Source organism: Pholcus phalangioides, unplaced genomic scaffold, assembly GCF_987345545.1.
Source record: "Pholcus phalangioides strain wild (caught in Gottingen) unplaced genomic scaffold, Ppha-v1.0 ptg000015l_1, whole genome shotgun sequence".
Taxonomy (NCBI): domain Eukaryota; kingdom Metazoa; phylum Arthropoda; class Arachnida; order Araneae; family Pholcidae; genus Pholcus; species Pholcus phalangioides.
In genome coordinates, this window is record NW_028301608.1 from 105,596,015 (window position 1) to 105,720,456 (window position 124,442).

General features: G+C 36.3%; 3 protein-coding genes and 1 pseudogene across 3 annotated transcripts; 3 read left to right on the plus strand and 1 right to left on the minus strand.

Annotated features, from left to right (window-relative positions):
* The first annotated feature begins 17,602 nt into the window (after positions 1–17,602).
* Positions 17,603–24,058, plus strand: LOC149077269 (NFX1-type zinc finger-containing protein 1-like). Its single transcript, XM_089242367.1, has 3 exons — positions 17,603–19,076; positions 19,191–21,518; positions 22,359–24,058. Exons 1-3 carry the CDS (start codon positions 17,603–17,605, stop codon positions 24,056–24,058), a joined length of 5,502 nt encoding a protein of 1,833 aa, XP_089098493.1.
* Positions 24,059–44,687: 20,629 nt separating this feature from the next.
* LOC149077270 (NFX1-type zinc finger-containing protein 1-like) lies at positions 44,688–51,069 on the plus strand (annotated as a pseudogene).
* Positions 51,070–63,242: 12,173 nt separating this feature from the next.
* LOC149077271 (NFX1-type zinc finger-containing protein 1-like) lies at positions 63,243–86,247 on the plus strand. Its single transcript, XM_089245042.1, has 3 exons — positions 63,243–63,387; positions 65,918–65,976; positions 78,510–86,247. Exons 2-3 carry the CDS (start codon positions 65,951–65,953, stop codon positions 85,165–85,167), a joined length of 6,684 nt encoding a protein of 2,227 aa, XP_089101168.1. The 5' UTR covers positions 63,243–63,387; positions 65,918–65,950; the 3' UTR covers positions 85,168–86,247.
* Positions 86,087–121,285, minus strand: LOC149077272 (AP-5 complex subunit beta-1-like). The gene is made up of 24 exons (XM_089245043.1): positions 121,055–121,285; positions 119,212–119,306; positions 117,164–117,290; positions 116,683–116,814; positions 114,959–115,086; positions 113,442–113,475; positions 112,341–112,511; positions 111,337–111,411; positions 110,624–110,767; positions 107,914–108,052; positions 106,672–106,825; positions 106,473–106,562; positions 104,516–104,657; positions 103,766–103,904; positions 103,343–103,449; positions 102,467–102,536; positions 97,400–97,466; positions 96,974–97,035; positions 92,421–92,500; positions 91,252–91,336; positions 89,245–89,292; positions 88,353–88,428; positions 87,054–87,215; positions 86,087–86,403 (listed from the first exon to the last, which is right to left on the minus strand). The coding sequence occupies exons 1-24, from the start codon at positions 121,175–121,177 to the stop codon at positions 86,136–86,138; spliced, it is 2,718 nt and encodes a 905-aa protein (XP_089101169.1). The 5' UTR covers positions 121,178–121,285; the 3' UTR covers positions 86,087–86,135.
* Positions 121,286–124,442: the final 3,157 nt, after the last annotated feature.

Below are 124,442 nucleotides of genomic sequence, written 5' to 3' on the forward strand. Positions count from 1 at the left end.
TAAAAATACGCGAATTTCCTTGGAAATACGGGTCATCCTAGCAATGACTGAATTTACACCGTTATAGGTCTGTTGCTTGTTGTGATGAGACTTTTGAACAAGAGATCAGTACGCACCTCGAAGTCTGGGAACCAGAAAATCCACTTCAACCACCACTGTACGGCATTTAGAAATCGAACCCGGGTACTTGCGATTTAAGTCCATCACGGTGCCTACACGACCGCGCAGCACATTGCGAATTACTACTACCACTACTTAGGGCCGTATTCACCGACATGGTTTAAACTGTAGTCACGATTTTTGGATAAGACATCAACATAGATTGGTTAAAAACCTGAATTTAACCAATCCGTGTCGATCTCTTATCAAAAAATTGTGACTACAATTTAAAACATGTCGGTGAATACGGCCCTTAACCGAACATACACCTCGTACGCATTCCTCTGCTGAATTTCTAACGAATCTATACATTACAGAACGTGTTGTGTGTGTATGCGTATTTAATGGTGGACTATAAAGATGGCAACTGTTTGCAAGAGCCTGGGTCACTAATGGCGAACGCCAATATATACGCGTTAGAAGGCCCTAAAGCATTTATGTTGTCGGAGTTGTGTTTGTTTCGTGTTCTTGCTGATGCTGCTGCCATCATTTTTCCATATTTTGAAGTGAGGATGACAATTTCCAACGTTTAGCGTCTTTTTTAGTGATGCAATTGAACCTCTCGATAACGGACCCCCTTGGGATCGACGATTTTGTCCGCTAACGAAAAGTGTCCGTTAATGGATACAGTGGAGCCTCCCATAATGGACACTACTCGTTAGTGGACACCTCGTTAACGAACACTTTTCTGAATTACGTCGATGGGCCTTGGTGTATTCCCATTAATGGACACTCTTTGCAAACAAAATCTTCGGTCCCAAGGGTATCCGTTATTAAAAGGTTGTAATGTAGAAAAACTTTGAGGCCCATCGACGTACTTCAAAAAAAGTGTCTGTTAAAGGGAGGTGTCCGCTAACTGGGATTGTCCGTTGGGGGAATTTCCACTGTATAGTAATTGGAAATGCCCTACTTTTTCTCTACATTTGTCTCTATGATAAAATATGTAGTCACTCTACTAGTTCCTCTCTGTGCAAAGTCCCGACGAAATAAACTGACCATTTACTTCGAAAAAAATATGGGGAATTGGGAATTTTTTCAGAAAATACGGGACTATCGCCAATTATTGCCAAAAATGATGCCAAAAGTAAACAAAGCTACCAAATATTGCCAAAAATCACAATGACGAGAAATGAAGCATTACTGCAAATTTCAGTGAATTAAAATGAATTCTCCATGAAATGAAAAGTTCTCTAAGACGAGACATGAGATTCATATTTTTATTTATAGTTGTAATTATCATAATATAATTTGTGTTGAAAAGTAATTCCAATCTTTGACTTCAATGAAGAATAAAACTTCAAATAACGGGAAACCCCCTTAGAAAAGAAATAGTCCGGATGTATTTCCCGGGACAACCCCGGTTTTTTTTATTTTTTATTTTTCTAGTTGTCCCGACTGTTTGGCAAAAGTGTCCCGGTTTTTCCCGTTTTTTACATGACGCCTACTTGAATTTTTATTCTTTATTGAAGTCAAAGATTGAAAATATTTTTGAACTCATAAATTATATTAGTATATATTATATTATTAATCTTGATTTGCCTTGTTGGCGTCGTTTTTGGTGATAATTGGCGATGTCCCGTATTTTCTCATATTTCTCTCGAGGAAATATGGTCAGCAACTCTCCTCGATAAAAAAAACCTGGACATATTAGCGAAAAGTTGGGATGCCATTGCCTCCCAGAACGAGAAAAACCGGTACTGTCGAAGCAAATACAGGATGTATGGTCACATTACCAATATGTCATATTTTTTATCTCTAGCGTCATCTATATTCACAATAACTATATATCTATAATATGAAATACATTGAGGAGCAAATATGGTTCATATTTGTGTTAATTTTGTTTGCTAGATGGCGGTAAATTTCTAAATAGCACACACGTGTTGAGCGCGCGTAGCAGCAGCCAAGTTGAATCTCGATTCGTCGCTGAAGACGACCTGCTACCATTCCGTTGCAGTCAAATCCTGTCGTGCTCGACATCATTCCAAACGGAGGCGTTGGTGGGTGGGTGCCATTGGCAGCACACGTAATGGGTGCCGCGATACCAGATGCCCTTCAGCCAGGCGCTTTGCGATGGTTCTGGAAGACACCGGGGCCCGTAGTGAAGCTGCTGCCTGTGTCTGGATAGCGGCCAATGAGGCAGTTGGCTCTACGCGTGCGTTTCGGATGATGTGACGGTCTTCTCGACGACTGGTTTGTCGAGGGCGTCCTGAACCTGGTCGCCGTGTAAATGACGTCTCTTCTGTCCACTGGTCCCAACACCTCCTCACAGTAAAATCAGAACGGCCTAGTTGACGAGCTACTCGCCGAGCTGACCACCCAGCTTCCATCATCCCAATGATTCTTCCCCCTATCGAACTCTGACAACTGCTCATATGGTCTTCGACGGCGGCATAACGGCATGTCTACCTCAGCATTTCCTTTGCAAACGATTAAATACACTCCAGCAAGCTCTGCTTACCTGTTTTATACTCCAAGGAGAATGAAGTTCAACGCCCTCTAGTGGCATTACGCAATGCGCAATCACGCTGCATTTCTAATTATTTGCATATCTGCCCGACATGTACCTTCAAGCCAACTTTCGTTTCGATCCCACAATTATTTCTTGGTGCGCAAATTTTTATGGCAATGAGTGTATGTATATTATACATATACATACCTCTCGGCGTGACCACAAGGGCAAAGCCGACAGGGGCCCGAACGATTCTATCACTTTTTTTATTTTTCACACTATAAATTAACCACAGAGGGCCCCCAAACCAGCCCGTGAAAAGCTGGTTTGGGGGCCCGCCATCTCTCCCATCCTAGGGGCCCTGCTGTAGGATGTGGAAGCCTGTCAGTACATATACATAACTTAGTCCTGATGGGTCAAATGGGTCCCCATATGCAAGAGTTAAATGAAAACTTGACCCAAAATCGTAACCGACTTCCGTAACACAAAAACGTAACAGATTTGTAAATGTTTTTGTTTATCAATTCCATTCCTGTTGCCACTTATTTCTTGGTGTTATATATATATGTGTGGTTTTTTTTTTCTTTCTCGTTATTATTTATGCCGACAGATATGTATCAGATATTGTTTTGTGGGCTCACAAGCTTGCTTAGCCCCTAAATGTTTTGTAACTGTGTTTAAAAATCTTAAATAAAGGAAATTGGAATTTGAATTTTCGTCACATAAAAGCGTCACCGACTTTCGTTACATAAAATCGTCACTAATTTCCGTTGCATAGAAACCGGCCATTTTCCAGTTTGTGATTTTATATTATATAGTTGATTATAAATATTTAAAATTAAATTTTTATTTTTTTTTTAATTTTTTTAAACTTTAAAAAAAAATACGGCTTTCACTCAGGCCCGGATTAAGACGTTTGAAAGCACGAAGCACTTGAATAGTTTTGGTGCCCCCCCTCCCCCCCCCCCGATACCTACAAATATGAGATACGATATTGAGTCTATAAACTAAAAAAAAAGTTAAATTTCATATTTAAGAAGTGACTAATCTGAGGATAGGATTTCACTCTAAAAGGTTTATGAAAGTTATTTTATAAAACTTGAAAAAAAGCAACCAATAAATTTATCGGTTACATTCGAGCAAATGCAACCAATCAGCTTACTGGTTGCATTTGTAAAAGAATTATAAAATGTTTATAGTGTAATTCTGGCTTAAGGCCGGGATTACACTATAAAAATGGGGGCGAAAGGGGTCATTCAAGTATTACGTCAGCATCGATGGGAGAAGGGGGTTTCCGATTTGATGGGGGGGGGGTGAATGATTCAAAAGTCATCAACCACCCTTTATGAAAGTATGAAATATTCTTAATGGCATCTTATTCGATGCGCCAAAAATGGAAAAAACCTTTGGAGAGTTATTGGTCACCTGAACACTAACATTTTCCCTATTGATAAGTCCCCTACAGAGCCACTTTAGTGATCTCTAAATGTTTCACGGATCCTTCACGTGCTCAGGAAATGTGTCCGGGCCGCTTAACGTCTCTGGAACTGTGCCACGCATCACTCAAGTGATCCGTAATTGTGCCGCGGATCACTCCAGTAATCTGGGAATGTTCCGGTGGCAACTTGAGTGATGTAGAACCGCACTGGGGGCCGCTTAAGTGCTCTAAAACTGTGCCACATGTCACTCAAGGGATCTCTAAATGTGCCACGGTTCGTTTAAGTGTTCTGGAACTGTCGCGGGTTACTTAAGTGATCTTTGAATGTGAAAGTGATCTTTGAGGCCTACTTCAGTGATCTGAAAATGTCCCACGGGCGACTTAAATGCTCTGGAATTGTGCCACGGGTCATTTAAGCGATTTGTAAATGTGCCACTTAGTTCATTTTTACAAAATTAGGTTTGGGGGGGGGGGTGGGAAGCCACATCAGATAAAATTGTGTCACATGTCACTCAAGGGATCTCTAAAAAAGCCCTGGGCTCAGGCACTGTTGGCTCACTGACTAGTTTCACTGATTTCGAAAACCAAACATATTGTTAATCAAGAAATTTATTAATTTCCAAATTGAAAATATTTGACAAGTAAGTCAAAAATAGTAAACTGGGGGGGGGGGGGGTTACAGGTGTTTCTGGGGTGCCCGGGCGTCGGACCAGATGGGGGGGGGCGTAAATTTCATCCTTTAACTTTACAGGTTGCGTTAATTAAAATGCGTGTTTGCCCAGGCTGACCAAGCATGTGGCCCTGTGATTTCGCCCGGGTCCTGTCTGGTTAACAGCTGAAAAAGATAACGATATGGAAGTTCATTTTTATCTTTCTTTTTTTTTATCGGCCAGATAGCGCTAGAATCCTGAACGTAATAAACAATAACAAGTGTGTATAGAGGAGGAGGAGCAATATGAGTTTTTAGTTTCAGTTCCGATTGTGAATCTCGGGTGTGTTGATGAATATTGAAATTCGACGGCCGTTTATAGCGGTATGGAAACTAATTCAGGTAAAAATAATTATCTCATTATTTCCCAATTTGTGGTTTGCATGGAAAATAATTTTCAAGTATAATAATTGTTTCACTTTCTACGTATATAAGATGTAAATTGAACTATTTTCGGTATCTCTTCCTGGCATTTTTTTTGCCATACATTTTACTTACCACATTATGAATAAATAAAATAAATAAATAGTTTATAATAAAAGCTTATAATACTCTTGCTGTTTTCAGTATCAAGTTTTTCAAAGGTAAGGAGTCATGCCCTCCCCCACTTTCTGAACCAGGGCCCTTAGACGGAATATTCGGAACGCCCCCATACTTTTCACGGGCTTCTCCATGATGAATTTGCAGCGTGAAATAACAAAAATTGACGAAAATCTTACCGGCTTCTTCGGTCTTTTAATGGTTTTTGAAAGCTAATACCCCAAAAACTTCTCAAGAAGATCCCCCCCCCCGAATTTTCTGTCCCCTCAAGATTGCCAACCGCGACATGTAACCTTCATAGCCTCGATCTTACTGTAACCCGAAACTTTTTGACGTCTCGGACCCTCTTTGGTGAAAATCAAGGCTCTAGGAACCTCCTGTAGCCAAATTCAATTTCGGCATGAAATCCAAAATGCATTGTTTTGTATAGTTAGCCTATCAAAAAAAATTGAAGTACAGTGCACACCGCTTAGTGTGATCACATCCGGGCTCGAGGTTTCTGGTATCAAAACGGGTGGATAACTACTGTATCCGAAAAAAATAACGGTTGTGAGCACGATTACCATATTCTCGGTTTGTTATAACGAAACGTATAGAAACGGGACAACTCCGTTTTTTCCTCCACATAACAGGTTTCAAAAGTTGTAGCTTCGTACGGTTGAATCTACTGAATTTATTTACAAGAAGGGACTAGAAATTTACCTCATGGGGGAAAAATCCTGCCTACAACAAAACATACACCGCGTGGACGACAATAACAACTTCCTCGTTCGAACAACTCTCGAACACTACTGTCATGAGAGCCAGTGCCGTCTCAATGCATGGGCCTGGGGACCTCAAGAGAAGAAGGGGCCTCAGAAAATCAAAAATGGTTGAAATTTTCGAGAATTTGACAGGTAGGGCCTCAGAAAAATCACTTGGCCCGGGGACACATGATGATCTTGAGACGGCCGTGACGAAAGCGGATCTCAGGTGCACCACCTACATTCACGGAGACGGCCGGTCTTGGCCGTCACAAAGTTAAATTGCGCTTTTTATGTTATTGCTAAAATCCTTTAACTCGTAAATTGTAAGGATTTAGAATGCAACTGCCTAGTGTGTGTGTGCGCACAAGAGGGGTTCCCAAACTTTTTCCACCCACGGCGCCCTTTCCCGAATCAACGCTAAATCGCGGCTTCCCAGAGCAATTTAACAAAGAATCTTTGTCCGAGCCCCCATTCCGTGGTGTCCCTGTTCAAGGTTGGAAGCGCACAATTTGAGAACCCCTGGTCTAATGTTATATTATTTTATTACGATACGGTACGTTCCATTGATTCCCTTGTGGAAGTAGTCCACCCGTGGAACTGTGAATGTGGTCAGTTGAAACAAACTGACCATAAACTGAAAAAAGGACTTCGTTTTTACCGTACACATGCCTGAATGAATAACTGGAGCTGTGATAAATAAATGAATCAATGGGGCTCTGCCATCGGACTAATCCCGTTGTCGAGATCTCTTCCAGCCCAGCTTCGTGGCAGAGTCTGGTGTATGTACCTAACAGTCTGAGTCGTACCTAGTGATGTGAGACTGGTTTTTTTTTAGTGCCACCATCTATATCTAATTGCGATCGGCGCGCATTCGCGCCTTGAAGTTGGGAACCACAGAACAGACCGAGCACAACCAGGCTCTGTCGCTTACGCAATTCATTGCGTGGGGATCTAGTGTTGTGTCTGATTTTTCAGTGCTGCCATCGTGAAGTGGTAACAGGGATTGAATATTTGTACCGTGTGTAGGCCTGTTGCTTTTGTTGTATATCCCGCCAAGCCGCCGATGTTTGGCAAGATTTGATCTCGCTTGAGGAGAAACAAACACTAACCGCTTGCAGTCACCGCAAAATGAACACGCAATAACAGCCGTCCTGAAAATGTTAAGTTTATAAATTTTACATAGTAATAAATATATTTTTTTTTCTTTCTATGGTGAGACTTTTTAACGGTGAGATCGGCTCGCATTCGTGCTTCGAATTTGGAAACCAAAGTCAGCCAATCACCACTGTAGCACTGGTGGAGTTTGAACCCGAGACGCGAGTCCGTCACTATGACCACTCGACCACCACAGCACATTTATAATCTACAGTAGCTTGACTATTCTATCGAAAACAGGGGAATCACAATTTTGATGTTGAATGAGAAAAGTTATGTTAAAAGCGTTATACACACGACACACATTGGTGTGTTTTGCGAAAAAAGTGGCCGAAACTCTTTGCTCGCCTTGAAATTCGGGGAAAATATTGTTGAAAACTGTTTGAACAAGAAATATTGTGTGTTTTCTTTAACCCATTTGCATCATAAGCACATATATGCGCGAAATTTTCCTGGTTATCATCACCAAAGCGCATATATGCGCGCTAGTTTTTTATGCATGAGAACAAAACACATTATAGTACTATCAGTTTATAGTACTAATAGTTTTATATAGTACTATATAAAACTATTAAATTTCATTTTTCAAAAATTATTTTCAGTGTATATCTTCATTGAACTAAGTAACATTATAAATTCTTTGTGTACGCCATTTTGTTTTTCACTTTTTATCATTTTGAAATATATCTCACTCTATACAATAAAAACATTTTGGTGATTTGGGTCAATTTTCCTCTTTTTCGAATGATGCAAATGGATTAACCGCAGGGTGCTGATTATGTAATTAAAAGGATTTTAAGGATGTGAAATGGGTAAAAAATGATATGTTTATGTTATGGCTATTGATAGAATTGCGAGAGGGGAAAAAAACACAGCATGGATTTGTTCATGATATCCCATCATCGCATTTATAGTATTTAAATTGCAGTAAGATGTTAGAATACTGATGAGAGGGCATTAAAAAACCTATTATAACATAAAAATGCTGCATACAAAAAATTAATTAAGAATTCAAAAAGAAGTAAAAGCAGGAAAGAGTCTACAGTTATTAAAAAAAATTCTAATGGATGGAAAAAATGTTTCCGGTCTAGGTCTGGGTATAAAATCTTATGGTCACAATCTTATATTAATGGGTATCATAAATAATATACTAGCTGCCAAGGTTTTCTCAATATTACTGGAAGCATTGAAGAAGTTGCAAACCATAATAAAGGACTAAATATTGTTAGGGAGTCACGGTAACCAAAGGAAACATTTCGAAAGTCATTGTTGAGGTTTGAGGCCCACGAACCCATCGTTGCTCGACGGTTTTTAGCTGATTTCGGTCATTTGCCCTGTTTTAACGAACTTTTAACCTCTTCACGTAGAAGCTGCTGGCGATAAATTTGAATGATCTGTACTATACGTATAGCCGATGAACGTGGTAGCCTTGCTCCACGTTAAAAAAAAAAGAAGGAAGAGTAAGAAAAATAAAAAAAAAAAAAGGGTGGGAAGGAGCAGTACAGAGATATTTGTATAAGAAAGTATTAGTACAGTACCTTGCTTATTCGCCCTCAACTACAAACTTTTTTTGTAGTTTTTTTCCTCACTTTAAATGTGCAGGCAGTATATAATAGAAGGATTACATTATATAAGTGTGTGTGTTGGGGGGGGGGGGGTTGAGGAACTGAAGAGAACCGCCACCATCGTTATCAGTTGATCGATATCTCGTTGAGATATCACGATGGTGGTGAGAGAACAGGGGGGAAAACTTACACAACTCTGTTTCATATGGTTATTGTAACCAAGGTTTCTACACTGCTCAAAACAATTAGGGGAGCACACGGTTTTAACAAAATTACGCAAAGATGTATACCGGTAAGTAACATTAAAATGAATCATCCATAATTTAAAGCCTAGCAGGAAACGGAAGAAGAAAACTTCATATGCAAATCAAAGTTCATGACGTCAAAAACCAGAAAAAGGAGATAAGGGCAGAAATCGGGATGTTACAGAAACGTCTGTTTTACTGCCGTAACTGTGAAATTAGATTGCGCAGTGTTTTTTTTTTTTTTTGAGACAAGGTGACTTGAGGATGTCTCAACAACGTGATTTACCGGAATCCATGGCATGGCGTGTTATAGGCAGACTGGAATCCGGGCAAACACAACGTAGTGTCGCGGACGCTGTTGGAGTCGCCAGAAGTGTTGTTGCAAGGCTGTGGAATCGATTCCAAGAAACAGGAAATGTTAGACGTCGACCAGGGAAAGGTCGGCCACGCACCACTACAGCAACTGATGACCGGTATATACGGTTAACAGCCCGTCGAAACAGAACAGAGAATGCTACGCAGCTGCAAAGACGGTTGCTCTTGGCAACAGGACGAAGGGTGTCCAGCCAAACAGTACATAATCGGCTTCATGAGGGAGGGCTCTACGCACGTAGGCCAATGGTCTGCATTCCGTTGACCCCACACCACCGTGCGGCCCGAAGAAGATGGGCTGCTGAACATCGAGTTTGGGACCAACATGATTGGAGCCAAGGGCTGTTTACAGACGAGTCCCGATTCAGTCTGGAGTGTGACACCCGACGTGTTTTGGTATGGAGGGACAGGGGCACTCGAAATAACCCCGCATTCGTTCGTGAAAGGTCACAATACAGACGAGCTGTTTGGATGGTATGGGGTGGAATCAGCATAGGTGGACGTACGGACCTGCATACGGACCGCCATTCGGAATGGCACTTTGACGGCCCGAAGGTATGCAGACGAGATACTGCGACCTTATGTCATCCCTTACGCTGGAGCCATTGGAGATTCCTTTGTTTTCCAGGATGCTAATGCCCGACCGCATAGAGCTCGTCTGGTGGAGAACATGCTTGAAGCTGAAACAATACAGCGTATGGAATGGCCAGCGTGCTCTCCTGACCTGAATCGAGCATGTTTGGGACATGCTCGGACGACGCATTGCTTGAACTTGAACTACCAGACAGATACCCACGTTAATATTCCTTACGGAACCTCTAACGTAAAGGGTATCTGTTGGAAAAGTAGCAACACCTTCCCCAGCCCATCAAATCCATCCACCCTACCCGATCAAACATGAGAACACTTTTTCAAAGTACATGGGGGGGGGGGGGACGTAAAATATATATAGTAATTTACAAAATAATGTGAAAATTAAACATTTGTGGAAGCACAATGCACGTCACAGTTCAGTATGTATGAAAAGGGTGGGGGAAAACATCAGTTATATATACTATATATCAGTTATATAACACTGGAAAACACAGAACAATGAAAAATAAACATCTGTGGTAAGCACAATGCAGGTCACAGTCCGAGAGAAAAAAAAACGGGGAACAACAGAAATGCAAATATGAAGAACACGGAAATGTAAATATGAAGAACACGAAAATGCAAATATGAAGAACACGAAAATGCAAATATGAAGAACACGAAAATGCAAATATGAAGAACACGAAAATGCAAATATGGTAAGCACAAGAAATATTCAAATCTTAAGCATCTGTGGTAAGCACAATGCACGTCACAGTCCGTTCAAGTACATATGTATATGAGGAATAGAAAATAAACATCAGTTAAATCACTATGGGAAACACAAAAAACAGTAAAAATTAAACATCTGTGGTAAGCACAATGCACGTCACAGTCCTTTCAAGTACATATGTATATGAGGAGTAGAAAATAAAAATTAGTTAAATCACTATGGGAAACAAAAAACAGTGAAAATTAAACATCTGTGGTAAGCACAATGCACGTCACAGTCCGAGAGAAGGAAAAAAATGTGAACACATTTTTACAATTTCAGCGTAGTCATTAGATTTGGGGTGTCGATGCTGATCTGGCCATCGATCTAGTCACCATGGTGAAGACAGGGATGTCTTCACCACTCTCATCAGATTCAAAGAGATCTTCTTCATTTTTGCTGTGCAGTAACGACAGATTTTCCTCTAGAAAGTTGATAAGTTTAATGATGTCAGCCCAGTTTTTAGTTTTTATTACTTGACGTTTCCAGACGTGGAAATGTTTTAGATTAATCGGGGGCTGATGGTAGGATGCAGTGCTTGGACACGACCAAATATAGTGAGGAAATGTTCCGATTTCCCCACAAGCACATAATTTATTTTTAGATATTTTAAATCTCCTTAAGTAATACGGAACAGGGCCATGCTCACTATATAGGATTGTCCTTTCTCTAATCCATGGTTGGTTGAAGATTTTGGTCTTATTTATGATTTGGAAGACCTTTCTGCCCCGTTGTTCACCATCAATCCATCTGGACTGCCAAGTTTCTTTCGCTACACAAAGTATCTTGTGTTTGGCATGAGACCAGGGAGGAAAAACATCAGAGTTCATATTTTCTGATGAAGTAGCTGTTTTAGCAAGTGCGTCTGCTAATTCATTCCCTTGATTACCCACATGGGCCCTGGTCCATGAGATGAAAGTGTTGGGCTTGTCAATTAGATTTGCTCTGATTTGTCGTACAAGTCGGGTGGGGGAAAAATTATTTCTAAGCGCGAGAATACTGGAAAGACTGTCGGATATAATCTGAATAGGTTCGTTCTCATGTAGTATATGGAGAATTGCCTGATGAATAGCATACAATTCTGCCTGGAAAACAGAGTTGAAGTCTTGGAGCCTTTGTGACCATTCGTGTATGATGACGTTGTTGCGAAAGACGACAAAAGCCGAAGCAACTCCATTAGAAGTTTTCGAGCCATCCGTATATATTTTGATGGCAGTTGGAATGTCTTTTTCTTCAGTGATGAGCTGATTATCTTGAAGATCTATGGCTGGATGATGAGGCCATGAGGTTATTTTTTCTTCGTATGCAGATGCTAGTAGACTGAAATCGTTACATATGACATTGTGTCTTAATAGAAGGAGTCGGCTTCTTTTCGATATAACTTCTATTTGAAGGTCCAAAGGTAAATTTCCAGTGGAAAGTTGTAACACATTAGTTGGCGTAGTATTATATGCACCTGTTACAAAAAGTAAGTATTGCCTTTGAGCTGTCAGCATCTTGCGTTTCATTCTGCAGGTGGGGTTTGCAAACCAAATACTCGATCCATAGGATAATTGGGGGATGATAATGGTTCGATAATAGATATTTCTGAATAGCCTGTTAATACCCCACTTGCTGCCCCCAATCCTATAGAAAGACTGGAGTGTTTTATGAGCTTTAAGTACTTGTTGGTCAATGTGGTAGATCCAGTTAAATTTTTCGTCAAAATTGATTCCCAGATATTTAAAGTTCCGTGTTCTTTTGATGTGTTGGTTATCATATTGGATTTTCAGGCGTCCTTTCTTTCTATAAGGCCAGAAATATGCAATCTTGTTCGTTTGAAGTTGCAGGTGATTAATTTCAAGCCATTCTTCTATTTCTTTTAGACATCGGGTGGCAATTTCATTGATGGATTTTGATGTGTTGCTTGATACTATAAGAATGATATCATCAGCATATGCTTGTAGGCATACATCGTCTGGCCATTGATGTTTGAGAAGGTCGTTAATAATAACATTCCAAAAAAAAGGACCACTACAGGAGCCCTGAGGGCATCCCTGTTTCTGTGTCTTTGTTGCAGGCCCTCTATCTGTCATGATAGATATACTTCTTTTTTCTAAAATACTTAAAGTGCTTTTAAGTAAATTATCAGGTATTGTTGAAATTGACGATAGCCTATTATATATGAGCTCATGGCGAAGATTATCGAATGCTGACTTGATATCGAGAAGGATCACAGCAGAGAAATTACTCTTTTCTTTTTGTCGTTTCAATTCTTGCATCATGTTGTCTATTGCTTTTTCTGTCGATTTCCCTTTTCTAAATCCAAACTGTAGCGGATGGAACCAATTCTGTTTGTTTAAGAAATAATCCATTCTATTTATGAGTATACGTTCAAATATCTTCCCAGCATTCGATAATAATGTTATGGGTCTGTAAGAGTCAAGGTCTTCGGGCTTCCTCCCTTGTTTCAGAAATAATAATAGCATGCCATTTTTGAAATGTTCCGGAAAGGTTCCAATGTCCAGGCATTTATTGAACAAGATATAGAATAGAGAAGGGAACTGACAATGAAGTTTTTTGATAGTTCTGTTACAAATTCCATCCACACCTGGTGCCTTTCTATTGTTTAACTTGTTAATGATTCTTGTTATCTCCATGTGTGTGATAGTCTTATCTCTTGTGTGCAGTGGAATGTCACGAGATTGGAGATCGGTGTTCCGGATCGGATCTGGATAAATAAGATTTAATTGACGTCCAGCTGCTTGCACAATATCTATTTTTTGGTTTTCTTGCAAATGAAGAAGGAGCTGCGGCGGGAAATATTTGTTGTTCTTCGTTGTTTTAAAGCAATTCCCGTAAGGTTCTTTCATTCGGCTGCAATATTCATACCATTGTTTTTTCTTAGTGCTTCTAATTAGTTTCTTGAAAATAGCACGCTTTTTCTTAAATTCTAGTATATATCCTGGTCTGTCATCTTCTTTTACGTAATTTATTTTTCTTTCCATTGCACGAAGTTTCCGCTTTTCTTTAGTCAAATGTTCATTCCACCATGATAATTTGGAAATAGACGACGCATTGCTGCGCGACCAAGGCCGCCTGTTACTGTCCGAGACTTGCAGATTGCACTTCTTGAATATGGAACAGTATTCCCCAAAGTCTGATCGATAACCTCATCGCATCCATGGCAAACAGGTGTGCAGCAGTCTTAGCTGTTCGAGGAGACCACACGCCCTATTAAAACTCATGCATCATGTCTAAACAGTACTTTTTTTTATCGTTTACATGTAACCAAATTGTTGCCCTAAATCATCTTTTCATGTTTTTTCCATATTTTCAAAGAATTAAAGCTTAATTCCAAATTTTTTTACGTCTTTTTTCTGTATTGCGCATTGATACGCATGTACTATCCATTGTATGCCAATACGTGGCTGTCTCGCACGGTTTTCTTCACTTTTGCTTGCTCCCCTATTTGTTTTGAGCAGTGTAGATTGTAACCCTTCGCAATCGGAAAAAATAATTTAAGAAATAGATGAATTTATTCCACTGGCGTTTAGACGCGAAATTACGTCCCTGATCGTAAAGAGGTAAAGTAGCCTATCGTTCAAGTCGGATCCTGTTTCGTATACGTTTTGTTCAGGGGCGGAGCAACGAAAAATATCTAGATAAGCCGCTTATAAGAATCAAAATGACTTTACCAAACGTGATTCTTATAAGCGGCGGCTACTGTATATACAAAATTTTGTGACGATCGGTCTAAAACTTTAGATTTGTATAAAGAACATATATACACACAGATATATACGCAGACAGACACACAGAAAATCACACAATTTTATGTACATAGATATCGTTCAAATAGTAAACACCAGTTTGGTGGTATTGAAAACGTTTTGCGGTGAACTTAAATTAATTTTCTTCGCTGTTTTCTCATGCTAGATATGAATGGTTCAGAAAAAATTATGAATTGATGCATTTCATGTGATAATGTTTGCAAAAAAACTTTTTCGAATTTATTTAAATTTTTGATGCATTTGCGCTGTTTCCTCAAAGGTACGTCCACACTCACCAACAAGTTGAGAAACAAACTTTGTATATGGGTGTGGACGTGTTCTGCAACTTTGAAAAGTTGAGCAACAAGTCGCAGAACACTTATATAAAAAGTCCCGCAGCACATGTTGCGCAACATGCGCAGGAAAAAGCTGAAATTGATTACTGAAACCACCACAAAATGTTACGGTGAAACAAACAAAAGTTAAGTGATTTTTTGGAGATCGCCAGTGACTAACTCATTTTTTTTTGTTTTCCGCATTTTTTTTCATCGTGTCTCTCCCATTTACGAACTAATTATCCAGTCCTTACGGGTTCGTAACATCGAGCGTCGACTGTAATATCTAAAAATATCAGATGAATGTTTTAGGTTGAGATATATTCTGACCATTACTTTACATCAGTGATTCCCAACGTGGGTGTTAACGCCCCCTGGAGGTGCGATGGAATGTTCCAGGGGACAGTAGAAGCTACGGTTATAAGATAGGATCCTATGGGTTAGATTGCGCTGGAGGGCGATGGGAGAAAACAGGTTGGGAAACTGAAGCATAAACATCAACAATCCTTCATAATCAACAATAGGTGGACTATCCTATCAAAAATATCGGATATTTCCGAAAATACCAAGGTTGATGCGCATCAGCCAGCTGTTAAAAACCTTCGTATAGATAGCGGAGAGTGACATCATTATTCTCGGATTTCCGAAAATATCACGATATTTACGAACCTTGGTCAGGGTCGAGCTCAGGGTCTGAGCCAGGGTCGCAACTAGATGATTGGTCAGATGGGGGCAAGCAGTCATTTTGGTGCCCCCTTGTAATGTTGAAAGAGAGGTGGAAGGATGAATTTTGTGCCCCTCTTTTCCGGCTGCCCTCTGTGGCACCAGACCCACCTGTGACCCAACTGGTAGTGTAAATTGTGCATTGAACAAATTATATGCAAGGGCAAAAACATCACGCAGAAGGGGACAAAAAAACAAGAGAGCAAATAAGACACAAAACTTTGCTCGACAAAACGCAACAATAAAGATAATCTTAATGTCTTTCTTAGGCTTATCAAAGGAAAAAAAATTTTAATTCAGACTTTTATACCTGTACTAGGCTTTAAGAAGGTGTCAATGAGATAAAAAAAAAGAACAAAAATAATAGGAGAATAACAGATTAAAATCTATGCAGAAAAACTTCCAGTTCAGCAATTAATTTATCAGGAGGCACACGTGCTACAGGTGACCAGTCATAGTTTTGGGTTTTTGACAAACCCATATTATCAAAATTGGTTTTTCTGTGTGTTGACCAGTTTTTACATACAAATATAAAGTGATAGCTTGATTCTAGGGCTATGTAACAATGGCTGTCTTGTGAGGCGCAGGAGTCGGTACCAGCTGACGTCACACGTGAAGTCATACACCTGCAGAACCGAATGCACCCCGGTTTTGCTACTTCGTTAATTGCGGTAGTTTGCACAACCGCTGCACTACCCATTTTACTGAATTATTTCCAAAATTATCTTTTCGAGTACAGTGGAACTTCGGTTAACGAGCTTAATTCGTTCCGCGAACGTGCTCGTTATACGAATCGCTCGTTATTCCAATCAAACTCCCCCATAGGAAATAATGGAAACACGGATAACTCGTTCCACAATTATTCATTCACATAAAAATGACTAATGAGAACAGCATTTAGTCAATAATACAATGCAATAATAATAATATATAACAGAATAGAATATATATGTATGTAATGTAATAACGCCATAAACAAACATGCGATACGATAATGTATACAAATTAACTTACTCTAAACAACGAGGAGAAGACAACTCTGATGTTGGACGATTTACGGGCTCACTGTTCTTTGCATTCTTATTCTTTATGTGTGATTTCAAAAAGAACGTATCCAGTGACACTTGCTTTTTGATTTCTCGGAGATGGGAAACTGCATTGTCGTTCAATAGATTTATTGCTTGCTTTACTGTGATTCTATTTCATCGGTACTTTTCTACAGAATGAATTTTGCACAGATTCCCGCATTTTACACATCTCTCTAATCACATCACATTTGAAAAGTGAGGGACTTCTCACTTCTCTCTTCCTCAGAAAAAGATACCCTCAATAAGCTCTTGCATGCAATGGAGGCCCATCAATTCGTCTATGGTCAACTCCTGATGGCACGTCTGATCATATTTAATATAATAGAGTTCTCGAATAAATATTTTACACCTATGAATATTTTGCATATTTTACTGCAATAAGTTTCACATTGGCATTTGGCTACCTTGAGAACAAAAAATGTCCTGTAATTTACATAAATAAATTTTATTCCCCCTTTAATGAAATCTTGAGAAATTTGAGGAAAGTGTTTGTGATTTTCAGAGAAAATGTTGCTACTTCTAAATGTTGCATCCCTGCTTACCTTATAAAAATATATACACATTTATTCTAATTTTCATTTAATTCTTCTTTATCTGACTTGTACTCTTCGGATTATGCATGGGACATTACGGTATGCTTGCAGGATTTTTACAGGAAATTGCTTGATTTTTGTGAGAAAATTACAGGACTACAGGACTTCTGTGTTTTCAATGTTGGCAGATCTGTATACTGTGTATATATATATTTTTTTTTTCTTTTTTCTTTTTAGGGATTTTCATACAAACCAACCAGATGAAAAATCTGAAACTAAAAATAGGGGTCAGCCTTATAATGAACAGCTATAGACTCAGTTGGCACTTCTTCCAGCAGCAATGAAAATGTGAAAGAGACAAAATTTGAAATAAACCCAGCCGATGAGAACTGAAATTTATTTGTAAAGACTGGCATGCAATTGTCCAAAGCAAAGAATAAAAAACATGCATCACCGAAAAAAAGAAAGCTTGCGTCAAGATGAATCTTTTCAATCTGTCAAACCTAAAACTTTTATGTCAAGCCATTCCAGATCTATCAATGTGAAACCGAATTTTGAATCTTCCACGAAACACCAGACTTCATATGATAATCTAGAGAGATCAGAGCGTGAAAGCAATGGTAAGTTGGACAGTAGTAGAATTGCTCAACATAATCAAGGTAAATCCAAAAAGAGACCTCTGAATTCCAAAAGACTTGAAGAATTGGTGCGCAGAAGTCATAATGAAATTCTGTTCACTCTTTGTAATCCAAATCAAGGTCTTGATAAGATTCTGCTTGCTGGAGAAATCAGCAAAGAGGTTATGGCATACGTTCTCATAGCAATAGGAAGATCATGTAAATCCCAATATAAAAGTAATGTTGCTGCCTTGATAAACATGGTTGTTGACAATAAGAACTTCATGTTACGGTCTCTGCAACAATATTTGGCTAGCTTAGTGACTTTTGATGTTCAGAGTCACCACGAAGAATCTTTGCTAGAGACAATCAGTTTTTTTCTCTGGTTTCAGCGGTATTCCCCAGCATCAGCTTCGGAAACCATTACTGTTATATTCCCACTCTTTAGAGATGTTTGCAGAAGCGTATTTAAAGAAAACAGCAGCATAGAAGAGACATTGAGTAAAATTTATGCAGAAAACAGTAGCTTTTTACAAGATCACACGTTCACACAAGTTAAGACAGAAGCGCGATATGAACGTCTACACGCCAAGTTACCACCTGAAAGTTATAGATGTGTACCTGTTCTTCCAGATGTTGAAGACATTTTTTCAGAGAAACCCTTTCTTCGCCCTAATCTTGTGCATGGAAAATATGTTGATGCCAATCATTATTTAGATGTTCAGTTTCGTCTGCTACGTGAAGATTATATTCGTCCGTTAAGAGAAGGAATAAATGAATATATACATCAGAACAAGGAAAAACGAAAATCAAGAATACAGAATATACATATTTACAAAAATGTTTACATTGGAGAATGTAAATTATTTGAAGGTATCAGTATACACACAATATTCCTGGATTTGAAAACACTACCAAAAATCCAATGGAAAACTTGCAAGCGTTTTCTTCATGGGTCTTTGGTTTGTCTTTCTTCTGATAACTATCAAACAATGCATTTTGCATCAGTTCTGCAAAGAGACATAGAAAAACTGGAAAAGGGCGAAATAATTGTGAGTTTTGAGTCATCCGATGGAATCATGACTTTTGATAATTCCATTTATTTCACAATGATTGAAACAAATGCATTCTTTGAAGCATATCGTCATAACCTCGATGCTTTGCAGCAAATACAACCTGAAGCTTTTCCTTTACAAGAGTATATATTAAAACTTGAAAAACATGTGAAACCTCCGGCTTATTTGCAGACCTTGTCGACTTATGACATGATGCCTTTACTTTCTGGACCTGGGCTACATTTGGGTGATACTTTTGATGAAATTTTTTTTTCGTCTGATGATGAGGATGACCATGATAAAAAAAAATTCTATATTCCAGGTAAAATTCATAGAAATGAAGAAATGAAACTTGATACAGTCTCAAAATGCATCAATATACTTAATTACAATGAATGGCCATCAATGGAAGAACTTGGTTTAGATGAGTCTCAATATGAAGCCTTAAGATCTGCTATGACAAAAGAGTTTGCGATTATCCAAGGACCCCCAGGAACTGGCAAAACTTACATAGGATTAAAAATTGTTCATCTTTTGCTCAGAAATTCTGCTGTATGGCGGTCTGATACAAAGTCACCAATTCTTATAGTTTGTTACACCAATCATGCTCTTGATCAATTTCTAGAAGGATTACTCAAATTTACTCAAAAAATGGTAAGAATAGGTGGAAGATGTTCCAATAGGAACCTCTGTGAGTTCCAACTTCAAAATATGAAGCTTGAATATAGATTAAGGAGGAAAAGAAGTGAAGATTCATGCATATATGAAATGAAAGACAATTTGAAAAAATCTGTTTGTCAAATCCAGGAAGTGATGTCAATGATCCATAAAAATATAGTAAACTGCGATAAGTATATAATGAATGATGCTTTGTGGGAATTTGTAGTAAATCATCACTATTACGAATGGGATGTATTCGCCAATTCTAGAAGCATAAAAAATAGTTATGTTGCTATTTGTAATTGGCTTGGCATCAAATCTGAAGATATTCGCTATTCTTCACTGATAAATGGTGTTGCAGTACCTTGTGTATCCAAAGGAATGAGCGTGGATAAAAAAAATGTTATGCATGAAACAAAAGATGGGTCGTGTGCTGACACATTCTCTTACATAGTTGAAGAAGGCGAAGAGGATCTAGACTATATGGAAGACATGCGCAATGTTGGAAATGAGGATTTGTACCAATTCTTGAAACAGACTAACAATCAGAATGGAGCTCATGCTCGTAATATTATTAAAGTTTCTGAATGGGAACTGCTCAGAGGGAACAACATGACCAAAAAAATTCTGGAGAGGCTAAAGAGAACTACTGCAATTTCGGTTAGAAAAGCTCTGGAAATCCGGTTCCTTTCAACTCTTAAGTTAGATGACAGATGGAGACTATACAAGTTCTGGAAGGAGGAACACTTGAAACACATGATTTCTGAATACCACTTGCTAGAGAAAAAACTTCAACAAAATATAAATGAACTGAAAGAAATAAAAAATGCTGAAGACTTCTCCATTCTGAAACATGCAAAAATAGTAGGAATGACCACTACAGGTGCAGCAAAATACAGAGATCTTGTGGTTGGCTTGAATCCACGAATTATTATTGTTGAAGAAGCTGCAGAAGTTCTGGAAGCTCACATCATTACAGCACTTGCAAAAGATACCCAGCATCTAATATTAATTGGAGACCATCAACAGTTAAGACCTAGCACAAATGTTTATGAGCTGGCTGTTGGATACAATTTAGATTTGTCGTTGTTTGAAAGAATGATCATTAATGGTTTGGAATATCGCCAGCTGAAAATTCAGCATAGAATGCGACCATGTATCTCGGCCCTGATTGTTCCACATATATATCCTGTTTTGGAGAACCATGACTCTGTAATGAATTATTCAGATATCCTTGGTGTAACAAAGAACATGTATTTTATTAAACACGTGTCTCCCGAGAAGCAGACAGCAGGTTCTACAAGTAAAGTTAATTTACACGAAGCTTCATTCATTGTAGAACTGTGCAGATACCTTTTGCTTCAAGGTTATTCAGGATCTCAAATAACTATTTTGACCATGTATGCTGGTCAAATGTTTGCTATACGTAACATGACCAAAGGTAAATTTCTTTTCAGCGGAGTCCGAATCACTGTTGTGGACAATTTTCAAGGTGAAGAGAATGACATAATATTATTGTCATTTGTGAGAAGTAATCGCGAAGGTAAAATAGGATTTTTAAACATTCCTAATAGAGTTTGTGTTGCACTTTCACGAGCAAAGAAAGGTTTTTTTTGCATTGGCAATTTTGATTTACTTGCTGAGAAGAGTGTGCTGTGGAAGAAAATTGTTGAGCAGCTTGAAAAACAGAATACCATAGGTCTTTCATTAAGGTTGCAATGTCAGAATCATCCTGATGTATTTACAGAGGTATCTGAAGAGAATGATTTTAATGATGTACCTGGAGGTGGGTGTTCGAATCTGTGTGATTATATGTTAAATTGTGGTCATCATTGTGGCAAGGTCTGTCATATAAATGGTCGTCATCAATTAAAATGTAATGAAAACTGTGAACGGTTATGTATAAGTGGCCATAGATGTCCTCTTAAATGTTACGAAAAATGCCAACCTTGTAAAGTGATGATAGAAAAGCAATTTCCACAGTGTAAACATAACGCTCAAATATTGTGTCATGAACAGAATGAAGTATGTCCGATACCATGTGAAAAAATACTTGGATGCAATCACGAATGTTCCAAAATATGTGGAATTCCATGTGAGCCCTGCGTAAAGATAGTTTCCATAGATCTTCCTTGTGGTCATAAAATGAATGTAAAATGTCACGAGTCCTCTGAAAAGGATAGGTTAGTTCAGAGATGTGTTGTTGAAGTTGAAAAAGAATTATCGAATTGTAAGCACAAGGTTTTTGTACCATGTAATATACCTGAGAATAAATTTCTATGTGATGAACCGTGTTCAAAAGTTATGAAATGCGGTCACAAATGTTCAAAGAAATGTTTCCATGTGAATGTAAATCAGAGAAATCCATGTGAATGCAACAAAATTATTGACGTTAAACTCCCATGTTCTCATGAAATGAAAGTAAAATGTTCTTTTTCTGATAACCTGAAACTATTTGCCTCTAAATGTACTGTTAAAGTTGAGAAATCATTGCCCAACTGTGAACACAAAGTTCATGTCCCTTGTAATATGTCAATTCTTCATTTCAAGTGCCGAGAACCTTGCAATAGAGTTCTGAAATGTGGTCATAAATGTTCTAAAATTTGTCACGAAATGTGCGAATGTGATGTCAAAGTTGAAAAATCACTACAAAAGTGCAACCACAAGGTATACATTCCATGCAGTATGCCAGAAAGCTGTTACACATGTCACGAAGCATGCAAAAAAATCTTGCAATGTGGTCATAAGTGTCCAAATAAATGTGGAGCATTGTGCAAAAAAGATTGCATGGAAAAGATAAATGTGGAGCTCCCTTGTAGCCATACAATTAAAGCACTCTGCTGGATGTCAAACTATAAAATAAAGTTAGCCCAAAAGTGTATAGAGCGATGCAAAGCTCAATTATCATGTGGCCATACATGCCCAAATAAATGTGGTGCACCATGTGGAAAAAAATGCACGGAAAGGGTAAACGTGAAACTTCCTTGTAGTCACACAATTAAAGCTCAATGCTGGATGTCAGATAATAAAGAAGAGTTGGTTCACAAATGTGTAGAACAGTGTAATGCTCGCTTATTATGTGGCCATACATGCTCAGGGACATGCCAGAAGTGTTTTCAGGGCCGTATTCACGTATACTGCAGAAAAATGTGTGAACGTATGCTGCTATGTGGTCACAAGTGTCAGTCATTATGTTTCAAAAACTGCCCTCCTTGTAAAAAGAGGTGCTCAAATTGGTGTGACCATGGAAAATGCTACAACAGGTGTGACTCTCCGTGTCAAATCTGCCTAGAAGACTGCTCTTGGAAGTGTGAGCATTTTGTCTGTACGAATCCCTGCGGAGAATTATGTAACAGACCCCCATGTAACGAGCCCTGCAAGAAACTGTTAAGATGTGGACATACATGTGTGGGCTTGTGCGGAGAGCCTTGTCCAAAGTTATGCTCCATGTGCAATTTACAAAACAAAATATTCCTCGATGCCGATGCAGAAGACAATAGATACATTGTACTAGAAGATTGTGGCCATGTGTTTGAACTAGAATATCTCAAACATTGGATTCAAAATGATTTAGATAACGATTTGCAGGAAGTAGAAGTCAAGACTTGTCCGTTGTGTAGAAGTGTAATACGAAAGAATTCCCATTTTGATAATGTGATTAAACAATTCAAAGCAAATTTTGAGAAGATAAAATATGCGATGTATAATAAAGGAACTCGGACGCTTGAAAGGCAATTGGCGTTACAGGAAGAGCTGAACAAATTCATTCAGCTTATGCACTCTATAAAGAACAAAAGCACAAAATCAATGAAATATTTTAGGATGCGAAATTCTCACAAAACACTCATAAATGCATTGAGATTTCTGTCCCAATCTTTGGATCCACGAAACATACTGCAAGCATCAGAGATAGTGAGATTTGAAAATGCGTTAACAATGCTAAAAATGTTGTTAGATGTAATGGAAAACCTCTGTGAATCTGCAATAAACACATTTAATGAAAGACTGAAGCAATTCGAAGTGAAAAGTTTTATGTTTGTTGAAAAAACATGGGAAATGATGGAATTGTTCATAATAGATCTTCCACATGCATCCAAACAACGCCTCAGTGATATCACTCAAGAAATACAAAGGCTGAAATCACTGTGCAAGTTTTTGAACTTCTTAAAGATCTTTACTCCAGAAAGACTTTATTCGCCAAAAAGCTCTACTAAAAAGTATTTCCATCTGCAAATAGTCCCTAAACAGGAGCTTCCTCCTGAACTGGAAAACTATTTATCTGCACATGCTTCATCTGCTATAGGTGAAATTACTGAATTGTTGTGCAAACGAGCAGCCTTCACTGACAATGAAGGAAGACGTGTCAACACTCTATTTAGCACTGCATGCAAAGCCATAGGGAGCACTGAGCAAAGCTTTGATTACACGGAAAACACATTCACTCTTAAGTGTATGAATTTAATTCAAGGGTACTGGTATTCATGCCCGAATGGTCATGTTTTCTGCGAGGAAGCAGGTGGAATGAAAGAACTTGTATGCAGTGAGTGTGGTTACACATCTAAATTGTGAGCCAAGACATACGTAGTAAGATCCTTGTGGGTTTTTCTATGAACAAGATTATGTTTGTAGGCCGCCTATGTTGTAGACCTTATGTCGGTTCGTACCCCACCGTCACCACAGTGGTCGTCGGCTGAAGTTGATTTTCTGAGGTTTCCAACTTCAAGGCGCGAGCTGATCTCTCCGTTAAAAAGCCTTGCCACAGAGATCAAAACGCCTGCAACGATACAATTATTCAACACTTCACTCATAGTTAGAAAAATTGATGGCAGATCGCAACAGTACACATAACAATCATTACACAGAAACAAACTTCACGGTAGGTTTACAATGCGTACATTCCAACATATATCAATTCGTTAGAAGTTCTGCAAAGGAATTTGAACGAAGTGCATGTGTGGTTTGGTAGTAGTAGACCCCTATGTCACCCCCCCCCCCATGTTTCCCGATTATTCCTATTATTCTCAAACTTTTTCCACCTGTGGCGTCCCTTTCCCTAATCAACGCTTATCCGCGGCTCCCCAGAGCTATTTAACAAAGAATCTCCTCGAAAAACTCCTTTGTTAACCCATTAAAGAAGACTTTGGTTCTTCGAAAAGAAAAAGAAAAAAACACTGAGTGGAACCACACCCACTTATTTATTGGCAAAGAAAAAAATTAGAATGTCGAATGGCAAATTTTCTTGCCAATCGGCGTCAATGGGTTAAGGCCGCTACTTCTCGGTGTTGTCCCGATTTTTCTTCTCCCGTTTCATCCCATTAGCAAAGAAAGTTCATCCCATTAGGGAAAGAAAAATTACCTAATTGACTTTAAAAGCGAGAAGCGCAAATTTTGCATTATTCGGAAATTTTATTCAATGACAGCACTTCACTCATAGAAAACGAACAGGCGATTATGCATAAACACCGGAAATATGATGAATTTGAGGTTTAAATGATGGAATTTTTTTTATTTTTTTTTTTTTTTTTTTGGTAGAAAAAATTTAGCTTTGACTCGAAGAATAATTTTGAAGCCGCTGTTACTTTTTTCCAATGAATAAGAAATTTTTCTCAATGGAAAGTTATTCGTGTGATGTAATTTTTGGGCTTAACGTTGTTTAACTGTGCATATCGAAAGATATTTGCAACTGATTTTCAGTCGTTTTTCACGAAAAGGACCATTCAAGTATTACGTAAGCAGATTTCTAGCCATTTTTGACCCCCCCCCCCCCCACTTGTCAGCAAAATTTCGTGAGCAGCTTAGAATATTTCATATCTTCAAAAAGGGTGGTTGATGACGTAAGCAACCTTCAAACCCCCCCCCCTTTCCCCCTTTGTCAACAAAAGTCAGCAAATCCTAAACCCCTCCCCCCCCCCCCGATGCGGACGTAATACTTGAATGACCCCAAAGAAAAATTAGTAAAATAAAATAAATGAATAAATAAAAGCACACGTTTCATTAAAAAAAAAACTGATTGTATTTGAATACGAACACAAACTCAACCGTAGCATAATTTTTCCATCCTACAAATATTGTTTGAATCAGTTTTTATTTAAGATAGTTGTTGTAGTTTATAGTTGTTGTTTTTTTCATTATGAAAGAATTTCAATTAGAAATAGACAAGCAATCGTCACCGTCTCGCAAAACTCTTCAATATGATTTTGGGTACCCGGTATAGAGTGTATTTCTAGGAGCTCTATCTATGATAAAGTTCTTGTTATGTCACAATCACTCGTATTTGTTTCAGCGTTCGACCACGGGGTGTTTTATTCTGACTGACAGTTGTAATCTATCGACGTAGGAGAGGGGAGGGGGTAAGTAAAGATCGGATGAAACGGGACTATTTGTACTATTGTCCCCTTCCTGGATGAAACGGGACTTCTACTGAACCACACATGCACCTCGTCCATATTCCTCTGCGGAACGAATTGGTACGTGTTGGAATGTGCGTGTATGCGTAGCGAACCGGACGTGAAGTTTGTTTCTGTGTAATGCTTGTTGTGTGTAGCGCTTCCATCTGCCATCTGTTTTTTAAACTATGAGTGAAGTGTGATGATTGAATCATTGTATTATTGTAGGCCTGTTGCTCTCTATGGCGAGACTTTTTTTAACGGGTAGATCGGCTCGCATTAACGTCTCGAAGCTGGGAACCACAGGAAACCAACTTCAGCCATGACGACGGTGGGGTTCGAATCCGGGTCCTCGCGATACGAGCCCGTCAGACTGTTTTGACTAAAGGATGAATAGGGAAAGGACGATAAATATACGGAAAGAAAATAGACTAAAGGACGAAACGGTACCTAGCCCTACTCCTCGACGCCCCGTACAAAGGTTGGCGGCTCGCAGTTTGAGAAACTCTCTTTTAAAGCATGCATGTGCTCAATCAATGACCCACCGGCCAAATGCGGCCCTCGGAGTCATCTAATGTGGCCCGCCACCACAAACTTCATTTTTAAAAATAAACTTAGCAGCACATGACCAGATGCTAAGTGCCCCGTGGTGCACTCACAGATAACTTAACTGAAGTAAAAATGCGCCGCGAGCCACTTAAGTGGTCCGAGGCAAATTTCCAGACCGCTCAAGTGACCAACGGCACATTTACAGATCACACAAGTTACCTACGGTGCTGTTGTAAATCACTTAATTAATTGGCTCGCGACACGTTTTTAAATCAGTGAAGTGGCCCACACTCTTCAAAACGTTGAGCACATTTGTTTCAGACATACTAGGTTCGTTTTTATGCTATTGATGACTGCCGTCGTCTTTGAAAAAAGAAAATTGACATTCATGAGCATGTGGGCCATTCATTAATAATAATCGTTCTACCCTTTTTGCGTAACGTAACTCCAGGAGGTGCACCCAACCTTCAATAGAGTGCGGGCCATTTCATTGATTTGGAAATGTGTCACAGGCCATTTGATTCAGTAAACTGCAATAGTGCCGCAGGTCACTTAAGATGACTTGTAAATGTGTCTGAGTCAATTGAGTGCTCTGAAACTATACAGCGGATTTTACCTAAATGAGAGAGAGAGAGAGATCTGGGAATGTGCTGCGGCACACAAAGAATGTGGAACTGTGGAGCGGGTCACTTGCGTGATCTGTAAATGTTTCGTGGGTCGATTGAATGATATGTAAATATGTCGCGGGTCACTTGAGTGGTCAATTTTCCAAGTAACAATAGAAATTTGATTATATTTTTTTCTAGTTTTGCTATTATACATTGTTTTTGATACCACATTCTGTGGAAATGAAAGATTTTTAAATTCTTTAGAACTTGAGTTTCTTGAAATACTGTATTAATAGATAATACACTCTAACTAAAATGTTTAAGGTGTGGATATGAACGACGGAATATTTTTAAATGTTACGATAATTTGTGAATTCCATTTTTTTCCTACTTTTCCAATGTTTCGCTTCTAGGCCTGATGATGTTATTTAAACACCATTTTCAAGCTAATTGTATTGTATTAATTGTTGTTTTGCATTGCAAGTTTGTACAATAAGGCAACACTAAAAGTATTTGATGTACGCGTTTTGAATTTTGATGATTTTGTGTATTAGGCCTATAAAAGTTTTGTAAAAGCTCTTCGTTGAAACTTGAAAAATGTAACCAATAAGTGTATCCAGGGGCGTAGCCAGAAATTTCGTTCGGGGGGGGACCACTTTCATTTTGGGGGGGGGGGGACCAAAGTGACAGAACAATGGATTTGCCCATCTTTTTCCCTTTTTTCGGTCATTTTCTCACATTTCGGGGGGGGGGGGGGGCCAGACCCCCAAGTCCCCCCCCCCCCTCGCTACGCCCTTGAGTGTATCGGTTACATTTGAGCGAACGTAACTGAGACGCTTATTGGTTGCATTTTTGAAATTTTATAAAATAAATTTTATCAGACTTTTATAGCGTAATCTCAGCCTTACATACAACACAAGAACTTTAGCTTTTATTCGTATGTGTCGATATTATTTTAACTTTTACATTGTCACTTATATTGATATGTAGTCAGTCTAGTTTTCATATTGAGGATTTTGATCGGTACCATTCTTCTGTATTATATATGTTTCTTTTTTCTCGATACAGTAAAACCGCTCTTTTGTGGACACCGACGGGACAAAAAAATTCGTCAGTAAAAAGAGGGAGGGACAATCAGGCGTAAATCAATCAGGGGTATAAATTGCATACTCTTATTATACAAGGGAAAATATTATTGTTTGGCCGTAAAAGAGGATTGACCGCATCTGAGGGGGGTGTTCGTTAAGAGGGGTTTTACTGCAATTTGAGGCTGATTAGCAACAGTCGTTCGTGCACTTGAACTTTTATTCATTTGTTTTCATGTTCTGATATCTTAATGAAAAAAATATATATACTAATATATATAAGGATATTTTTGAGTTGTTGTATTGCATGTAAATTGTGGTAGTGTTTTTCTTTTCCTGGTTCTCATAGCTTTTAAATGCCACTATTAAGCCGTTTAGATCCGAAATACAGAATTTTTTGGTGTCTTACAGACGTGTATTTATCACTGGATTTTATATGTCCTGCTATTTAGAAAGATTAAACAGTTATATACCCTTTATTATATACAGTCGAATTACGTTATAACGAACTCCAAGAGACTGGAGAAATCAGTTCGTAATAACGAAATTTCCTGATAAAGGAATTCCAGATTTTTACATTCTACTTACGTAAACTTATTTGGTGGATTAGAAAAGTTTTCGTTAAAACGGGATTTTTGCTATAACGGTATTCGTTAAAACGAGAATTGACTGTATATCTGTATGCCGGGGGTAAAGGAAATTTTACAGGAGAGCCGTTCAAAGACTTTTTCTAGTACGTCTTTCTATGGAGCTTAATTGTTTTATAAAAATAAATACTTTTTTTTTCAAACCGAGCACAACTCAGGTCTATCGCCACGGCAATCTACTACCTAGTGAGTTGTGCCGGAAGGGTGTGTACCTAACAGTAAGAGTGCGTATAGGGTGGTGTTTATGATTTTTCAGTGCTGCCATCTATATTTCAGAAGTGAAGTGTAATGACTGAATATTTGCACGCCTGTTGGCAAGACTTTTTAATGGATCGGCTCGCATTTGCGCCTCGAATTTGGGAACCACAATAAACCAACTTCACGCGAAAATGGGGTCGAACCCGCCTCCCCGCGATGGGAGTCCGTCATTATGAGTACTCGACAACCACAGCGGCAGTGAATACATATTTTCTTTCTTTCAAACCGAGCACAACTCAGGTCTATCATCATCTATGGGCGATTTACTACCTGGTGAGTTGTGCCGGAAGTGTAAGTGTGTAAGTATCCAAATAACGTGTAGTACTCAGATATGCCATATTCATGCTGCAAGAGGTTGTATAGCTATTAAAATGAAAAAAAAAAAAAATTATACTGTCCCCGTGTGCCCAAGAACTCAATTAGAAAGTTCTTTTCCTCTGCCTCTCTTGATGACAACTAAAAAAAATCCCAGCGTTAATGTTTTTCAGCATGAATGGCATATCTGAGTAGTGCACGTTATTTGGATACTTTTTCTAATTGGAATTATGCCTCTAGAATCAACGGTTCGCCAGTAAAATGCCGTACGCCCTATTACCTGTGCACCCTGTATATGTGTAGTGCAAAGAATGTGCTGTAGATTAATAGCCTTAGCCCAGTCGACTAAAATGGGCATAGTGTCCTTTTGCCTCCGGCATACAGACATATAATGTCAAGTTGATGGTTTATTGGGTATTAAAAAAAATAAAATTTATATCTATGTATATAAAATTGATTTTCTGTCTGTCTGTGTGTGTGTGTGTGTGTGTGTTCTCTATACAAATCTACAATTTTAGATCGATCGTCGCCAAATTTTGCATATATACCAAATGGGACCCGACTTTAGGACCCGAAAATAGGCTACTTTAAAATTTCGTCAGACCAGGGCAAATGCCCCAAATGGGCAAAAAACTGTCCGGCAACAATGGTTTTTGGGCCTCAACAATCACTTTCCGAACGTTTACTTTGGTTACCGTGGTTCCCTAGCAATGCGTTTCAGACGTGTATATGCCTTTACAACGGTTTGTCACTTCTTTAATGCTGCCAGTTATGTATAATAGTTTAGGGGGGGGGGGGGTTTCCGGCCACATCAATAATTTTAAAAATTAAATTGAATTCTCGATTTTTGAAATATTGAATTCACTTGGAGATACGAAGCCCAGAAAATTAAAAATATGAATAATTTGCCGGATCTACTTTTGAGTTGGATATCCATGTAATAACATTGATTTCAACTTTTTATTTACATCTTCTCAAGCATGAAAATTAATGTCTCCGTAGTGTCTTTTGATATTTATTTGCATAAATTCATATAGTTTAGGATGTTTTTAAAATTAGTTATGGGCCTCGTAAAGTGCATCGAAAAAATTCTACAGCTTTAATTAAGCATTTTTGGAAGCTCAAACAGGCAGAGATGGATAACTTGAAGTTCAGGGGGAGGGAATCGAAATACCTTACACCCATAAAAAAGGGGGGGGGGCTATTCATTTCTACGTTTCTTTAAATTTAGATTTGTTTCTTTCATGAGTCGCGCAGGACGTCGCCATATTGGTTAACTTAGACACGGTTTGTCTGTCCCTCAAAGAAAGAGGGAGATATCGCATGATCCAAAAAGCCTCATTGAAGAAAACCCGGGCAGCGCCGGGTATTGTAGCTAGTGTACATATAAATTTACAAAATAATTAGTACTAACAAATATAAATGTTGTCATTCTTGTACTTCAGTCATTTTCTTTTGTACTTTCAGAAAATAGTCAGTCTAAATGGTAAGATGTACTTTACATATCATCTACCATTGAGCCAATAAAAACGCTGCCATCTTAATACTTTGTCATGATGTAGGAAGCTGAAAGCAGAAATATTCGCGCGCAAATTGAATTGTGACAATCATCCCCAAAGTTGCCCCATCAATTTATTTACATCATGTTACAGCGAGTCGCATCGCAAAGCAGCAGGTACTGAAAGAGCACAAACACATATTATAGCAATCAATAGCATATTACCATTAGGGCTGGTCAAATTAATTGTGTCGGTTAATCGATCAATTGTTAATCACAGTTAAAAATTTCAGTTTATCGACTCGATCAATCCGATTAAAAGTTTGCGGAAAATGTTTATAATTCAGCATGATTTATTTGACGAAAACAATTTTTTCGATGTCTTAAATTATATGTTTCCTAAACATATAACATTTTTCCCCCACACAACACTTACACTCATACACTTTTTCCTCACATCAGACACATATTGCCCTTAGTCAAATTTCCAATTGAAGATTCCAACTCGTACGGAGCCGTACCCTTTACGAAGCGAACAAGGGCTATTAAAAATACTTGAATCACAATGTATTAATCAAATTTTTCGGCATTGAGGGAATACATGCCAATTTAATGAAAGTTGATGATAAAGAAATTTCAGTTTTGAATTTAGTTTGATGGGCGTTTCAAAAGACAAAGTCCAATTCTGTGGTGTCTGATCAGAACATATCTCCAAAAAACGGCTTTTTGATCTAGTAGTAAGTCTTGCTAATTATAACTAATTAGAAGTGAGATAAATACACAAATACGTGCTATATGGCTAAACAACATGCTGACGTATGGTGTTTTCATTTGCACTTGTGTGTTTGCTTTATTTCTGATTTTTAAATGACAATGAAAATGCTTATACCTCAAAAATGTGATTTTTTTGGAGTTATCACGTTCTGACCAAACACGCAGAATTGTCTCCACAATGAAAACAACAGTTTTCATGTATTCCGTTTATATTTTTACAGACATTTTTTTTGTTTCTTCGTTGGGCAGTTTGCCTGTTGTGGTCTTTGTGTTTGGGAAGCATCAGCGCCTCTCCCAACAAGTACTATCCGGCAAGAGTTTCTGGGAAAACAAGCAACATTATGAAGATTGGAAGTAGTTTCGAAATCAGTGATTAACCTAAAATAACTGATTTAAATGGCAAGTTTTAAGTGGAGAAACTCCAAGGTTTGACAAATAATGTTCAGCAACTTAAATTGCTTCATGCGCCCTGCCTTGAGTTCTTAATTTATCCTTATATGTGTTTAAAACTAACGAATGCGAATAGGTGTATGAAATGAATAAAAAATAGTTTTATAGCATCAGTTAATATTATATAGTTACGAAAAATATTCGATTAATCCATCAACAATTTTTGATTAACCAGTTAAGAATTTTTATCGATTCCGAGCGCTAATTACAACACATTAACATGAAATCGCGTCACAAATAGAAACTTGTCACTTGGACGGTCAAATAATCTCTACACGATATTAGCAATTATTCAAGATTTATATAAATTTGCTTTAAACACTAAGATTTAATGTGAACAGGTTAAAAGACAAGCAACAAATCAGCTGCTTTACAGGAATCATTTTGACGCCGTACATCAAAGAAACCTACGCTGTACCTCCCTAATTATAGCAGGGAAGCTGGATATGCTGGAAGCTTGTGCATGTGGGGGCCATTCAAGTATTACGTCAGCATGGATGAGGGGGAGGGGTTTCCGATTTGCTGACTTTTGATGACAATTGGGGGGGGGGATGATGCTTACGTCATCAACAACTCTTTATGAAAGTATGAAATATTCTTAATGGCATCTTACTCGGTGCCCCAAAAACAAGAAAAATCTTTCGATAGTTTGTGGGCACACCTCAAGTAACATTTTCTCCTATTGTGATAGAAGGCCTAATAGAGACACTTTAGTGATCTCTAAATGTTTCGCTGATCCAAAAGTGGTCTGGAAATGTGTCCGGGCCACTTAAGTGCTCTGGAAATGTGTCCGGGCCACGCATCACTCAAGTGATCCGTAATTATAAGCCGAGGATCGCTTAAACAATCTGAGAATGTGCCGTGGGTAACTCGAGTGATGTAGAACCGCACTGGGGGTCACTTAAGTGCTCTAAAACTACGTCACATGTCACTCAAGGGATCTCTAAATGTGTCACGGAGCGCTTAAATGCTCTGAAATTGTACCACGGGACGCTTAAGCAATCTGTAAATGTGCCGCTTAGTTCATTCTTACAAAATTAGGTGGAGGGCAGGACACATCAGATAACCCCTAGGGCCATATTTGGTCCGCGGGCCAAGGGCCTTTATGCGATTTATCATTATATGGCTTAGAGGGTGGATAGCAATGAATTTATTAAAGATAAATTTTGAATGAAGAGATGGTATTTTTTTCGGCCGGAAATATATACTGAGAAATTGAATTTTCTGAATTTTATATGTGCGGAAACTGATATTTGGAAAAAAAAAAAAGAAGTGATTTGTCTCTTCCGGGAATCGAACCAGCACCTTCTAGAGATAGAAACCCTCTGCACTGTTTGCCATAAACTTCAGTCATACCATGGAGAAATTCAATTCCGTAAGTAAAGATTTTATTACTTACTTCTTTAGTATGCAAAAGAATACATGATCTCCACACAATTTAAATAGTTTGATTAATAAATATACAGTTAAATTATATTGTAAATCATTTTAAGTATCAGTCTCCCATTTTGTAACCCGATTCAAACGCAAACGCTTAGATTTATTTTTTTAATAACGTTTAAAACATACAAATTGTATAGTTATTTAAAGTTAAGTTGTTAATTTTGATAATTTTCAAGTCCACTAATTAATTTTTGTTTCGAATTACGTTGTATATGATGGAAGGAATAACGAAGTGCGTCCGAAAGGAATAGAAATTATGTGTCGATTCTCAAATTAATAATGAAATATATAAATTTTTAGCGAAAAAAAGGATGACTTAACGTGATAGTCATATTCGTAAAATGATTATTAGGGGAGATATAAAAATTAAATGTTTGTAATGGAGCTCGTTTCAAAAAAAAAAAATCCCATGTTCGTAAGTGCAATATTAGCCGAGATATTCGATTTCAAAATTGCTGAAAAGGGGCCATTCAAGTATTGCGTAAGCAGATTTTCAGCCACTTAACTTTTATAATCTACGATTCACGGGGTGACTTGGCCCAATTTCAGAGATGGGTTATTTTACAAATATTTTACTAGAAAACATACATGCGACGAGATACAAAATTTAATTTTTGTATACGATTCTCCCCCGTCCTTCCAAAAAATTGCAATTCCCCTTTTCCCGTCTTTCTTGAACCCAACCAAAAAGAAATGTATAAAGTGCAATATTTGTGTATGTGTGTTGCTGAGATATTGCTGATAGAAAGTTTAGGGGTCACCGTTAGCTGACACTTTTTATAGCAGACAGCAAAATCAGGCAAACACTAATTTATTAATTTCTGTTCATAAATCGAGAATTTATCATATCCAACGAGGATTATGTGCATCGCCATTTATGATCCCAAGCTCGTATTGGTAAATATGATAATCCGTCAATTAATTACTTGATTAACTCAACAGAACTATGGTCCTGGATCCTGATTTCTATTGGTAATTTTGGTTTTCTTTGCACGTCATTTCGATATGTGTGAAGAAATCTAACATTATACAAGATTGATACAGTGGAACTTCGGTTAACGAGCTTAATTCGTTATGCCAACATACTCGTTATACGAATCGCTCGTTATTCGAATCAAACTTCCCTATAGCAAATAATGTGAATTCGCGTAATTCGTTCCGCAATTATTCATTCACATAAAAATGACTAAATAAAAAATTTCTTCATTTAATAATTACAACACTAATAATATAATATATAATGCATTAATAATATAATATATAATACATTAATAATATAATATATAATACAATAATAATATACAGAGTGATCAGCGAATAAGCCCTTATTTCAAAATTAAATATCTCTACAACAAAGATCAATAGAATTATGCGGTAAACGGTATGTTTATTAGCAAAACTGTAAGAATGTTGTACAGAAATTTCGAAAATTTAGTTGTTTTTTTTTAATTTTTTAAAATTTAGAAAAAAAAAACTGGAGATTTTGGGGTTCCGAAAATCCTCATTTGTGTGAAGAGAAACCACTGCATTCGCCTAAAGTTACTGCATGGGCTGCGGTATGCGATAGAGGCATTATCGGCCCCTTCTCCGTGCGAGAAACGATTACTACTGAACGTTACGTTACAATTTTGGAACAATTTGTCAGCACACATGGCGCATACCGCAGCCTATGCAGTAACTTTAGGCGAATGCAGTGCTTTCTCTTCACACAAATGAGGATTTTCGGAACCCCAAAATCTCCAGTTTTTTTTTTTTTTTTAATTTTAAAAAAAACTAAATTTTCGAAATTTCTGTACAACATTCTTACGGTTTTGCTAATAAACGTACCGTTTACCGCATAATTCTATTGATTTTTGTTGTAGAGATATTTAATTTTGAAATAAGGGCTTATTCGCTGATCACCCTGTAATATATTATACAATAATATATATATATATAGTAGAATAACGCCATAAATAAACATGCAATACGATAACGTTTACAAATTAACTTACTCCAGACGACGAGAGAGAGAGGAGGAATAGTGTTTTGAACGACTTTAGGAGACCCACGTTTTTTCGGCAAACTTATTCTCTTTGTCCGACTTTGAAAAAGAGCGTATCCAATGACATTTGTTTTTGCCTCCTTTTTAGGATTTCTCAAAAATGGGGAATTTGCATTTTTCTGGACAGATTCATTTCTCCCACACTGCTACAGCTTCATTCATAAGTGGGGTTACAGTGCGACATCTAGTTTCGTATTGTAAACAGTCAAGCTCGTACACAGGTGCTCATTTTTCGAATAAGACACGCTGAGCTGACCAGAGACTGTACGGGAGAATTGCACCCACAATTCCACAGTGCGTGTGTGGATGAAAGCGGAAAACCATCAGTTCAGTTGTGATAACGTGATAATAGATAAACAAAGCTCAAAATTTTTGCTCGTAGTACGAATCATCGCTCGTTAGGGGCCATTTACGTAAGCAGATTTTCAGCCATTTTTGACACCCCCCCCCCTTGTCAGCAAAACACTGACCCTCCCTCCCCCTGTCAGCAAAATTTCGTCAGCAGCTTAGAATATTTCATATCTTCAAAAAGGGGTGGTCGATGACGTAAACAATCTTCAACCCCCCCCCCCACCTGTCATCAAAAGTCAGCAAATCGGAAACCCCCCCCCCCGATGCTGACGTAATACTTGAATTACCCCTTAATCAAATGAAATATTTTTCAAAATTTTTGCTCGTTATGCGAATTGGCCGTTAACCAAACCGCTCGTTAACTGAAGTTCCACTCTAATGGTTTTTTATGCGCATTATTTAATTCAATTTTTATTGCAAAATACGTGTACTTATCATGTACGGATAAGAATAAATTTTAATTGGTTTAATGAAGAGAAGAATGCGGTTATGAATTTTCCCACATTTATCAAACTTTCCAACTTTATTTGGTAACTATGCGTAATCACCAGTAAAAGTGATAAATGTAGGGGAATTTGATCAAACTCTCTTTATCGAGACGATTGGTGTAAAGTGGTGTATGACTTTTACAGTAACATACATTTTAACCTTAAGATGTATTGGAACTCCAATTGCGACCGAAACCAAACGTCGTATAAATGTGAAATTCGTATAAACGAGGTTGCACCGTATATCGTACCTCCCAAATAGCGTACACTCTTCGTTAGCGGACAAAATTTTTGGTCCCATGAGTGCCCGTTATCGAGAGGTTCTACTGTAGTAGATAGTACCCAAAAAACAGATTTATAAGCGGATTTGTAATCTCTGAGATTTGTACGACCCTCTGCGACCCAAACCCTTGACATACAATGTCTAAAAAAAATATGGGTGCTTTATTTAAATATTTTTTCCTAATTGAAAGTATGTTTTTATGACCAACCATAGGCGGAGATAGACTTGAAAGTCTGGGGGGCACGATGATTGTTGGGGGGCATGATGATGCCAATTCATATATACATATATACATTAGATCAGTCAGTTTTACCTTTTTTGACGCTGGGGAGGGGGGGGGGCCTCATCCCTCGTATCTCCACCCATGTGACCAACGGAGTTTTATACCCCTACCCCTCTTTATTTTGTTTGAATTATATCAATTTCTTTTTTCTTCATAAGAATTAAGAAATAATTTTTTCAGATATTAATAACAGGCTATACAATCAAATAGAATAAAATGGTGAACTTTGAATTTGACTGTGATTTCATAATGACAATGATGATAATTTATGATAATTTTTCATAGGTGTGTGTGATTTCAGATTCTGCCAGTAACTTTTCTGGTCTCAATGCGCCTATTTATCTACAGATGATAAGATAAGCAAGTTGAATGGTCCCAATTATGTGAGAAACTTTTTTCCCTCCTCGTTATATATTTTTCAGTTTCCTTTGATAACAATTTTCATCCACATCAATTAACTCATTTGCATCCTCAAGCGAAATATCCCGAGGATTTATATTGTCCCCTCACCACCGGAAGCGGAATATTCCGCTTGCCCTAAGGCTGCCGGCACACTACGGTTCGGCTGGCGCGGTTGATCTTATCAGCAACCGTGAAATTTTGCATGAAAAACACACTGCTGTTAGCAACCGGGTTTTTTTATTTTTTTATGTCACGTGACATCTCGGGATTGGCTAAATTATTTTCGCCAAGCTGAAGTTGGCTCCAGTTAGCATGCAAATTCGTGCTCATAAGCTGCATTGCAGTAAAACCCCGTCTTAACGGATACTCCCTCTTTTGCGGACAAATAATAATTTACAGATGTATAATATAAAAACGTATGAATTTCAAACCTCTTTTTAACGGTCAAAGCTAGCATCCCTATGACAGGGTCCAGACATTGGCCTCGGGGGAGCAATAATTTATGGCGTTCAATACAAAGACCATAGAATAATCACGGAACGGGAGGTTTTCTCCCCCACCTTCTTCCTTTGAAATTTCCGAAAAAGTACGGCTTTTCTTGACGCCGACTACGGTTAAGAAACACGATGCCATCGCGAGAACGAAATGCCATCATACGATGCTGAAGGAGCATGTATCCCCCTACCCGTATATTCCTCGGAATATTCAGAGAAACGATACCACGTTATAGCGACCATTCTGTTACAACGACTGGTAGGATAAGTCCCAAATATTTTTCTAGAACGACCATCATAAACTGAAGAGCCAAAAAAACTGGTACAGGCATACGTATGCAAATAAAGAGATATGGAACCAATCAGAGTACGGCGCTGCGGTCGGCAACGCCTATATAACACAACAAGTGTCTGGCATAGTTGTTAGATCGGTTACTGCTGCTACAATGGCAGGTTATCGAGATTTAAGTGAGTTTGAACGTGGTGTTATAGGCGGCGCACGAGAGATAGGACATAGCATCTCCGCGGTAGCGATGAAATTTGGATTTTCACGTACGACCATTTCACGAGTGTACCGTGAATATCGGGAATCCGGTAAAAAAATTAAATCTACGACATCGCTGCGGCCGGAAAAAGATCATGCAAGAACGGGACCAACGACGACTGACGAGAATCATTAAACGTGACAGACGTGCAACCCTTCCGCAAATTGCTGCAGATTTCAATGCTGGGCCATCAACAAGTGTCAGCGTGCGAACCATTCAACGAAACATCATCGATATGGGCTTTCGGAGCCGAAGGCCCACTCGTGTACCCTCGATGACTGCACGACACAAAGCTTTACGCCTCGCCTGGGCCCGACAACGCCGACATTGGACTGTTGAGGACTGGAAGCACGTTGCCTGGTCTGACGAGTCTCGGTTCCAATTGCTTCGAGCTGATGGACGTGTACGGGTATGGAGACAACCTCATGAATCCATGGACCCTACATGTCAACAGGGGACTGTTCAAGCTGGTGGAGGCTCTGTGATGGTATGGGGCGTGTGCAGCTGGCGTGATATGGGACCCCTGATACGTCTAGATACGACTCTGACAGGTGACAGGTACGTAAGCCTCCTGTCTGATCACCTGCAATCATTCATTTCCATTGTGCATTCCGACGGACTTGGACAATTTCAGCAGGACAATGCGACACCCCACACGTCCAGAACTGCTACAAAGTGGCTCCAGGAACACTCTTCTGACTTTAGACACTTCCGCTGGCCACCGAAATCCCCAGACATGAACATTATTGAACATATCTGGGATGCCTTGCAACTTGCTGTTCTGAAGAGATCGATTCCCCCCCCCCTCTTACTCCTACGGATTTATGGACAGCCCTGCAGGATTCATGGTGCCAATTACCTCCAGCACTACTTCAGACATTAGTCGAGTCCATGCCACGTCGTGTTGCGGCACTTCTGCGGGCTCGCCTGGGCCCTACATTATATTAGGCAGGTGTACCAGTTTTTTTGGCTCTTCAGTGTATATGTTTTACTTATACAACGACCCTCCCAATTAGGCCCGTACCAGAAATCTCGTTCGGAGGGGGACCACTTGTATTTCGGGGGGGGGGGGGGAACCAAAGTGAGATAACAATACATTTAGCCATCTGTTCTTTTTCCATCCATTTTTTGACATTTCGGGGGGTGACCACAATCCCAAGTCTTTCTCCTCTCGCTACGGCCTTGCTCCATATATAACATCCATTTTCGACAAAACGAAGGGGTGGTTGTATCGAGCTTCCAGTACCAAAATTTATCTTTTATCCCTATATTGTCATAATCACTGTAGATACGGGTAGCATTCTTGATAAGCATGAGTAGGTAATGGTGTCTCAAGTCATGAAAATCAATCCATATAAAAGAGGATTTAGTAACATCAAATTTTTGAAGGGAAAAATTATTGTACTTATGGTGTGGATTCAACAAACATCTCCCATTACACTTTGTCGTCAAAGTGTGCGTCGTGGCTGTTGGCGTCACCAACTCATGCCCCTCCCCACCCACACCCTGCCGCAGAACCCAGAGGCCCTCTTTGCCGGGCCACCACTGCAGTGAATTTTTTAAATGAAAAAAGAATGATGGGAATCGTCTCGGGTTCTGAAACCAAAACCAGATCCCAGCCCCACCTTTGTTGGGGGGGGGGGCATGGCTCCATTAATGACCTAATGAGAATAATTACCTAACCTTAACGTGCGAATATTGTTGCTTTTTTTCTTAAACAATCTTTGCACCACGTTACCCGCTTTTTTTCCTTTTGTGCCATAACAAGGGCGTAACGAGGGGGGAGGACTTGTGGGTCTGGACCCCCTTCCCCCACGAAATGTGAGAAAATGACCGAAAAAAAGGGAAAAAGATGGCCAAATCTATTGTTCTATCACTTTGGTCCTCCCCACAAAAATGAAAGTGGTCTCCCCCCCCCCACCCCCGAATGAAATTTTTGGCCCCTGTGCCATAACCAATCCAACTACACCCACAGCACAATCTGTGGAAATCGTGTTAGAAAGTTCTGAACTTTATGGAGTACGAATAAATCCGAACTGATCAAAAGACCACGAAGAATGAAAATATCCCTACAGATCACCTAGAGCCGGTTCCAGAGACTTCGCCTGCACAGGTATAACTGAATGGTGTGGATGCACCGAACCGTTCAATTATGCCCAAAGCTGCATTAAGAGCATCTTTCAAGCGACTTTGGTTATGCCTATGCAGGTATAATTGAGCTTGTGTAGGGCCTTTATAGTTGCGCCAGAAAGCCAGCGTGACGGTGGAATCGCACGAAATCGCTGCAGAAATCTAGGCTATCTTTGGCAAGAATACAACTGACCCCACTGTGGCTATGTGGATTCTATATTCTTTTATTTTTCTTACTTCCACCAAAAGAAAGCTCAAGGTCACACTTCCTGGAGTGCATAAATTTTAGCGAAAGGATATTTGAGAAAAAATAATAATATAAATGAAAAAAATTAAGAACTAATAAAGAAAAAAAATTAGGTAAGCGCGGGGAATTAATTAAAGTAGGAATTGTAGATATGTTTTCTTGAAGGCTCTTGGGAGAAGCGATCACCTTCATACTTTTCCTGAAACGACCAGGCATTCTATACAATGCCTGGCTGTTTCAGGCAAAGTATGAAATGCCGGTTTTATTCTATACTTTGCCTAGGCATTCTATAGAATGACTAGTCATTCTATAGAATGTCTAAACACAATTCAGGCAAAGTATGAAATATCTTCTTCCACAACATCCACTGGCAAAATTTTACTTATATAAGCCGCAGGATGCCAAATGCCCCTAACAAAATAAGATTCTTGTTGAATTATAAATTTTAAATAGATTTATGATGTGAATGACACGTTTTTTTTTTCCTCCATAAAAATTTCCTTTTCGCTTTCGTGAGAAAGGATCTCTTTAGGAGCGGTACAAATATTACAATTCCATCACACAAATTAAAATTTCACAGAATTTTCGTCATTTTTTCCGGAAACGTTTCCCTTTGGCTCTCGTGAAAAGGGATCTGTTGAGGGGCGGTATAAAATATTACAATTTCGTCAAATTAAAATTTCACAGAATTTTCGTCATACAAATCAACTTATTCTAAACAACGAGAGAGAAGAGGACTATCTCGTGTTGGATGATTTACAAATACAACACCATAACAGGCAAATTGCCCAACGAGGTGGCTGACTTAAGAACATCATGGATCCCCGAGCCATTTTTTGGAGGCCCTACCTACTACTGCTACACCACACATGCACCCCGCCCATTTCATTGGTACTTTTCTACAGAATTTTGCACAGATTCCCACATTTTACACATCTCTCTAATCACATTTCAAAAGTGTGGGACTTCCCACTTTTCTCTCCCTCAGAAAAAGATACCCTCAATATAAGCTCTTGCTGTCGCATGCAATAGAGGTCCATCAGTTCGTCTATGGTCAACTCCTGGCCAAGCAGAATTTATATAAAAAACAAGAGCACATACGCGTGATTACAATGCAACGTCTAGTTTCGAACAATAGTCACAGTGAGGCAATTTTTCCAATGAGGCACGCTGACCGGACACTGTAGAGGAGGAAATTACCTACAATTCCACAGTACGTGTGTGCATGGAAACGAAAAATCATCAGCTTAGTTGTGAAAAAGTGACAATAAATAAACAAAGCGCAAAATTTTTGCTCGTAATGCGAGTCATCGCTCGGTAATCAAATCAATTTTGTTTTCAAAATTTTTGCTCGTTAGGCGAATTTCTCGCTAACCGAACCACTCGTTAACCGAAGTTCCATTGTATATGTTTTTGTAATGTAATTTTTAACGTAATTATGACTAATGCAACCTCTCAGAAAAAAAAAGTTGTAGATAACATGCAGTGGTTTATCCACACTGAAGCCGTTTCGAAGTTATAACTCGCCATGCAGCTTTGATCCACTAAGAAATTCATATACAAATACAGGGCCACAACAGGCAAAATGCCCAACGAGGTGGCTGAGAAAAAGATGGTCATAACAAGTATGGATGTCATATATTACTAAAATACAGCAACCTCATTAAAAATGAAATCACTAAAACTATAAACAATATATATAGATGATAAAATATTATACAATGCCCATAAAAAATATTTGTGGTTGTCTTATTCTAACTATGGATAGCTTCTCGATTTAGCCCAACATATTTATCGTATTTTTTTTTTAAACGTGTCAATTGTGTTAGAATTTCTACCTCCGGGGGTAAGCTATTCCGTTTATTGACAACCCAATTATGGAAAAATTCCCTGCGACACCATAACCTAGAATTGTCTCTTACCAATCGATCCGAAGTTTTGCTTTTTGTTTCAACGTAATTTTTTCTAAATGTATAATCCACGGACTATACGCAGCAGGATAGGGTAGGATAATTGGGACTTGCATAGAAATATGAAAATAAGGTAGTGTACCGTACATATCCAAAACAAACAGCGACAAATCCATTTCGAATAAGAGAAATTTCGGATATGTGTCTTCGTATATTCGAAATGAGGTTTTTGAAGCTGATGAAATATAGCATTAAATGTATGTTACGGTAAAAGCGTTGAATCGGTAAAACATATCGGTAAGTTCGATAAATTTCGCAACATTTATCACTTTTACCGGCGATTATACATAACACGAATTTTACCATAAAATTCAATTAAAATATGTATGAAGAAGATAGATCCTTTCTGATGAGTATCCTGCATAAATGTGTGACGTTTTGTTTTTTTAATGTTTTTAAATCTGTTAATTAAATAAAGCAAGTTGGGTTTTTATTCTTGTTTACAAGTTGAATAGCAGTAATCCCATTCTAGGCAGAAAGCTTTTCCGACTTCTTCGTCCTTTAATATCCAACCAGGAGGTGAGGGGTGATAGGGGCGATCACCACACCAAGAGTATGATAATATAGTAGCTGTCCCGTAAAATACGGGACAGTAATGACTAGCAAAATTCCCCTCCTCCAACACAATTCGCGAATGGGGGGCGCTGACTACTGTTTTTGCACCGGGCGCCACTTGGTGTAAGACCGGCCTGGGTCAGCCCCACCCTTGTGGATTCAATTATAACTGATGAAATGATTTTGATATATCAACATAATTAATTCTATTAAAATCAAAATTTCATATGAAAAATTATTCATTCAAGCGTTTTTAACTCCAATTCAACCAAAAAATTGTACCGACTTTAAATTTTCTCCAAATTTTTATTTGAAGGCAATATTTTTATTTAAATGCACACGATATATTGATATATCAGCATATTGTGTATCTGATATATATCTTTGTCAGGTTCACGATATAGATGTATGTTATGTTCAGGATATAGAGCTGCGTCTTCTTTGATAGATCTATATCAGGTCTATATCGAGAATCTGATATAGATCTTTGTCAGGTGCACGATATAGATCTATGTTTTTCAAAGTATATTAAAATTATTTATTGTCCCAAGTTGCTGTCCTTCAAAGTAGAGATTATTCACATGAAATCAAATACATATTCGGCTGAAAAATTAAAGACTTGATCAATTAACATCATAAATAATTTGCACCATATAAGACGAGATCGTTCTATATCATAGTTATGACATCTGATATTCCTCTGACATTTCGATATATAACAATATGGTCCAGATATTGTACTATATCGTTGTGCTACTGGGGATGATATTGATAAATGATTAACACCCCCCCCCCCCAACATACCGGAACAAAGTGTATATAGAAGAAATATTTTCATGCTCTCTCTGTCTTTTCTCGAGACTTTTCATTTTCGGTAACCCTGTAAAAGATTTTTTTTTTTTCGTTTCCTTTACCTTAGCAATGACTTTTTTTCTTTCTCCCTTGCTACGTTTTGATGAGTAAAAAAGTAGTATTGTATACATATGAAAAGGATTAAAAAAGAGTGAGAAAGAATGAAAAACTCGTTCTTTTCATTTCCTATATGTTAACAATAATACCAGTTTTTGATATATCTCCGCTAGTTCAACTGCACATTGTCTAAATTTGTTGCCAAAAGTTTGTACGTAAAAGGGTTAATGATTCTACATGGCATAAGTGTTTTCTTGCTCATAATCTACGTATGTTCTTTTTTTCTTTAGGGATTTTCAGGACAATCAACCAAATAGACAGTTTGTTTCCACAGATAAGAATAGAGAGAAGCTTCATTATGGAAAAATGAACTAAAATTTACCCAGTTGATGCTGCTAGAAATTCATCTATAAAACCTACACGGCAGTTATCCAAAGTAAAGAATGAGAAAGATCTTGCAGTGATGAGAAAAGAAAGTTTAACTATGGATAAATCCGTCAGACCTAAAACTAAGGAAGTTCCAGAAAACCATTCCACATCTACCAATGCGAAACAACATAATTCTGGATATTCAAGAAAAAATAAAAATCCATATCAAAATCAGCAAACTTCAAGAACCGAAAGCATTGGTAAATTTCACAACGGAACAGTTGAGCATAGACGAGGTAGAATCAAAAAGATTCCTCTGAATTACAAAAGACTTGAAGAATTGGTGCAAAAAAGTACTAATGAGATTTTGTTCACTCTCTGCAACCCGTATGAAGGTCTTGATAGAATTCTGTTTGCTGGAACAGTCAGCAAAGAAGTTATGGCATATGCTCTTATAGCAATAGGAAAGGCATGTGAATCACATTATAGAAATAATGTGTATGCCTTGATAAATATGGTTGCTGGTAACAAAAACTTTGTATTATGCTCTCTGCAGCAATATTTGATTAGCTTAGTGGGTGCCGATGTTAAGCCTCACCACAAAGAATCTCTGCTAGAGACAATCAAATTTCTTTCTAGCTACCAAAAATATTTTCCAGCATCAGCTTCAGAAACCATTATTATCATATTCCCACTTCTTAGAGATGTTTGCAGAAGTGTATTCGGAAAAAATGGCAGAATGGAAGAGACATTGAATATAATTTATACAGAAAATAATAGTTTTCTTGAAGATCACACTTTGGCACAAGTTAAGACAGAAGCAAGATATGAACATTTACACTACAAGTTACCACCAGAAAGTTATAAATGCATACCCATTCTTCCAGAAATTAAGGACATTTATTGTAATAAGCCTTTTCTTCGTCCTAATCTTGTAAATGGTAAATATGTTGATGCCAATCATTACTTAGATGTTCAGTTTCGTCTGCTACGTGAAGATTTTGTCCGTCCATTAAGAGAGGGAATAAATGAATATATAAATCAAAACAAGGAAAAGAGGATACCGAACATATATGTCTAGGAAAATGTTCAAATTTCAGGATGTAAATTATTTGAGGGTATCTGGATGCACACAGTACAACTGGATTTGAAAGCACTGCCGAATATCCAATGGGATACCTGCAAGCGTTTGCTTCATGGGTCTTTGGTTTGCATTTCTTCAGATAACTATCAAACAATGCATTTTGCAGCGGTTCTAAACAGAGACATAGAAAAACTGAAAAAGGGTGAAATAATTGTGAGTTTTGAGTTATCTGATGGAATTGTGACTTTTGATCCTTCCACTAGTTTCACAATGATCGAAACAAATGCATTCTTTGAAGCATATCGCCATAACCTTGATGCTTTGCAGCAAATAGATGCTGAAAACTTTCCTTTTCAAGAGTATATATTAAAACTTGAAAAACATGTGAAACCTCCTGCTTATTTACAACCGTCATCGAAGTACGACATGACGTCTTTCCTTTGTTTAGATAGACCACTTCTAGAGGATTTCTTTGCACCATCTGATGACGAAGATAATTATTTTGATGAAGATGACAATGTTGATGACGAAGATAATTATTTTGATGAAGATGACAATGTTGATGACGAAGATGACAATGTTGATGACGAAGATGACAATGTTGATGACGAAGATGACAATATTGACGATGAAGATGACTATTTTCATGATGTTTATATTGACGATGAAAATCACTCTATCCACGATGAAAATCACTCTATCCACGATGAAAATCACTCTATCCACGATAAAAATGACTATGATGAAGATGATTATGTTGACGAAAAGGATGATCGTGATGAATATGTTGACAGTGAATGGGAAAGATTCTCCTTGGATTTTCAAAGTGAGAAGGATTATCAAGTGCATTCTCCATCATCAGCCCGTGATGATCGTTCATCTAGCATAAAACATAAAAACAGCTTAAAGTGCATAAATGTACTAGATTACAGTAAATGGCCATCAATGAGAGCTCTTGGATTAGATGAGTCTCAATATGAAGCCCTGAGATCTGCTATAACAAAAGAGTTTGCGATTATTCAGGGGCCACCAGGAACTGGCAAAACTTATGTAGGGCTAAAAATTGTTCAGCTGTTCCAATGAAAACCTTTATAAGTTCCAACTTCGAAACCTAAAATATTAATATAAATTAGAAACAGAAGAGAATGAAGATTATTGTATATATGGAATGAAAAAACCTTTGAACGAATCCATTAATGAAATTCAGAATGAAATGGCAAAGATTCACAGGGATATTGAGAGCTGTTATAAATTTGTAATGGATGAAAACTTGTGTAAATTCATTCTAAATTTCCATTACAATGAACTGGAATCATTGGCTATATCTGAATGTATAATAAATTATATTCTCAATTGGCTTGGTATCAATGATGATATAAAACAGTTTTCAATAATGAATGGGGTTTGTGATACACCTGAAAATAAAGAAATAAACACAAGTGAAACAGGTCCTTCTCTTGAAACAGAAAACAAGGCTTGTACAAATACTTTCGCTTATACAATTGAAGAATGTGATCAAGATATAGACTATACTGAAAGTATGCGAAATGTTAAAAATGAAGATTCATACCAATTTTTGAAACAGACTGACTTACAGGATAACGCTGATTCTCATCTTACTAGAAATGTTCCTGAATGGCAAGTGATGACCAAACAAATTCTGGAGACGTTGCAGAGAACTACTGAAATGTCTGATGCAAAAGCTCGAAAAATTCGGTTCATATCAACTCTTAGTTTAAATGAGAGATGGAAACTATATAAGTTCTGGAAGGAAGAATACTTGAGACACATCAGAGCCGAATACCAACGAATTGAATACCAACTTGCTCAGAATATAAACGAATTGAAAGAAATAAAAAATGCTGAAGACTTCACCATTCTGAAACGTGCAGAAATAGTAGGAATGACCACTACAGGTGCAGCAAAATACAGAGATCTTGTGGTTGGCTTGAATCCACGAATTATTATTGTTGAAGAAGCTGCAGAAGTTCTGGAAGCTCACATCATTACAGCACTTGCAGAAGATACCCAGCACCTAATACTGATTGGAGACCATCAACAGTTAAGGCCGAGTACAAATGTTTATGAGCTAGCTGTTGGATACAATTTAGATTTGTCGTTGTTTGAAAGAATGGTCATTAATGGCTTGGAATATTGCCAGCTGAAAATTCAGCATAGAATGCGACCATGCATTTCCACTCTGATTGTTCCTCACATATATCCTGTTTTGGAAAACCATGTCTCTGTTACGAATTATTCAAATATTCTAGGCGTAACAAAGAATATGTATTTTGTTAAACACACATCTCCTGAGAAACAGACCGCAGGTTCTACAAGTAAAGTTAATTTGCATGAAGCTTCATTCATAGTGGAACTGTGCAGATATTTTTTGCTTCAAGGTTATTCAATATCTGAAATAACTATTTTGACCATGTATGCTGGTCAAATGTTTGCTATACGTAATATGACCAGAGATGAAGATCTTTTCCGTGGCGTTCAAATTACTGTTGTAGACAATTTTCAAGGTGAAGAGAATGACATAATATTAATGTCATTTGTCAGAAGTAATCGCGAAGGTAAAATAGGATTTCTAAAAATTCCTAATAGAGTTTGTGTTGCACTTTCACGTGCGAAAAAAGGATTTTTTTGCATCGGCAATTTTGATTTACTTGCTGAGAAAAGTGCTCTGTGGAAGACCATTGTTGAGCAGCTTAAAAAACAGGATGCTATAGGGCCATCATTAAAGTTGCAGTGTCAGAATCATCCAGAAGTATCAACAGAGGTATCTGAAGAGAATGATTTCACTCGTGTACCTGAAGGTGGTTGTACACAACTATGTGGATATGGATTAGAATGTGGCCATCATTGTGCCTTGGCGTGTCATCCATATGATCCTCATCATGAACATATAGAATGTAATGAAGACTGTGAACAATTATGTATAAGTGGCCATAGATGTCCTCTTAAATGTTACAAAAAATGCCAACCTTGTAAAGTGATGATAGAAAAGCAATTTCCACAGTGTAAACATAACGCTCAAATATTGTGTCATGAACAGAATGAAGTATGTCCGATACCATGTGAAAAAATACTTGGATGCAATCACGAATGTTCCAAAATATGTGGAATTCCATGTGAGCCCTGCGTAAAGATAGTTTCCATAGATCTTCCTTGTGGTCATAAAATGAATGTAAAATGTCACGAGTCCTCTGAAAAGGATAGGTTAGTTCAGAGATGTGTTGTTGAAGTTGAAAAAGAATTATCGAATTGTAAACACAAGGCTTTTCTTCCATGCAATATGCCTGAGAATAAATTTCTATGTAACAAAGCCCGTCTAAGTGTTTCGAGATATGGTCACAAATGTTCAAAGAAATGTTGGTATCCATGCAAAAAAATTATTGAAGTTATACTTCCGTGTTCTCATGAAATGAAAGTAGAATGTTTTTTGTCTGATGACCCAGCAGCATTGGCTTCCAACTGCGTTATTGAAGTGGAGAAATCATTACCCAATTGTGAGCACAAAGTCCATGTCCCTTGTAATATGTCAGTTAATCATTTTAAGTGTAAACAACCTTGCAATAGAATTATGATATGTGGTCATAAATGTACTCAAATTTGCCATCAAAAATGCAAATGTGATGTCAAAGTTGAGAGTTTATTAGAAAGTTGTAATCATAAGGTTCTCATTCCATGTTACATACCAGAGAGACATTACAAATGTCCTCAAGCATGCAAAAAAATCTTGCCATGTGGTCACAAATGTCCAAATAAGTGTGGAATATTATGTCGAAAAAGATGTACCGAAATGGTAAATGTAAACCTTCCTTGTGGTCATACAATTACAGCTCAATGCTGGATGTCACATAATAAAGAAGACCTGGCCAACCAATGTATGAAGCAATGTAATGCTCACTTATCGTGTGGCCATATATGCTCGGGAACATGCCAGAAGTGTTTCCAAGGACGTATTCATGTATACTGCAGAAAGTTCTGTGAATGCACGCTGCTTTGTGGTCACAAATGTCAATCATTATGTTTCAGAGAATGTCCTCCTTGCAGAAAGAAGTTATCGAATTGGTGTGAACATAGGAAATGCTACAGTAAATGTGATTCTCCTTGTGGAGTCTGCATGGAAGATTGTTCTTGGAAGTGTGAGCATTACATCTGCACAAATCGCTGTGGGGAATTATGCAACAGACCCCCATGTAATGCGCCCTGCAACAAGCTGTTAATGTGTGGTCACGGATGTGTGGGGTTGTGTGGAGAACCTTGTCCAAAGTTATGCTCTGAATGCAATTCAAAAAACAAAATGTTCCTGGATGCAGATGTAAAAGAAAATAAGTACATTGTACTGGAAGATTGTGGTCATATTTTTGAATTGGAATATCTCAAGCAGTGGCTTCACGATGACCTAGAAAAGGATTTTCACGAAGTAAAATTCAAGACTTGTCCATTGTGTAAAAGTATGATACGAAAGAATTTCTATTTTGGCAATGTGATAAAACAATGTACAGAAAATTTTGAGAAGGTACAATGTTTAACAAGAAATAGAGGAACTAAAACATTTGAAAGGCAATTGGCGTTACGAGAAGATCTGGACAAATTCATTCAGCTTATTCATTCTACAAAGAACAGAAACACAGGATCAATGAAATATTCTAAGATGCAAAATTCTCACAAAGTTCTTGTAAATGTTTTGAGATTTCTGTCCCAATCTTTAGACCCGCGAAATATGCTTCAACTATCACAGATAGTGAGATTTGAAAATGCATTAAGTATTCTTAGAATGTTATTTGACACCATGGAAGATCTCTGTGAAGCAACAATAAACCCATTTAATGAAAGACTAAAGCAATATGAATTGAAAAGTTTCTTGTTTGTGAAAAAAACACGTGAAATGATTGAATTGTTCATAAAAGATCTTCCATACGCATCAAAACAACGCCTTAGTGATATCATTCAAGAAATGCAAAGGCTAAAATTGATGTGCAAGTTTTTTAACTTCTTGAAAATGTTTACTCCAGAAAAAATTAATTCTCCGCGAATTTCATCTCATAAATATTATTCCTCGCATCGAATCTCTAAACAAAAACTACCTCCCGAATTGAAGAACTATTTATCTGCTCATGCTTCATCTGATATTGGTGAAATTACTGAGTTGTTGTGCAAACAAGGAGCCTTCACCATCAATGAAGAGCAAGTCGTCAACACTCTATTAAGCTCTGCATACAGAGCCATAGGAAGCACAGAGCAAAACTTTGATTGCACACAGAACACATTTACTCTAAAATGTATGGATTTGATTCAAGGATACTGGTATGCTTGCCCAAATGGTCATGTTTTTTGCAAGGAAATAGGTGGAATGAAAGATAAACTTGTATGCAATGAATGTGAATGTGTATCAAAATTATAGGCTAGGAGTTACCAATATTAAAACCTGTTGTTTTAATGAACAAGAAAAACTTTGCAAGTGATATCTCGCCTATAATATGAGTGAGCTATGATTTTAGTTTCAACCAAATTTTGTACCATAAGCCTATCATATATATATGTTGATAGTTAAATTTACAATTCTCATAATTTATCAATTTCTATTTTTCAATCGAAATTATTCAAGTTATCTGTATATATATACAGGATGAATTTCACCTTGTCTGCCAAATGAAAGGGGGTGAATGGGCTATCTCCAATCGTTTCCGAGTTATGGTGGATAGAAGGGAAATATGCAAAGTCTGAAAAAACCAAATTTGTGGAGTTTCTGAAAGACCTACACGCAAGTAAAGCAGATGTTTGAAAAAAGCAGGAAAAAGTCCTATAAGGTGACAACATTTTCATCAAGATGTCTGGATTTAATGGCAAGCTAAGGGCGCTGAGAAATTGGCGAACGGCAAAATCAAACTGTCACCAAAATTTGTAACTGCCAATTCCGCAAAAAAAGGCTCTTCTAACTATAATCAGTCAAGTTTTACCAAAAACTTATGAAGAATTCAGCCTTTTGTTTGCAATATATCACCGAAATCTGTGTTTGTCAAAAAAAGAAGATCCACATGAGATGCTATGGTCAATTTTGGATTTTGCTGATCTCTCAGCGCTTTTGGCTTGCCATTAAATCCAGATGTTTGATGAAAATGGAGTTACCTTATAGAATTTTTCTGCTCTTTCCAAATATGTGCTTATAGTTCGCGTGTAGGTTTTAAAGAAACTTCACAAATTTGGATTTTTTACCTTCTTAGGTGCCATAACTCGAAAACGGTTGGAGATAGTTGGGCAGAGTTGCTATATGGTGTTTTTTAATGCTCTGCATGGGCCCATCCATCATCCGCTTTCATTTGGTAGATTATAGACCTAATATGACAATTTTACACTTTCCAGTGCAGATTCGGTCATGAGCGTTTTTAGAAGACCAACAAGAAATTAAATTAGAAAAAAAATTTCCCTCATCCCTATATCACAAAAAGTTGTGAATGATTTCTAACTTTTACAAAATATTTTAATTGCTTTGTGCAATATCCCTATGCGTAGATATGGATATTTTTTCTAAAATCTCTAATCGTAATCGCATGTTTTTTGCTTATAACACGTAGAGTTTTCAACCAAATTCCATGAAACGTCAGAACATTTGAGAACATGCACGAGACACTATGGGGAAATTTAAAATGAAGTGCATTAATATTTGATGAGATATGCACATTTCACAAAAATGATTTTTGAGGACACGTGCACAGAAAACATTAATTTTATTTGCGTTTAATTTGGTTGTGAGATACATTGGGCAACTTATAATGAAAATTCAGAAAAATATAGATGATTTAGTGAGCAGTAATTTCAGTTACTGGCTGAAGGCAACTGTGTGTTGGAGGATTCTTTACAAATTGGCATTTTGATTATGTTCTGTCATGTGATTATTTCCTTCAGTTTTTCTGTTTTTTCTTTCATTTTGACATTATACACGTGTTTTATGCTCAAGCACTTCTCATATATAACATCAGACATATATTTTTGCTCATTCACATATTCCTGGGGGGCTTATTCTCAAAATAACTAAATGACAGAAAACAATCAAGATACCAGTTTGTTGAAAATCCCTCAACATACAGCTGTTTTAAGCAAGTAAATTAAATCACTCCTCACTACGTCGTCGTCATCTTTCTAAATTTTCACAACATTCAACTGAAATTTTAAAATAATTTTCCCTATATATTTGGCAACCAAATTATGAATTAATAAAATTGATAGTCTTCACGCATACGTCCTCAAACATCATTTTCCTTGAAATGTGCGTATCTTATCGAATATTAAATTTCTTAATTTTAAATTCTTCGTAGAACGTTTCATGCATGTTGTCAAATTTTCTGTAAGATTCATGGAATTTGGTTGAAAACACTGTAGTTGTTGTAAGCAAAAAATGTAATTAAAATTGAAAGATAAGATAAAAAATAAATAGATATTAAGAGATAATTGAAAAGAAATATATAAGTATATCTTTGTGAATATACATGCTATTTCCACAAAAGCACATACACATATTTCACAAAGCAATTAAAATACCTTATGAAAGTTACAAATCACATACAGCTTCTATGATGTAGGATTGATCAATAACATTCTTTTCTTGATCAATAACATTAGCTACTAGTTGGTCCCCTAAATGCACCAGTGACTAAATCATAACTGAAAAGTGTGAGTGATAGTATTAGGTCTACATACCCAAAATTACAGAATCAAATTACATCATCAAGCATTTTTTTAGATATTTGAAAACATTTCCAAATGCCAAAGTGAACACTGACTTATGGCTACATAATGTATGTATACACACTTGAAGAGAACGAGGGTTATTATTAATTTACCCTGCTCATGCTACTAGTAGCTAAAAAATTATTTTGTTTCACAAGTTTGTACAATGAGTGATTTGAAACTATCTGTGGTACATATGTTGTTTTGATGAGAAAAAAAAAAGTGTATATTTTTTCAATATTCACAGCTTTTCGTTCAATTCCAATTTAAAAAATTCAATTTTGAACATCTACTTATGTTATGTAGTCAGGTGAGTAATTGAGGATTTTCATTGTTTGCATACTGATTTATCATTTTTCTCTTTTTTATTTTGCTTTTTTTTGCTCCTCAGTTACCAACATTTTCAAGGTTACAATACCAGGAATAGTAATTTGGCATCATATTTTTTCACACAAATGATAAATAATAAACTTATTTTTAGCCTATATTTTTAATTTTGAGTATTTCGATAAGAAAATGTGACACAGCTTTTATTTTCTTGTTTTCCTTCTCGATCATTTTTGTCGCACCACGGTCATTATCTGCACACGAGGGATAATTAGACCGGGACCTACAATTTATTGCCGATTCCGAACGGCAGGCTTGTTTTTATACTCGTCGCAGGGTTGTTGCGCTAACCCCTCGATGGGGGACTCCCTGCGGTAGCAATTTTTTTTGCGGTCATGTCGCCATTTCTGTTGTACCCCTGTGTCAGGAAAGTTTTCTTGCAAGGACGAACCGGGTACCGAACTCGCGACACCTCTAAACATCCTTTGGTACTTTAGGCGAGCATCTTATCGACCTGGTCTACCGCGTCCCATTTTTCTTTTTTAATTTTTTTTTTTTTTTAAGTTTTCTTTCTTAATTTGAAAAAAAACCCCCATAAAACATATGTTTTGCAGATTCTCATAGCTTTCAAAAATTTTATGTTATATTCTTAATCGAGTTTTGAAATTTAGGAACTTTAGTGTCTGTGTATCAGTACGAATTTGTCATTTTTCTGAGTTTTAACTACTTTTTTTTTATGCCTACTATTGCAGAAAGACTACGAATTATATAATAAATAAATATTACATACATATAATAAATGTCAAATGTATGGTTCATTGGGTATTGAAAAATGAAATGTATATATATCAACAAAATAAAAACACTTTTATTCTGGGATTTCTGTCATTTTCTGTTGAATTTTCTGAAAATATTTAGTCACAAATAGATGTTATCATCTAAAGATCAATAAAAACGCTGTTATCTTGATATTTTGTCCTCATCAGAATGTAGGAAACTAAATGCAAAAATATTCCTGCTCAAATTTAGTTGTGACAATCATCTGCAATAACAAAAGCTTTTCAAAGTTGCCTCATCAATTTATTTACATTTGTTACAGCAAGTCGCATGACAGAGCAGCAGCTACTGAAAAAGTGAAGTTATTTATTATAAGCTAAAAATGTAATGTGTGAGTTGCAAGAAAATCGCATCATAAAAATAAACTAGTCACTTGAATGATCAAACAGTCTCTGCATAATATTGGAAATTATTTAAGATTAAACTTTGCTTTCAATTCGAAGATGCGTCTCTCTAAAAAGAAAGGGAGGGAATTTTTGAATATTCAAAATTACTCGGTGATGCTGTTTTAAATAACTAGTCATCTGAGTATTTCTAGCATTACAACATAGGTCTGTGGCATCTACAGCTGTCATACCCAAATAACTTTAAAGCCAGTGATTCTCAAACCTGTCTAACACAGCTCCCTGGTCCTACTGAATATATATCCACGGCACCCCAGAATACCCTAACAAAAAACTGTTTCATAGTGTTGAATAGACAATGGTTGGCGACGTGTGAAGGAGCCACAAACCACTGCTTTGAGCAGTACATTGGAGCATATAGGAAGCATAGGGCAAGGAAACTGCTATATAAAAAGTTTCAAGATCCCCAGATTTTGGCTATAGGCCTAAATGTTTGATATTTTGTGGGTAGATGTGGATACATTCTTTATAAATATGAATTCATAGTGAATAAAGTCCATGCTTTATGCTTATGTTTTCCTTGAGTGATTTGCTGAGCTCCTGGGTTTTGTGGACAAGGTGACAGGTTATGAGACAATCAATGAATCAGCTGCTCTGCACAATCCATTTCAAACAAAGAAACTTGTGCCATGCCTCCTTAATTATAGAGGAAAGCTGTTTATATGCTGCCAAAACCAATTTCTACGTGGATGCAAGGGGTTAAAAAGCAAAAATTTATTTATTATTCCTGTGGTCCGAGTATATATATAGTATAGACCAGTGTTTATCAACCGCCAGGCCGCGGCCCATTACCAGGCCCTGACTTTGTCAATCCAGGCTTTCAGTGATTCACTGTTTCATTTTTCCCCATTTGTTGCTCATCAGTCGTGGCATGACCGGGTCCCGTACCTTCCACTCACAAAAAAGAAAACCACCGAGCCGCTGGCTTCCAAATGTTGAGAACCACTGGTGTAGACCCACCTTTAACGACATTGAAAAATCCTGACATAGTTTCGGCACACACTAAGTGTTGTTTTTTTCACCTTAGCATTTGGCTTGAACATCCATGTAGCCCTGGTCTATTGCCACCGGGAAAATTCACTACCATTTTATTTCTTCGGAGGTAGCTGTGTTGGGAATACGCTTTAACAGCGCATGTCAGAGCTGCCTGTAGGGGTGTACAACAGATGCTGTGACACCGGGCCCACACTCACAGCATAGGCAGATACAGGCATCCAGCGAATGGAAGAAAATTATTAGTATATGCAAGAGAGCGGAAGTGGACATTCACCCACCCCCCTCTTCTAAGAGACTGTATCTGCTTATGACGCAGAGTAATAGAAATGAAAAAATATTGATTACATACATTTTTTTTGTAATAATAAGGCAATATGGGTGTGCTTGGACAACCAAAATGAAAATGTTTACGAAAAGCTAGATGAGCAAGGATGGAACATATTTTGGAGAAGGAAATCGACACTCAAAAGTCATACATAATTACAGAATGTACAGGAATGCTGAAAAATATCTACACAAAATGTGAGCACACATGAAATTTCCGAATTTTGAAAACAAAGAAAGAAATACCAATTCAAGAGGTAATAAAACATTCAGAATTAATGAAAGTTCGGAATCAATGAGAAAAAAAAATTTAAAATTATTTCTCTTATCCATTCCAAATTTTCATTGATACTGAACTTTAATTAGTTCTGTAATTATCTACTTACATTTGAGTTATCATTAATTATAGAATAATTTCTTCATGAAATTTGATGAAAATGCAGAGTTAGCAAAAGATGTAATATAACAATTGATGAAAGAAATAATTTCATAATTAGTGAAAATGCGAAATTAATAAATGGAATCATCCCATGATTAATGAAAGTTAGAATTTTTAAATAATAATACACATACGAATTTTTCTGCCCTATTTATTGAATTTTTCCTTTAAAAACTCAGAAAAATTCTGCAAAAACTTGATGATTCAAATCTATAAAAATTTTATTTGTGCAATACAAATACAACAAAAAGGCTTCAATGAGTACTGAGCCATTTCAGAAATGAACTTGTGCATACAAAAATATTTTCACAATGCTTATTAGAAAAGTTTTAATATTCATTAGTGTGATTGATCGCCTATTTAACATATTTCAACCACATTACTTACAGATCACAAACCCAATTGATGACTTTCATTACTGAACCTAATAGTCAAGGTGTACTTAAAAACCTAAAAATTTTTGTCGTCTCACATGTATGCTCTGGAAAAGCAGGAATTTAATAAATTTCCATGTGTGCAAAATGAGAATAGATTTTTTTTATATACATTTTGAATGATGAAGAAAGATTGGAGAAGAAGTTCCGTAACACAGAACAGTAACGAACAGTTTTTGTAAACACGCACTTATCAGAATTGAGAGAATGGAGAAATTCAGAGATTTCAATTTTTCATCCAATTTCTTATAACACTGTCTCCCGGATTGCTTCAGTCCAAACAGTGATCGCTTCATCAGCACTCAATTTGTTCTAAAATCCGTCTGGGATTTCCATGTAGATTTCTTCATCTAAATCACCATCACATGTCATAACAAAGTCTAGCTGATAATCCGTGAGACCATTTTCAATTGCATAGGCAATCACAGTTCTGATTGAACGCAGTCTTGGCACACGGGAATAATTTTCGGTAAGCCCACTCCGGGTACTTGGAAACAACTTTTAGCGACGAGTCCCTTGACCAGACCAGAATCAAATTTTTACCCTCATGTCCAGCTCAAAAAAGGCTGGTTGTGGGATTACGAGCGGGGCCCAGATAGGCCTATGAAGAAAAATGAAAGAAAAGATTGTGTATTTTGGAAGTCAGTCGTGAGCACATGTACGCGTTGTGTATGAAAAAAGAGCATTTTTTGACAACATCGGGAGTCATGCTCATGGCATACAGAAAATTTTAAGCCCAATTTTAACATTAACTACTATGGGGATCATCCTATGTCTGTCCCTCAAAGTGATGCTGATGATGATTATGCCGTCTATTCAAAAAGCCTCATAGATAGAGGCTATATCAGTGATTCCCAACGTGGGCGTTAACGCCCCCTTCGAGGCGATGGAAAGTTCCAGGGGGCGGTAGAAGCTACAGGTATAACATAGAATCCTATGGGTTAGATTGCGATGGGAGAAAAACATTTCTGAAGAAGGGGGCGATGGGACAAAAAAAAAAGGTTGGGAAACTATGGGCTATATCATAGATAAGTATATATCTCTGTAGCGACCTCTAGTTGTACTTTTACCCATGGTGGCAAAATGATGACGTCACGCGTCGCATCTTTCCCTTGAAAAGAAGAAAATAGAATGTTTTTCTATACAGATGGCAAGAAACTATATGTATGAGAGATTCTAAATTTCTGTCTCCGTTCCTGATAAATTGTGTTGTTTATTTGTTTATTAAAACCTTCTGAATGTCATTTATCATTCATAATTGTGCTCAACACAAGGTCATACAGATAAGTGACCAAACTGGTGCCTATATCTCTCTCTTATACTTATGTATTATACTGTTTTCTTTTTATTTGTTTTTTCTTACTTTTCTACTTTTTCCTTTTTCCAACATGCGGTTAGGTTAGGACAAGGTTACTATATTTATCGCCGATTCTTCAAACAAAGATCATCCGAATTTCTCTCCAATCGCTTGTAAGCGAAGTGGTTAAACATTAACGAAATAACTGTTTAATGTAAAGATTTAATGTTTAAACACAGATTAACATGATCACACGTGAACACAACCACGACCTCCTATATAACCTTATCTACGTGACACAACACGACCATCGCATTACAGCAACGCAACTCTTTAGACTAGCGAGAAAACACACGAGCGGTGACCTACTTTCTCTCGCAGCTACAGCAGCGCCGCCACAACTGAATTACAGAGGAGGTAAGTGGTGAAGAAAAAACACATTATAGTAAATATCTCAACATCAATTATTTACTTCATTAATTCCAGAATTATTTTATTTTTCTCTGAATTTTTATTAAATATTAGAATTGTTCTTTTTTTCATTAGTTTTGACTTTTCATTAGTTCTAAATTTGCATTCATTACGGGATACATTTTAATTTCGGAATTCATTATGGGATTCATCAATTTCAGAATTTTCATTATTACATACACAGAATTTTTATTAATTGTGTGATTGTTTCTAAATTTTGAATTTTCATTAATTTTTATCAATTCCAAATTTCATCAATTTTCAATTTTTATCCATCCAGAATTTTCATTAACTTTTAATAATCCTGAATTTTTATCGATTTTTAGAAATCCACTTTTATTTTTTTAATATATACACATTGTCTATGAAATAATTTTCCTCAAATTCCGTAATTTTGGTGTTCCATCAATGTTATTTTTCATTAAATACAAATTTTCTCAGCAGTTATTCATTAGTAGCAAACAGGGCCGTCTTAAGAGCAACATAGGCCCCCGGGCCAAGTGGTTTTTCTGAGGCCCTACCTGGTAGAGTCTAGAAAATTCCAACCGGATCTCATTTTTGTGAGGTCCCTCTTCTCTTGAGATATTGGTGTGGAGGTGGGTCTATGCGTTAAGACGGCACTGGTAGCAAATTATCATCGATCCTTTCATTTATTTGGATTTTTCATCAGTTTTAAATTTTCATTCATTATAAAATTATTCTTCCGTAATTTCGGAATTTTCAGCGATTCCAATTTTTATTAACTGTGTGAATCATTCTAAATTTTGAATTTTCTCAAATCCTGAATTTTCATTAATTTTCTTAAATCCTTAATTTGTGTTAATTTTTATTCCTCTTCAATTTCCATTAATTTATTTAAATCCACCTTTTATATTATTATTTTTTTAATTACGGAATAATTTTCCGTAAATTAATGAATTTTCATTATTTATGGTATTTCATCAATCGAGGAATAATTTATCAGAAAATCTGAATATTAAATAGTTTTGAAATTATTCATTAATTTCGGATTGTCATCAATGCTGATTTTTCATTATTTTTTGTGTTTCAAGTTTTTATATATTTTCAGTATTCCCGTTAATTAACGTTAAGTCTTCATTTTAATGCCGACTTTTCTCACCAATATATAGTCTTAGGGAGCCCCCAAAATGCCACGGTTCCGCTCCTGCGAAACCGCATCCTTCCGAAAACGCCCCTCCACTCTGCGTCCAGGGAGTTCACAAATTAACTGTGTTCCAATATGCGCATCCCCTCGCTACGCGTGGGGGCGTGCTGAGCAGAGCCATCATTAGGCATGGGCCCACCCGGGCACGGCCTGTGGGCCTCAAGAGAAAAGGGGCCTCACATTTGGTTGAAATTTTCAAGAATTTTCCTGGTAGGCCTCGGAAAAATCACTTGGCCCGGGAGCCCATAACGTTCTTAAGACGGCCCTGGTGTTGACGTCATCACGATCGGGTCTGATCAACACTAGAGCCCCCCCTATATATGAAGGCGTCTTAGTCAACACCAGCTATAGCAGATAGTTGTCTGCTGCAACTGGTGCTGGTGTGGTCCACTCGCGAACGCTCCACGCGGCTCAATTCACGCCTAGCCTAACAATCTCTCCACCACCCCTCCCGCGAGGGCTTCTGACGTGCCTCTAGTATTCTTTATATATTCTAGAAACCTTGCCTCTATCCCAGGTCAGTGCCGTCGTAAAATTATGTCTTTTTACAGAGAAACGAAGGGGTGCCCACTTCGAAATATTTTACTGCACCTATTTTTTCGGAAAGGTTTCGAAAATTTTGAAAAAATGTCAATGGTTTCACATTGCTATCGTTAATTTGAATTATCCTTGCATTACGTTTTTCTTAGGAATTGAAATAAAGTTCAAAAAGTTCTTAAATGTATCGCCAGTGGGCTTACGGATGGTATTATCTAGTAGAAAATGTATAGCTTATTGTAGGGGTTCTTAATCTATGTGTCGTGACCCACGGGGTTTCCGATATGTGTCGTTCAAATCCACTAACAGCCAGGGGCTGTTGAGCCATGGGCCACAACCCAAAATTGATTTGCGGAGAGAGGGCTTCCGAGAAGTATCGTCGGAATTTACTTATCACCAAGAGTGCTGTCTTAATGCATGGGCCTACCGGGTCACGGCCCGGGGCCTCAGTTGCAGAAGTGGCCTCATGATAATGAGATCTTGTGATAATTTTCGAGAATAGTATGGAAATTGGTAATGAGGTATTTCTAGCCAAGTAGGGGTGGGGGGCTCCGAAAAATCATTTTGCCCGGGGGGGGGGGGGGCTATGATGCACTTAACACGGCCGTGATAGACAAAGGTTTATTGAGCTATGGGTCACGACCCATACTGATTAACAGGGACTTCCGAGATGAGTCATTCATAACCACTGAGAGCCAGGGATTGTTGGTTTACGGAAAATTCACCGACCAACAATATGTCGTCGGTGAATTTTCCGAACAGTTCGACACGAGTCAGTAAGCCAGTAAGTGAGCGGGGAATAACGGAGTGATGAGTCAGTAAATGATGCAGTAGGTAGTGAGTGAGTAACAGAGTGGTTAGTGTTGGTGAGTGAGCGAGTGACAGAGTGAGCGACCTAGAGATACAGTAAGTGACTTAGTGAGTGAGTGTCATGGTGAGCTAGCCAATGGTAGACTGAGTGATCCAGTTAGCGAGTGACCGAATGAATGATCTAGTGAGTGCGTGACAGAATGAGTGACCAAATGAGTAAGTGCATGACCTGGTGATTGAGTGAGTGACATAGTTAGTGAGTGACCTGGTGAGTTAGTGATATAATGAGCGACATCAGGGCTAGCATCAGAGTGAATGACCTAGTTTGTTAGTTAGTGACCAGGTGATTGAGTGTATAACAGAGTGAGAAACGTGGTGATTTGATGATAGAATGTGTGACCCAGCGAGTGAATGATAAAGTGAGCTACCTAGTAAGTAAGTGAGCGACCTAGGGAGTAAATTAGCACCTTAGGGATCAAGTGAGTCTCAGTCATCTACTGAGAGTGTGATCGAGTGACATAGTAAGCGACATTGGGAGTGATTGACCTGGTGAGTAAGGGAGTGAGTGACAGAGGGTGGGGAGCGACCCAGTGAATGAGTAATAGAATGAGCTACCCATTGATTGACTGAGTGAGCTAGCTCTAGTGACAGGCCGATTTCGCTCATTCATTCATTCATTCGTTCATTTGCCCACTCAATCATTCATTCATTCGTTCATTTGCCCACTCAATCATTCATTCATTCGTTCATTTGCCCACTCAATCATTCACTCATGTCGAACTAATGTCAGTGAATTGTTTCTCCGTGAATTTGCATGATGGGGAACTGTTGTCGGTGGATTTTCCGGACACGGGGATTCTTGAGCTATGGGTCCCCACGGTCGCAACTGGGGGGGGGGGGGTCTGATGCTTCAAGTGCCCTCCCAGAGGGAGGGCGAATTTCATCCTTTTGACCTCTCCTTCAACATTACAAGGGGGCGCCAACGAGCATCTAGCTGCTGCCCTGTGTGCAGTGCCGTCTTAAAGCATGGGCCCACCCAGGCACGGCCCGGGGGTCTCAAGAGAAGAGGGGGGCCTCACAAAAATTAGATCTGATTAAGTAGGGCCTCAGAAAAATCGCTTGGCCAGGGGGTCATTATACTCTTAAGACGGCCCTGCTTGTGGGTCCCGACCCAAACAAACGCTTTGGGTCCAAATGGGTCGTTCCCATGGGTCCAGAGATGATCTTGATGATTTTGGGTCGCGGCTGAAAAAGGGTTAAAAACCCCTGGTTTATTATATTCTACGGTTCTGTTGCTCTGCGTATTTCCGTTCAAGCAATATAAGGATTTATAATCTCCCATGCGTATATTTTTCACCTCAAAATTTGCATTATTTCGATATTCTTGGAAAACAAACGATTGTTGCGAATGGGAAATTTCTGAAATCATTGTTATAATATAAACAAAGTGCCTTCAAGGCCAAACATTGTTGCATGTTGACCTTATTACTCAAGGTCATAAAAAAAAACATTGTTGTTGGCCAATGTTTTTCCTTTCCGACACGGTTGCTAAGCAACAGTGCAGTTGATGAGAGAAAAAATGTAGACCGCGCCTCTAGCGGGGAATGAAGGAACTATCGGCAGAAGCTAATTTTTGTGGGTTTTTTTTCCTTCGACCAGATGGCGCTCGAATGCTGAAATAATAAACACGTGTTTGGATAGGTGCAAGTTTTGAAAAAGGATTTTTAGTTTCAGTTCCGATCAAAGTGTATTAAAGACTATATAAAGAATATTATTGATACGCTTTGGTATTAAAGAGTATTATTGATACGCTTTGTTTCCGATCAAAGCCGCTTGAAAGATAATAATAGACTCTTAATGCAGCTTTGGTTCCGATTGTCATAAAAGCTCGTGGTTGCGTAGAATGAATGGCTGAATTCGACGGCCGCTAAGCGGTATGAAAAACCAATTCAAGTAAGCAATTATCTCATTCTTTTCGCAACTTGCTCTTTGAATGTTATTTTCGAATTGTTGTCGTTTTATATATAATATGTAAATTAAACTATTTTCAGTTTTTATCTTCTTAGCTTTCATGCATTTTACTTGCCATTACTCTTTGTTGTTTTTCAATGGTAGAGATGTAGTATATGATTGCTAATAATATAACTGTTTCCCCAGTATATATTATTTAGTCGGATTTATTTCTAATAGTAATTGAAAGTACAGTATAGTTATAGTCAGTGCCGGAATCGGGTAGGTGCAATTGCACCGGTGGTCCCGTAAAACTAGTTTTATTACATAGAATACGTATTGCATTCAACTATATAATTGCTTTCTAAAAAGCCAGAACATAATAATGAAACCGTGGCCAGGGCCGTAACTAGATGCTTGGTCAGCACGCATTTTGGCGCCCCGTCATAATGTTGAAGGAGAGGTTAAAGAGCCCCCCCCCCTCAATAATTTAATTTGCGCCCCCTTCTAGTCCATCGCTCGAGACACTAGACCCGCCTGCACCCCCTTAGTTGCGGCCCTGTAAGTAGGCTGGGGACAACCGGGGCACCGAGCCGAATGGGGGGGGGGGGGTCCCCTCAAAAGTTTACATTTGTTTTACATAATAACCCTTTCAACTGGAGGTGGGCGCAAAAAGAAAAGTCTGCCCCGAGAAGGTACACTAGGGCCCTGTCCATTTTCAGCTGACCTTTTACATTTAACCTAGACTTTCAAGAAAATTTACAGTTTTAAATATCAGGAAAAATTGGCCAATATCTAAGATGCTAGTGCCAGACCCACTCAGACACGGAACGGGGAGGGGGCAGGTGAGATCTAGTTGAAATTTTCTAGAATTTACCAGGCAGGGTATCAGAAAAATCACTGGCTCAGGGGCTCCATGATGCTCTCAAGACCGGAGTATCAAAAAAATCATGATTATTTTTAAAAATCAAAATTCAGATTTTTCTAATTTAATTAACTGGCTGCTTATTAATTAAAAACATCTTATTAATCATTGAAGACACATATTTACATGTCATCTATACCTGCTTTTTCCACCTACTGTCAAATTTAATTCGGCATTAATTAACTAACAAATGAACTGCAATTAAGAAACATGAACACCATGAATCTGTGTTAATTTGGGCTCAATGACTTTTCATGTTAAATAAACTTCATGGATTAACATTTGTCTTGTAGAGAAAAAGTTTTCATTCGTGAGAGCTTTCCCCCACCCCCATATATCCTGTATTTGTTTGCATCTGCCGAATAGGTGTGTGAAATGAATAAAATATATTTTTATACCATCTATTAATATTATATGGTTACAAAAAATATTTGATTAATCAGTCGAATTGATTAATGAATTAGAAATTTTTGATTAATTAGTTGAAAATTGTAACCGATTCCCAGAGCCCTACTAAAAATATTATTTATTTTCTGCACAAAATTCTATCCCATATTAAAATTAAATTAAGACACAGCATCACAACCCAACACATGACTAATTTTATTTACTTATTCACATTTAACTCTTTAATGCCCAGATAGAAGACCTGGGAGGTTCGTGAAAATACCAAGTTTTTTGTGTTCGAAGTGGACTCGTCCAAATTTCGGATACTTCCCCTCCCCCTTTCTCCATGAGTTTCTATGCATGCTACCCTTTGCATTCACGTTCACCCTTTCATTACAATGGATTTTCGGAGATAATTTGTCTACTGAAAACACCCCTTCCCTCACAGTATTATCTCTTTGTAAAATGCATTGAGTACCCTAAGGAATATTCTAGTACATCAGCTTTTAAAATCCCATTGATAGGGCGTTGCAGATGTCTTTTCCGTTCCCGCCTCTGACAAGAGCTTTTATCTTCTTTCCCGTTGGTGACAAAAGCCCACCAAAACATACCCATATCTGGGCCGACTTGAGGCGGTTATGGGCATTAACCTACTCGGCCGGCTACGGCCGATCTGGGCGCTATAGAGTTAAAAGATAGCTTAGATTGTACACATATCTGAAATTTTTAAAAATGCTATTTCAGTTGAAGTTAAATTTTCAAGACTTTTTCCAAAGCATTGCTAAGTTTCTGAGTTAAGATATAGCCTACACCTTTAATTGGAAAAATATCAGCAATTAGAAATGAAAAATAAGCTATGGGATATAGATACGAGGTAAAAGAATTTAAATTTTTTTCCTAAACAAAATCATAAGCAATCTTTTACATTTTTTAAGAAATCATAATTGGTGAATAAGGTATGCACAAAGAGGTAAGATTGTCCTGAGTATTATGGGACAACTTTTTCCCCCTCGAAGCAAAATTTGCTTGTGCCGATTGTATGCCACCATACATGTCGCCCACATACAGATCAAAAGGGGTTGCTCGAAGTCCTGGGAAGAAAAATATGCTTAGCTCCTATAAAAATCAGCTGGCCTGATACATTGGTGACCATAAAATATGATAATGAATGTTTTATGACATGCATCTGCATAATCTTAGATTTTACAATTGATTTTTCAGATTCCATGGTTTGATTTATTGACAAATGAAAAGATGAGTGAGATTATTGGTACCGATATGTGAGTAGAACTGTTTGCTTGATATTATTCATTTCTCATTGATGATAATTCCAATGAACGTAAAAATCACAACAAGCATGTTTTCTGACACTATGAAGGAAATAACAATTAAAAAAATATCCATGGAAATATGGATGTATTTATGTATGCAATAACCTATACACGTTGACCCAAGTTTTCTGCACTGCAGATACCTCTGCATTCGTGTACTTTAGAATCGTACTTTCAGTTACAAAAAGTTTTCAAATGACTTGCAGTTACTTAGAATCTTAAAATTTGTTTGAGGGGGGTAGATACATAAAGAAAAGAAATTAGCCTTTTTTTTCAGTCCCCACGGGCTACTGTAAACCATAGCCTCAATCATTGGCAATAAATGTTGAAAACTTCAAATTCTAATATCTCTGCATATTTTTTAATGTAATATTAAAAATTTTTTGTAAATGACGTCTCGGAGCATCATTAATCAGAAGGTGGGTATTCGCTAATAGCACACTGGGTAGATACGGGGGATGGGCAACATTAGTGACGAAGCATACTGGTCTAATGTATATGCATATAAATGAATTGGCATCATCATGTGTCTCCCCTGCAGCCTTTGATGTTTATCTCTGCCTATGGCCCTAGGCTGTTGAAGGTAATGAGGCCAGTTATATGTCCAACTTCAAGCTGTCCTTTATTCAATGACAAATTCTCGATTTTTTTTGTGTTAAATTATGATACATGGTAATTTATGGACCAAAAACGTAATTAAAGCATTTTAAAGATTTTTAATTGTGAGTTAACAAAATTCTAAACTTCCTACTTTAATGTGTTAAAATTTTATCTTTGAGCAATTTCTCCAAAAAAAATAACAGTTTGGGATTTTTAAGGACCTCTGGTGCCCTAGGCTGCAGTCTGTCTACCTATAGAAAATCTAGTACTACCCATGACCCGCCCTTATTGGAAGCAAAATAATATACAGTACTACCTTGACTTACATGAACTCAATTACAGTCACATTCCTCAAATTCAAACACATGATTATTGCAGAGATGGTCCAATTGGCTGTGTGCATTAATTCTGGTGCGATTGTGAGCAGCATCTCTCTGATGCCTTTTATGTCCATGTATTTTCATCGTAATTTTCTACTATGCGAGTGCTCCAGTGCTATTTCTTGTGGTCCACGTCTCTGAATGAAAGGAGAATGAATTCTTTGAAGAATGTAAATTTCTGTTTCCAAAAATAAAACTTTCTTCTCACTCATCATGATGTGGGTTGTTGAATTATGTAGAATTGTGAAGTGGGACAATGCATGGTTCCCACTCTCCCCCCCCCCCCCCGAATAAGTGTGTTGAGATCCTAGGTTTCCTTGTAAAAAACCTGTTTGTCTTTAAAAATGTCATCCCCCCCCCCCCCCGCCCTTTCATTGCAGTGGTAGAGTTCTGGGACAACCTGTGTATATATACATTAACTCTTCTCAAATTTGCCAATATGCACCAGCATATTTCCTTGTTTAATATAATTTTATATATTAAACAGTCTATTTCCTTGTTTTCGTTTTCCAGCAGATAATGCAGGGAAATGTGATAATTATTATTGGCTAGATATAATTTTCAGTGCAATTACTGTGAGTTTTTTTGTACTGGTCATGGGCGGAGATACGTAATAATCTTAAATTAATCCGGAAGGCAATATACAAAATATTTCAGTCGAGTGTGCCACCATTCTCATAGGGTAAGGAACTGTTCACAATGGGCTGATTATAAGTATTCACAATAGTATGAATAGGGATGTAAAATTTTAGAGAATATTCCCTGGTAAGGTTGCAAGAATAAATATTTCCATCTTAACAATTTAACTTATGAATATCTACAAAATATGTTCGGGAATAAATTTAAGGAAAAAAAACAAGTAACCTGATTATATTAGCAGGGCTCCCACTCAAAAAATTAGGAAGATGTAGGACTAAAAAGTAGGATAGGTGGGGTACCTCCCTTAGACAACATAATTACAAATACAATGCCACAACAGGCAAAATGCCCAACGAGGTGGCTGAGAAAAAGATGCCCACAATAAATATGGATGTCATATTTCAAAAATACAGCAACCCAATTAAAAATGCAATTACAAACAATATATATACATGATGAAATATTATACAATGCCCATAAGAATACTTATGATTGTCTTATTCTAAGTATGGATAACTTCTCAATTTACCCCAACATGTTTATTGTATTTCTTTTTAAACATGTCAATTGTGTTACAATTTACTACCTCCGGGGGTAAGCTAGCCCATTTATTAACAACCCTATAAGAGAAAAATTCCCCGCAACACCATAACCTCGCATTGTCCCTTACCAATCAATAATGGTGTCCCTTTGTAAAAGCAGTAATTGACAGTGTACTGATAATTCATGGTCCATCCTATTCATACCGTTGAAAATTCAACACTTGAAAATTGGAACACTTCGATCATATCTCCCTGACACCTGCGTTTATCTAGTGTAAACATATTGAAAAAATGAAGTCTCTCTTCATTTTTCAAGCCCTGTCTCTCATAACTCAAGCCCTGTCTCTCATAACTCAAGCCCTGTGTGCTAATAAGGACACGCGTAGCTCTTCTTTGCACCCCTTCAACCCAGTCAATGTCCCTCTGTAGGTATGGTCTCCAAAACCTTACAGCATACTCCAGTCCAGGACGAACTAAGCCTCGGAAAAGCAGAAGAATGACTTTAGGAGAATGCGAAGAGACCTTTTTGAGAGAACTTTTGAAGAGATTGCACGAGCTTTTCGGAAATCTCGAAAATCATTTGGTGGCAATATAATTGAGCAAAGTAAATGCTTGCTTTTACAAAAGGGAAAAAAATTAACAAAATTAGACGGAAAAAATCTCAAAAAAATTTTCAAGATTATAATACACTATGAACAGTCAAATATGCCAGATTCTGTACCTCTAAAGAAAAAAAAATGCATCCCCTACTTCCGATATTCCTCTGAACTGTGTAAATGGGTATCCAATGCTTCATTTGGTTACAACGTGTGCAATACACAAATAAAAGGGATTCATGCATCAGTGTTAATCAACCCTGATGAAGAAAAATGGACCGTGTGCATTTTGTAAAATTGAATATGGACCCAAGCTCAGAAATCCTCACGAGCCTCTTATGAACGAAGGGCTACTCAAACATAGGATTGTTACATGGCACATAAACAAGGTATCTCACCACTGTCACGCTTCAAATTCGGAGCTCTTCCACTAATAATCATCTATGAACGTGTTACAATATTAACACATTTAACACAAAGGGAGAGACATTTTCCATTTTAAAAAATTTCTATTCTACCAAAAAGACACAAATCAGAAATATTTTATCGTATTTCTTCACTCCGTAAACCTTTCAACTACACTCGTGTGCAAAATTAAGAGAATTAGCACATTATGTCGAATTTCTGAAAAACTGGGACAGATTTTAATGAAATTTGGTACGAATACACAGTTCTAACAGAGAAAGAGATGTACCATACAAAAGTCATAGTACGCACTCATGATTGTCAGTAAAGCTCATCATTGCAGGAATGTCCAAAATCCACGTTGCGAGATCGAACCGGAAATGAGTCTAATATGGGGTATGGTCCCCTCTCACAGTCAGACAGGTCGCACAGCATGACGGCATATTGGACATGAGGCAGTTGAGGAGTCCCTGAGGCAATCTGTCTTACCCTGCAGCAACGCAGTTTTCAGTTCCGGGATGGTTTTCGGAGGGGGATGGCGAGATGCAATTGCCCTCTCAAGAGCGTCCCAGACATGTTCTATAGGGTTTAGGTCAGGAGATCCGGATGGTCAATCCATACGCCGAATATCCCTATTTTCCAGATAATCAGTTGACCAGATGATCCCGATGTGGACGAACGTTGTCGCTCACGAACAGGAACCGAGGGCCAACTGCGCCCCTGAATAGTCTAATATAAAGCTCTAAGATCTCTATACCTCCTAGCCGTCACGGACCCTCTGCCAAACACATGGAGGGGTGTGCGGCTGTCCAACATGATGCCTGCCCAGACCATGACACCTCCACCACCATAGTGGTCCATTTTCTTGATAAGGGAGGGATGGTATCAGGTACCAGGCTCTCTCCAGATGAGTGTACGTTGAGAATCAATGTCCGGGCTGAATCTCGACTCATCTGTGAAGAGCACGGTGCTCCACTGAAGTCTGGTCCAAGGCTGATGTTCTCTGCACCATGTTAAACACGCTCTCTTGTGTGCTGCAGATAGCGGGATACAAACACCGAATCTTCTAGCATGAAGCCTTCGGGCAACAGTAAACTGTGAAACTCGAGTTCCAGTGGCAGCATGCAGCTCACGTGAGCTGTGATGCTGTAGCAGTCCTGTGGCACCGAGCTGAAAGTGCCAAATAACGATCCTCATTGGTCGTCGTTGCTCTCCAATGACCTTGTCTAGGTCATTTGATCATTTTCTGCACACGAGAGCTAATTTTTTTAGACACCAGGACTTACAATTTATTGCCGATTCTGAACGGCAGGCTTGTTTCTTTTTTTTATACTCATCAAGAGGTTAGCGCACTAACCCAGGGCCGTCATTTCAACTTTTTCCGGGGTGGGGGGCAAAGCACATGTACTCTATGTATGTATATATATACACATCATTTTTAGTATATTTTCAAAAGCCAGGGGGGACGTCCCCCCCTCTAAATGATGGGCCTGCGCTAACCCCTCAATGGGGGGGGGGACTCCCTGCGGTAGAATTTCTTCTGCGGTCATGTTGCCTCTAAACATCCTTTGGCACTTTAGGCGAGTATCTTATTGACCTGGGCTACCGCGCCCCGAGGATATTATCGTCTCACATTTCCATAATGTTACACACAGATAATAGGACATTATATTTGCTTTATAAAACATGAGCTTTAGAACAGGGTTTGTACAGTCCTCGAAAATCGAAAAAAATTATATCCATTTTTAAGTGCTCAAATTCCCCCCCCCCCCCCCCAAAAAAAAAACCATTGCCCGCTGGAGTGAAAATGAATGGAGCAACAATAACGAGTTAGGAAACAGTGTTCAAAACAGGACATATGGTCACACATACCTGAGGTATTTCTGATCTAAAAAGGTGTTGCGTAAAATCTGGCTGCAAAATACTGCATGTAAGACATTTCTTCAAAATATTTTAAACTATTGAATTAATATATTAATAAAATTGTCTGTTGCACAAATATAGACTGACTATATTTCGTCGATAAAAAATACATCAAAACCTCCAGTTGTCACCAAAAAGTATTCTAAAGGTAAGCAAAGTTGCCGGTTATTGCTGAAATTGAAAAAAAAAAATCGCCAAAGGCAGAAAATTAAGGCGTTGAAGCAGTATAGATTTAAATGAATTCTATGGGGGGGGGGGGGAACGTTAACATAACAAATATGTGGAATAAAAATACAAATTTAAAGTGATTTATTATCATATTATAATTTATAGAGTTTGAAAAATAATTTTAATACTTAATTTCAGTAAAGAATAAAAATTTAAATGCCTTTGTTGAAAATTCAGGAAATAAGTAAATTTTTATGAAAAGTTGGAATGGCCAAGATTTTTATGAAAATACAGGAATATCCTGGGAAATATGGGTCATACGGTCACCCTATATACAGTCAAATCTCTCGATCTCAAAACTGATGGGACTGAAAAAATATAAATATTTTTGGAAAATGGAGTTTAGTGAGTAAAGAAAAATGAAAAAATGGCAAAAATTCCATTGATAAACAGTAAAAAATATTTTTATAATATAAAAAATATATATATTTTACTATGTACTATATTACACTGAAGAGCCAAAAAAACTGGTACACCTGCCTAATATCATGTAGGGCCCAGGCGAGCCCACAGAAGTGCCGCAACACGACGTGGCATGGACTCGACTAATGTCTGAAGTAGTGCTGGAGCGTAGCCGGTCAATTTGTCGCAATCAACTTGTCGCGCTCAACTCGTCGCGCATCAATTTGTCGCAGTGCCAATTCGTCGCGGTACAAATTCGTCGCAGAGCCAATTCGTCGCGATACAAATTCGTCGCGGTACAAATTCGTCGCGATACAAATTCGTCGCGGTACAAATTCGTCGCAGAGCCAATTCGTCGCGGTACAAATTCGTCGCAGAGCCAATTCGTCGCGGTACAAATTCGTCGCAGTGACAATTTGTCGTGTAACCAATTCGTCGGGACGTCAATTTATCGCAGAGTCAACTCGTCACGCGATCTGTATGTAGGTTTTTTTGTCTCATACGTGAAAAAATAAACATGAAGAAAAGTTTTTTTCCATCAAGAAATGCACACAGTTTACTAAATTTTTTTTTTGTCATTTCGAAAAAAATCATCGAAATTACATCGAAATTAAAATTACAATTGATATTAATGTTTTATTATTTAATTATTGTAAATGTTAAAAAAATCATTTTTTCTATGATAAAATTTTAAAATTCTGTAAAAAAATGTCGGTGTTTATGATATTCCCCAAATTACAGTACAGCGGAGGCTGTCTTTAAGTGTAAACTTGTATCTGTCCCATGTGGAATCGAGACTCCCACCAACATTAACCACTACAGTATCTCCACAAGAACCTGAAATAATTAATAATTTAATTTAATTAATATTTCATTTTCACCGGATAAGCCACACTTGTCGCTTTCTCTCGAGATTTGCATTACTCGTAGCGAGGGGAGTTGGGGCGCACACCGAGATGATAAATTGCGATCACATACATTTTCAAAATTTAATTTGCACCGGATAAGTTGCTCAAGTTAAAAACTCAAAAAATCCAACCAATAAAGTTCATAGGTTACATTCGAGCAAATGCAACCGATAATCTTATTGGTTGAATTTTTCAAGTTTTATAAAAGGACTTTTAGAACACTTTCATAGTGTAATGCTAGCCTTAGATATATTGTCGGTAAAAAATTCCTCAAAGATGTATTCCCTACATGGCAGATACATATTCAATAGTGAATTAGGGCCATTCAAGTATTACGTGAGCAGATTTTCAGCCATTTTTGACCCCCTCCCCCTTGTCAGCAAAAATCAGCAAAACACTGACCCCCATCCCCTCCCCCGTCAGCAAAATTTCACCAGAAGCTTAGAATATTTCATATCTTCAAAAAGGGGTGGTTGATGACGTAAGCGACCTTCAACCCCCCCCCCCCCCCCCCCGCCATCAAAAGTCAACAAATCCGAAACTCCCTCCCCGATCCTGACGTAATACTTGAATGACCCCTTAGGCAAATTGTGCTTTGGGATGGGCATTGATCCTAATTTATCATCTTGGTGTGTTCCCGCAACACCCCTCGCTGCGAGAAATGGAGATCCCGCCAGAAAGCGGGAGTGCGGCTTATACGGTGAAAATTTAATTTTGAAAATTTATTTTATCGTAATTTATCATCTTGGTGTGTTCGCCCAACGCCACTCGCTGTGAGAAATGGAGATCCCGCCAGAAAGCGGGAGTGCGGCTTATACGGTGAAAATTTAATTTTGAAAATTTATTTTATCGTAATTTATCATCTTGGTGTGTTCGCCCAACGCCACTCGCTGCGAGAAATGGAGATCCCGCCAGAAAGCGGGAGTGCGGCTTATACGGTGAAAATTTAATTTTGAAAATTTATTTTATCGTAATTTATCATCTTGGTGTGTTCGCCCAACGCCACTCGCTGTGAGAAATGGAGTTCCCGCCAGAAAGCGGGAGTGCGGCTTATACGGTGAAAATTTAATTTTGAAAATTTATTTTATCGTAATTTATCATCTTGGTGTGTTCGCCCAACGCCACTCGCTGTGAGAAATGGAGATCCCGCCAGAAAGCGGGAGTGCGGCTTATACGGTGAAAATTTAATTTTGAAAATTTATTTTATCGTAATTTATCATCTTGGTGTGTTCGCCCAACGCCACTCGCTGCGAGAAATGGAGATCCCGCCAGAAAGCGGGAGTGCGGCTTATACGGTGAAAATTTAATTTTGAAAATTTATTTTATCGTAATTTATCATCTTGGTGTGTTCGCCCAACGCCACTCGCTGTGAGAAATGGAGATCCCGCCAGAAAGCGGGAGTGCGGCTTATACGGTGAAAATTTAATTTTGAAAATTTATTTTATCGTAATTTATCATCTTGGTGTGTTCCCGCAACACCCCTCGCTGCGAGAAATGGAGATCCCGCCAGAAAGCGGGAGTGCGGCTTATACGGTGAAAATTTAATTTTGAAAATTTATTTTATCGTAATTTATCATCTTGGTGTGTTCGCCCAACGCCACTCGCTGTGAGAAATGGAGATCCCGCCAGAAAGCGGGAGTGCGGCTTATACGGTGAAAATTTAATTTTGAAAATTTATTTTATCGTAATTTATCATCTTGGTGTGTTCGCCCAACGCCACTCGCTGCGAGAAATGGAGATCCCGCCAGAAAGCGGGAGTGCGGCTTATACGGTGAAAATTTAATTTTGAAAATTTATTTTATCGTAATTTATCATCTTGGTGTGTTCGCCCAACGCCACTCGCTGTGAGAAATGGAGTTCCCGCCAGAAAGCGGGAGTGCGGCTTATACGGTGAAAATTTAATTTTGAAAATTTATTTTATCGTAATTTATCATCTTGGTGTGTTCGCCCAACGCCACTCGCTGTGAGAAATGGAGATCCCGCCAGAAAGCGGGAGTGCGGCTTATACGGTGAAAATTTAATTTTGAAAATTTATTTTATCGTAATTTATCATCTTGGTGTGTTCGCCCAACGCCACTCGCTGCGAGAAATGGAGATCCCGCCAGAAAGCGGGAGTGCGGCTTATACGGTGAAAATTTAATTTTGAAAATTTATTTTATCGTAATTTATCATCTTGGTGTGTTCGCCCAACGCCACTCGCTGTGAGAAATGGAGATCCCGCCAGAAAGCGGGAGTGCGGCTTATACGGTGAAAATTTAATTTTGAAAATTTATTTTATCGTAATTTATCATCTTGGTGTGTTCGCCCAACGCCACTCGCTGCGAGAAATGGAGATCCCGCCAGAAAGCGGGAGTGCGGCTTATACGGTGAAAATTTAATTTTGAAAATTTATTTTATCGTAATTTATCATCTTGGTGTGTTCGCCCAACGCCACTCGCTGTGAGAAATGGAGTTCCCGCCAGAAAGCGGGAGTGCGGCTTATACGGTGAAAATTTAATTTTGAAAATTTATTTTATCGTAATTTATCATCTTGGTGTGTTCGCCCAACGCCACTCGCTGTGAGAAATGGAGATCCCGCCAGAAAGCGGGAGTGCGGCTTATACGGTGAAAATTTAATTTTGAAAATTTATTTTATCGTAATTTATCATCTTGGTGTGTTCGCCCAACGCCACTCGCTGCGAGAAATGGAGATCCCGCCAGAAAGCGGGAGTGCGGCTTATACGGTGAAAATTTAATTTTGAAAATTTATTTTATCGTAATTTATCATCTTGGTGTGTTCGCCCAACGCCACTCGCTGTGAGAAATGGAGATCCCGCCAGAAAGCGGGAGTGCGGCTTATACGGTGAAAATTTAATTTTGAAAATTTATTTTATCGTAATTTATCATCTTGGTGTGTTCGCCCAACGCCACTCGCTGCGAGAAATGGAGATCCCGCCAGAAAGCGGGAGTGCGGCTTATACGGTGAAAATTTAATTTTGAAAATTTATTTTATCGTAATTTATCATCTTGGTGTGTTCGCCCAACGCCACTCGCTGTGAGAAATGGAGTTCCCGCCAGAAAGCGGGAGTGCGGCTTATACGGTGAAAATTTAATTTTGAAAATTTATTTTATCGTAATTTATCATCTTGGTGTGTTCGCCCAACGCCCCTCGCTGCGAGAAATGGAGATCCCGCCAGAAAGCGGGAGTGCGGCTTATACGGTGAAAATTTAATTTTGAAAATTTATTTGATCGGCGTACTGACTCTGCGACAAATTTGTACCGCGACGAACTGATTCTGCGACAAATTTGTACCGCGACGAACTGACTCTGCGACAAATTTGTACCGCGACGAAATGAGTCTGCGACAAATTTTCACCGCGACGAACTGACTCTGCGACAAATTTGTACCGCGACGAACTGACTCTGCGACAAATTTATACCGCGACGAGTTTGTAGCACGACGAATTGACGCTGCGACAAATTGATTGCGACGAATTGTCGTGCGACAAGTTGATCGCGTCGAAAGGGTACACGAGTCGAAAGCCCATATCGATGATGTTTCGTTGAATGGTTCGCACGCTGATACTTGTTCATGGCCTAGCATTGAAATCTGTAGCAATTTGCGAAAGGTTTGCACTTCTGTCACATTTAATGATTCTCGTCAGTCGTGGTTGGTCCCGTTCTTGCATGATCTTTTTCCGGCCGCAGCGATGTCATAGATTTAATTTTTTACCGGATTCTCGATATTCACGGTACACTCGTGAAATGGTCGTACGTGAAAATCCAAATTTCATCGCTACAGCGGAGATGCTATGTCCTATCTCTCGTGCGCCGCCTATAACACCACGTTCAAACTCACTTAAATCTCGATAACCTGCCATTGTAGCAGCAGTAACCGATCTAACAACTATGCCAGACACTTGTTGTGTTATATAGGCGTTGCCGACCGCAGCGCCGTACTCTGATTGGTTCCATATCTCTTTATTTGCATACGCATGCCTGTACCAGTTTTTTTGGCTCTTCAGTTTATATTGTATACCCATACTGAGTTGGTCTCTGACCTTGATGTGTGAAGGGAGGGTTCATTTTCCAAGGGGCGGGAGGGGGGAACTCGCTAAAATAGCACAAAAGACCCCAAAAGAAAATACCAACCTGCTCCTTTTGCTTGCGACCTTTTTACTGAAAGAAGATGAATGGAATCTCCCATCATGATGTGGCCAGATGCCAACTCATCGTGGGTGTAAAATACATACTAGTGAAATTATTGGTTAAGTTACACAATCAATGTTCTCAATCACACTATATGCAAATACACGTTTGAAAATACGTTTGAATTTTTATTGATTTAATTTTATTTATATATACCTGATTTAAAATAATCGATTAGCTTAGATCTATGCATATGTTTTGCACTTTCAGCCTCAGTTTGCCCCAGAAAATGATGAAAAGTTTTTACAGCATGTGCTTAGCATTTTTCACTATCACTTTTTTTTTTTTAAATTCTTCTGAAGCATCTTCTGCCGTATTTTCGTTACCAAAGTCGGCCATACATTCAGAAATAATTTTGGTATCAGTCAAAGTGCTGTAAGTTTATAGTAAACTTGTCCATTTCCACAACATCGGAAAATGAAATTTCTAGCTGTGTTTTTTTATTAATGTTTTGAAATTTCATTTTCAACATTATTCTGAGAATTGTTGAAATTCAAGTGAATCACCAAATCTGATCCTTCATCACTAAGATGACTGATTCCAAATCTGCAGCTCTCCCCTAAAGCAATTTTGAATTGTCTGTTGGCTGACTTTTTGCCATGCTGAACAAGCCATCCACATGGCATCAATCTCATGTCAAACATTAAATTCACCCATGATTGACAAGATTCGTGAACACAATGGGCTTGACCTTCGAGATAGTTTTTCAAAAATTACTTAGAGACAGAAAGATGAAAATGTAAAACGTGTTAATTTAGCACAGTAAATGTAAAGATTTTTTCATTTTTTTTTTAGTTTTTTGAGAAAAAGAGGTTTGACTACACATGCTTTCTGATATTTTTATTGAAAGCACAGTCCAATAGTGTTTCAAACATAGAATGATTTCTGCTGTGTGTGTGAATGTCTTTTGATAAAACTACAATGTGGTCTTTTTTTTTCTTTTTTTTAACACAAGGCCTTTAGAACTTGATATTGCCTACAAGCTGAAATTAGAACTATAATTATTTTAAAAATTACTTATCTTTAATAAATTAGCATTTCACACTCAAAATTAAAATGAGTAAATGTGGAATATGAATAACACACAAAAATCCAATTTCGTATTTTGAAAAGTCGCAATTTTTATCAACCATGATATGAATGTCTTTGAATTTTTAATTTTTGCCTGGAAAAGTGCTTGAATAGTCCAGTTAGTCCAATAGTTTCAAAGAGTATGAACCATGTAAAAAGGCATGCTAAAAAAATCTTTAAACACAGCTACCCTCTAAAATTTCCCTTTTGTGACATGTGCCCTTTACCTCTGGCATACAGATATAAAAGACATACAACAGCATGCAGTCAACACCATCTATAGCGGAAGACCTCCATGTGCACTGAAGGTCATCTGACCTATAGCCATTGGATATAGCAGACTAATGCATGTGCCATCTTTACCCCTTTTTGTAGCATATCCAATGACTATAGGTGAGATGACCTCCTTCAGTGACGTCACAAGCTTCACTATAATTTTTTTTCACTTTCTGCTCTAAATGGTGTTGACTCAGTACACTGATAGTTTTTTGTGGCATGCAAGACATTTAGCATGAGACAGCAAGTTAATATAAGTAAATGACAAGTAACTGCATGAATTTTTTCTTGTTAATTTGATGCTGGCTTTTTTTTTTTTTTAGGGATTTCCATAGACACCAGCCAGATGACGAATCTGAAACTAAAAATAAGGGTCACATTTATAATGAAACAGCTATAGACTCAGTTGGTACTTTTTCTAATAGCCATGAAAATTTGAAAGAGACAAAATCCAATATAAACACAGTTAATGATACTGGAAATTTATGTGTAAAGACTAGCATGCGATTACCCAAAGCAAAGAATGAGAAACCTGTTGTTCTGATGAAAAAAGAAAGTTTGCCTCAGAATGAATTTTTCCAGTCTGTCAGACCTAAAGCAGAAAAAATTACCTCAAACCATTCCAGACCTATCAAGGTGAAACAACATAATTGTGAATATTCAATGAAAAACAAATATCCATATAAAAATCAGCCAAAATCAGTAGCTACCAATGTGACGCATAATTTTGAATCTTCCATGAAACACAAGACTCCATATGATAATCTAGAGAAATCAGAGCATAAAAGCAATGGTAAGTTGGACAGTAGAATTGTTCAACATAGTCAAGGTAAATCCAAAAAGAGGCCTCTGAATTACAAAAGACTTGAAGAATTGGTGCACAGAAGTCATAATGAAATTTTGTTCACTCTTTGTAATCCAAATGAAGGTCTTGATAAAATTCTGCTTGCTGGAGAAATCAGCAAAGAGGTTATGGCATACGTTCTCATAGCAATAGGAAGATCATGTAAATCCCAGTATAAAAGTAATGTTGCTGCTTTGATAAACATGGTTGTTGACAATAAGGACTTCATGTTGTGCTCCCTGCAACAATATTTGGCTAGCTTAGTGACTTTTGATGTTCAGAGTCACCATGAAGAATCTTTGCTAGAGACAATCAATTTCCTTTACTGGTTTCAGCAATATTCCCCAGCGTCAGCTTCAGAAACAATTACTGTTATATTCCCACTTTTTAGAGATGTTTGCAGAAGCGTATTTAAAGAAAACAGAAGCATAGAAGAGACGTTGAGTAAAATTTATGCAGAAAATAGTAACTTTTTACAAGATCACACGTTCGCACAAGTTAAGACAGAAGCGCGATATGAACGTTTACATGCCAAGTTACCACCTCAAAGTTATAGATGTGTACCTGTTCTCCCAGGTGTTGAGGACATTTTTTCAGAAAAACCTTTTCTTCGTCCTAATCTTGTTAATGGCAAATATATTGATGCCAATCATTATTTAGATGTTCAGTTTCGCCTGCTACGTGAAGATTATATCCGCCCGTTAAGAGAAGGAATAAATGAATATATACATCAGAAGAAGGAAAAACAAAAATCAAGAATACAGAATATACATATTTACGAGAATGTTCGCATTGGAGAATGTAAATTATTTGAAGGCATCAGGATATACACAATATTCCTGGATTTGAAAACACTACCAAAAATCCAATGGAAAACTTGCAAGCGTTTTCTTCATGGGTCTTTGGTTTGTCTTTCTTCTGATAACTATCAAACAATACATTTTGCATCAGTTCTGCAAAGAGACGTAGCAAAACTGGAAAAGGGTAAAATTATTGTGAGCTTTGAGTCATTCGATGGAATCATGACTTTTGATAATTCCATTTATTTCACAATGATTGAAACAAATGCATTCTTTGAAGCATATCGTCATAACCTCGATGCTTTGCAGCAAATAGAAGCTGAAATTTTTCCTTTTCAAGAGTATATATTAAAACTTGAAAAAAATATAAAACCTCCAATTTATTTGCAAGCATCATCAACTTATGACATAATGCCTTTACTTCCTGGACCACATTTGGATGACACTTTTGATGAAAACTTTTTCTCATCCGATGATGAGAATTACCATTATGGAAAAAAATTCCATATTTCAGATAAAGTTGGTAGTTTTTCCATGAATAAACAGGAGAAAATGAAATTTCACACAGTCTCGAGGTGCATTGATGTACTTGATTACAGTGAATGGCCATCAATGGAAGAGCTTGGTTTGGATATGTCTCAATATGAAGCCTTGAGATCTGCTATAACAAAGGAGTTTTCAATTATTCAGGGCCCTCCAGGCACTGGAAAAACTTATGTTGGACTAAATATTGTCCAGCTTTTGCTGAGAAATTCTTCTGTATGGCAATCTGATACAAAATCACCAATTCTTATAGTTTGTTACACCAATCATGCTCTTGATCAATTTCTGGAAGGATTACTGAAATTTACTAAAAAAATAGCAAGGATAGGTGGAAGGTGTTCCAATGAAAACCTCTCTAAATTCCAACTTCAAAATCTGAAGCGGGAATATAGATTCAAGAGGAAGAAGAAAAGTGAAGTTTCATGCATATATGAAATAAAAGACGATTTGAACAAATCCATTCATGAAATCCAGAAAGCGGTGTCAATCATTCATAAAAATATTGTGGAATGTAATGAGTATATAATGAATGAAACTTTGTGGGAACTTGTAGTAAATCATCATTACTATGAACTGAGTGCATCGGCTGATTTTCAAAACGTAAAAAATAAAATTTTTTTTATTTGTAATTGGCTTGGCATCAAGGATAAAGATATTCACTGTTCTGCAGTAATAAATGGTGTTTCCGAAACTTATAAGTCTGAAGGAATGAACATAAATAAAGAGAATGTTCTGCCTGAAACAAAAGATGAGGCATGTGCTGATGCATTTTCTGATATAATCGAAGAAGGTGAAGAGGATATAGACTATATAGAAGGCACACGAAATGTTGAAAATGAAGATTTGGACCTGTTCTTGAATCAGGCTGACATTCAGGAGGAAGCTGATGCCCATCTTACTAGTAATGTTCGTAAATGGCAACTGCTCAAAGGGAACAAGATGACTAAACAAATTCTGGAGAAGTTGGAGAGAACTACTGCAATGCCTGTTGAAAAAGCTCTAAAAATCCAGTTCCTTTCATTTCTTAGTTTGGATGAGAGATGGAAACTGTACAAGTTCTGGAAGGAAGAACACTTAAAATCGCTGACCTCTGAATACCACTTGCTAGAAAAAAAACTTGAACAGAATATAAATAAACTGAATGAAATAAACAAAGCTGAAGACTTCTCCATTCTGACTCATGCAAAAATAGTAGGAATGACTACTACAGGTGCAGCAAAATACAGAGACATTGTAGTTGGCTTAAATCCAAGAATTATTATTGTTGAAGAAGCTGCAGAAGTTCTAGAAGCTCACATTATTACAACACTTGCAAAAGATACCCAGCACCTAATATTGATTGGAGACCATCAGCAGTTAAGACCGAGTCCAAATGTTTATGAGCTAGCTATTGGATACCATTTAGATTTGTCGTTGTTTGAAAGAATGGTCATTAATGGTTTGAAATACTGCCAGCTGAAAATTCAGCATAGAATGCGACCATGTATCTCGGCCCTGATTGTTCCACATATATATCCTGTTTTGGAGAACCATGACTCTGTAATGAATTATTCAGATATCCTTGGTGTAACAAAGAACATGTATTTTATTAAACACGTGTCTCCCGAGAAGCAGACAGCAGGTTCTACAAGTAAAGTTAATTTACATGAAGCTTCATTCATTGTAGAACTGTGCAGATATCTTTTGCTTCAAGGTTATTCAGGATCTCAAATAACTATTTTGACCATGTATGCTGGTCAAATGTTTGCTATACGTAACATGACCAAAGGTAAATTTCTTTTCAGCGGAGTCCGAATTACTGTTGTGGACAATTTTCAAGGTGAAGAGAATGACATAATATTATTGTCATTTGTGAGAAGTAATCGCGAAGGTAAAATAGGATTTTTAAACATTCCTAATAGAGTTTGTGTTGCACTTTCACGAGCAAAGAAAGGTTTTTTTTGCATCGGCAATTTTGATTTACTTGCTGAGAAGAGTGTGCTGTGGAAGAAAATTGTTGAGCAGCTTGAAAAACAGAATACCATAGGTCTTTCATTAAGGTTGCAATGTCAGAATCATCCTGATGTATTTACAGAGGTATCTGAAGAGAATGACTTTAATGATGTACCTGGAGGTGGGTGTTCGAAGCTGTGTGATTATATGTTAAATTGTGGTCATTATTGTGGCAAGGTCTGTCATATAAATAATCGTCATCAATTGAAATGTAATGAAAACTGTGAACGGTTATGTATAAGTGACCATAGATGTCCTCTTAAATGTTACAAAAAATGTCAACCTTGTAAAGTGATGATAGAAAAGCAATTTCCACAGTGTAAACATAACGCTCAAATATTGTGTCATGAACAGAATGAAGTATGTCCGATACCATGTGAAAAAATACTTGGATGCAATCACGAATGTTCCAAAATATGTGGAATTCCATGTGAGCCCTGCGTAAAGATAGTTTCCATAGATCTTCCTTGTGGTCATAAAATGAATGTAAAATGTCACGAGTCCTCTGAAAAGGATAGGTTAGTTCAGAAATGTGTTGAAGTTGAAAAAGAATTATCGAATTGTAAGCACAAGGTTTTTCTACCATGTAATATGCCTGAGAATAAATTTCTATGTGATGAACCGTGTTCAAAACTTATGAAATGCGGTCACAAATGTTCAAAGAAATGTTTCCATGTGAATGTAAATCAGAGAAATCCATGTGAATGCAACAAAATTATTGACGTTAAACTCCCATGTTCTCATGAAATGAAAGTAAAATGTTCTTTTTCTGATAACCTGAAACTATTTGCCTCTAAATGTACTGTTAAAGTTGAGAAATCATTGCCCAACTGTGAACACAAAGTTCATGTCCCTTGTAATATGTCAATTCTTCATTTCAAGTGCCGAGAACCTTGCAATAGAGTTCTGAAATGTGGTCATAAATGTTCTAGAATTTGTCACGAAATGTGCGAATGTGATGTCAAAGTTGAAAAATCACTACAAAAGTGTAACCACAAGGTGTACATTCCATGCAGTATGCCAGAAAGCTGTTACACATGTCACAAAGCATGCAAAAAAATCTTGCAATGTGGTCATAAGTGTCCAAATAAATGTGGAGCATTGTGCAAAAAAGATTGCATGGAAAAGATAAATGTGGAGCTTCCTTGTAGCCATACAATTAAAGCACTCTGCTGGATGTCAAACTATAAAATAAACTTAGCCCAAAAGTGTATAGAGCGATGCAAAGCTCAGTTATCATGTGGCCATACATGCCCAAATAAATGTGGTGCACCATGTGGAAAAAAATGCATGGAAAGGGTAAACGTGAAACTTCCTTGTAGTCACACAATTAAAGCTCAATGCTGGATGTCAGATAATAAAGAAGAGTTGGTTCACAAATGTGTAGAACAGTGTAATGCTCGCTTATTATGTGGCCATACATGCTCAGGGACATGCCAGAAGTGTTTTCAGGGCCGTATTCACGTATACTGCAGAAAAATGTGTGAACGTATGCTGCTATGTGGTCACAAGTGTCAGTCATTATGTTTCAAAAACTGCCCTCCTTGCAAAAAGAGGTGCTCAAATTGGTGTGACCATGGAAAATGCTACAACAGGTGTGACTCTCCGTGTCAAATCTGCCTAGAAGACTGCTCTTGGAAGTGTGAGCATTTTGTCTGTACGAATCCCTGCGGAGAATTATGTAACAGACCCCCATGTAACGAGCCCTGCAAGAAACTGTTAAGATGTGGACATACATGTGTGGGCTTGTGCGGGGAGCCTTGTCCAAAGTTATGCTCCATGTGCAATTCACAAAACAAAATATTCCTCGATGCCGTTGCAGAAGACAATAGATACATTGTACTAGAAGATTGTGGCCATGTGTTTGAATTAGAATATCTCAAGCAGTGGATTTGCAATGATTTAGAAAATGATTTTCATGAAGTAAAAGTCAAAACTTGTCCATTGTGTAGAAGTGTGATACGAAAAAATTCCTTTTTTGGTAATGTGATTAAGCAATTCAAAGCAAGTTTTGAGAAGATAAAGTATGCCACATGTAACAGAGGAACGAGAACACTTGAAAAGCAATTGGAATTACGGGATGAGCTGAACAAATTTATTACACTTATGTATTCTATAAAAAACAAAAAAACAAGGTCAATGAAATGTTTTAGGATGCTAAATTACCACAAAACACTTATAAATGCAGTGAGATTTCTGTCCCAATCTTTGGATCCACGAAATATACTACAAGCACCAGAGATTGTGAGATTTGAAAACGCAATAAAAATTTTAAAAATGTTGTTTGATGTAATGGAAAACCTCTGTGAATCTGCGATAAACACATTTAATGGAAGACTGAAGCAATACGAAGAGAAAAGTTGTATGTTTGTTGAAAAAACATGGGAAATGATCGAATTGTTCATAACAGATCTTCCATATGCATCAAACCAACGCCTCGGTGATATCACTCAAGAAATACAAAGGCTAAAATCACTGTGCAAGTTAAAGTTTTTGAAGTCCGCACATTTATCTGCGCATGCTTCACCTGATATCGGTGAAATTACTGAATTATTATGCAAACAAGCAGCCTTCACTGTCAATGAAGGAAGACATGTCAACACTCTATTTAGCACTGCATGCAAAGCCATAGGGAGCACAGAGCAAAGCTTTGATTACACAGAGAACACATTCACTTTAAAATCCATGAATTTAATTCAAGGGTACTGGTATGCATGCCCAAATGGTCATGTTTTTTGTGAGGAGGTAGGCAGTTTAAAAGAACTTGTATGTAGTGAGTGTGGTTACACCTCCAAATTGTAAACCAAGATATATACTAATGGTAGAATTCTTGTTGGTTTTTCTATGAACAAGATTATTTTTGTGCTTATTTTAGTTGTAGGCTTCTAAGTTTCACATGGGGGAGCTATGATTACAAATTGGAAAATTTTGGTAAAACCAATTCAAACTTTGCTTGTGAATGATTCTCATAATTTATCTCAATTTTTATTTTTGTATTACTCAAGAATCAAATTTCCTTATCTTCACATTAAAAAAAAAGGAAATTTGGGGATGTTTGAAAAATTTTCACTCTTTTCTGTGTACATGTGCTCTAAGACCATTGTGTTATTGCACCATTTTATTAATTAATTGTGCTGTATAAATGGTTATTTTGCATTGCAAATTTGTACAATGCGGCAGCACTAAAACTTATTTAATGCACACATTTTGATTTTATATATTGCAAAATTTTCTTAACACAGAATTTAATTCATGTCTTATGTTTGACTTTTCTCGTTGATGTTCGTAACTTTTATATGCCTATTTACATTACATAGTTAGTCAACTTTTCATATTGAGGATTTTGGTATTTGTCACTTTGTTATATGTGCTTGTTTTTTTTCTCCCTAATCTGAGTAATTATAATTTTATATCATATGTTCGAATACTAGTAATTTCAGCTTATTTTTTAATATCTTTTAATACAGCGTTAAATCCAGCACTTCCACTTTTGTTTCTATGTTCTGATTTCTTGATGAAAAAAAACAAGGATATTTACCAATCTTCGAAGCTTTTAAATACCTGTATTAATGAATGAACGTTGTCAGATTTAAGTTCTGAAATCTAAAATTTAGTTGTCTTTTTATAGATTTTTTTGTATTTGTTCTAGATTTGATGCCTTATTATACCTGCTATTTTAGAAAGATTATATATTCTTTTATTACACATACAAAATGTCACATTTACATTGGGTATTGAAAAATTTGTATATTAACAAAATACAAACGTTCTCATTCTGGGACTTCAGTCATTTTCTGTAATACTTTCTGAAAATAGTCTGTCACAAATGGCAAAATGTTATCATCATCTACCACTAAGTCAATAAAAACGCTGTCGTCTTGATATTTCGCCCTCATCAGGATGTGGGAAGCTGAAGGCAAAAATATTCCCACACAAATTGAGTTGGGACAATCATCAATGATGATAAAAGCATTCCAAAGTTGCTTCATCAATTTATTAACATCTGTTACAGCAAGTCGCATGACAGAGCAGCAGCTACTGAAAAAGTGAAAATATTATAAGCTAAAAATATGAGTTGCAAGAAAATTGCATCATGAAAATAAACATGTCACTTGGATGGTCAAACAGACTGCATGATATTGGCAATTATTTGAGGTTAAACTTTTTTCTTTCTATTCCAAAATGTGCTCTTTAAAGAGGGGAGGGAACTTTTGAATATTTAATGGTAGTTTTTATTAACTAGTCATCAGAGTATTTCTAACATAATATGCTTATGAGATCTACAGCTGTTGTACCCAAATCACTTGAAGCTCTACATTAAGAGAAATAGGGCATATCAAGGCTCATGCAAATTTTAGAAGCTCAGGAAAACTGCTACAGCAAAAAGTTGAGAGATCAGATTTCAGCAGGATCCATTTCCAGTCAATAGATCAAAGAATGTCGTGCCTACTTAATTATAGACGAAAAGCTGTTTATATGTGGCCACTCCAATAATAGCAAAATAATGAATCTTGTGTGAATGCTGATGATGGAATTTGTTGTCAATTTACAGACCCTTCATTGATGAATAATTATCAAACTTCTTGCAAAAATATTTCTATGCAATTAAATTTCAAACTAACACAAATAACTTTTCATACAAATAAAATAGTCACTCGTGAAAAGAACTGTCTAAAATCAGTACATACTTTTCTGTCTGCTTTAAGTATTCCCATAAACTCTCAAAAAAATTCTTTAATTCTAGTGCAGGTAGCATCACAGGCAAAGGTGTAAACAAATCTTCGAACGACACCGTGACCGTGGGCAAGGAAAAGGTGTAAATTGATCCATTCTCACCAGTGAATTGGACACTGAAAGCAAAATAATTTATATGCAGAACTTGGTTAAGGGGCCGTTCAAGTATTACATCATCATTGATGGGGGGTTTCCGATTTGCTCACTTTTGATGACAAGAGGGGAGGGTTTTATAATGTTTATGCCATCAACCACCCTTTATGAAAATATGAGTTAAGATTCAGAAGGGCAGAGCTGATGACGAAATTTTGCTGAGAAGGGGGGGGGGTCAAAATGGCTACAAATTTGCTTACGTAATACTTGAACGTCCCCTAATTGGAAACTTGAATAATTCAAACTTTTGCAAACTGCTTTTGATTTTTCTATATAACTTAATGTTAAATTTTCTTGTTTAATTTGAATTTTTTTTTTGAATGTTCAAGGCAGAAAATCAAGATTTTTGTATGAGCAAATTTAATTTGGAAAAAATTCTACAAGAAGCCAGACTTCTATTTGTCGATAATTTAATGCCCATTTTAACATTGCTCAACTGGAGGGCACCAAGAATGTGTATCACTCGATAGCGATTATGTTGGTCAACCTATGTAGCAAGGTTTACCATTTAAAATCGGAATCTTTTTGTCATCATTAATCGTATGGAAAGTATCAGGAAGTTCAGATTGTATATATTGACGAAAGTATATATTTTTTGATAGCTTAAGCAAAATCTGGGAAATAGTTTTGTAACCGATTATCATGGATTGTTTCTGCAAATAAGGCTTTGTGCATGATTTTTTTTTTTTTTTTTTTTTTGCTACTCGCTGTATTTTCACTCTCAAAACTGATACAGGGTAATGTTTGAACGCCTGTTGAGCATTTTTTTAATTGGAATCGTACCCCTACGACGGATGGTTAATGAGATAAATGTAATGCACTTACAGGACACCCTGTATATTTTTCCTTTTCAAATATGTGCACAAACAATATTTAAACAGGACTTTTCTAAAATATTAAACTGAATAATAGAAATATGAGATGTCCTTGAAATAGTAAATTTTTTTTTTTTTTTTTGTCTTTCATTTAATGGCTTGATTGTTCTGTTTAGGCTTTCAGAGAGAGAAAGGGAAAGCATTTTTTATGTCTATTTACAGATCCTTGTCTTTGCATACGATGCATTTGAAGTGTTTTTATCAAGGATTTACTTATACTATTACCTAAAATTCAATTCAACAGGGTGAGGAATCTTTGGACAGAATGAAACCTGTATTTCTGTGCCCTCGGATAGAGATTCTAAAAAGATAAAGAGTTGCAAAGTGTTTGAAAATACTTCTTGATGAAACAACACAGCATGTAATCAGATATATTATACCAATACATTTACATATAAAATTGAGTGGACAGCAAAAAGGGAATTAAGAATAGGTAGTTTAAATTAGACTATACAAGTGCAAATTAGTGAATTAAAAATAAAGCAGTGGTAGTCATCTGAAGTTAGGTTTTTCATCTTTGTGGTACAAATGTGTAAGCCAGTTTTCTATTTGAAAAAGTCTCCTCAGAGAGCATTCAGGTCTTCAACATGATGCTTGAAATATCATGCTTATGTAAGTATCTGCCATTTTTACTTCCAAATATGAAAAACAGATGGCAGTGTCACACTAGAACAGGAAACAAGCCCAACAACATAACTGTGTTAGGGGCGCGAATATACTTAGAGCATGTGTTCTGGTATGTACCAACTCTTTTAAAAATTCCCCAGAGGAATGTTTATGAGGTTCATATACGATTAAGTAACAGTAGTGAAAAGCTGCTAAAAAAAATTCACAAAATCAGTTTTTTAAAAGAACCACAAGAAGTGGTTTAAAAGATTTTTTAAAAATTAAATAAGAAAAACAACATAAAATGAAAGTAACCCATATAGCAATAATGGCTTGTGTTATGATATTTGCTAGTTTCTGCACGCTTCCATAATGTTAAATATGTATATTTCATCTATAAAATCATAATAGCAATACTTTCCTCTGGTCCCTTGAATATCGCTATGTAAAAGTTTCACTATAATTTTTAAAGAACGCTCATCTATAGGGATTGAGAGGAAAACAATCATACCTTTGTACTCTCCACTTGTTAGATTTTTAAGAACAGGAACTTTAATACCTGTAATTCAATCAGAATAATTAAAAGGAAATAAAAACACACCATAATCAAGTAGGTAAATTATAAACAAAACAAATATTTTGGAGTACAGATTGAACTATAAATTTAGCTAATAATGATTAGAATTTTTAGTACTTCATCATTCATGCGACTTGAATCAGACTAAATAAATTGTGTTAAATGCAGTTAGCCTGTACATAACTTTATATCTCAAAGTGTGAAGCTGGAACAATGGTTCTTAACATTTTTTCCATCTCCCCCCCCCCCCCCAGTGCCATATGACTTACCTTCCTGCACCCCCCTTAAATAATTAGCCAATTATCAATTACATTATATATATATTTATTAATGTATATAATTACCGATACCAATGAAGTTTTATGAACTCTTACTTTCCTTTTTTTCAGCTACTGTTAATATTTAATTTTGGAATTTTTTTTAAATAAATGTTCCTGTAAAATAAACTAAAAATGTTGGAAAAAAAGTTTCAATGAATTGGTCTTCAATTATAGATTCCAAACATTACAATAATATACAGGTTGTCCTGTAAGTCTCCTAACTCAGGTTTTATCTCATCAAGTGTTCATCGTAAAGAAATGGTTCCAATTTAAAAAAAATAAAATGCTCAAAATGTGTTCAAAAATCACCCTGTACCAGTTTTGAGAGTGAAAATAGAGTGTGTAACAAAATAAAAAAATTTAAAAATTTTTATACGGATACTCTGTCCTAAAAAAACTCAATTAAAAAGGTGCCGCTCTGTCTCTTCTGAGGCCCACAAAAAAAATTTAATGTTTTTAAGTGATATATTTGAATTAAAAAGTGAGAAAGAACAGCATAAACTAACGAACACTGCTCCTTTCCCTCATTTCAATTCTCCTGAATAATCAGTCAACATACATGCTCAACCCGTGGCCCTCAGAGTCATCTGATGTGACCCACGACCGCAAACCTAATTTTGTCAAAATAAAATCAGTGTTCATATAAGTATTGTAGGCTAAACATTGGTTATCCCACATTTCGATGGATCTTTTGCTGTGAATGCCAGTTCCATATCACTTAAGTGGTCTGTAAATATGCGATGGGCTGCTTAAGTAACATCTGGCGTTATTCCAGATCACCAAAGCTGCCTATGCTACAGTTACAGGTCACTTAAGTGACTTGCGGCACACTCCTAGGTTGCTTTACTGCCTCTTGGCGCATTCACAGATCAGTGAAGTGACCCGAGGCACAGTTCCACATGCCTTAAGTGCTATATTTCCAAACCAATGAAGTGGCCTGCAGTCTGTAAAAGGTCGAGCACCCTTGGTCAACGTGTAATTTTTTTTCTATACATCTCGCACCCCCAAAAATTCCCTCCCAGTTAAGAACCATTGTACCAGAATGAACACATGATTTTACCATACACTGTAATTGAAGACATTTTTCAATACGTACATATACAATAGTATGGACTGGACTTGAAATACTATTCAAATATTTAGTTTCAAACCAATTATTTATTCAAACAATGTTGTCTCATGATTTTTAAAAAAAAAACTATTACCTTAAAAAATGAATTCTCAAAATAATACAATTTTAAATATTTTTCATTACATATATATAGGGCCAGTATTATCCGAGAATATAATTTTGAATAGTAATTTTACTTTTCAAAATTCCAAGGGGTGTTTTCTTTGCCAATGAGAAAGATATTCAAAAAGAACCATATTATCACTCCTCAACAAAATTTGAAGAGTAAAATTGAATTTTGATGCATATTGACAAACACTGTATAGGACCTTAGTTATTCTTATGTGCCTGTGCTGTCAAATAATTTATGCTACCGCTGCTCAATCTCGATAACTATGGCACAACCTCGGATTTTATAGCCCCATGCAGCTAAATTTGTAGCAAGTCTAAATACAGCCACACTTATTTTTTATTCACTAAAAAAACTCTGAAAATTCTATGTTTACGTACTTGAAACATCAGAACACGGTGGATTTGTTATCACATCGATTATCACACAATAAATAACTGAATACTGCTTTTCAGTATCATCAGCCTGCAAAAATTAAAGAGAAAATACACTGTCTAATCAGAAAATTTTCAAACTGTCCAAATTAATATTTCATATGGTCTCAATGAATATACAGTCAACACTTGTTATAGAGACCACCTTCGTTCCATGGAAAACTAATATTATATTGGGAGGCTGTTATATTGAACATTAAAAAAAACATCTAGGGTGGTATTCACCTACATGGTTTAAACTAGTCATAATTTTTTAATAAGAGGTCGACATGGATTGGTTAAATTCAGGTTTTTAACCAATCTGTTGATCTCTTATCTGCATTTACTCACAAAAATACTGTATATGACCTTAATCTATATTTATTTTTTTATTGAATGTGGCGAAATAAGTTCACTTGCCTGTATATTCTCCCATTGAGAAATTGGGGAAAATAAAGTAATGAAATTTAAAATAATATAAAAAATCAACCATGTGGAAAGCTAGAGTGAGCCACTATTTGTGAGAAAATACAACTGGAAGGCGGAGTTTCCAGTGATGGCGTTAGTAAACCATCTGGTTTCCCATAGAAGTGACAGTGCTTTAACTTCAAACAACTATGTTTCATACCTTTTCATCAAGATCAAGCACACTCAACGACAGATTTTGTCTATTTCTTTGCAAAGGAATAGGGGTCCAGCTGAATCTGGTCGTTGTAATGGATTTAGTGGTATTTTCTGTCATTATATTGGATATAAAATAACATGGCAAAAATAGGAAAACATTTGGGACCTGGCGTATCGGATGTTATAATGAGCGTCGACTGTATAACCTTATATCCAAGAGTTTACCTATTCTTTTCCCATGTACTAGGAGAGAGAAAACAAATTGAAAATTTCCAATTATGTAGATTATGATTAATTAGCAAGTATGATTAGCTAGTAAGAATTTAATAAAACTTATTTTCTAAATTTAAAATCATACTTTAGAAAGTATTTTTGATTTTAGTTTCCATAGAATGAATAAAATAATATAAATAAATAGATCTTGTCTGCTTAGATGCAATCACATCAAGTAAAGAAATATAATCAAACACCTTTCTTTTTGAATATATTGGGATAAAAAAAGAGAAACTTACATGCTTCAAAATAAAAGGGATTTTAATTAGAGGCCTAAAAGATTCAGAATTTATGAAAGATATGTATGATTCCAGTAGACCTGAAAAAAATAATATATATAAAAATATATAGTACATTTCGAAACGGCTGAATCATTTTCTGACCAATATGTTAAGTAATAAAATGAAAAAAAAACTCAGGATCAATACTATTACTAAACCACACATACATGCACCTCGTCCATATTCCTCTGCAGAACTTCTAACGAATTGGTACATGTTGGAATGTGTGTGTATGTTTAATGAACCTTCCGTGAAGTTTGTTTCTGTGTAGTGGTGCCATTTGCAATCAATTTTTAAAACAGGATAAATACTACATGTTTTCTTTTTAATTACTTCTGAAGTCTATAAACGATCAATGTGATATTGTATGTGTTCTCTGAATAAAAATTAAATTTTGGCGCTTCGTAAAATCATGTCCTTTAACTCATCTAGTGATAATGATTGCTAAGTTAACTTGCCTTAAATTATTTTTTGTTATGCAAAAAGAATGAGGAAAGCCAAAAAAAAAATAATTTTTTTTATAGGTCAATCAACTGATGGTAATTTGTCTCTACAATATGGTCAGACAATTCAATGATTTGTAAGCATATGAATCAATGGTCTTTTAATAACTGAATACGTGGTATTTTATTTAGTGTATATACTCGTACACAAGCTGCCCCCCCCCCCACCTTAGGACCACCAAAACCGCAATAAATTGAAAACCCATGTATCAGCCGACCCCAAAAAAATCTCTTATATTTTCATGCAAAATGAATAGCTTGCGGAAATTTACAATAGAAAATGATTCAAACTTTTTAATCCATTTCTTCTGAGTCTCTAAGCTCATCGTAATCCATCAGATCACATATGGGGGTGCGGTATCTTCGTTTTTATCCTCATCTGGGCTGTCATCGCCATTGTCACTTTCAAAGAGGGTATCATCTTCAGTTCTGTCCATTGCATTGCTGATGAAACACTTTTTGAGGGATCGGATGATAACTTCGGCGGAAACAGAATTCCACGTGTCATGTACCCATTGGCACACTAGGCCAATGTCAGGTTTCTTCAAGGCTCCACTTTTTATGGTTTTTTTATCATCAGAACTCATCCATTCGATCCACAAATTCCCCAAATAGTCTTTCAGAGGATTGTTGATGCTCACATCTAAAGGCTTTTCAATCGACATTAGCCCACCTGGTATCAAAGCCAATGATGTTTTCGATTTCTTTGCCTCGGCTTTGACATTATCTGTTCTGTGGGGTTTGAACATATCCTATACCAATAATGCCGGTTTCTCAAACACCGCTACAAAAATGACTACTGATTGCAGGGGTCGATATTTTCTCATCAAAAACTGACCCGAGTATAAGCCGAACCCCATCCCAACGAGTATACACAGTATTTATTTCAGTCATTTCTTATTACATATTAAACTCAATTAAAGTCTCAATGATGTGTACAAGATACATGTACGGTTAAGTAGTAGTGCATATTAAACCCAATTTTCTGACTGAGCATCTCCTTTGATTTGCATGCTCTGATATTCATGATTAATTTAATAACAAACTAACTACACAGTAAAACCTGTATTTAACGAAATCGCAAGGGGCCACAATTTTTTTCCGTCGAACACAGGTTTCCACTTAATAAAGGATCAATTGACATAATGTGTACAATTATGTAATGATCTCTTATGTAATTTAAATAAAATAAGTTAATTGAAAATAAAGTAAATAATTTTTAAAAATAGATGGAATAAATAAAGCAACATATGCAATATTTACTCTCTATACAGTAAAATCCACTCTTTATGGTCAACCTTCAGATGCGGTCACCCTGGTTTTATGACCAAATAAAAATATTCAGGCAAAAAGCCTATTTAAATAATGTAATAGACTAAAACCCTGTATGGACACCAATAGTTGCAATTTTGGTTCGAACTATGCTCACTAGATGGCAGCAAAGGTTTAAATATTTGATCAGCTTCTTTATGTTTGGCTACTTTTTAATGAAATTTTTGCGTGAAGTTTGTTAATGTTTAGCACCTCCGATGTCCATTTAGAATCTGAAATCGTACCTTGCTAATTGTACTCGTACATTTTACATTATTCCCCGCTCTTTAATATGGCCAGATCTAGTATAATCGTTGCTCTCTATCACTAAGAGAAAATTTATGTCTCAAATACAATGAAAACGTAAAATTAGAATCGATACTTTTGAAACAGAATTCAATGCATTGATTAAATACATTTTCCTGTAAATTCAATGACAGAAAGTCATTAGATTTAGTCTTTCGGGTTGAAATACTCAGCAAAACCCACCACATTATGACTGATCATTTTTTCAAAAAGATGTTAATTCAGTATGAAAACTTTGTATAATATTTCTTTTGTAATTTTAATTTGGACAATATCTATGCAATAATAATGTATTTTCATGACTTTAAACGCATCTCATATTCTCAGAATTTCATTCAAATTCCATTTCAGCTACTGTTAATACTATATAATACAATTAATACAGGAACCACCTCTAATACGGACAATTGTTTTTGTCCCGCAAGTGTCTGCAAAAGGGGTTCTACTGTAAATGTAATTACTAAATATTTATCACTGGATGTATTACATTATTCTTTTACAATTATACAGTGGATCCCGCTTATAACATTTTTTCAAAAACAACCATGGAGAATGTTGTAAGCAAGAAAGCATATTAAACAGGAAATCTTAACCTGAGAATTAGAGTTAGGATCACCGTAATAAGTCATACTAAGCGGAAAAACATTGTAAGTGGGAACGTATACTGTATATTACATACATTAACTGTTTTCATTGCTGAACAGTGAATAAAAAGTTAAAAACAGTACTGTAAATAAATAAATTAGCATTTGTTCCAGTAGTCAATAAGAGTTTTCTGTATGCAGTTCACACCCATTGCTACCTGACTTTTTGAAATCAGTTTTGCTTCAAAATCATATTAAACATGCCCAGAGTCATTATGCTGTAACTCCTAATGCTGCAGTTCCTTCAAGGTTTTGACAGCATATGTATAAAAGTTCACCTTACACAGTATTTTTCTGAAATGAAGACATTTGCTTTCTTTTTTTTTTTTACATTTTCTAAAATTTCCAATGAGTCAATATCTGTTATGTCAGATCTAGTTTATACATTGTCGTCTAGGTTTATGTAATCCTCAGCACCAGGGCCATAACTAGGATTTTTGAGGACAACATGCAAAAATTTGATGATTTTATAACTGTGTTTCTGTTCCCATATAAAATTAGCTGCTTGGGCAATTGTCCTCTTCGCCTCCATCTAGTTTCAGCACTGTGATCATGGAAAACAGCTTCCATATAATTTTGTGTCTTGCATATCATTTGCAATTGGTGGTCAACTGAAGTGGTTTTCTGTGGTTCCCGACTTCAAGGCGCAAATGCAAGTCCATCTCCCCATTAAAGTCTCGCCACAAAGCAACAGGCCTACAAACGGTACAAATATTCAATCATTACAAATCACTCACATCACTTCTGAAATACAGATGGCATCACACACTGAAAAAGCAGATACAACACTAGATATGCACTCACTGTTAGGTACACACACCTACACTTCCAGCACAACTCATGCGGTAGTAAATTGCCTATAGTAACAGACCTGAGTTATGCTCGGTTTGAAAGAAAGACAAAGAAATATCATTTGCAAGTCCAACCCTTACACTGATTTCTCCCATATAAAATCCTGCTTTTCTGAAAAATTGTTACAATTTCGGAAAGCAACTGCTTTGCTACATATGACTTATCAAAAGTGACAGCATCAAATATGAAAATTGTTTTTTTTGCGGATGATGTAGAAATTACACTGGCAAGCAGAGACTGCAGAAAACATTTTGGTAGAATACTTTAACATTTTGTGGTATGCCCTGATCTATTGGTTGCAAAACACTCGTAGTATTTGAGTGAAATTTTCTGTTAAGAGGGTAGAATTTGACTTTCAGTGTCGGATAGGTTCCTTTTAATCATGGTTTTTTAAATCATATTTTGGCATTGAAATCACTGCACCAAGATTTTTTTCCATTGACAGGTTTCTGCTTAATAAAGGTTTTACTGTGGTTGAAATAAGATTTTCGATCGCTAAATTTCAATGGTCTGTCTTAATTTATAAGGTTATTAGAGTTATTTAGGTTGTTTTTCTACATCCGAAGATAAAGATTTCCATGTAGCATTACTCTAGTACCGAATAGTTCTGGGAATCTTGATTTTTTTTTTTATTTATACAAATATGCAAAAATTCAAATATATTCCTTTTATTCTGAAGACTTCAATCTCAGTAGTGCCATTCATATAAAAAGATCTTATAATGAAGATAGAAAATAATTAGTCAAAAATTATCTGAGAAATTTTACTGAGAAATATAAATTAGAAATCTCACACAGAGAAACAGATTTCAAATGTGTACGGTATGTGTTCATGCATAAAAATGAATATTTGTCACTGATGAACTGATAAATCAGATAAAATTAGTTATAAATACCGTTTTCGGGTATGTCATTTACTTGGAAAGAATTGGAATGGTTTTGAAGATTAATATTCTTCCTGAAAAAATAGAAAATGGTTTTTATGTGGAAGAGACTACTGAAAACATTTATAATTTTCATGCAAATGCTATAAAATGAAAAAAAAAACCATATATTTAGCATATTTTTAAGAGAGAACATTCAGAAAAAAAACTATATACTTAATTTTATTACACATTTTTATTTTATTTTGATATTACCAATTTTGTATGAAAGTTGGATACATCAAGTATGGCATGTACTGTAATTTCGATCAAATCTTTATGCCAAAGTCATCATTGAATTCAATGAAACTAAATTAAAACTAATTTTTCTAGAGTATTTAAATTGAAGATAAAGTGATTCTTTAATTAATTATCATGAAAAATTATAAATGCAATTACCTGGAAAGATAGAAAATAGGCTTTGGCAAATTTACAACACTTCGTGAATGGAATGGATTTTCATTCCCTGAAAATGTTTATTATTTAATGAATCACATGTTCACAAAAAATTTAAAACATAAAAATTTACTACTTCAGCCTTATTGCTTTGAGCTTTTATTTGCAACACTATTTAGTCATGACATTACATGACCTGACCAGATTCACCTCGCCTCCAATCATTTGCAAGATATTGAAGCGTTCCGTTAAAAATGGGCAAATCTGGGTTCCTTTATTTTGAAACTCAAATTATTTCAACAAATCTTTCTTTAGTAATATCAGCAAGTTTGATATTACTAAAATACAAACTGAAAAGCCCCATTAGGCAAATTGCCAAACAAGGTGGCTGGAAAAAAACATATTGAGGACAATTTCCATAACACACACACAAATATACAGACATCCATTACACAATTCAGTGAATCAAAACTAAAGAAATTACACAACCAAAACATTTACGTAGAAAGAACAAACTTTGCAAAAATAAAATAGCGACTATTAAAAATATGATTGTTAAATAAGAATGGACTGCTTTTCAATTTTTCTGGTCCTAAAATTTTGTGTTAGAATTTACAACAGAAGGTAAATTATTCTAGTGTTCTTCAGCATTTCTAAACCTGCAGCGAACAGGTTGAAATAAGAGAATATTGTGCATTACTATATTGATTGCTAAGACAGCTATAAAAAACCAATGTAGATAGTATTTTATTTATAAAATCTGTGCTCATACAAATTATAATTTTTATACAGTGCAACTTCTTTTCAGCTGCTGCCTCTTCATTAGAGAATTTGATACACATGACAGCAGCATTGTTTGAAAACTTTAATGTCACTCTTAGCATAATCATTCCTCTTTAGTACTGCTTAACCATACATGCACCTTGTACAAATTCCCCTGAAATTTCTAATGAATTGGTACAGGTAGGAATATGTTGAGTGTGTGTGCATATGTGTGGCCCTAAAGAATTGATGTTACTGGAGTTGTGCTTGTCTCGTGTTCTTGCTGGTACTCCATCTGTCTTCATCTCTATATTCTTAGTCTCCATCTTCTATATTCCCTTCTGTACTGTGATTACATTTACATTCTTCAAATTAATGTTAAATTTAACTATCATTTTTGCATGCAATATAAAATTAGACGTTAAGAGTTATTGCTTGGAAAGTCTGTGCTTTTACATAACTGAATATATATATTATATATATACTAGCTGGTATAGTACAGCTAGTATGGTAAACAGCACACACTAGCTGTTACCCGCTGCTTCGATCGCATGGATTTGGTAATCTGAAAATTCTTCCTTGAGACCCCTTTAGGGATTTAATTTTGAAAAATCTCTTCTTAGTGAGTCTCTACAATATAAAATAAGACAACTGACTAATTTCATATTTATAGCTTTGGAGTTTCTCCATATAAACTTTGAACTCCCCCCCCCCCCCACTCCATGACCAATTGAAGGGATGAATTTTGATAAATCCCTTCTTAGTGTGAGTCACTACATTATAAAATAAAACTACTGACCAAATTTCATATTTATAGCTTCAGCAGATTTGGCTCGGCATGATTTCTCTATATAACCTTTGAAGCCCCTTAGGGAATGAATTTTGAAAACTCCCTTCTTAGTGAGTCTCTATATTATAAAAATAAAACTACAGACTAAATTTCATATTTATAGCCTCAGTGGTTTCGTCTCAACGATGATGAATTAATCAGCCAGTCAATGAATTAGTCACATGTTATTTTAAGGTTAGGACACACATTTCCCCACTGGGCTTGGACCGTAGCTCAGTGGTTAGTTGGCCGTGACTGGGCTCGTCTCCCTTGAGACCACACTTTTCCGTGTCATGGCCATATACTGGCTGCTAGCTTAACCGAGCTGTGTCATCTGCTTAAAGATTTTGAAGCAGCTGGTTCGGTGTAATCAAAATGTTTAGCAAATGTGATTTGGATATATAATAAGCCCCTATTCATAATAATTATTATTCTATAAATAATTTACCTATATAATATGTAAAAAAAATTATTTTCTATTGGTCTGTATGTGCGTATGTACAGTATATTCTCAATAGAAATTTCTATTTTGGACTGATCACCAATTTTATTTATATATATCAAACAGTTTACGGAAATGTTTCCTCCAACATATTGCCCCTGGCATATTTTGTGCACAGAAAATTTGCCCTGGTCATTTCGCCTACCCTAACCATGTGAGTGGCTGAGTGCACATATCGTAGCTGCCAACTTTAGAGAATGAGAATTTGTAAGGTTTTCGCTCGTGACAGCTATGGCATATGAATGACCAATTGAAGGATTGAGTGACCAAATGAGTGAACAAATAAGTGGGTGGGTGACTGTATTAGTGAGTGATAGTATGTGACTGTATGAGAGACCAAGTGAATGTGGTCAGTCATACAGTCACTAACTTGATCAAGAAAATGGTCACTCAATTGGTCATTCACTCACGCCATTCAATCATTCACACTCACTTACTCATACAGTCACTCACTTAATCATTCCTTTTACCCCATAGTCACTCACACTTACTCGCTTAGTCAGTCAATCGCTCACTTACTCCATCACTCATACAGTCAGGGCAAGTGAAATTTCCGGGTCAAAATGAATTTTAAACTAATGTGAGAAACTGTTTCCGAAACTAATGAAAAATTTAGAATTTATGGATTAAAAATAATTTAAAGACATAATTCCAATACCGAAATTCAGAATTAATAAAAGAAATAATTCCGGAATGGAATTGAGATGAAAATTCAGAATTAAAAATAGAAAAAGTTCTAGAATTGTTGAAAATTAAAAGCTAATGAAAGAAATGTCAGGATTGATGAAAATTCAGAACTTGCAAAAGAAATAATTCCAGAATTTTGTTGATAATTCAGAATTAATGAAAGTAATAATTCTAGAATTGATGAAAATTAAGAAACAAATGAAGTTAATAATTCGGCTTTGATGAAAATTGAAAAGCAAAATAAATAAATAATAAATGGGCTTTTATATTTAAAAAAAACAACAGAAAACTGTTTGCTGAGACAGCACTGTCACCATCAAAATATAAACCAAACTATTCACTGATGGCTCTGACTTGTTACAGTGATGCCGCTTGGAGATGTGTGAACAGATACATTGCTCATTATTGAGCAATTCATTTACTGAGTGATGACTTACACTCGGCACACAAACATATGTGCGGTAATGTGTGGCCAGACCATTATATGTATAGATCAGCAGTTCTCAACCTTTTTTGACTTGCGGAGCCCTTTCTGGTCTATAATTTCTATGGCAAAGCCCTGTAGGCCTATTTTTTATTTATTCATCAAAGTTACTGGTTTATTTATGTTCAGGGCTGCCACTCAAAAATTAGAAAAAGTAAAACGGGGAGGTTACCTCACCCCTTCGGCCAACATAGCCATTTTTTTTTATTAAAATTTTTTTTTTCATAGCGCTATTTCAGTATCCTATAAGATTGACTCAAGTCAAAGCAAAATGACTTGGTTACAAAAACAAGTTTTGACCAAAACAGTGTACTAGCAACCACAGATAATTCTTTTCTGTTTTCCTCACAATATAAATTATTATTTTTTTTGAGTTTTTCAGTCCAATCTGTCAACTCCCTTCGACAATGTAGAGCAAATTATGAAGGCATGTAAGATTTTTAAGAATAACGCTCCTTCGAAACCACTTTCAAAAGGGCAGTGCAAAATGTGTTAATTACAAGCTCTGATGCAAATAAGTCAAGGTGAACTAGATGGTTTTACTACGTTGCCATCCCTTTTATAAAGGGATTTATTCATATTTTACAGTTCAATACCAGTGTAATCGTTTTTGAAAAATTAAGCACTTTCATTTCTAGCTCTTAGCTGAGTATTGTATACATTGTTTATACCTCTGCATGCCCTAAAAATACAGAAGACAATGAAATGCTATTAGGTAGCATCAGAGAATCACCAAACCTAGAATAGGCCTATGTATCCAACTGCTTTGTACTGCAAACTGTTGTTTCACCTATATACAAAATGTGCACCATAATTTTGAATGACGATTGCTAGTTACTGTCCAAGACCATGAAAATTAAATACAAAATTACTTTCCATCCAGACAGAAATTTTTAATGACTACTCTATTTGTTGAACACTCAAACTAAGCGAATGAAAAATTAATAAACCAAATGGTCCACATACGCACGCCCCCCCCCCCCACCAAATAACCTTGAAAACAATACAATTTCTGCTTTAGCAGAATCTCATTAATTGTAATCTACAACATTTGTACTATTTGCCAATATATCAATGATTCCCTGCTCAATTAAAACCAATTACATGAATTTTGTAGATAGGATGTGGTAGAAAAGTAGGACATTTTACCAAAAAGTAGGACGAGTGGGAGCCCTGTATATTATTAAAAGTATTTATATATATATTTTTTAATTTATTGGTTTTTTTTATTTTCCTCGAGCTGCCACAGAGTCCCTAGGGTGCCGCAGAGCACCAGTTGAGAACCGCTGGTATAGAAGAATCTTTCATTTCTTTGAACAGAGTAAATTTTAATACAGCGAAAATGTGGATAATATAAGTTATTTTTGTTGCTAAAATGGTATTGAGATTGAAGAAATGTGTCTTTTTTTACATACATAACATCTGAAGAAACGGACATTATATTATTAATGGTACATGTATGTACAGTCGACACTCCTTTTTATGAACCCCATAAAGACACGAAAAATAGTTAGGGAAATCAAAAATTCACACATGGGAAGGACATTTAAAGAAATATCATCTTGTTTAAGATCAGAAGATTAGTTGGTAAAAACATGCTGCATAAATTGGAGGTTTGTAAAATAGATCGTGACTATTTACAATGAGTAAAATGGTACGATACACATAAATAGTTAAAAAATGAAATTTTATTTATTTTAATCACTCAGCATTTACCACTGCTTCAAAATGTTGATGGGAATCGCATGGGCAACATTCTGTGATAAGTAAGAATTTATGTGCAACACTTCAAAATAAAAATAATACCTGTAACAAATTTAGCCAAAGAAGCAGAGTTCACTCTTTCATAGGAATCGGTTCTGAATAGCTCCTTCACCTACCAAAGTTTGAGAAAAAATGAGACAGAAGTTCTTATAATAGCATCACAAAATTAATATGTACTATTTTATGAAACCTCTTTGAACCAGTGTCTTTAAAAGGAGGAGAAATTGCTAGGTGAATATCTATTAGAAACCTACAGAGCTTCACAATACTGTCACATAATTGACAAATATGAAATCTTTTCATAATTATGCAATTTTTATGTATGTGTTCCAAGGATTTTTTTATACTTGTAAAATATACAAGAGAAAATGATTTTTCCACAGACTAAAACAAATTATGAGATTTTAGGCTGTTTAGTTATGTTGAATCATAAATAAAGTGAAAGTTTTGCCAGCACTGAGTGATGAACTCAGCACTTGTTCATCTTTAGAAGTGATCTAGTAGTAAAAAACTTTTCCATCATAGACAGCATTAATGATGGCTGTGAAAGCCCAATATGTTTAATTAAAACAAAATACAGAAGACACATTGATAGAAAAATTCGTAGTGACATAGACACTGAAAAAAAAAAACTAGCAAACTTTGTGCCAAGTCAGAGATGTACTTCTCCTTCCCCCCCCCCCAACACACACAAACAAGAGGGAAAATTCACCCTTTTTTCCCAAAATCAAAAGTCATCAATGAACAAATCAGCAGTCTATTAAGTCATAAGTGATAGGAGCTGTTTAAAGGTTAGGTATCCGTGAAATACATAATTTTCAATACTTATTCATTTGTACTCCTTCAAGATAAAGGTAAACATTAAAGGATACCTTAAAGATATTAAAAATAAATTTTAAACAGAGTTTGCAAACTTACACGAGCTTGAGGTAAAGCTGTGAGAGCTGCATAATATTGTTTTGCTCTATCTCTACAATCAATGTCGCTCACATTCTTCATCAGTAAGTGAAGTAGTTCACCCAAATCTGTGTTTAACAGAGGAAAAATAATAATCTATATAATAATCTTTTATAAATTAACTAAATAAATTGATTAAATTCTTTTTTAGCTATTTGAACTATAGATAAATAATCCTAATTTTCATTTACTTTAAATACGAATGTCAATACTGGGTGATAGAAATTAAAATGACACTCTCTGAGAGACTTTGTCATATATTCAAACAGACCTAACCACAAGAAAAATATGAAAGGGTTTAGTGTTAGTTTCATTAATTAAGAGTAAAAAAATAAACTCATACAAGTAAATTACACAAGTAGAGCAACAATGAGTGCCGAATACCATGGTATAAGATCTCCACATCATGAAATTTGAAAAACGCACAGCAAACAGACAATATAGCATGGCCAATGTGCCATATATCACTACCAAATGCATCATCAGCACCTAACAATACTTTTTTGAGTTGTCTTACAGCTACCTAAAGGACCATACATATTCAAAATAAGATTCACAAATATTAATGAGATGTTTAAATATGCTAGTTACATTCACGAAGTCCATTGGAATATTGTAAGAGATTATTTGCTTGCTTAGAGGAAATTCCTATACAACAATAATAATTAATAACAGTTATAATAATTACAATATCACCTATAATAACAATGTAAAAATTTGTGTGCAAATTATTTTTTTACCTTTATAATTTTTGCCATACCACCCTCATTTCATGCATACAAAGATATATTAAATTGAAAGCTAAAGTTTGAAACTGATTTATGACAGCCATGCTTTCATTCAACATTATTCTAACACAGACTTTTCAAACTTGAGGTTTGTGTAGCTTCAAACTCGAGTTCGTACACTTAGCTATAGGAAGAGTGGTATTTTTTCTTATAATTTAAACTCTTGATATATTAATGAATTCAGATCTTTCTTCAAGCTGATAATCCAACTCTAAAAATATGCATCAATTTTTAATAAAAAAATTTCTCATATTATTCCTCAAAAATTTTGATATGATAAATTTCTGATCTTCAAAAATATTTCTATACGTTTAATCAATGCCAGAAAAATCGATAACCCAGATACCTGAGGTTTGCATGTGTTGGGTATATCAACAGCAGATCTCTCCAGCACTGGTAAAAAAAATCTCATATTAGCAGCAAACTGTTTGAGGGGTAAGTTTAGCACATAGTCAACGAGCATGGTTAATATATTATCACTGAAATCACTGAAAATAAAATAAAATAGCAATCTAAAATTCCAAAAATTATTCACAATTCTCTATACATGCATACTAATTATACTGAAAATGTGAAGAATCAAGCAAATACAGTGAAACACCTTTTTTTGCAGATGCTGGCGAAATGAAAAATTTGAACATACAAGAAACTGAGATATTAACCTTTTTTTCTGTAAAAAAAGGTTAATATTGAAGCCTTTAAAATGATGCATTTTGAAATAAATGCAATGTATCACTTAAAATTGTGCATGAAACTAGCTAGTATTGTGCATATTTTTGTACAAATAAGTAATTTAATTTACAATGGAACATATAAAAAAAATTATGATAGTTTTCTGTAAATAAGCTGCACCCAAAAAAATGGGCTGAGAAAAAAACTTGGGATATGCAGAGGGTTCGTACAAGAGACAGTACTTTTGTTCAAAATCTAAGAGAACACTAGCAATTAAATAACACTTAATTTTCTTTAATTCATTTACTATTAGTTTTCCTCAAGAGTTTTATAACAGTAATACTGATTAAACATAAGGCATTATCCTCTAGTAAAAAAATATTTTTTTACTGAAATAAAAATAATATACAAAAGTGTTTACAAATCCCTAAAAATCAGGAAAAAAAATGTTATTGAATAGGCTGTTGGTTTGAATTTGTCGCAACAGCTAGAAAATAACTTTAGCAGACATATAAAAAAGAATTTATTGCAAAAAATTCATGACAAATCATGAAATAAGGAGTATTTAAACAAATGTGTCCGTGCAGCAGTTCTAGCTCAATGAATTGAATGATGAAAATAGTGTCCATGACCATATCTGAGGGGTTCAAAATGCATACTTTAAATAGGATTTTTGCTAGGCAATTATTATTTGGCTGTGCAAAAGGAGGGTGACCATTAGGAGAGGTTCTACTGCAATTTAAAACAAGCAAATCTGAAGCATTAATCCAAAAGAAGAAATACTCCAAGCTGTCAGAAACGAATAACTTGGGGGGGGGGGTGAGACTCAGTATTTAAAATTAAGCACAAATAATGCAGAGGTGGAGTTCTTTTTCAAATGAAACAGCATATCGCTTTAAGAATCCAATCATCACAATAAAATACGGAAAACAAAATTAATATACACTTACAGACCTGCCAACTCCCCGGATTTAGGCGAGAGACTCCGGATTTTTCATCCTTCCTCCCGCTCTCCGGATTTTGGCAGAAAATTAGATTTTACGCAAGCTTTCACTTTGTCATGATGTCAATGACTGCCGTCGTCGTTAGAGAAAACACCCATAGACAACACCGGTGGTCATTTGCATCGAGCAGCTGTAAAAAAAGTCTTGGTGACTGCATTTAAGCAACTGGCAAAGATGTGACTTTGCCGAAATTCCTGTATAATCGTTATTGTATCCCATTGACAGCCGTGTGGTTAACACAAGTTTTTTCATCAGCAGCTTTGTATTTTGAAGTATTTAAATGGTTTTCTCTGATTAAATATGTCTTCAGAAAGAAAATATAAAACATTAAGCTATATAAAGCTTTTAAGAGTTCATGTACCCAAGATTATCAATCACTGATAGCATCCACAAAAGAAAACTTATGTTTTATGAACAGTATATGCAGATGTGATTTCTCTACTCTGCATGGAAAGACTGACATGGAATTATATTCTGCTCGCGGCAATGCAGAACCTGTCTTGGAGGGGGGGGGGAGGAATGGAACTTTTTCTTAATTGATGAGAAAAAAAAAATTCGAATTTTTTTTTTGAGTCTATGAGTGCTGGGGGATATTTGGATTCCAAAAGTTGGCACGTCTGCACTTACCTCTTCTTGCATTTTGTTTTCACACATTTCAAAAAATCCAAAACAAAGAGAGACAGGTGTGGTGCTGAAGTTGTGACGTCCAGGATCAGCCTATGAAACATATTATAAAATGCTTAAAATTTTAAATGGTGCATACCAATTTTATTTTTCCTATGATAAATTTTAAGATGGAATTTAACAATCAAAATATGAATTTTACCTTTGAACATCAGAATGCATTGGGACATTATCATACATGGAAAACAAAGTGTACAGAGACCGGAAAAAAGCTGTAGAAACAGTCAGACCGCTACATATCAAAGCTTGCTTTTTTAGTCCACTCAGGCAATGTACAAGATATTCACAACAGGAGGCTGAAATATTTAATTAATCATATTCCTCACAGAGTGAATATGAGCTTACAAAAAAAAAAAAAATACATGTATCAAGGTATTTTGTCTGGTTTTGAAAGACTTCATGACAATAAAAATTTTCTTTGTTATAATTATAGGATTGCTTATTATTATAACCCTCATTGCGTGTGCATGTCTGCAGTTGTGAGTAAATTTATTTGAAATATATCAATTTTAATACAATTTTTTAAGACAATAATCATATGATCCATGAATTATATGTAAATAAGGCTCTGGTTTAAAGCAGTAACAAATTCAACTCAACTTTCCCATCTCAACTTACCATCAACTTCACCAACCATAGTCACATATAACTCATTACTGTTTGTGTGAAAATAATACTAATGTGGGTGGAGATACAGGGGTCATAAGGGGGCAATGTCCCCCCCCCCCGGAGTCATTGATGTATCCCACGTATCTAATATATTTTTAAATTATATATTTATATGTAAACTGTCAAATATCATCGTGTTCAAGCCCTTAAAGTTTATCTCTGCGCATGCATACTAAACACATGGTTGAAACCAGTGTTTTGAAATGACAGTGTTTGTATGTGTGTGACAATGGAAACTTTTAAATGACTGTCATTTGATTATTTTTGTTACAATCAGTCATTTTGAACACGACAGTTAAAATTATAGACTAGTACCTTCAGTTCAAACACCAATTCCCAACAACAGCTTTTCTTCCGCGTGTTTCTCCAAAAGGTTGATGTTAACTGTTCCGTTTTGGTACTTCTCACGGAAGCTATACACAAATGTCTGTTGTGTGTTCATTTTGCTGCCATCTTTTTTCTATAAGGAAGTAGTACCTCTGGTTGGGAAAGATTCTACCGAAGACGAAGCCCATTTCTAACAGGTGAAACCTCAGAATGTTTGATACAGCAAAAGCATGTTTTTTTCACACACACAATCCTTGTATCTTTTACATAACTTTCCTTATCAGTATTATCAAAGTTTTTAAACTAAAAGTGAAACATCAGTATATCTCCAACAAAACTTAGAATTTAATACTAAAAAATTAATGTGTGTGTGCCACACTTTTTTTACCTTCACTACCTTGACGAGATTTAAAACACAGAGCTAGTACACAAAGCTTCTTTGCTTGAGTGAATGGTTCATCGAAAGGGCCTGGCACTAAAACCTTTAGGTCTGAATCACAGCTTGTAGTACTAATAGAGAAAATTTCCTGCAAAAAATAAAAGACTTTAGAGCCTACAAATAAAAAGAGCAATACAAGCAATTTCAGATAAAGGTTATATTTGAGATAAAGTAATTCACAGCAGTTAAATATTTAGTTGATTTGCAAAAAAAAAGAAATGAAATAGTCGAACTCTGCTGCAACACCATCTGTCCTAAAGAATTTCGGCACTATAATTACGGCACTAGTGTTACATCGAATCATGGTCGGAATAGCATTTCAGAGAAGCTCCATTACATAAAATTCACACATTCATTGTAAAATATTATTATCTCAGTGTATTTCAGTGTCTTATTGATGTTGCTCAATAAATAAAACAACCTATTTTATATGCATTCTATATTTTCAGTTGATAAAATTTTTGAAATTGTAAACACTGTATACACACAATTGCTTAAATATTTCTTAATGCAAAACTTAACAGAAAAACAGACTCTCTTACCTTTAAAATTATTTTAATTCTCCATAAATTTAGAGATGAATTTTATAAGTACAAAAACAAAATAAACAAAGGGAAATAATGGCGGCATTGCTTTTAGTAGGTATTGTGGGGTTTGATATAATCATAAATTTGCAGTTTTCAGATATAGAAAGAACAGCTCCTTTTGACATGATTTAAATGGAGCAAATCAAGGGAGATGATAGGACTCGAAATGTAATAACCAGCAAGTAAAAACATGCACTGCTGAAAAAATTTTCTTTGCCGCCTTGAACAAACTGGTGAAGTACGCTTGTTGTATACTTTCCCTTATCAATAAATCTGTTTCTTTGAATAATGTTGGTTGTTTTGGTCCCCACGCATGTTCAGGTATTCATTGTGCTAACCATACCATTCTTTAAATCATTTGCTCTAAACTGTTGTTATCCTGACCGATAATAACAGTAGAATGAAAAGGATAAATCCTCAATTTCAGGGGTGCAAGCGCCCCTCATCCATTTTGGAGCAGCAAACTCATTTTTGATTTTTGGAGCAGAAATTTTGAAAATGGAGCAGAACTAAAAGCTGACTATATCTGCGATATAAGGAGTAATTTTTCTGTGAAATGCCAAAAGTTTTGCCAAAAATGGTTGAACGAATAATTCTAAATAAATTTCCTTCACAAATTAAAGTCCATTTAAATTTTTTCTGAAGTATCTTATCTGTCACTACTAAAACATGCAATACTGAAATGACGAATAAAAATTATTAGACTCTTTTCAAATCAAACACCATGCATACTGAAAACCTAAGCAGCAAGAATTTCTGCAGCTTGAACACCAAAATCTTATTATTTGGCTGGGGTTTTTTTTACAGATCCCGTTTTTTGCCAACGATCTCCGAAAAATTTTGGTAATTTAAACGAGTAAACCAATTCCTTTTTCGATTCTTCGAAAAGGCTCGTGTGCAATCTTGTGGGAAATAGAGCGAATTTACGCCGTAGATATGCTGTCTTTGAACGCAGGTTGGAAGCCGCAAAATTGCCATTATTTTCAGTCTGTAACCCGCAGGAGAAAAAACGCTGTCCAAAATCGGAAAATTCGGTATATTCATTCAGGAACTTTGATAGCCCGCGGGTCATACCAACAACAGTACAGTGTGCTTCAAGGTACTTTCCAAGGTCACGAGATAACTCGATTGTGGTAGACGATGGGAAATGAAAAAAATTGAAGTTTCCCCTTCCGTATCTTTTTCCTAGTGTCGGAAAGAACGCGCCCCGTAAACAAACTTTTCATGCTTCTTTTTCCTAAATCCCGGGTATTTGACGCACTACAGTGCATTAGCGGTATCTCCACGAACCACAAACAAGAATTGGCGCAAATGCGCAGGGATTCGGCGCCTTGGTGCACCATGTAGTAAGAGAACCATTTCGGCGCAGTTTGGCGCAATTAGCGCAGCTCTTGCACCCCTGCAATTTTCAAGAAAAAAAAAGCAAAATGAGATCGGAGAAGAAATGTGGAAATTCTTGGAAAATGACACATTGACTTTGTATACATCTAAACAATAGTTAGCGTTATATCGAGTTGGCGGTATATAAAATGATTTTTTACATTATAATCCCTATATGAAAGACTTTTTCCCTGAAAATTTATGCTGCTAAGCAGATTGGCACTATAAGAAGGTTCAACTGTACTTTGAAAAACGTATTAACACTGATAAATACAAAATATTGAAATAAATCAGAAGATAGCTGATTATGTTAGACTGAAGTTTACACACAGAAAATTTCTATTTTTACTTAACTATATTTATATTTTACTTATATGCTTACTGAACGCATTCAGCTTATAATGAATTGATAATAAAAAAAATGTATGAGGCTTCAGAAGACGATTCTTTATACTTTATTAATTAGGGATTTTAGTAACATTGTTTGTTATGTCTATTTCGTCAAATTTGGTTTTCTTTTAGCAAACATTGCATGGTTGTAAAAATTCAGAAATTAATTAATGTGCTATGTTTATCATTTTAAGCTAAAACTTTGAAAAATGCAGCATAAACAAGTGAAACCAAATGCACAAGGTGTTCCAAGTCTGTAACCACCCCAATCCAAAAGAAAAAAATGAGCAATATTCACTAACTTTTCTGGTAACACAAGTTCTTAACCAATCCAAATAAAGTAGACACTGAGAGAGATTTAAACTAGGCTGTTTAATAGCCATGTACAGCTGATGTATGAGAAGTTTTTCATCTTGTGTGGTAAACAGCTCAGGTCCAAAGGCAATCTAAAGACAAACAAAAGAAGGAAGAAATTTTTTTTTTAATTTTAACGTGTTTTTCCTTTTGTTAAATAATGACATGATTCTCACGTATTCCCAAGGGATCGCCATGATCCCCCACAGGGAATTTGTTAATGTTTGTAGACATCCATGCTCAAACCAGGATTTGAACCCAGATCTGCATAGTGAGAGGCTAGTTCTCTAACCAATCGACTGCTAGGCAGCAATCAAGTGGTGTACATCAATATGATGCACATAAATGATGACACAAATGTATCAATTTTATGTACCAATTTTTTTAATTGAATCAGATGCACTCTTTTCCCTCCAAAATCAAACTTTATTTGCATATGCAGCATCAGGGACAAATGCTGAGGAAAACAAACAATTTAACTGCTTACAGAGAGTATTGGATTATAGTAAATACTTTAATTTGAAATGATTCATGAATTTGCATCCCTTCACCATTCCATGAGAAGAAAACTTATAAATAAACCTAGTAGTCAGAGTCTAAAACTTTTATGACCACATTTCATATTACTTAGCTGAAAAAGTATAATGTATAAAACACCCACCAGTAGTTCAAAGGCTGTGTGGAAATAGAGCAAATCAGATGACATAATCATTCTAGGTATGAATGGTTTGAAAACCTGCAAAAAAGAGTAGAAATGAAATTTCTGATGTCTTTATAAAAATTATGCACCATATATAATTATAGTACTTTCCAACAATGAAAGAATTGTAAAATGCAAAATTTTATGACTGATTAAGTTCTATACCCGATTATAAAAGTATGCCTTGGAGATGACAAATGAATTGGATAATTTATTATATGCATACATAAAATATTTCTCAACAAAATTTCCATGCTGATTTACACACTTTTCCGATCATATGACCAACTTTTCTGTTCCAAAGATAGAAAATATTTTTGTGCATTTTTATGGCTGTTATAAAACATCATGGTCAGAATGGAATCACAAATGGAATCACCCTAGACAAATGTTCTTTGAGAAGAGGGAACAAGTTATAACTAAGGGCAAAATCCACAATGTAAGACAACTGACACATTACCACATGAATTTTTAAAGCTAATGCTTTGGGTGGAAAACTGAGCTGTTAATTTAATCTGAGACAAATCTTTTTCAACACCTGGTCAAATAGTTTGTTATTATACTTTCTGGGGGATATTTTTCATAATCTATACAAGCTTAACATAAACCTAATCTTTCAGTATGTGTGTGTGTTCATCCTAATTATCATTGAAAATTATCATTAGCAAGGAATATTTTTGAAAATTACTGATATAACACAATTATTTACTTTTACAGTTTTTTTTTCACAATCTGAACTCCTCAATTGCTTAAGTGTGATGCAATTTATTTCATTGGCACACAAGTACAAAAATCTAAAAAAGTATATGGCCAGAAAATATTTTTTCATAATGCATTCAAGATAATAATTTCACACAACAAAATATATTGAAGTCATTCAATTTGTTTTAAGGAAAAATCCTGAGATTCTTTTCCACAGCTGCCAAGTATAAGTATTATTGGGGGGAATGTAAGAGCATACTTACAGCAGGTAACATTTCAGGAGTATTCAAAACAACCTGTATGAGGTTCTGAAACATTAGATATACAGAAGCAGGTGCCATCAGTGGAACAAGATCTAGGAGAAAAGAAACAATCCCATGAACTTGAATATCCATTTCATTCTTCTTGGGAAATAAAGGCTGACCGTTGGATTGCTATTTATAGGAGAAAAAAAAACTGTGTTACCATAATTTAAAAAAATTTAACTTCAAATTTACCATCACACTACCAATGAAATTTTTTACAAGCTTCACTCTTTTACTTCTAATTTTCATGTGTTAAACTTTCCCAAAAACTTGTTTAACATTCAGTTAGGCTATGTGTCTACATTTTACATAAGTAACATTATCTTATCACTCTATATAACCTTCAACGATATGAACAATACTCTCATTTAAACATAAATCGTATGAAAATCATAAATATTGGGATATATATTAATCTTCAAAGTCTCACAATAAGCCTATGCATTTTTTATTTGCCACTGGAGCTTGTATTCCAGGGTGAATATTGTCATGATTTATGTATGCGCATGCATACATGTCCTGTGTAGTTAGTCAGGAACTGTAGATGAAATGTCTCCCCCCCCCCCCTTCAATTAAAAGCCAGTTAAATGTTCAGCTTTAATAAAGTTATGATTTGTGGTTACTCTGGCATTTACCATGTTTAACACACAAATAACTACTAGAAAAGTTCACTTGCAGTGTGTGATTGCCTAATTTTTCAAAAATTTATAAACCAGGATATAAAATAACATATTACAGTTTTGTATTAGCAAAAATCTTTTTTTAGGCATTTCTAATAGGATTATTACTTTGAAAAGTTTTTAGGTATATATTGCACATATTAGAAATCTAATTCCGTTGAAAGTGCAATGCATTTTCAAAATTACAAGTACTATATTACTTCAATGATAATTGCTACCGAATTAAAAAATGAGGAAAGAGGGTATAAAAATACATCCTTCTAAAGGTCATTCAAAACATGAATGATATTGAGAATGAGATAAATAGGTTTGAGGAAGAAATTTACACAATAGCTTAAAAAATTTTTTATGATTTTTGAATACATAAATTAAAACTTACCTCAATAATGTTTTTCACAAATTCATTAGACATTCTGAAAATGTGAAAAGCAACATTAAATTGACTCCGCAAATATGACATGATTAACTAATACTACTGCATTACATACTGAATCTTTTATGCTCATTAGCAAAGAAAATCTTCAAGTTATGCTAGAAATATTATATATTACATATATGCAATCATGGTAATTTGATAATAAAACTTAAGACAACCATCAAGATCCTTATGCAGTGGGTCAGAGAGTAATGAAGATTCATTTCAAACAAAGAGTCCTTCATTGACATGGAGAAGCATTTTGTTAATTGCAGACAGTGTGTTTTGTCTAACACACAAACCCTGATTAATACCTCTATCAGTTTGAATGACAAAGAGATATAAAACTATTTTTGACTGAATTATCTCAAAGGCTACCAATATTTTCAATTACACTTTGTTTTCTTGTATAACTTATAAAGCACAAATGACACATTGTCATCAAAGTCAGCATATCAAGCAAATCGAAATGCATATGTTACTGCCCAAAGTTGGCCACTTTGTGAACTGGGCCAGCTCATTTGACATGGCCAATGTCCGAAATTCGAGCTTTTGCCGGTTCCTATATATTAATCCCTATAATTCAGGGTCGTCGTCATGTCTGTGTATTTTTTGTGATAATTATGGACATTTATAATTAGCCATAGCTAACCATAATTATTATGGTTACTATGACAATCCTAACGATCAAAGGAATCTGAATATCAATATCTTGGTGATCCATATATAGGGATGTATAGGAATTGATATATAGGCCATAACCCAGCGAAAGCCCAAATTTCGGACATTAGCCGGATCAACTGGGCTGGCCAGTTTGCGAAGTGGCCAACTTCAGGCTTTGACAATAACACATATACTGATATTGCACACAATATATTATGCATATGCTATGCAATCAAATCTTGATTAGTCAAATATTCAGAGGTCACCCTGAAAAACTTATAGTTAGTTTATATTTTCAAAAATTATAATTTTTGACGAGTCAATGTTATTTACTAGCATCTTGTTAAAAATTTTAAACTACATAGAGATAAAAAAAATTGACGAGGATGAAATAATGAAGCATTAATCCACTTATCAGTATGTTACTGTGGTGCATCCAATGTGTTTGAAACCATTTCAGCAAATTCTGGAGCCATATGAAAACTGCAACTCAAACAGGTTTTCAACTTGCTGCAAATTGATTGTATATTGATACCCTATTTAACATATTAGAACTTTTTCAACTTAATTCAAAAAATAGAAACTTGTTTTTTAACCTTTTTTATTTTATGAGTATCTTTTAATAAATTGAAGAGATGACAGAGAACGTTTATGTACTTAAAAATCACAAATATTTACACACAAAACAAAGGAACAATTGTGTATTTTTATATTATTCCAACTACCTCGCTCACAGTGTTTTGAAATTGGTGAAGACATAAATAAAAAATGTTACTACATCACTTTAAAACTGATGAGAATAGCAATTTCATACTAACTTCCTATGAGTACTTTCTGTTGAGTTCCTCAAAATCGTACTCAGTAATACAGCATAATTTTGCACTGGCAACTGTTCATCTTTTCTACAAGCTTCAAAAATTACATCTAAGTCATTCTTTGAAATACTCTACAAAGGAAAAAAAGAAGACAGAAGCTAGTTATCACTGAACTTACATGATTTTACTATGAAATAACACATCAATACACATAATTTTCGAGAGTATCAATTTTTATAATCTGAAATTTGAAAATCAATAAAAGTCAATTAGTATTTGTATTAAATTTATTTTAATGTTAAAAATTATTGTGCAATGTTTATTTATCAAAAAATTTGATATGTTGGCATGTTTGGTTGATACAAATTTTAAGACAAATTTTTAGAAGTACAAAAATTTTTCTCCAGAGTAGTGCTTTTTGAAAAACTCAACAAATATAAGTGAAATATTTTTCCCACAGGATATTCAATCAATACTATACTAAAAAAAGCACAGTTTGTACACCAACTTCTTGGTGAGACAAAAAATTTAGAATAAATAAGCTGCAAACTTCAAGTCTCATTTCTTTCAGTCTTTGTATATGTTACTGCCAAACCTGAAGTGCGGCCACTTCGTGAATTGGCCGAGAGTTTTGACCAAAGCCAGATTTTCAGAAATGATTTAGACTTTGGTCGGCCAATTCATAAAGTGGCCAAAGTTTGATATGTTATTGTGTAAGACGGTCTGGTAGGTGCCAAATCAATTTTTTTTCATCGTCCAGCTATACACATGGCCATATAGTTGTATAATAGCTGTATTGGATTAGCTCTATGTGATGAGAGAAAAAAGAGAAATTTGAAAGAAAAGCTACAAAAAATAATATAGACTAATAGTTTTTTTTGTCAAATTTTGAGAAAAAAGTTATTACTGCACCTTAACTTTGGTTTGATGGATTGTGATAGCTAACACGGATATAATTATCATGAAAAAAATACACAAACTTGGTGATGGCCCTGAATCATGTCTTTTGTTATCAGACTTTGGAAAGGAATCTCCAGCCACTTCGCAAACTGGCTGGCCACAGCCCAAAATTCTGACATGTGCTTGGTCAATTTACAATAAAACTAGCCAATTTCGGGCTTTGGCAGTAATATATAGCTGATTTAATTTGCAGACCTGTGAACTGGCTAAGGCAAGTATAAACCAATATAGAGATGGTATTTCATTTATTAAAGCTAATATTATATACATGAATTGGGAGAAATGGTTCAAAGAATGGCAGGACATATCCTTAAGTACCAGCAGTTGAAGAACACTGGTCTCAATTGCACTATAAGTAAATTGCAAAAACAACATAATTGTTTGTTTTATAAGTAAAAACCCATTATACAATTTTTATCTTCCCCCCCCCCCCACCCAGCAACATGCCGTACTACGAGGGCCGCAACTAGGGGGGGGGGAGCAGGCAGGTCTTGTGCCCCTGGTGCTGGACCAGAGGGGGTGCAAATTTCATTCTCAAACCTTACCTTCAACATTACAAGAGGGTGCCAAAATGCTCACTTTCCCCGGGTGACCAAGCATCTAGTTGCAGCCCTGCGTACTACCACTGACTATATATCCCATTTATATAATTTCAATTTTCGTAATAATCATTAATTTTACTTTTTAAAAAAAATTAATGTTAATTGCATATTTCTAAAGCTACTGCAGACACTCAGAGTAAAAACTGAGAAATAGCGATAACTTACTGGGAAAAAATGCTCAATTTCTACTAAACACTGACATGCGGTAGATCTGATCATGGAATCTTTTGTTTTTGACAATGCAATTCCCAAGAAAATCAGCCTCAAGTCTATAATCAGGGCTCCAATATTTTCACTCTGTGAAAAGTAAGAGAATGAACACAACCACAATATGCAATGGAAAAAAATAAACAATCATAATGTATACAAATAGAAAAATATTTCAATGATTGACGTTTGAAAACTTACATCAGGCATTTTCAACTACTGGCACATTGCAGGCTGCATTTGACATTTTATTGATGCCAAAGGGCCACAAGAGTGTTTGATACAAGCAAGCCATGTATCAAACACTCCTGACTTACACAATATTAAAGCATTTATTGTGAAATTTTTTTTAATTGAATAAAGTGATTCTTCTGTGGATTCTCGACTGTGTATATGTTAATATTCATTCTATACATATTTACTAAAAAAAAAAACTTACCAAATCTTTCCAACACAGCACCAAAGTTGTAATGGTTATGAAGTTTTGGCATATTACAAGCTTCTTGTTCTCATGCTTTTCAATTGTATAATAGAGATTTTTCAATGAACCGACAGTTTGTTCTAGTCTGAAAATTTACAAAGATCTGAGTCATGCACCCAAAATGTTATTCATGCTTTATTTCATCAGAAACTTCAATTACATAATTTTTTTAAACTATAATTTTGATATGATAGTTTGTAAAGCCTTTTTTATGTATAAGAGAACACTGTTGAGCCAAACTCAATTGGGAATGGAGCCTGTTTTATGTAGGAATGTCAGGGCTGTGTCCAGATCTGTAAATGCTGCAAGAAATATTCAAAAGGAAAAAAATTATCTACACATAGTAATGGGGGTGAGATTCAAAATCAGTGTGCCATAGCACTTTGTGGGTGTTCCTGACATACGTTGAAATCATACAAGGGTGTACCAAAATACTAAACATTTAAATGTCATTTCCAAAGAGAAATGACATCCATAAGCACCGGAACCTACTACTAAACCAGACATGCACCTCGTTCATACTCATCTGAGGAACTTCTAACGAATTCGTACATGTTGGAATGTGTGTGTACATATAGTGAACCTTCTGTGAAATTTGTTTCTGTGTAATGCTTGTTATGTGTAGTGCTGACATCTACAATCAATTTTTTAAACTGAGTTTTTCTAAACTCATAATGAGTGACGTGTAATGAATGAATGATTGCAATGTTGTAGGCCTGTTGCTCCCTGCAGCACGACTTTTTAACTTCAAAAGTTTTAGCTTCAAAATATGTACATGGTTCATACTCTTTGAAAGTAAAAAAATTCAAGGACTATTCAAGCACTTTTCCAGGCAAAATTTTAAAATTCAAGGACATTTATACGGCGGTTGATAAAAATAAGGATTTAAAAAATAAAATAAAATTACATGGATTTTTTAAATTTATATAATTTTAAATATATAAATATATAATTTTTTAAAACAATTACGATTCTCATTTCAATTTGTAGTTAATATCAAATTCTAAAGGCTTGCTTTTAAATCAAAGCCTTTGTAGTTTAGTATGCAAACGACATTTAAGTAGAAATCATTTTATGTTTGAAACAGTGTAGAAATTTGCCTGTAATTTTGGTCATCCTAACTTTTTATGAAAATGTCCCATCATTTTCCATATATTTTCACCAAAGCCTATTGAAATTATTATTTTTTGGGAAAATAATTTTAATACCTTAATTTTTTGTAATCCTATGAGTTAAATTATGATAATTATGACTTTAAATATTGTCATGTTAACATTTCTCCCCCATAGAATTCATTTAAATCTACTGTTTCAATGAAATGGTGCTTCATTTCCTGCCTTTGGTGTTTCTTTGGCAATTTTTGCAACTTCACTTACCATTGGCATAATTTTTGGTGGCAATTGGCGATTTTCCAGAATTTTTATCAAGGAAATATGGTCAGCCCACGTGTATGCAATTGACATTCATGAATTCAATAGTTTTAAAATATTTTGAAGCACATTGTTTACCGCCAGATTTTGGGCAACATCTTTTTAAGCATAGAAATACCTGAAGTGCATGTGATCATATGTCCTGTTTTGAGCATTGTCTCATAATCATTGTACCATTGTTGCTCTACACGTTTTCGCCTCAGTGGAATATGATTTAAAAGGGGATTTAGTTGAAGGAGGACAAAAATTGATGGAAGAAATTCACAAAAAAAAAAATATTTTCAAACACTTGAAAATTACTTATTTTTTTCAAGGACTTTTAAGGATTTTCAAGGACTGTACGAACCCTGATGTAAATCAGATGGCGGCATCAGTATAACACGAAACAAACAAGTAATTTTGCAAAGGAACTATCCCAACAGTTTGACACATTGTACTTTCAACACCTCTCTAAATTTGGCAATATTTGCTTGAGTTAGCAAGAACAATACAAAACACTACAAAGATTTAACATTGCATTTATTTGCAGGGACAATCTATTAAATGCTTTTGTAGAAAATTATATACTATACTCACAGATCTTCATCTTGTATCAAAAAAGAAGACTGTTGCTCCAAAGCAAGAAGAAGATGAAATTTACATTCTGTGCTCACAACATCGGAATACAAATCCTGCAACAACACATTGCAAATATATATATATACATTTCCATTTATTACTCAACAATTACTTGATAATTGATGATTCAATCATCAGAATTACTATTACTAGTGCCGGATTAACTCATGTCCCCCCTCGAAATTTTCTTCCAAATGTACTTTCAATCCTCTTTCATAATCTTAGCATAAAACTAAACAGTCTGGGTATTCTAGGAACTTTTTTTTCTATCTGCATGTATCAGACGCATAAATGAGCTGACGCAAAAACGAATAGATAGTGACACCTACGAACATGCACCTCGTACACATTCCTTTACAGAATTTCTAACAAACCGGTACATGCCAGAATGTGTGTTCTGAGTGCACGTGCGGCCCTAATATATTTATGTTGTTGAGTTGTGCTTGTTTTGTGCTCATGCTGACATCTGACTTCCATTTTCTGAAGTAAAGATGGAAATTCTTGATCTTTTCATGTGATATCAATATCGTGTTGTAGGTCTGCCTGCTGTCTGCGAAAAGACTTTTTCAAATGGGAGACAGGCTCGCATTCATGCCTCAAAGCTGGAAAACCACAGAAAACCAACTTCAGCCAGCCACCACTATGTCGTCAACTGTGTTCGAACCTGGATCCTCGGGACGAGAGTCGAGCATGACACCCATACGTCCACCCAGCGGCTACGAACTTGACTGGGTTATGTCAATGTTGCTTGTGTACATTGGTGTAAAATTAAAATATCCTCAGTACCTCTCATCCTCCTGTAGATTCTCCTTTATCCAATTTCGAAGCTGCTCATTTTAGCTTTCATTCAGTTTTTATCGTTTTTTTATTAATTTAAGCATTCCTTGGTGTTTTAATAAACTTATCTTTACATTTTGGGCAGAACTTGGAACAAATCAGATGATTTCTCATATAATTTACAGGAAATCATGTTTCAGCTAACAAAGAACTGCGGCTGACGTATGTGATTCCAGAATGAATCATCTTCACTAGCACACATAATCTGAAGACAATATCACTCTCTGTTATTACTACGAATGTTTCAACAACCTGCTGATGCAAAAATAAATCCAGGTGATGAATGGCATCATCTTCAGATAAGTCAGCATCTGGTGGCTGTGTCAGTAATGTGCGTTTTGGAGCGAGTTAGGTCTGACATCCCATTCAGCGCTCACAAGCTCTAAAAAAAATTTGTTGCCTTTGTAGCATAGTAGTCTAGCGCACTCACCCAGCAAGTGAAAAAGAGTAAGTTTGATTTCCCGGCAGAGACAGTTGTATTTTCTTCCCTGGATTTATCTTCACATCAGCCAGCTGTCAAAACCTTTGCAAAATGTAATAATAATATGCAGTCGAACCCCTGTGTAATGGCACATTTGTCTAGCAGATTTCTGGTGCTATAACTAATTTGGCGTTACATCGAACTAAAAATTAACACGAGCAATCCCTATATATAGAAGATCTGTTCAATGAAAAATTTTGGCTTTAAGAGCGGTTGGCACTACAATGGGATTTGACTGAACCTCTAAATCTCTGACAACTCTCCAACTTCGACAGATTTAACTGTATTCGACAAACTTAATTTGGGATATCCTATGAATTATTTAAGTGCTTCAATGGATCTTCTAACAATAACGACATTTTTTTCCAATTTGACACCTCAGAAGTTTAACTTCAATTCCATTAAATAACTAATATTTCATCACGTTCAAAATATAAATAATTTTAACTCATGTTATTTCTTTATAAAAATTATATGGCTCACTTTGAGTAAATCCATGCAAAACACATCGCTGGTGAGCTTATTTCGATCAAGAAACAATTTAGGATTTCGACGAAAAGAGACAATGTTCTTGTAGCAAGATTCTCCAAATAGACTGTTTTCCATTTTGATATATATATATATAACGAATCTCAAACAATATTCATACGGAATCTCATATTCATGTCTAATGAAGGCCGCTCATTCATTTGTTTACATTAGTAGGACATAAATCACGTGCAGTGTACAAGGTAATCATTGCTGGTGATTGTGTCAAACTTACGGTTTTGTCGTAATCTTAAGATTTTTGTTTTCATAAAATTATGTAAGATGTGGTAAAGTACATTGGTTAGACAAACTGACCATATTTCTCCCAGGGAAAAATACAGGACCGTGACAAGAATGATACTAAAGCATAGGCGTAAACTTCTATAGGGCCCATGGGCCCGAGCCCCCCCCAACATTTTTGAAGACGCGGCTCAGCCCCCCCAAAAATTCGTATGAATATGGCTTATTCATTTTGCAATGATGAAAAATTTTTTTTTAACCAAAAGTTGTCCTAATTATGAATTAGTTAATGGAAACAATCTGCTCAAAATTTTAGTTCTTTTAAAAAATCTGGATGGTCTTTGGCTTTCTTGTTCCATGACGATACGTTTATCTCATTTTTTCCCTGCCGTTCAATCCCCAATTGCACCCTCCATCGGTTTTCCAATCCTTACTGCCAGAAGGCACGGCTGAGAGGAAGATTCTTTGAGGTTTTGAGGGGGCTCTTTCTTCTTTGTCTGTGGCAAAAACTGAGTGTCTCTCGATGGAGTGTCTCTTCTTTTGTTCACTGCGACCGGAGGACGGCCATGGCGCCGACATGAAAATAAGCCCAAAGATGCATGGTGGGGGGGAGGGGGGAGGTTGAAAGTTGGGAAGCAATGATATTGAAACCGAAATAAATTACACTCTATAAAGAATAGGTGCCAGAACCTAGAGGCTGAGGCCATTTGAGCCCCCCCCCCCCGGAATAAATTTTGTAAGGGGACTGAGCCTCCCAGTAATTACTGAAAAAAACCATTGTGCAATGCATTCTCCCTCTCCTTCATACACGCATGAGTCCCGTATATGCGGGAGGACCAATAACTTTTAGGCCCCCCCCCCAATGTTTTTTTGAAAAATATTGGGGAAAAAAGCACATTCTAAATGCCCATTCATAACAGATCTTGAGGATCGATGCCGAAACATTTTTCGAGCCCCTTTACAACAAAATTTGACTGGGGGTGGGGGTAGAACATAGGCGTAAACTTGTATCCGGCCCGTGGGCCCGAGCCTCCCCCCCCCCCAACATTTTAGGAGAGCCGGCTCGGCCCCCCCAAAAATTCGAGTGGATATGTTTCTCACACTTGGCTCAGAAAAAACTTTTTGACAAAAAATTTCTTTAAATAGTAGAAATCCATCTGCTCGAAATTTTATTTTTTTACTTTTCTTCAGAATCTCAACGCACTTGTTCTGTGACAATAGTAGTCTTATCTCCGAATCAATCCAGCATCCATTCATCCTAAATTGCGTCCTCCCAGAGTGGTGCCTGAAGGCACCAGTATAGATAACTTGGGGGGGGGGGGATCCTTTCTCTTGCTTGCACTGTCGGTATACTCAAGAGCATCTCTTCCTTCTTTTGTTGAGTGTGACCCTTGGGGATGGGGACATGATACAACACAAAAAAAGAAAAAAAGTGGGAGGAGGTAAAGTGAACAATGATTAAGCTTATTAACAAGTTCTTCACAAAGAGGCGCTGACATGAAGAAATTAACATTGGGTGGGGAGAGAGCGCTGAAAGTTGCTGGCCGTCCCCTATATACGGGGATGAAATGAAGCACATACGCAGGAAACAGAGGACGCACTGCATTGTTCTGAAAACTATTGGGAGGGGGGGGGGGCCTCAACCACCTTACAAAATTTTTTGGGCTCAAATATCCTCCACTCCTAGGTTCCGGTGCCTTTGAGGGGAATCAAATAAATAATAGTAAAATAAAATTAACACACAAAAAAAAAGAAAATAAGAAATGAATGGAAAATTTCAAAGCCCCCTGAGCCGGGTACCATTGCATTCTAATACTAGGAATATGAAATTTCCTCCCTATAAATCAGGGATTCTCAAACTATCTACGTTAGCAGCACTCTTATATAGAAATTTTAAATACGGTATTTCAATAAATGTTGAAGAGAGGTTAAAAGGTGAAATTTGCGTCCCCCCCCCCCTCTGGTCCGGCACCCTAGACATTTGACCCCTGTTTCCAGTACTCCAACACTTAGGTAGCCAGGGCCGGAACTAGGGAAGAAGGCAGTTTTCACAGGCGGAATTCTTGTGGGGACTGCTAATTCGGGGGGGGGGGGGTGGAAGAACGAAAAATATCGTTTCGATCGTTTTTTTTAGTGGGGAGACGGTGAAAAAATTACATACTCTTCCCTCCCTCCACGACTAAAATGATCCTGTCTCCGTTGGACCGGGCTTTTGGACAGATCTTTCGCGAGGACCCCGATTTTTCACAGGGAAGTGCTTGGACCTGTCGTAAGCGTAACTTGTATTAAGTCGTAACTTGTATTACCTGTCGTAACTTGTTTTAAGCCAATGGGATCGAGACTCCCCCCCCCCCCTCTTATTAATTTCGGAGAGCTGGCTCAATCTTCCCCTCTTCCCCCCAAAAAAATCGCATGGATACGTTTTCCACACCTAGACTCGGAATAATCACGTCACGTCAGTACAGTGAGTTTCGGCCTTACACGAAGCTGTGACATGTAAAAAAAAAAGTGGCGATTTTTCCACAAACACTTTTTTCCGGCCATTTTACAGGATGCGACCTCTGACAGGTACTGAAATAATTATTGAACGGGCTACGGTATGCTGATAGCCAGGGCTGTAACTGGGATTTTTGGCGCCCCCACATTCGATAATTTTGTAACGGTGTTCTCTGTCAAGTAAAGGACGTTTTACATAACGTTTAAATAACACTTTTTTTTCGGTTAAATCTTGGAATGAATACCGTAAAATTGCTTGAGACTTATTGAATTGAAGAATTGCTTGAGCAACAGTAATGTTATGATGGTATTATAAGTATATTTCTTCTCAAGCATAAGATTTTGAATCAAAACGACAGATTTTCACAATTTTTTTTTTCGGAAACGTCTGTAAAAAAAAGGTAGGGGGGGGGGGGTAATTTTCGGAAAAAGTTCGTTTTGCAGTACTGCTTTCGCATTTATACGACGCGTCGTATAAACGAGGTTCCATTAGAGCCTGAGCCCCCCCCCCAACATTTTCAATAAGTTTACGCCTATGTACTAAAGTTGCAAAAAATTGGCAGTGGTTGCTAAAGTCACCGAAAAATTAGGTGCTGAAGTGTTGAAT

What these genes read in the sequence shown, in the direction of transcription:
- LOC149077269 (XM_089242367.1), top strand. Translation starts at nt 17,603, where the DNA reads ATGCATCACCGAAAAAAAGAAAGCTTGCGTCAAGATGAATCTTTTCAA. An exon ending in TGGACCTGGGCTACATTTGG is followed by an intron (nt 19,077 to 19,190) that starts GTGATACTTTTG and finishes AACTTGATACAG; the next exon opens with TCTCAAAATGCATCAATATA. An exon ending in TCATGAACAGAATGAAGTAT is followed by an intron (nt 21,519 to 22,358) that starts GTCCGATACCAT and finishes AAATAAAGTTAG; the next exon opens with CCCAAAAGTGTATAGAGCGA.
- LOC149077271 (XM_089245042.1), top strand. Translation starts at nt 65,951, where the DNA reads ATGAGTGAGATTATTGGTACCGATAT. An exon ending in GAGATTATTGGTACCGATAT is followed by an intron (nt 65,977 to 78,509) that starts GTGAGTAGAACT and finishes TTTTTTTTTTAG; the next exon opens with GGATTTCCATAGACACCAGC.
- LOC149077272 (XM_089245043.1), bottom strand. Translation starts at nt 121,177, where the DNA reads ATGGAAAACAGTCTATTTGGAGAATCTTGCTACAAGAACATTGTCTCT. An exon ending in ACACAGCCTTTGAACTACTG is followed by an intron (nt 110,768 to 111,336) that starts GTGGGTGTTTTA and finishes GTTTGTCTTTAG; the next exon opens with ATTGCCTTTGGACCTGAGCT. An exon ending in AAAACAAAATGCAAGAAGAG is followed by an intron (nt 104,658 to 106,472) that starts GTAAGTGCAGAC and finishes TTTTATTTTCAG; the next exon opens with TGATTTCAGTGATAATATAT.